The sequence below is a fragment of the Pollachius pollachius genome, assembly GCF_949987615.1.
Source record: "Pollachius pollachius genome assembly, chromosome: 7".
NCBI lineage: Eukaryota > Metazoa > Chordata > Actinopteri > Gadiformes > Gadidae > Pollachius > Pollachius pollachius.
The window spans coordinates 25,670,844-25,797,919 of NC_136940.1; the positions used below are offsets into that span (position 1 = coordinate 25,670,844).

A 127,076-nucleotide genomic window follows, 5' to 3' on the forward strand; every position below is an offset into this window, starting at 1 on the left:
ATGAGGCCTCCATGAGTATGACACACCTACAGGTTGTGGACACTAATTGGATGCTCATTTTGTTTTGCATATGCTCTTGTTTCTCTTCGTGTTTCTCCTGAAGGAGGAGGTCATGGTTCATCAGACATGACCCATATTTTTAAACAAGTATTTGTGCTCTGTAGAACATATCTTAGTGTAAAGTAGAAGGAAGAACCAAAATGTCGTACAGTTCTCTTGACGAGACAAGTTCAATGTTTCCTTTGTGCAACACACCTTCGACGTTGAGACCCCTCTCTCCAACACAATCTAACAACACCTTGGGTCGCGTGCCGTACAGCCCCCGGTGCTGCCAGCGGTGTGGTGGTGGACTACAGATGTTCCAGCAACACGGCGGTGGTCTCCTGGGTTCCCGTGGTCGGGGCCGACTCCTACCGGGCCACGGCGACCCACAACGGCACGGTGATGTCCTGCCTGAGCAGGGGGTCCCAGTGCCAGATCGAGGGGATGGCCTGCAGTCAGAGCTATGTGGTGTCCGTCATCGCCATCGGCGGGGACTGCGAGAGCCTTGGAAACTCGACCACCAACTTTCAGACCGGTGAGAGTCCAAAATACCGATGTGTCCCAACTAGGGTGGCCGCCTTCCTCATGCCCAAACAGGCCTCCGGAGCAAAAGGCCCTCGCGGAACGCCGACTTATCGGTCCATCGCACTGGGCCACAGGGTACGGGTATGGTGTTGTGTGAGTGGATTTGTGTTCAGCCCAGACTTAAATTAAAACATTCTACAACTTTGTGAAACGTTTAGTAATCGTCCGATTTCCCACAAACTGTCGTTGACATCGCTGTGCTTCACATCAATAGCCTCGTCCCTCCTTCCCAACACATATTTGAGTTCTGAAGTTCACTTCTGTGCGTGCGTGCGTCTCTGGGCGTCTCTTTGAGAACTGGGTCTTCTTTTGAGCTCTGTTGTCATAATATACTGTGTTGTTTTCAGCCTTCTGAGAATGGGCCATGGTTTGTGGAAAACCTGAAACCTCTCAGAGTGAAAGGCATGGAGTATTATTTTCAATATCGGGGCGTTTTAACCTGAAAAGTCCTTGTGACGCCTTCCTTTGATGTGACTGTTTTACCCGCTTTCTTCATCCATCTAGTGGTATCTACCTACATCACTGTAACGGCCTCAATCTCTGTCTAACTTTATATATTTTTCTGTTTAACTAACTATATCTCTATCTAACTATCAAGCTCTGCCTGACTATCTAACCATATATCTGTCTAACTATCCATCTCTGTCTCACTTTATCTAACAATCTATCCCTCTAACTTTATCTAACCATCGATCTGTCTAACTCTATCTCTGTCTTTATACATCTATATCTAACCATCGATCTCTGTCTAACTATCTATCTCTATCACTATTTGTAAATATATCTACTCTGTCTCTCTATATCTATTCATAGCTCTGTCGTACTCTATCTAACTATCTCTGTCTAACTCAGTTAGACAGTTGTTATAATATAAGTTAGACAAAGATGGTTAAATATAGATGTAGTTACAATATCTAAATCTAACTATCTAGCCATCTGTCTAACTATATATCTTACTATATTTCTCTGTCTAACTATAAATATATCTATCCATCTATCTCATATATTCATATATATATATATATATATATATGAATATTTATCTATCTCTGTCTAACTTTATCTCTATCCAACTATATCCTCTATCTCTGTCTAACTATATCTATCTTTGTCTGACTGTATATAGTAACTACTTGTACAACTCTAGCTTTGTAATGATCTACATATCTGTGTAACTCTCTGTATAACTCAATAGCTATCTATTCCATGTCCAACACTTTATATGTCACTGTCTAACTATCGGTGTAGCTCAGTCGATTCCTGTCTAACTCTTTTACTCTGTGTCTTTCTGTGCCAGTGTCCTGTCCTCCGGATAATCTACAACTGTACAGAGAGTGTTCCATCAATCTCATCAGCTTATCCTGGGATCGGGTCAATCACACAGATCACTACATAGCGACGTTGGTCGACTCAATGGTATGTTGACGTTAGCTTTTAGCTTAGTCCCGAACGGTTCACTCCGTGGTTTAATGCTCATTTGTTTTCATTTGTACATTGCGTAGTTGCTTAAGGTACTCAGTGTGGCACCGCGGCTCTGAGAGTGACCCGCTTCCCCCCAATTGGCACACGATTCGGTCCATTAAGCCCAAATGGCATGTTTATTAAACATAACGAGTCTTGAAGCCGCTAAGCCACGCTTCTCCACCTGCTCCTCAGGTGCTTCCCATTGGCGCTAATTGGTGACAGCGCCAATGCGTTCACTGGCGCCCTCTGTGGGAAATGGGCGGTATACCCCGTATACCACCTCTCCCCTGGGCCACCAGGGGCGCTGTTCCGGAGCCGGGTTGCCAAAGCACAAAATAATTTCAGTCTTTGCACTTTAGAAATGAGAGCACTGCGCCTATAAGTGTACTGTAGGGATAATGAAGTGCACTTACGTTAGTGCGCGATTTCAGACACAGCATCTGTTTGTAGCCATCTTCAACGATTTTGTCATTGGTCATTGTTTACATCAGAGAGTGTGACAGAGTGATAATAATTCATATTGTAAACATATTATATTGTATAATGGGTTCTTCATTAGAAACATGACTACAAATATATAGACAATTGTATCATTGTTGAGTGTCAATTTTTTAATGCAATTGATACGGGCAGATTAAGAGATTGTTCATTCCCAATCATGACACATCATAGACTATTTCACTTAACGAGAATGTTTCCATCATAACCAGAGAGGTTCAGTAGAACATTAAACACTTTAGGAGGATAACGTTTCTCCTGCTTTCCCTTCAGGGCGAGATCCAGCACTGCATAACGGTTGATACCAACTGCATCTTCACGAGGACGACATGTGGCCGGAGCTACAACTTCACAGTCTCCTCCATCACCGGAGCCTGCTCCAGCCAGCCTAGTCTACCCTCTTTTATTAGGACAGGTGCGAAAGCCTCATTACATTACAGCAGTGAAGCAGATGTAAAGTAGCTGGAAAGTTAAGAATTTAAAAAAATTGCCATTTGAAAGCGTGACGGTGCCGCGGGCTCATATCAGACGGATTTGAATGCGCCAGTGCACCACCTGGTGGATAAACTTGACGCATCTGTAAACAGATCAAATGTGTCTCTCTACGAAAAAGTATACGAAAGTAGCATAAAATACAGGATTCGTATTTACTTCATTTGCAACTGTATTTCAGGAACGGCTTTCAATTGAATATTACTCATGATACTTTTTGTATTCTTATTGTTGTTGTTGTTAACAATTGGAAACCCCTTCTCCTAAGAACAGCACCCTGCAACCCCAAGACCTTCCTCACCAGTTCTAGCTGCAATTCGGACCAAGTGCTGACCACATGGGAGCCAGCGGCCGGGGCCTTGTACTACGAGGTGATTTCCCTCGGCAACCAGGGCCCGAACGACCTCCACAACTGCAGCTCCACCGACACCAGCTGCACCATGCACGGCATCCAGTGTGGCCAGCATCTGACCACCAGCCTCACCGCCTTTGACGACGAGTGTGCCAGCAGGACACTCGTGAACACTGTGTCTGAAACTGGTGAGGGTGATTTGGTTTCCTGCCGTGCGTCGTAGCGTCTGTAGTAACTCTCAAACTGTTATGTGACGATACGGGCCGCACCGGACACGGCGTGTCCCGTGGACGAGCAGACGGGTTGGATCCAACTGACCGCCATGTCCGTGCCCGCAGGCCCGTGCGCTCCCCAAAACGTCTCCGCCACCATGGACTGCGGCTCCGACTCCGTCACGCTGAACTGGGGGGAGGCCCCCGGGGCACTGTTCTACACCGGCCTGGTGGTGGACGCGGCGGGCCGCAGGAGCGTCTGCCATACCGTCGGCACGTCCTGTCGGGTCGCAGGGCTGCAGTGCAGCACCACCTACAGCGCCTCCATCATCGCCTCCAACTCCCGCTGCAACAGCTCCGAGAGCGCCAGGGTCACCGTGGAGACGGGTAACAGCTCTTTGATTTGCCGCCGTGTTCATAGAACGCGTGCGATTGCAGCCGTTCAAACAGTCGTTTGAACGGCAGGTTTAACTGAAGGGAAGAGCAGCACTTGCGCCTGACTTGATGCGATGCAGAGCCGTCCGTCGCAGTGGACACATTGTTTGCATTGCAACCAAAACAAAATTCCTGTCCTGTCCTCATGTCTTTTTCGGATGAGCAATTCAATGAATAAGTTAGACTGAATCTGACTTAGAAATCCCCATGACAACGCATCCAATGTTCTTCAATGACAGGTGATTGAGTGACACGTGACTAACCCCCCGTGTCCCCGTCCCCGTCCCAGCCTCGTGTCCCCCAGACAGCGTCGTTGCCTCCTTGGACTGTGGGGCCAACCAGGCGCTGGTCTCCTGGGGCAGCCGGCCCGACATGGGCTCCTACACGGCCACGCTGGTGGACCCAGAGGGCCGACTGCTCAGCTGCAGCACCACCCAGCACCACTGCACCGTCACCAGCCTGCGCTGCGGACAGCGCTACACAGTGGCCGTGAACCAACACGACGGCGTCTGCCCCAGCATGCCTTCCAGCCCCGTCTACATGGACTCCGGTGGGTCCGGTGGGGGCATGGACGGCTCCACAGGCACCCTTAATGGGGTCGGCAGTGGCTCGGGAGCTGGAGCGGGTTGACCTGTAACCGAAAGGTTGCTAGTTCGATCCCCGGAGTGTCGAGGTGTCCCTGAGCGAGACGCCTCACCCTCACTGCTCCTGACGAGCTTGCTGTCGCCTTGCATTGACACCGCCGTGTGTGTGTGCGTGTGCGTGTGCGTGTGCGCGTGTGTGTGAGACTGTGTATGAACCGTTGTAGGTCGCTTTGGAAAAAAGCGTCTGCAAAATACTTTACAAATTTACAAATGTAAATGTAATACTTGCTTTGAATGGCTTTGTTTGGTGCGCCCTGCAAAAAATGAATGCGCCCCGTCTGCACACACAGACAGACACACACACACACGGCGGTTAATACACTGATCCTCAGAGTGGGCATAAGCAAAGCTCTGTTGGAAACGGTTGTGTTGGAAACGCTTTGGTTCTCTCTGTCCGGCCAGTTGCGTGCGGCCCGGTGAACGTGAGCACCAGTGTGAGCTGTGCCTCGGGGTCCCTAGAGGTGGGCTGGAGCGCGTCCCCGGGCGCCGACCGCTACACGGCCGTCCTGACCCGCGGTGACGGCCAGAGGCTGCACTGCAACACCAGCGCCCCACCGTGCAGCATCGACACGTCGGACTGCGGGCAGGAGTACAGCGTGGAGGTGATGTCCTTCAACGGAACCTGCAGGAGTTTCCCCAGCAACGCGTCCGTCGTCAGGGAAGGTACGTGCCGTAGTTGTCCTGCATTGTTGGAGTTGATTTCATCTGCGGGCGACCCGGCGTAGAGCGCGGGGCGCGCCCCCTACTGGTAGGATGGCTCAGTCCTGACCGCAGCGACCCGGGTTCGAGTCCTGCCCGTGGTCCTTTGCTTCATGTCCTCCGCTCTATCTACCGTACCTTCCCGTCTATCTCACTCTTCATCACAATTTTCACTCAGCAGAATTTCATTGTTTTAATTTAAACGATTCACCATGAATGATTGGATGGGCTCCACCTGAACAATGCTAATGGGTGCTAATGGGTGCTAATCCCCCCCCGCCCCCCCTCAGCACCCTGCGTCGCCACTGACCTGGTGGTCGAGAGGATCTGCGGCAACAGCAGCGCCGACGTCAGCTGGCGGGCGAGCCGCGGCGCCCAGCGCTACGACGTGACGGCGGTGGCGGCGGGCGGCGGGCCGCGTCCCGGGTGCTCCTCCAGCGGCAGCACCGCCTGCCGCCTGCAGGGCCTGACCTGCGGCCGGGTCTACAACGTCAGCGTGGTCGCCGTGGGCGACGGCTGCTCCAGCCGGAGCGAGGCGGTGGCTCTCCGTTCAGGTGAGCAGAGGAAGGGCTGGTCCCTGAGACGAAAACTGTTTTCAGTTTTTTGGGCATTTTAGTATTTTGTTTACTTCGTTTTTTCCTTTCCATGGGTATTCTCAACGATGTAAAGTGTCTTTGAGTGGCATCCAAAAAAGCGTTTTTTTAATCGTATCAATTTTTATTTTTTACTATTGTTTAACTCCGCCTTCTGTCCGTGTCGCACGGGCGGTTCTTCGTTCTGTCACATCACGCGATGGACTCTGTAATTGTAGATCTACCTTCATGACGGTGGTGGTGAGATGGTGTTCTGAGGCTGCGTTATCCATACAGTTATTGTAGGAATCACAGACAGAATTGGAATAAGGGTGTTCACAAAGGATAAACATGCTTACGGAATCTGATTTTTTTTTTTTCGTACACAAGAGTACAATTCTTAGGCTTGGTACCTCAACAGCCACATAGCAGCAACAATACAAGATAAATTAAATAAAGTAAAAAAAATAGAAGGAAAATATGTAAAAAAAAACCTGGTCCTACCAGACCATCATACTTCAATTCATTTGCACAGAGAGTCTGGCCTCTCTCCATCGACAGACATTTACTCACCTGAAGGCGGGTGTCTGTTGGAGTTTAAAACTATTGGATCTGCCCAGTGCCACTCTGGATCTGCCACAACCAATCACAACGTTTGACTACAACTGAAACTAGCGCACGACCTCAACGTCATTGCTCTCAGCCACTCCCTCTGGTCGCTGATTGGACCGGCAAAATTTGGCCGGAGAAAACCGGCGAATACGTCGCAAACCCAGAGGGAGTACTGAAGGGAAATGAAAATTTAGCGGAAGTACGTAGGCGGGCGGAGCCAGGCTGAGCCACGGTTGATTCTAGTGCAAAAGTGTTGTGCAAATGACAGAAATATGTCTTTAAATAATCATCTTTTGTTAGGATGTGCAAAAATATACACATTATCTACAACATGATATATCTGCCTCCGTCCCCCTCCCAGCGCCCTGCCGCCCCTCCCAGCTGACGGTGCGCATGGACTGCCTCACCAACAACGCCCGGCTGACCTGGGACCCCAGCGCCACCGCCACCTCCTACTCGGCCCAGGCCACGGGCCCGGGGGGCCAGGATCTGAGCTGCGGCCCGGACCCCCAGTCCACCTGCTTGCTGACGGGCCTGCGCTGCGGCCAGCGCTATGTCTTCACCGCCACCGCCGCCGACGGCCGCTGCCCCGGCGCCATCAGCCTGCCCGTGGAGCAGACCACTGGTAAGTGGTGACCTTTAGGGGGCGCCACCTACTGGTAAGATGTGACCAGCAGGGGGCGCCCACCACTGGTAAGATGTGACCAGCAGGGGGCGCCCACCACTGGTAAGATGTGACCAGCAGGTGGCGCCCCCTACTGGTAAGATGTGACCAACAGGGGGCGCCTACTACTGGTAAGATATGACCAGCAGGTGGCGCCCACCTACTGGTCACATCTTACCAGTGGTGGGCGCCCCCTGCTGGTCACATCTTACCAGTAGGTGGCGCCTCCTACTGGTAAGATGTGACCAGCAGGGGGCGCCCACCACTGGTAAGAGGTGACCGTTAGTGGGCGCCACCTACTGGTAAGATGTGACCAGCAGGGGGCGCCCACCACTGGTAAGAGGTGACCATTAGGGGGCGCCCACCACTGGTAAGATGTGACCAGCAGGTGGCGCCCCCTACTGGTAAGATGTGACCAGCAGGGTGCGCCCCCTACTGGTAAGATGTGACCAGCAGGGTGCGCCCCTTACTGGTAAGATGTGACCAGCAGGGTGCGCCCCCTACTGGTAAGATGTGACCAGCAGGGTGCGCCCCCTACTGGTAAGATGTGACCAGCAGGTGGCGCCCCTTACTGGTAAGATGTGACCAGCAGGTGGCGCCCCTTACTGGTAAGATATGACCAGCAGGTGGCGCCCACCTACTGGTCACATCTTACCAGCAGGGTGCGCCCCCTACTGGTAAGATGTGACCAGCAGGTGGCGCCCTACTGGTCACTAGAACTAATGTAGGCTGTCTGTGCTAAACCCCCCCCCCCCCTCCTCAGTCTCAGGCTCCGTGTTCAGCAGCAGCTCTCCGTCCAAACCCCCTCTGTGGTCTTCTTCTCCTCAGCCCCCTGCGTCCCCTCCGGTGTGCTCCCCGCCGTGGACTGTAGCAGCAACGCGCTGGCCGTGAGTTGGACGCCCTTCTCCATCCCGGTGAACTACAGCGTCACGGCCGTCGACCGGACCGGGAGCTCCGCCCCCCTCTCCTGTTCCACCGGCGGCGCCGGCTGTGCGCTGGCCGGCCTGCGGTGCGGCCAGCGGTACTCCGTGACGGTCCGGGCCGAGGGAGAACTGTGCCCCGGCCCCAGCAGCGCGGCGCAGACCGTCCGCTCCGGTATGAACCGGATCGGTGTGGCGTGAGGGAGGCGTGCGGCTCAGGAGGTAGAGCGCGGTTGGCTGGTAACCGCGAGGTCGCTGGTTCGATCCCCCGGCTCCTCCTAGAGTGCCGAGGTGTCCCTGAGCGAGACGCCTCACCCTGACACCACCCCCCCCGACCAGCCGGCTGTCGCCCTGCGGGGTCGACTCCGCCGTCGGGGGGGGAATGTGTGAATGAAGGGTTTAATTCGCTTTGGATAAAAGCTTCAGAAAAATCCCCTAAATGTAAATGTAATGGTGCTGGGATCAAAGAGACGACCGAGGCGTCTGCTGTAGATGAAAACAATATCAGTAATGAATTAATGGTTGAAAATTGAATAATAGAATCTAATATAATAATAGAATCCGAAATCCCCAAAACTATATATTGACTTAAGTCAAATTATTATACCCATAGGGCAGACAGTTGTATGTTTTCTGAAAAATAGAATATATAATAATCATAATCACAATCATAATCATCATCATAATCAGGGTGTGATTTGTGAAAAAACCAGAGGGGGGGATAATTTTGAGAAACATTTTAAAATGTTTCAAAATGAAGACGGACCCTGTGTATTTTGGTTGTTAATTATTACGATGTAATGGTGAAAATACTTTGGGTGGGGGGGATAATTTTGATCCCCACCGAGGATAAAAATAATTCAGCAGAGGGTAGGACGTGTAAACCAGAGGGGGGGATAATCCCCACCATCCCCACCGGCAAATCGCACCCTGATCATCATAATAATAATAATAATATTAATATAAAAACTATTTCAACAAATAGATTTGGGACGAGCCAGGGCAAGTCAAGACCTTAAGGATGATAACACCCCCCCCTCCCCACAGTGCCCTGCGCCCCCACCAGCCTGCGCCGCGTGATGGACTGCCCGTCCAATACGGTGCAGGCGTCCTGGGACCCCGCCCCCGGCGCCCTCAGCTACGTCTCCACGGTGACGGACGGCCACAACGCCTCCGCCTCCTGCTCCACGTCCTTCCACGGCTGCTCCTTCCCCGGCCTGGGGTGTGCCCGGACCTACAGCTTCTCTGTGGTCGCCCTCGACAACCAGTGCAACAGCTCCGTGAGCCACGGGGCCGCCGTCACCACCGGTAACCACCGCCCATCCTTCCTCTCCTGTGAATATGGAGTTATACGATAAAGCCTTGTGAAGGTGACATGTTATACCACCAGGTGGGAGTGTTTAGAGAATCGGCCTCTTCCGACATCACAAGTGGGCGTGCCCACCTAACGGCTTGAAATGGCTAATCGCACTGTCGCCTTTAGTACAGAATTATACGATAAAGCCTTTTAGGTCAGACGCAAGATGTGTGAAACAAGACGACCTCTCTGGCGCCGACAGCCTGGCGAGGACAAAAGGAATAGGAGTTAAGGGAATAGGAGATAAGGAATAGGAGTTAAGGAGATGGGAGATAAGGAATAGGAATGATCGGGATAGTAAGACGCATATAAATCTACATAAAACTTTGTATCATAAAGAAATCATATTGTCAAAATGTTAGAACAGTGCACATTCATGTCACCCTGTCCTCCAATATGACGTTATAAATTAAGTACATATAAATAAACAGAGTACTTTGAGCTTAATGTATTTATGTTTTGCAATTATCGTTCTTTTCAGTGTTTCCTCTCTGTGAGTGGAGTTCTTTCTGCAGAACTTAACCCTAGCCCTAACCTACCTTCACCTACCTAACCCTTTTCAAGTTCCATTTTGAACGTGCTAATTAACCTTCCCCCCCCCCGCCCCTTCTCCAGCTCCATGTGACCCAGAGAACGTGCAGGCTAGCCTGGACTGCGACTCCGGCGTTGCCACGGTGACCTGGGCGGCCGGTCCCGGCAGCGTCCCGTACTACACCGTCGTGGCCTCTGCCGGCGGGCAGCCCGAGCTCAGCGTCCGGACCAACGCCACCTCCTGCACTCTGGACCAGCTGCAGTGTGGAGCGGAGTACGCCGTGGTGGTGCTGGCCGGGGACGACAGCTGCAACAGCAGCGTCTACGCTTCCACCACCGTGACCACTGGTAAAGACGTGGTGTCAGTCTGGTGTGTGTGCTGTGCTTGTTTTTACTTGCTGGCCTCTCAGCACGAACCTCAGAGTAGACGCTTCTCCTAGGGGTGTGTGTCATTTTAAAAAAAAAAAGAAAAAAGTCTGAAATATCGGAGAAGTGCCGTGAGCCCTGTCGACGAGGAGCATGAAGCGATTCCCGACTCTTGTTCTTCAGCGCCGTGCGCGCCGCAGATCCTGAGCCACGAGATGCTGCTGAACTGCTCCAGCAGCCGGGCCCTGGTCGCCTGGGCACCGGACGCCCACGCCACCTCCTTCTCCGTCAGCGCCACGACCACCGGGGCCCCCCCGGCTTCCTGCTCCTCCTCCAACTCCAGCTGCGTCCTGGACGGGCTGTCCTGTGGGAGGCGCTACACCGGAGAGGCCGTCGCCCTGGGGGACCAGTGCACCAGTGCTCCCAGCACCCCGTTTGAGATCCTTACAGGTGCGCTCGAAGCCTTGCTTTTTGAATCCGTTCATTTTGTCCAAAACGGTGAAAAAAGGGGCAGAGGTTTGGGGAATGGAGATAGGTCGATTGATACATAGCATGAGGTTCGCTAGGTTAGGATCCAATTAGTAGCAACGGATGAGATTGTTCATTATATGGTAGTGCATCAACAGCCGAAACGTGTCCCATGCCAGTGGGTGCTTACTGCCCCCACCCTCCTCCTCAGCCCCTTGCAGCCCGACCAACGTGGGGGCCTCGTACACCTGCGGCTCCAGCATCGCTTTGGTCAGCTGGGACGAGGCGCGCGGCCGGGACACCTTCTGCGCCACTGCGCGCGCCGGAGAGCATAGCGAGTCCTGCACGTCCGCCGAGACCCACTGCTCCCTCCTGTCGCTGCTCTGTGGCCGGCTGTACGAGGTCAGCGTGGACGCGGTGGCCGCCCACTGCAACAGCAGCCAATCCGGAGGCGCGCCGATCCAGACAGGTACGTCGCACCCAGAGAGGTACACAACGGGACAGCTAGACATCCCGACGGCTAGACATCCCGACGGCTAGACATCCCGACGGCTAGACTTCCCGACGGCTAGACTTCCCGACGGCTAGACTTCCCGACGGCTAGACATCCCGACGGCTAGACTTCCCGACGGCTAGACAACAAGACGGCTAGACAACCAGACAGGAAGACAACAAGACAGCTGGACATCCAGACAGCTAGACATCCAGACAGGAAGACAACAAGACAGCTGGACATCCAGACAGCTAGACATCCAGAGTGGTGGCCAGAGAGGTAGAGGTAGATCGCGCGTCTTTTGAATCACCATCTCTGAAGAACAGAGCAGAGCTCTCACCGCTGCGTGCTGTTGGAGAGGAGGTGATGCGTCTCACACCCTATCTGACTGCTGTACCCCCCCCCAACAGCACCCTGCGCCCCCCAGAACGTCAGCGCCTCCCTGGAGTGCAGCGGGAACACGGGGCGGGTGAGCTGGCTCGCCAGCGGGGGGGCGACGCGCTACGATGTGCAGGCGCTGGGCCGGGACGGAGACAGCATCAGCTGCACCACCGACACCACCACCTGCAGCCTACCCAGCATGCACTGCGCCGTGACCTACACACTCACCGTCACGCCGTACTTCGACACATGCAGAGGCTTTGCCAGCACCCCGATCCTATTCATCGCAGGTACACTTTTTATTTAATCCTAATTTATAAGGATTAACGTATATTGTATGTATCATGTATCAGTTAATAACTTTGTATCACGTTGAAATCATCCGATAGCCGCATGTACCAAGCTCTGAGCGCTTATGGGGCAGCGGTAGCTCAGGAGGTAGAGCGGGTTGGCTGGTAACCTGAGGGTTGCTAGTTCGATCCCCGGCTCCTCCAGTGTCGAGGTGTCCCTGAGCGAGGCGCCTGACCCTGACTGCTCCCGACGAGCCGGCCGTCGCCCTGCGGGGCTGGCTCCGCCGTCGGTGTGGGGATGTGTGCGCGGTGCAGGGTGCCGGCTGAATGTTTGGCGGTACTGTAAAGCGCTTTGAGTGCGGTTGGGAAAACAAGCCGCTGTACGAATCCTTTTTTCCATTCTGCGAGGCTGATGCTGATCGACTCCCTCCCTCCCTCCTTCGCAGGCCCCTGCCCTCCCCTCGGTGTGACGGCCTCCCTGACGTGTGAGGGCAACGTGGGCACGGTGAGCTGGCAGCCCGCCCTGCTGGCTGACTCCTACCAGGCCTGGGCCACCGGGAACGGACACTCCCACACGTGCAACGCCACTGGCGGCGCCACGCAGTGCTCCTTCACCGACATCCACTGCGGCGAGACCAACGCCATCACCGTGGCGACCACGGAGCGAGGCTGCCAGAGCGTTCCCAGTGCGCCTGTGTCGCTGGATTCAGGTAACATCCCGGCATGAACCCCCGAAGGAACAACCGTCAACCCCGAAAACCCATATAGTGATATAATGGTGTGTAATAATGAGGGTATTTCTCCACTCTCTCTCTCTCGCCGTCTTTTGTTCTGTCTCTCTGTCTCTGTCTCTGTCTCTCTCTCTCTCTCTCTCTCTCTGTCTCTGTCTCTCTCTCTGTCTCTGTCTCTCTCTCTCCCCGTGTCGTGCTCTCTCTCTCTCTCTCTCTCCCCCTCCCTCTCTCTCCCTCCCTCCCTCCCTCCCTCCAGCCCTCTGCCCGCCCACCGGCCTCAGTGGCGTGGCCTCCTGCCTGCTAGACGTCATCCAGGTGAGCTGGGACCCAAGCCCGGAGAGCGGTGTCATGTATAACCTTCACAGCGGAGGCGGCATCACCGCCCTCCCCGGGACGTCCTACACGACCGGCCTGCTGCCGTGTGGGGGGAACGTCAGCTTCGCGGTCACCGCCCAGGACCCCATCTGTACCTCCGCCCTCAGCGAGACCCTCACGGTGGCCGCAGGTACGTGTTCCGATCAGGGCAGGGCAGCTATCGAAAGTCGCAATCGCGATTGATTCGCATTGTATTGGTGAGTTAACTCGCAATGAATCCCACTTTTAAAGTTCTATTTTAAATCCACTCCGATTGAAGTTAAAGGAGATTATCGAATGGATCACTTGCTGCAAGGGTGAAAATTACAAAGAATATTTCTGATATGAATGTTGACATTCTGTGGGCAAAACCTTTCAAAATCAAAGAAAAAATTAAATAAAAAAAGAGAACGTGTCAATTTGTATTAATCACGTTAAAATAAATAATGCGTTAACACGTAATTAACGCATTAACTTGCCCAGCCCTAGTTCTGATACAACGCCTCTCCCCCCAACACAAACACCCGTCCCTTCTTCCTCCCTCGATGGTCACGTCCTCTCTCTTCCCCCCAGTTCCCTGTGCGCCCTCTCACCTGAACGCCAGCACCCAGTGTGGCACCCAGATGGGCCTGCTGACCTGGCGCGCCGGCGTCGGCGCCACGGGCTACGTGGCCACGGCGACCGGGGACAACGGCCATGTCTCTTCCTGTTCCTCCAACGGTACTTCCTGCTCCGTGTGGCTGGAGTGTGGACAGAACTACTCGGCCGCCGTGTTCTCGTCGACCTCCGCATGCAACAGCAGCACTGCGGCCACGGTGGGCTTCACCTCAGGTAACCGCAGAGCGCCGGTGGAGCGGCGTTGGCCGAGTAGGACGGGCAGACACTGACGTTAACATTATGATCATCAGTACAGTCTGCTGATGGGATGGATAGGATCAGGTCAGACGGAAGCCAAACCTCTCTCTCTCTCTCCCTCTCTCCCTCTCTCCCTCTCTCCCTCTCTCCCTCCCTCCCACAGCTCCCTGTCTACCCAGTAACATCGGGGCAGTGTTGGACTGCAGCAGCAACTCGTTTGCGGTACGGTGGGACGCCCGGGCGGGCGCGGTGGTCTCCTACATGGCCGTCGCCATCGGCACTGACGGATCTCGCCACAACTGCCACACCTCCTCCACGGCGTGCTCGGTCATCGGGCTGAGCTGCGGCGTCTCCTACGGCATCACAGTCATCCCATCCACCGCCAACTGCGGCAGCATCGACTCCGCCGACTACCACATCCAGTCAGGTGAGGGGGAATGCAGCCCACTGCACACATAACAATTCTAACTTCTCATCCTAACTTAAGTTAGGGACTCAACGATAGGAAAAATCCTTACTTCCTACGACAGAAGCAGTCCCTAACCTGTTGGCCGTCTCCTATCTTATCTTTGGCCTCCTATCTAATCTTAACTTAAGTAATCCTAACCGTTCGGTCAATACGATTTTTCGATCGGCAATCGTCAGGTGATGTCTGTTCCCGCGCTCCGAATGTTCATGAGATTGATGGAGTGAGTTACTTTTAACGTTGACGGCGGTTAAAGCGCTACTTTCCACGTTAGGCTTCTGAAGATCTGACCTCGACCTCGTTGACCTCGTTAGGCCATTCATTTAATGAGCGCCTGTGATCTCGCTCTTCCCCCACCGCCTGCAGCCCCCTGTGCGCCCCAGGGTGCCGCTGTCGTGCTGGAGTGCAGCACCAACGTGGCGATGGTGAGCTGGAGCGGCACCGGCCCCGCCCAGGAACAGGTGGTCACGGCGGTGGACGCCCAGGGCGACGCCGTCCACTGCTCCACGCCGGGCGCCAACTGCACCTTCGGCCAGCTGAGCTGCGGGGAAACCTACGCCCTGACGGTGGTGGGACACAGCCTGACCTGCCAGAGCACGCCCAGCGCCACCCTTAGCCTCCACTCTGGTACCAATGAGGCACCGCCAGCGCGACACACTCTACCGTTACTGGTTTTGCTTCACCCGCTGGGATCTGGGAGGGGGTCTTTGACTGGGTCTGTTTTTATCTTGAGAGCCACTTTTGTTGGGTTAGGGTTAGGGTTCTTCTTCATATTTGTCTCCTGATGTTTCTTCTTCTTCTAATTCTTCCTGCAAAAGCCAGTCTCTTGCTCAAAATCCTTAGTTCGTCTCTCAAAAGTAGATATCTGTGTCAATGAACATGTCAGTGCCATCAGAAGTCCTTGTGTCATTGTGTACGGATAAGACAAATTGCTTAGTCATGTTGTCAATATAACAGTGTACTCTGGAGGGATGTTCTGATGAAAACTACGGCTAAAGTTTTGAGGACAATTATTGTAAGTTACACCTTAGTGTATGTGGGAGATTGATTGCAAGAGACTGGACAAGATTCACATTTACGCTTTGACTGTTTGTACTGTAATTTGTTGACAGACCATGTCATTGCTAGAAATGTGAACATAGGACAATTTCCTTAGGGTAAACTGTAAATGCATTGCTCTAGGAAATAGAGTGCGGTCTTCCTACACCTCCTGACGTTCCTGTCTGTTGGACCACAAATTCTCATTCTCACGCAGCCTCACTCCTCTTCCTCTTCCTCTTCTCTCTGGCTGTTGACCCCGTCCGATTCCCTGTCCTTCCATTGTCAGACAATGTAACATTGTGCTGTGCTCCAGCTATATATATACTTGCCAGTTCATGGTTCATGAGATGCACCTTTGAGCTATTTCAGTAAACTGATTGATCGTTGGTTGATCACTTCGTTGGTTGAACACTTCACACATTTCCCTTCTTTAGAGAAAGTCAAGATTCACCTGGTAGCAATTTACCAATTCAGGACAGATTTAGAAAAAACGTCTAATGGAAATGTATAGAAATATGCTTTAAATAGTATGACAACTTGTTCAACCATTTTGCATACTTATGCAAATGTTGTTGGGGTGAGACTATTCATTTCTGATCTGAGAAATGTACCAAAGCGTCTGAGAAAAACTGCAATAGTGGAGGAAACGTGATCCACACTCACTCACTCAGACAGTGTTTATTCTCTACTAATACTTGTCTTTTGTTTCCATCGTGACCTTGACTCCTCTCTCCTCCGCTACCAGCTCCCTGTGTGCCCACCCTCCCCGCAGTCACCTTGGACTGTAACACCAACATCGCCGTGGTAACCTGGGACTCGGCACGCGGCGCCGTGTCCTACACCGTCTCCGCCCAGGGCAGCCGCGGCCACAACAGCACCTGCCCCAACCCCGACACCACGTGTGCCTTCAGCGACCTGCTCTGTGGCCAGGACTACAGCCTGACGGTGGTCGCCCACAACCCGGACCAATGCGACAGCATGCCGAGCGAGAACACCACAACCACCACAGGTTCGTGGCTCACGGTGTGCCCGGCGTTCATACCCCGCCCTGGGGGATGAAGACGAGTGTCGAGATGAACGCGATCTGCGTGGATCGTCTCCGTTAATCCAGATCCACCTGCTGAACGTTCGGCTGTACGGCCGGGTGATCAGCCGGGTATTGTACGTGCTGAGACGAGGTGCCCCAGATAGAACGCCCGCTCTCTCTCTCTCTCTGTGTGCAGGGCCTTGCCGCCAGAGCGGCCTGCACGCCTCCCTGCAGTGCAGCACCAACACGGCGGTGGTCTCCTGGACCCCCGCCATCGGCATCCTGACCTACAACTCCTCGGCAGAGGCCATAGACACCACGGACACCCGGAGCTGCACCACGGCCGGGCCAGGCTGCAACATCAGCTCCCTGCTCTGTGGGGAGAGGTACCGGGTCAGTGTCAGCGGGCAGGGCCGCTCCTGCCCCAGCCCCGCCCGGGACTGGAGCCAGATCACTACAGGTAACCACAGCGGGCTCAGCATAGTGGGGGTGGGTAGGCCAACGGTCCGGCACTTAGACCTTGTTGTACACAGGGAATGGGTTAACCTGGCGATTGTTAGCACTTGGTTCTATGAACAGCCTCACTGCACAGACAGCGATATATAGTTTGACTTTCTTATGACAAAAAAAAGTCGCTTTGGAAAAAGGTTTCTGCTAAGCGTAAATGTGAACGTAGTGTGTTGAAAGACGGCCGACCATTGAGGTCTGTCTGTTCACCGCCGGCCCCCAGCCCCCTGCCGGCCCACACTGCTGAGCGTGGTGTCGTCCTGCGACTCGGACACCATCGAGGTCTCCTGGCGCTCGTCGCAGGGCTCGGACAACTACCGCGTGGTCGCCGAGGCGCCTGACGGCTCCAGCCTGAACTGCACCACCGGCGACACCGACTGCCAGATCGCCGGCCTCCTCTGCGGCCGGCGCTACAGCGTGCACGTGGTGGGCATGAACGCAGGCTGTCCCGGGGAACGGAGCGACGCGACCACGCTGCAGACCGGTGAGGACCCGACACTATCGGTCACCACACAGCGCCTCGGCCACGGGGTGAATGCAGGGCATTTAAGCGCATGCATGACATTCTCTGTTCGACTTTCAATAGCATTCAATCGTTGGACTTGGATGCACAGACAATTTGTTTGCTTAGAATAAACATAATCTTATCAGTTCATTGCACCCACTGAGCTCTGATTAAGCTCCACCTCCAACATTAACCTCCACCTCCACCTCCACCATGAACCTCCACCTCCACCTCCACCATGAACCTCCACCTCCACCATGAACCTCCACCTCCACCTCCACCATTAACCTCCACCTCCACCTCCACCATTAACCTCAACCTCCACCTCCACCATGAACCTCCACCTCCAGCCCCACCCATTAACCTCCACCTCCACCTCCATCCATTAACCTCCACCTCCATCCATTAACCTCCACCTCCACCTCCACCTCCATCCATTAACCTCCACCCCCACCTCCACCCACAGCTCCCTGCGTGCCGCGCAGCGTGGTCACTGAGCTGGACTGCCTGGCGGGGAGCCTCAACGTCACCTGGCAACAGAGCAGCGACGCCCGGGGATACGTCGCCACGGTGACCTGCAGCCGCACGGGCCACACGGCGTCGTGTAACACCACGGAGCCTCACTGCCTGGCCACCGGCCTGTATTGCGGCGCGGACTACGAGGTGGCGGTGCTGGCCTACGACGAAGCCTGCAGCAGCTCCTCCGGCCCGGTGCAGCTCGTTGCCACGGGTAACGCTCCCATCCACTCCCAGGCGCTGTGGTCTATCTAGCGGGTTTGATCCGGTGTGCGAGGTCGTCTAGGGACTATTTTAGCTCCTATGAAAATCACAAAACCAAGAAAAGTGTTTTAAAGAGCACCAGTGGGAAGTAAGAAGTGCAATTTGGAACTTTGCAAGGATTCTGTTACACGTGCATTTCTCTTCTTCCTGTTACCCCTTGCTTCACTGATACCCCTACCCTCTGTGTGGCCCTCCCCTCTCTCCCACCCTCTGTGTGTCTCTCCCCTCTCCCCCTCTCAGCTCCCTGCCCCCCGCTCATCTTCGACACGCCGGTGGACTGCGACACCAACGTGGTGTCCGTCTCCTGGAACGGCAGCGCGGCCGGGGTGCAGTACACCGCCATGGCGCTCGGCTCGGACGGCCAGCGGCACAACTGCACCGGGCTCACCGGCTGCTCCGTCAGCACCCTGGGGTGTGCCACGCAGTACAACGTCTCCATCACCCCCGCCAGAGGGGCCTGCATGGGGTCTCAGAGCCCCACGCAGCTCGTCAGAACAGGTGAGGACCCTAACGCTAACGCTAACCCTAACGCTAACCCTGACCCTGACCTTAACCCCTATCCCCTAACCCAAACCCCTAACCCTCACCCTCACCTTATCCCCTAACCCTCACCCTAACCCTAACCCTCACCCTCACCCTCACCTTATCCTCTAACCCTAACCCTCACCCTCACCCTCACCCTTAACCCCTATCCCCTTACCCAAACCCCTAACCCTCACCCTCTGTCCATTATGTCAAATAAATTGACACTGGACACACATATCCGCTTTTTTCTCTCTTTAATCTCAGTTATTCTGAACCAGTATTATGAGTCATACGGAATAACCTAAAGTTGTTCAAAAAAGAAAGAGGCCCCCCCCAGCGTAGACAGGCCCGCTCTGGCCGATCACCGATCTGAGCGCGCTAACTTCCCGTTCCCCGGCAGCCCCCTGTGTGCCCCGGCTGAGGAACGTGGAGATGGACTGCCTGTCCGAATCAGCCTGGGTGATGTGGGAGGATCCCGTCCGCAACCTGGGCCAGAACCACACTGTCACGTCCACAGACCAGCTGGGCCATGTCCAGAGGTTTGAGTGTTCCGCCGCGCAAGCTGTGTGCGCAGTACCGTCCATGACCTGCGGGCGGCACCTCAACTTCACCCTCGCGGCCAGCGACCAGCAGTGCTCCAGTGGGCCCAGCAACATGATCACGACCGAGACCGGTGGGTGCTTCTGTTGTGACGATCAAAATAACTATTCACCATTAAAAGGTTGTTATTTCGGAAAATGTGTAAATGGCCCAAATCTTCAGACCTCAATTGTTTCACAACACGCCGAAGAGGCAGTTCTCTGTTATACTCGAAACATGGTTTCCCTTTGCAATTGGTACCTGCCGGTAACAATTGATCTCTTCAATAAGGGACAGAGAAGTGTCCTATTGTCCCAGGGACACCACGTCTGTCTTCATCACATTGTTGTAAAGTCATGCGAGCAGCCCTGATCGTCTGTAACACCGACCCCCTGTTCCTCTTCCCCGGCCCAGCCCCCTGCCCGCCCCTGCACGTGACTGCGGCGGTGGGCTGTGAGAACCGCACGGCGAGCGTGTCCTGGTTGCCTAGCCCCGGCGCGCTGACGTACACCGCCACCCTGGAGCACACGGACGGCCAGACCACCTGCTGCACCACGGCCGGCACCGGCTGCGACATCGCCCAGCTGCCCTGCGGAAACATGTTCGTGCTGCTGGTCACCGCCGAGGGCAGGACCTGCAACAGCTCCCAGAGCCCCGGCAGCATCATCAGGACAGGCAAGGAACAGCAGGCACTCATGCACTACGGCAGATCACTGTTCACTAGGGTATGACTGTAGTGAACAGTGATCTACCATCAGGACAGGCAAGGAACAGCAGGCACTCATGCACTACTGCAGATCACTGTTCACTACGGTATGACTGTAGTGAACAGTGATCTACCATCAGGACAGGCAAGGAACAGCAGGCACTCATGCACTACGGCAGATCACTGTTCACTAGGGTATGACTGTAGTGAACGGTGATCTACCATCAGGACAGGCAAGGAACAGCAGCCACTCATACACTACGGCAGATCACTGTTCACTACGGTATGACTGTAGTGAACAGTGATCTACCATCAGGACAGGCAAGGAACAGCAGCCACTCATGCACTACTGCAGATCACTGTTCACTACGGTATGACTGTAGTGAACAGTGATCTACCATCAGGACAGGCAAGGAACAGCAGGCACTCATGCACTACGGCAGATCACTGTTCACTAGGGTATGACTGTAGTGAACAGTGATCTACCATCAGGACAGGCAAGGAACAGCAGGCACTCATACACTACGGCAGATCACTGTTCACTAGGGTATGACTGTAGTGAACAGTGATCTACTATCAGGACAGGCAAGGAACAGCAGGCACTCATGCACTACGGCAGATCACTGTTCACTAGGGTATGACTGTAGTGAACAGTGATCTACCATCAGGACAGGCAAGGAACAGCAGCCACTCATGCACTACTGCAGATCACTGTTCACTACGGTATGACTGTAGTGAACAGTGATCTACCATCAGGACAGGCAAGGAACAGCAGGCACTCATGCACTACGGCAGATCACTGTTCACTAGGGTATGACTGTAGTGAACGGTGATCTACCATCAGGACAGGCAAGGAACAGCAGGCACTCATGCACTACTGCAGATCACTGTTCACTACGGTATGACTGTAGTGAACAGTGATCTACCATCAGGACAGGCAAGGAACAGCAGCCACTCATGCACTACTGCAGATCACTGTTCACTACGGTATGACTGTAGTGAACAGTGATCTACCATCAGGACAGGCAAGGAACAGCAGCCACTCATACACTACTGCAGATCACTGTTCACTGCTGTATCACTGTAGTGAACAGTGATCTACCATCAGGACAGGCAAGGAACAGCAGGCACTCATACACTACGGCAGATCACTGTTCACTACGGTATGACTGTAGTGAACAGTGATCTACCATCAGGACAGGCAAGGAACAGCAGGCACTCATACACTACGGCAGATCACTGTTCAATGCTGTATCACTGTAGCGAACATGATGCACACTGTCCTTTAAAAGCAACAATGCAACACTGCAAAAAGTACCGCGTACAATCAGTCCTCAGGCTAAGAGTAACTCGATTTAACCCCCGCCCATCGCAGAGCCTTGCATCCCGCTGAACCTGCGCGCCAACCTGAGCTGCAGCAGCAACGTGGCGTCCGTCAGTTGGGACCGCAGCCAGGGGGGCCAGCAGTACCGCGTGGAGGCACGGAACAGCCAGGGCGACCTCGCGGACGAGTGCCGGAACTACGATGGCAGCTGCGAGCTGAAGGGCCTGGCGTGCGGACAGCTGTACGCGGTCACGGTGGCGGCTGAGAACAGCGACTGCACCAGCGCGCCCAGCGACAGCGTGAAGATCAGAACAGGTGAGGCCAAGCCCGTGTAGAGACACTCCATCTGGTGGATGAAATGCAAGTAAAGTGCAGAAGGACACAGGGTACAATGAGAACCCCATACCGGTTTTGTTCTGAGATCATTTCTTTGTGTCTAATGAGGCTCAGTCTCTAAGGTACAATATGCAAAATGTTTAAGTTTGAAATTGTCTCTACAACCCATTCTGTCATGTAGTCTCCAACTTAAGGCTATAGGGATGTAGTGCGGAGTTAGGAGAGAGTAGGGAAGGGTGAGCAGCAGAGGTGTTTCTTCTGGAGACAATCCCTTCTGGATCCAGCATGAAGTCCCATATCTTCGTAGTGCACGTCGGGCGACTCCCGTGTTTTCATTTCAAGAATCGAGAAAACCCGTCTCAGCGCAGTGTGTCCCTCTAACCGCCCCCAGCACCCTGTACCCCGGCCAACGCCTCCACCGCCGTGGACTGCGGGGACAACGCGTTGACGGTGAGCTGGAGCCAGAGCGCCGGCGCCGACTCCTACAGGGCCACCATCGTGGACGCCAGCGGCCAGACCAGCAGCTGCGTGGCCATGGAGGCGGGGAACTGCAGCCTGACCGGGCTCAGCTGTGGACAGATGTACCGCGTCTCGGTGGTCTCCTCCGACGGGGTCTGCGACAGCCCGCCCACCGACGTCATGGAAACACACTCGGGTGAGGGGGGCCGGGGGGGGAATCGTGAACTGTTGGAATGATATTAATAATTACAATAATCAATTGGCTTACGTAGCGCTTTGCTAGGGCTCAAAGTCGCTTTACACTGAGGGGCGGTGGTGGTAAAACAAACAGACATACCGCACTGACACACAGGTGGATCGGGGGGGCGGGGGCTAAGAGAAGGCAGTAGAGAAACGATGGGTCTTGAGGCGGGATCAGAATACTGGGATGGACTCTCTGATGTCTTTGGGAGGGAGTTCCAGAGCCTGGGAGCTGCCCTAGAGAAGGCCATGGGCATGATGGCTGCACACCAAAGGTGTGTGTGTGTGTGTGTGTGTGTGTGTGTGTGTGTGTGTGTGTGTGTGTGTGTGTGTGTGTGTGTGTGTGTGTGTGTGTGTGTGTGTGTGTGTGTGTGTGTGTGTGTGTGTGTGTGTGTGTGTGTGTGCGCGCGCGCGCAGGGGTTGTACTTTGGGTTAAGGGGCTTCCTTGTCTCACAGATTAGAAACACAATGATTCACTTCATTCTGCATGTCGGCCCTCCTCGGCTTCCTAACCCTCAACTAACCACAGAGTAACCAGGGAAGCAAAGTGGTGTATCTGTCACCCTTAACACAGAGTCGTAACCCCCATGTGAGACCCTGTGTTGACCCTCACTCCCTGACCTCGGACCCCCCCCTCCCAGTGCCCTGTCCGACCGGCAGCATCGAGGCGCTGATGGACTGCGCCTCACGGACCGCCCTGCTGTCCTGGGGCTGGGCTGGGGGTGACGTGGGCTACACGGTGACTGCCAGCCCCGTCTTCCAGGGTGACGCCTTCACCCGCAACACCAGCGAGACCACTGTCGCCATGGAGGGGCTGCAGTGCGGACAGGGATACTTCATCTTCGTGACGACCCGTGGCGACACCTGCGACAGTGGCTTGGCGCACATGAATGGACTGCTGCTGACCCGTGAGCACATCTCTTTATAGGATGATATGTATGGATATATATGTACATATCTCTATAGATATGGATATATATGGATATATATGTGCATATCTCTTTATAGGATGATATGTATGGATATATATGTACATATCTCTTTATAGATATGGATATATATGTACAGATCTCTTTATAGATATGGATATATGTATATATATATGTACACATCTCTTTATAGGATGGATATATATGTACATATCTCTATAGATATGGATATATATGTACAGATCTCTTTATAGATATGGATATATATGGATATATATGTCCATATCTCTTTATAGGATGGGTGTATATGGATATATATGTACATATCTCTTTATAGATATGGATATATATGGATATATATGTCCATATCTCTTTATAGGATGGGTGTATATGGATATATATGTACATATCTCTTTATAGATATGGATATATATGGATATATATGTACATATCTCTTTATAGGATGGGTGTATATGGATATATATGTACATATCTCTTTATAGATATGGATATATATGGATATATGTGCATATCTCTTTATAGGATGGGTTTATATGGATATATATGTACATATCTCTTTATAGGATGGGTTTATATGGATATATATGTATATATCTCTTTATAGATATGGATATATGTATATATATGTACCGATCTCTTTATAGGATGGATATAGATGTACATATCTCTTTATAGATATGGATATATGTATATATGTACGTTTCTCTTTATAGATATGGATATATATGTTCGTATCTCTTTATAGATATGGATATATGGATATATATGTATATATCTCTTTATAGATATGGATATATGTATATATATCCACATGTTGTGTTTACAAGTCCTCTGAACGATGACCAAAGATCAACGGCCGTGATGAAGAGCCTGTCTCCTCTCTCATACTGGTGCTGATTCTGACCTCTCCCGTGACGCCCACCTCAGAGCCGTGCGCGCCCAGCCACATCTACACGGACTACGCCTTGGGCATCGGCCAGGTGTCTTGGGACGCCGGCGCCGGGGCCGACCGCTACACGGCCCACGCCGTGACCAGCGAGGGCGCGGCCGCCTCATGCGACACGATCGACACGAACTGTGACATGCAGGGCATGAACTGCAGCCAGCTGTACAACGTGAGCGTGCACGCACACAACAGCGCCTGCAACGACAGTGTGGAGTCGGAGCCGGTGGTCATCCAGACAGGTGAGTGGACGACCCCACCCCCCCGCTCTGTCCATACGGGGGGATGGGCAGGAGGAAACACGTCTTTGAGGAACGCTCCCGACACCACGTTATGTTGACTCATCTGATCAGGAGGGTTAACTCGGTCTTCCTAAGCCTTGCTTTGCTTGTTGATGCCACCCTGATGTCAGCCATGTTTGGCACCGATTGACGGGAGACTTCCTTTGGCAGGAAGTCTCCTTCTGAAAGTCCCACATCCACAAATCCACTACCCACAAACCAACCCCACGCATGATACCACAGGAGGCTATTTAAATATTTAAATTTTTAGAATATTTACAGCATTTGTCTACTCTAATTGCAGCATTTTTGCACTGCACTGTATTTTGCACTACAATCCACCGTGGCTGGTACCACTACCACTCGATCACTTTACATCCCTGTTACTTATTATTCATTATCTTTGCTTATTTTTCTTACTTATTTTATATATTTTCAAACATCTATTTACTTTTTCTTGTATTGTTGCTGCTATGTGTGTGCGTTGAGCTACCGACCACAAGGGTTTCACTGTGGTAAAAGCGGTTCTGAGTCTGGCCCTCGCGCGGCGTGTCGCCCGCAGAGCCCTGTGCGCCCACCGGCGTGCTCACCAGGGTGGAGTGCGACACCGACGCCACCACGGTGAGCTGGGAGACCAGCCAGGGCGCGCTGAGCTACGTGGTCAACATGGACGGCCGAGACGGCCACTCCCTGTCCTGCCACACCTTCACCACCTCCTGCACCCTGGAGGGCGTGCACTGCGGCACCGTGTACTACGCCTGGGTGGTGGCCCTGGGCGAGCGGCTCAACAGCTCCGGCTTCAACACCGTCGTGATGGCGTCAGGTGGGGGCTCACACACTGCCGGCGTTCCTTCTCAAGATTCCTTCCTTGCTGATTAAGGGAGTTTTTTTCTTGCCCTGGTGGGGGCGTGGGTCGGCGTAGCTCAGGAGGTAGAGCAGTTGTCTCGTAACCGAATGGTTGCCAGATGTGTCCCTGAGCAAGACACTCAGAGCCGGCGCTGGCCGTTTCGGCGCCCAAGGCGACTCGACACCAACTTGCGTCCTGGACAGGTCTTCCGAGCGGGGGGTTGCTCCGGTGACGGTTTCGGGGCGCCCTAGCAATTGCTCCCGCGCCCCCTCCCTTCTCCGTTTGTTTCGTACATTTTAATTGACTAATTAAGGGCGCCACCAGAGGGCGCCCCCAACGCATTTGCCGCCCTAGGCGATGGCCTAGGTCGCCTATGCCGAGCGCCGGCCCTGAAGACACTTAACCCTGACTGCTCCTGACGAGCTGGCTGTCGCCCTGCGTGGTTGACTCTGCCGTCGGTGGGTCAATGTGTGTATTAACCGATCTCAGTCGCTTTGGATGAAAGCGTCTGCTAAATGCCCTAATTGTAATTGCAATTGGGTAAGGGGGGTGTCATTCATTTTTGGCCTGTTAGGCCCTTTGAGACTGTAATGGTGATTAAGGGCTACACAAATAAAATGAATTGAATTGAAAGCATGTCCTGTTGAGCCACACAGGCTCACCGCCAGAATAAAAACGCTCTTGTGGAAACAGAGTGACAGCCTTAAATGAAATGGGTTTACTGCAAACCCAGCAAACCCACAGATATCCCATCGAGATGCTTATTGTTAATGAGAAGTGACATCAAAATCTCACTCCGTCCTCTCCCCCCCCCCCCCCCCCCTACCTTGAAGCTCCGTGCGCGGCGGCGCAGCTGGAGGTGGAGGTGGACTGTCTCAACGACACGGCGGCGGTCAGCTGGGGCACGGCGCTCGGAGCCGTCTCCTACTCACTGGCCGCCACCGCCACCGACGGCCACCGGGCGGCGTGCGAGGCGCAGGGCGCCTCCTGCCTGCTGACGGAGCTTCAGTGCGGCCAGGTGTACAGCCTGGCCCTCAGGGCCATCAACCAACGGTGCCAGACCCTGAGCCAAGAGGACGTCACCTTCAGCACGCGTGAGTCCTACCGGGGGAGACGTCACACACGCGTCACTCGACGGCCCGTCAACGAATATCACGTTGCGACGACCTGTGTTGCATTATCCAACCTCAAAACTGACATTGTCATCCTCGCTTTAGCTTGGGAGTGTTTTCTTTCGGAGTTATTGCTCATTTACAGAATCTTATTCTTTCTTTCGGTCAAGCATAAGTCATTTGAATTGGTGTGAGCATCAGTATTTGTGAAATCTGCTTCATAAATACAAATTGTTTTAATAAGAGCGAATTTCAAAAAAAACACATTTTCCAAATTCTTTAGGGTCTGTGGCGGCAGAAACGCGCTGGCGTTGCAAAGCACTGGGATAGTAGTGCTGAAAAATAACCTGCCGGGCTTCAGTGCTTTGCTTACTGTTCCTATGACCACCATCATTATTATCTCCTTGGTTCCTTGCTTAACATCGTATCGACGGCTTCTGATCATGCACCCATATATGTGTAACAACCACCTCTTTAGCTCAAATGAAACGTATGTTTGGCAAAATCTGTGACTGGGTGACTTGGAAAAGCAAAAGTGAGGTTTCTGAAGGCCAGCACTCTGTCATTGCAAACGGCCGCTCAGTGTGACACCCCTCCTGCGCCCCCAGGGCCCTGCGCCCCTGGGCGTCTGGGGGTGGACCTGCTGGCTGGGGCCAGCTCAGCCCGGCTGCACTGGGAGCTGATGCCGGGCGTGGAGAGCTACACGGCCACGGCCAACTGCTCTGATCACGCAGAGGTCACGGAGTGCGTCTCCACCAATGGCACCTGCGAGTTCAGCGCGCTGCACTGCGGAGAGAGCTACCAGTTCTCCGTGGTCGCCCACAGCAGCATGTGTCAGAGTGACGTCAGCAGCACTGTGGAGATACAGACAGGTGGGTCCTTAAAACCTGCTCGATGGTTAGTTGGGGGGTCAGTCCGACGTTTGACTCGTTAACTGAATCCATCTCAACTCAAAAAAGGTTCATTGAGTCTAACTTGATAAAATTAACTTGTATGTTCATGTAAACAGACTGGTGTTCATTTGTTTGTACCTGACATGTTTCGACTACCTTCTGCAGTCTGAAAGATGTCAGGTACAAACAAATGAATACTAGTCTGTTTACATGAACATACAAGTTCATGAATCCATCTATGTTTAACGTTTGTTAACTCCCAACTGTTGCACCATTGGAAGTCGATTGATAATCATGATGTGTCGAGCGAGGACACATCATGCGTGCAACAATAGCGTAGCGCGAATGTTTAAAATGTGCTGTTGGATCAGTCTTGCGTGTTAAAGCATTGTATACCGAAATGCCTCGCTGTTGATCTTTACAATACCCTTAAACATTGCAATTTCCCACGCAAGCAGGAATAAAACAAAGCCTTTTGTCACCTATAATCATGGTCCATCCCAGTGCATTATTTGCATGACTTGGATGTGGAATCCCTCAGCACCACGGCTCAGTGCTGAAATAGTCCTTCTCCTTCCTCAGAGCCATGTCAGGTGAGCCTGAGTGTGAACGGGTCATGTGACAGCGAGACGGTGACGCTGGACTGGACGGCGGCCACCGGGGCTGTGACCTACCTGGTCACAGCCGAAGGAGACCTGGGCTGGGACAGACACTTCCAGACCAACGACACCATGCTGGAGGTGGAACTGCAGTGCGGACAGAGCTACACCTTCACCGCACGAGCGCAGGGGCAAAGCGGCGACGGCCCCGTCAGCGCCCCGGCCCATTTCGCCGCAGGTATGTGGATCCATCGGGTTTTAATCGCATTGAAGGGAATACATTTCAACGTTCGCAGTTGTACAGCATTACATCGTCATCCTGTGCATTGAGATACTCGTGAAAAGGCAAGGGGGGGTCATTGACGTATTACAAATACACTTGGTAGATAACACATTGTTAGTATATGCTACACGTGAACCTCCTAAGATGGCGCAATTTGATTGGTTCGCTATCTCGGGATATCGGGCAATATCCCAGGATTGAGATCTCAAACTCGGGATATTGTATGCATCGCAAAATGTCCCGCTTTGTTGGCTAATAAAAACAAATAAATCCCGGCGAAAAGTGTTATCTTGTTTATTGTTGGAGTGTTCACGTGTAGCATATACACATATACAATAGCCCCCCTCGACATTCGCTCTCGGGGGGGGGGGGGGGCTATTCCCCACTATTCACCTCACCTTCGGCAAATAATTGTTGAACATCGTAGGTCTGACACGGTACGATTTGAAACCCTTGATCCTCACATGCGTTCACGTCCTCTGGGCGCGGCCCGGAGGCCGGTCTCACAGCGGCCCTCTCTCCCCTCAGCCCCCTGCGTGCCCCACCACGTGGAGGCCTTCGTGCAGTGCGAGGACCACCTGGGCGCCGTCAGCTGGGCGCTCAGCGACGGCGCCGACGCCTACACGGCCGTGGCGGTAGGGGAGGACGGCCACACCCACATGTGCAACTCCCCCAACAGCACCTGTACCTGGGACGACCTGCACTGCGGCGAGCGCTACCTGGTGCACGTGGTGGCCCACGACCACGTGTGCACCAGCTCGCCCAGCAACAGCACGTCCATACGCATGGGTGAGCCAAGAGTCAAACGATCACAAAACTAATATGATCGAGTTGAAACACTATTATATATAGATATATATATTTATATGTATATATATTTTAAATGTTTTATAGAAAGTGCAGAGCAGCTGGATACATATCTGTACATTATTTTAGTTTTATATTTTTCTAGGACCATTTTGTGTATTATTTGAAGGCGAAATTTTCTAAGTAATCAGTCACAGTGTTTTTTTGGGAGAGACATACTGAATAAATACATCATGTTTTCAAAAATAATCATTTGATTAATCGTGATTTCAATATTGACCAAAATAATCGTCATTAATATTTTCTCCATAATCGAGCAGCCCTACTCTGGACAGCCCTCTTGACTTAAACACATCCAAAACGTTGTTCTTTTCAGCCCCCTGCATCCCCCAGGGCCTGGAAGCTACCCTGGACTGCTCTAACAGGGTTGGTGGATTTATTCCGTTCTACGTCTCGCTGCGTTGTGGACGACGCGGAGCAGATATGTATAACTGCGGCTGTTCCCCAGGTGGCCACGCTGACCTGGAACCCCAGCCAGGGCTCAGCCGTCTACAACGTTACCGCGGAGACCGGCGACGGGCATGTTCTGAGCGTCGGCACCGCGGGCACAATAGCGCAGTTCTCCGAGTTCCAGTGTGGCCAGGTGTACTTCCTGTCTGTGCAGGCGGTGGAATCTGTGTGCCGGAGCGTCCCCAGCACAGCCATCACCCTGGACTCAGGTAGGAGGGGTCAGACGCTGGGGGCGGACACTAGGGGCTGTTCGCTGAGGCCAGCCGTGGGCGTGGTCATACAAGTCAACGGATTGGATATTTGATCAACCGTTGCTGATCAAAAACATGAAATTGCTCCCTGATTGTAGGACATTAAACTGTGTTTGATGTGGCCACACAGGGCAGAGCGTAGATGAGCTGACCGCACCGGGTGACATCCTCCTCGGCCCAGCCTGGATGTATAGGCGCTAGTCATTAAAGGTGACATGTTACACCACCAGGTGTGAGTGTGATGAGGCTTTCCAAGCCGTTCTGAAAATCGGCTTCTTCTGACATCACAAGTGGGCGTGTCCACCTAGATGTTTGACGGAGAGATGAGCAACGTTTGCTACAGTCCACTTGTGATGTCAGAAGAGGCAGATTTTCGAAAACGGCTTGTAGCGGCTAATCACGCACGCACCTGGTGGCATAACGTGTCACCTTTAAAAGGTTGGGGTAAATCCAGGACACATTTCATTTATTTTAAATAAAATGCATTTAAAGTGTTTCAGGTGTGGGTCTTAAAACACAGTCAGGTTAATCACCTCATCTTCATTTGAGGACTGGAAATAATGTAAAAGTGCCTCCCCCCTGCCTCTCGCCGTCTCCCCAGCACCCTGCCCCCCCACCAACGTCACCAGCTCCATGGACTGCCTCTCCAACATCGCCGTGGTGACGTGGAGCGCCTCGGCCGGAGCCGAGTTCTACACGGCCGCTGTGCTGGACTGGCAGGGCAGGGCGACCTGCATGTCCTCCTCTGAGCAGTGCGGCATGCCCAACCTGGACTGTGGGCAGAACTACACCGTCACCGTCACCGCCTCCCGGCAGAACTGCCCCTCGGAGCCCAGCGCCCCCAGCACCCTGCAGTCAGGTAGGGCAGCACCCCGAACACCCCCGAACACCCTGCAGTCAGGTAGGGCAGCGCCCCCAGCACCCTGCAGTCAGGTAGGGCGGCGCCCCCAGCACCCTGCAGTCAGGTAGGGCAGCGCCCCACACATCAGCTCAGAGACTTCTCAGCTCGTTGTTAGCGTGAACCATCACAACGTGTGGCCAGCTGGTGGAAGGTCCCCCATGCTAAATGTTTCCCCGGTTTCCGTGGTAACGTGAGGACTCACCCCACCGTTCAGGGGTTTGGGGGCACCTAGACGATTTCATGTCATCCCTTTTATTCAACAGTTTTCAGCTGTGCTAACGTAATTGCACAAGGGTTTTCTAATCATGAATCAGCCTTTTAACACGATGAGCTAAACACCATTGGAACACAAGAGTGATGGTTGCTGGAAATGGGCCTCATTACACCTATATTCCATAAAAACTCAACCGTAGAACAGTCATTTACCGCATTAACAATGTCTAGACTGTATTTCCGATTAATTTAATGCTATCTTCATTGAAAAAAACATTGCTTTTCTTTAAAACAAGTAAGGACATTTCTAAGTGGCCCCAAACCTTTGAGCTGAGCGCATGTTACATGAAGGGTCGTGTCCATCAGCAGTGCTCTAACCAATAGGCCCAGTCCCCATTCAGACCCTCTCTCTCTGCAGTGCCCTGCCTACCCAGCGGGGTGGAGATCATGGTGGACTGCTCCGCCCAGGAGGCTGCAGTGTCCTGGAACCACAGCCAGGGGGCGCTGTCCTACGCCGTGTCGGCCATGAGCGCGCTCGGGGAGATGTCGACGTGCGCCAGCACCGGCCCCGGGTGCACGCTGACCAACCTCACCTGCGGGCAGTCGTACCGCGTCCAGGTGTTGGCCCTGGACAACATCTGCTCCAGCCTTCCCAGCCGGGCGGCCATGTTCAGCACAGGTAGCCATGGAGAACGGGGAGGTGTGATCGGTCATATCGGCTCACGGTCTCTCGCTACATTATACACATTTATCGCTAGAGAGGAAGGAATTGTTCCTGGGGAAAGGAATTCATGAGTCATTTTGTCTCCTGCAAAATCTTGCAGAAGGCAAAATGAATGAGATTGAGGATCAATCATTAGGCTGCCTTACATGTTCCCCAGGCCCCACACCTGCAGTCAAAGCTAAACAACTTAAAGGTGACATATTGTACCAGCAGGCGCGAGCGTCATTAGCCGCTACTAGCCGTTTTGAAAATCGGCCTCTTCTGACATCACAAGTGGGCGTGTCTGAAGAGGCAGATTTTCAAAATGGTTTGCTGCGGCTCATCACACTCACGCCTGGCGGTGTAACATGTCACCTTTAAGACAGAGGACCTAATGCCCCGAGGGCCCTGTCTCTCTGTCCGCCCAGAGCCCTGCCGGCCTCTGATCACGGCCACCGTGCTGGACTGCTACACGGACACGGCGCTGGTGGAGTGGACGCACTCCGAGGGCGCGCTCTCCTACACGACGACAGCGCGCTCGGACGGCAACCACGTGGTCAACTGCACCACCAATAACACCAACTGCGAGCTGGGACCCCTGGAGTGCAGCCAGACGTACACGCTGAGCACCGTGGCCTCGGGCGACACGTGCGACAGCGATGTCAGCGACGGCGTGCAGCTCCCCTCCGGTAGGCCAGCCAAAATGAATGTATACGTGAGGGAGTGACCCTCCCCAGGTGAAACACCTGTTTGTATAGCGTGGCTGTTGTCATGGCCGGTAAGGTGCTTTGTACACGAGCCATTCGGATCTCCGGTGAATTGAAAGGGGTTGTGCGATGGCAAAGCAAAGAGAGATGTTTTCTCAGTTTAAACTGAGACAGTTGTACGAGAGATGTATTCAACCGTTGTCAAGATCCCCTCTGGAGCAGGCAATTCTTGGATTCCCCAACCTTACATTTCTATATTATTTAACCTGGCGTGCGGAGTTATCCAAAGGTACACCACAGTGAGTTCTCCAGCCGTTCTTACAGAGCGGCTCGCGTTGGAGCCAGGGTGAACCCTGAACCTGCCTATTGTCGATGTCGCTCAGAGGGCCGGGTCCATCAGGTGTCGTTCCCTCTCACTCCTCGTCCCCCTCCTCAGTGCCCTGCCCCCCGTCGTCGGTGGTGACGGAGCCCGTCTGCTCGGCCCACATGGCTCGCGTGAAGTGGGACCCGGTGGTGGGTGCGGACTCGTACCTGGTGCAGGCCTTTGGCGTCCAGGAGCACTTCGTCCAGTGCCAGAGCGTCTCCAGGGCGTGCACGCTGCGCAACCTGCTGTGTGGCTTCACCTACAACGTCACCGTGCTCGCCGTCAACAGCGTGTGCAACGTGTCTGAGAGTGCCGTCTCCGTGCTGCCGGCAGGTGAGTCTCTGCACAAGAGGGACCGTTCACCGGCTGTCCTGGCCGCTCAATTTGTATTTTATTTTTTATTGAAATAATTAAACCAATTATTTTTTTTAAACTCAGTGTTTGAATTCCACCTCAAACAGTGGGTTCACTGGCTCTTTAGGTTGACAGGCTAACCTTATAACCCGCATAATTACTTCTATAAAACAGGCTGCTCACAGTGAGTGCGTTCTCCACACTGCCTGGAGTGGAACTAGCAGTCTATCAGCAGCAGGGGATTTAGCAGACAGAGTGTGGAGTCATGACCCGACTCTGGCTCTCATTGGCTAGTACTCGCTGATAACTTGGATGAGAGGTGGACCCCCCCCCTAACGTGGACGCCCTGTTTGAGTTTTGACGAAAGGTGGAGGAGTTTGCACCCCGATAACCTCGTTGCTCTGCGTGTCCCAGAGCCCTGCGCCCCCAACCTGGTGCAGGCCGCCCTGGACTGCGAGTCGGGGGCCGTGTCCGTCTCCTGGGAGGCCAGCCAGGGGGCCCTCTCCTACACGGCGGTCGCCCAGGGCAACGGAGGATACTCGGAGACATGCAACACCACGGGCACCACGTGTCAGTTCAGCGCCCTGATGTGCGGCCTGTCCTACAGCGTCTTCGTGAGGGCGATGGGCGAGGACTGCAGCAGCGCAGATAGCACGGCGGTGCAGGTCGACACAGGTAAAGTAATGCCCCCTGGAGTTAATAGCACCACCGTAATGCCCCCTGGAGTGAATATCAACACTGTAATGCCCCCTGGAGTGAATATCACATCCGTAATGCCCCCAGGAGTGATGATCACCACTGTAATGCCCCCTGGAGTGAATATCACAACCGTAATGCCCCCAGGATTGATGATCACCACTGTAATGCCCCCAGGAGTGATGATCACCAATGTAATGCCCCCTGGAGTGATTATCACCACTGTAATGCCCCTAGGAGTGAACATCACCAGCATAACATCTCATGGGGCAGTGGCAGATTTCCTTCACTTCATTCACAATTGACTCTTCCCCGTTGGTTGGGCGCAGTACCGTGTGTGCCCCAGCGGGTGGCAGCAGTGATGGAGTGCAGCAATGACACCGGCCTGGTGTCATGGGAACAGGCAGAGGCCGGGCTCTCGTACCAGGTCCGTGCGCTCGGCGCCGACGGCCACCAAGTCGTGTGTGGCAGCTCCGGCGACCGCTGTCAGCTACCCAGCATGCACTGCGGCCAGCCCTACAACCTGACAGTGACGGCTCTGGACGGAGAGTGTGACAACGTCAGATTCAACCTCAACCTGCAGTCTGGTACGTGAAATGTGTGTGCCTGTGTGTGTGTGTGTGTGTGTGTGTGTGTGTGTGTGTGTGTGTGTGTGTGTGTGTGTGTGTGTGTGTGTGTGTGTGTGTGGTGAATTGCAAGCACAACACAGAGGTGCTCCCTGCTGAAATGCACCGCAGAATTGCTGTGGTCTTGAAATATTTACTCCTGGCATTAATATTTGTGATGATGTAAACCTAACTTCATCGTCAAGTGCTATTTTAAAAGAATATTTTCCAAAAAAAAGCATGAAACAATTCTATGATGTTTTGAGAAGACAACATTAGGGTTACAGATTTGAATTTCAGAAAGACCAAAGGGCATCACACAAAAACCTTCCTAGATAGATAGATGGATAGATGGATGAGTACTTTATTGATCCCCAGGGGGAAAGTCACACACAGCATACACATACAACATAAACAAGATCATAAAATAAAATAAAATATCCAAATGGATTATATGAACTATAAAATATATAAAATATAAAAAGATATGCTTTGGAGAATGTGTGACATGACGGTGGTGCAAATAAGTACTTACAGACTACTTAAAAACGTTGTAAACCATGTTCCCCCCCCCAGTGCCCTGCAGGCCCACCAACGTGCGCACCTCGATGCCGCAGTGCCCCTTCACCCAGGCCTCGGTGGCCTGGGAGCACGCCAGAGGGGCCCAGGCCTACGCCGTCCAGGGCGTCTCCTGTAACACCACGGCCGCGACCAGCTGCCAGCTGAGGGATCTGGTCTGTGGGCACACGTACAACGTCAGTGTGGTGGCCGGCGACGACGCCTGCGACAGCCCGGAGAGCGCGTTGGCTCAGCTCAGCACAGGTATGACCTGAGGAGCCAGCCGTCCATCCAGCCCCCCGCTGCGTGGTGTGGCAGCTCGCGGCCAGTAGGGGGCGGTTTGAGGGCTGGAGAATATTAAAGGTGACATATTAAACCAACAGGTGAGAGTGTGAATAGCCGTTACAACCGTTTGGAAAATCTGCCTCTTCTGCCTCTTCTCTCACTTGGTGGTATAGTATTTCACCTTTAAAAGAGTTAGTTATGGTTAGTTATAACAACGCATTTACTCCATTAGAGTTGTGGGTTATAGTGTTTACCCTCATGATCTCAAACGTGTTAAATATTGAATTGGATCATGGATTGTCTGCATAAAACTCAAATGCTGGCTTTCATGCTTGCAGTGAAGTACATTTTTCTGACTTTAGCAGACTTTTCAGCATGCATAACTCCCATTTACATTTAGGGGAATTTAATCACGCTTTAATCCAAATCGACTTACAACCATTCATTCACACATTCACACACCGACGGCGGAGTCGACCCCGCAGGGCGACAGCCGGCTGGAGGAGCTGGGAGGAGCCGGGGATCGAACTAGCCACCTTCCGGTGTCCAGTCGACCGGCTCTGCCTCCTGAGCTCTGCCACTTCCTTGTGCTGACTCCTCTTTTCTTCTCGCCCCCCCCCCCCCCCCAGCCCCGTGCCCTCCCCAGGGCGTGTCTCTGTCCATGGAATGCGAGGCGGGTACCCTGACGGTGGCGTGGGCCGCCGACCCGGACGCAGACGCCTTCGTCGCCACGTTGGTGAGCGACACCTCGGCGCGTCACACCTGCGTCTCCAACGGGACCGGCTGCTACGTGGGGGGCCTGCCCTGCGGCCAGCGCTTCACCGTTTCCGTGGTGGCGGCGAGGGCGGGCTGCGAGAGCGAGCCCAGCGCCCCCGTGGAGATCTCCTCAGGTACGGCACGTACCCGATCACCGCGGACCGCCGGCACTCCGAGTTACTGTCAAACTGTTTAATCTCTTAGATTGACATTTAGATTCAGGGCGTTTAGCAGGACGCTTTTATCCAAAGCGACTTACAACAAGTATATTTGACAGAAGAAACAGAAACAACAATATATATGTCGGTACAGTGAGGATGTTCATAGGACCGAGTGCCGAGCACTAACAATCACTAGGTTATCCCATTCCCCGTGCACAACAAAGACAGCTCGGATAAGATGCTACAAACCAAGTACTTTAAACCAGAGGGCGACAGGGCTTCTGCTGTGGCTGCCCCCCCGCCTTTGGAACGAGCTGCCGCCTTCAATTAGAGACCCTCCTTCCGTCACCATTTTTAAATCTAGGCTCAAAACACACCTCTTCTCCCTGGCCTTTCCTCCCCTGTTGTGATATGTTGTTTATTTTTACCTTTTTCATGTACTGTCTATGTACGTGGTATGTGTTCTTTTATATGCCTTTTTCCACCATGTACGGCACTTTGGCCAGTGAAAACTGTTTTTAAATGTGCCTTATGAATACATTTTACTTTACTTACTCACTATAACTGAGTGCGACACACAATAACTGCGTACCCTCGCCCTCTCTCTCCCTCCCTCTCCGGGGCCCTGCAGCACCGTGCGTGCCCCGGAACCCGGAGGGCCGGCTGGACTGCGTCACCAACTCGGCCTGGGTGTCCTGGGACAACTCGGGCGGCGCCCTGCGCTACACGGCCCTGACGGAGGCGCTGACCGGGGACCACAACAGCAGCTGCTCCGCCCTGCCGTCCGACGCCTCCTGCAGCATCACACACCTCAAGTGCGGCACGGAGTACGTCTTCTACGTGGTGGGGGCCAACGACGTCTGCATAGGGGGCTACAGCAACAACTTCACGCTTGAAACAGGTGCCCGCCAAACACACAGCCTACGGGCGCCTTGTCACCTAAAGGGCACACTTCAAACGGTGTTTGCAGTTTGCGTTTCCTTACATCTTTGCGTACTGTAGTTAAACACCAAGTTAAACAGATGTAACGACAGCACACACAGAGAGCAGTTCAAAAGGGTGATTTATTTACAGAGTAAATAGTCGGGGAGAAGGGTGATCCGTAGTCCAGGTCTCTCTCTCTCTCTCTCTCTCTCTCTCTCTCTCTCTCTCTCTCTCTCTCTCTCTCTCTCTCTCTCTCTCTCTCTCTCTCTCTCTCTCTCTCTCTCTCTCTCTCTCTCTCTCTCTCTCTCTCTCTCTCTCTCTCTCTCTCTCTCTCTCTCTCTCTCTCTCTCTCTCTCTCTCTCTCTCTCTCTCTCTCTCTCTCTCTCTCTCTCTCTCTCTCTCTCTCTCTCTCTCTCTCTCTCTCTCTCTCTCTCTACCGAGCTTCCAGGTGATCACACAGATCCTGCCTGCTTGCTAGCTATCCTCTTCAGCAGCAAGCACTCTAGCTTAATGACCATCAGGCCTGCCTCGTTAAGGTGAGGAAGTCCATGTATGGCTTGGGGGCGGAGCCAGCAGGTTGCCAGACCTACTAATCCCCTCACTCCTCCCTGGCGTCTGCCACAATACATTCACATTGTTTACTTTAATACTAATTAAAAGGAACTAAATCCTATGTTCCTATTTTCTAAGTTTGACACCTGCTTTGAATTGATGTCTCAGGCAGTTTTTCTAAACGGAGCATAGGACTTGTGGTTAAAACACAGTAGTGAACTTGATAACATGAACTTTGAGGGACCTTGGAGAGCCCAAATGATCTGGTTATTTTCTGACACTTCAATGAAAGCGTTTGTCTCGACCGAGCAGGGATCCACGCACAACTACACCACTTACCTCATTTGTGCGTTTGTCACCAAACTGTTGCCGATGTAGAAAACCAGATTTAAATCTGAAGGTCCCGTCTCTCTCTCGGGATCTCGGAACTATGGACTTGAAGGCATGCATGCTTGATTAGAAATAGTGCCGTTGAGACCTGGCGTGATAAGGTCCCAGTATATAATCAAAGTGCCGGTAGGTTAATCCTACCTGTTGCCCACCTGTTGACTTCATGCTAACCGGAGCTGTTGCTAGACGACCATGACCTTGATCGCTCCATCACCCTCCGCAGCCCCGTGCTCGCTGGAGAACATCACGGCCGTCCACGAATGCGGCAGCAACCGGATCCTGGTGAGCTGGGAGAACACGCCGGGCTCGCCGCAGTACGTGGTGACGGCCGAGGGCAACGACCAGTCGCTCATCTCCTGCAACAGCACCTTCAGCTCCTGCGAGCTGCAGGGCGCCGCCTGTGGCACCCAGTACACCATCATGGTGTCGGCGTCCTCCGACAAGTGCAGCAGCCTCCGCAGCCCGCCGATGGACGTCACCACGGGTAAGGGGGCCGTGTCCCGCCACAACCACAGAGGGGGACGCTGGACAGACGCTGGCTCCCGCCTGTCCTCGACCTCATTCAGTTCACTGTTTCGCTTTTGCATCGAGCGTCTGCGGTTCTTCTTATTATTAATGTTAAGCAGGAAAGGTGCAAACCCCCGAGGGGAAAACCTATTGTTTTATGTTTTGAGTGAGTCAAGTCAGGCTAGAATGGAAAATCCGCAAGGGTTCGGTTTGGCCCGTGAAGCCCGGATCACATTGGTGATGAGGAACAGCTGGGAGCCATTTCCTCATTGTTATGGATGGGAACCACGTGGTTCGCTTGCTTTCGGTGTGACCCGCCTGTTCTGGTGTGATCCAGCCCTCTGCTCCTCCTCACCCCTCCCCTCCCTCTGCTCCTCAGCGCCCTGTGTTCCCCGGAGCGTGGTGGTGGGCCGGTCGTGCGAGGAGGACGGGGCGGTGGTCTCCTGGTCGCCGTCCCCCATGGTGACCTCCTTCCTGCTGACGGCCACCGGCGCGTCCGGGGACGTGCGGACGTGTGAGACGGCGCACGCCAACTGCACGCTGGCCCGGCTGCCGTGCGGAGAGGCGTACGCGGTCAACGTCACGGCCAGCGACGGCAACTGCACCAGCGAGCCCAGCGTCGACGTCTTCTTCCAAACAAGTACGCGTGCTCCCCCCCCGACACCGTCACACCGGCTCTGCGGCCCCGGCGCCTAGGGGCCTTCTGCGGTCCAAAGCGCAGCAGCTTATGGGACGTGGATTCTGAAAGACATCAGATAAAACATATTCAAATGAACTACAATTTACGAGCGACACAGCAGTTATGTTGGTAAAGAAATATGGCAAACAGGACATCCGAAATGAGACCGACCCCTCAGTTAGTAACTCGCCTCAGTTCGGTCACGTGGTTTGAGGTGACCTATGACAGAGTGGTCGGTGGTCTCCGACCGCGTTCTTCCTCCTCTCTGCCCGCAGTGCCGTGCCAGCCCACCCAGCTGTCCGTGGACTACCAGTGTGAGGGCAACGCGTCGCTGGTGTCCTGGACGCCCAGCGACGGCAGCCTGCAGTACCACCTTTACGCCAGCCCGGAGCCGGGCGGCGTCCCGAGGGTCTGCAGCACGCCTCACACGTCCTGCCGCATGGCGCTGGAGTGCGGCAGCGTCTACAACCTGTCCGTGGTGGCGTCGGACGGCCTCTGCAACGGCTCCTTCAGCGCCCCGCTCCGCTTCGGGGCGGGTAAAGAATCCCCCTCCTCCCACCAACGGCGACACACACGCAACCGATTATTTTTCTTCTTAATAAATTTGTTGATCAAGTTTTAACGCATCGCGACGAAAAAATCTCTCTCCCACTGGTGACATGGCCAACATACTCCCATGGCGTGCACGCGTAAACGCACGCATCAATGCGCACGCACGCACGCACAGACGGCCACATACACGTGTATATATTATCGTATTTTACACTATCTAACGTATTCAATAAATAATAAACAAGTTTAACCGTTGGATGGGACTTCAGAGTGGGTTTCGGTCTGGCCTCAGACCCAAGCGGGCAGGGTGTTCACAGGTCTCGTCTCCCCTCCTCCCAGCACCCTGCGCCCCAGACAGCGTGTGGGTCCGCGTGCGGCTGATCGACGGCATGCAGTTGGCCATGGCGACCTGGCCGGCCGTGGCCTGTCTCGCCCCGGTGGAGTACCTGGTGTCTTTGGACGGCCGCATCCAGGACGACGCTCGGGCCCGGGTGGACCTGTGGTCCTACCCCACGGACCGGCTGTACTACGAGTTCCCCGTGCCCTGCAGCACGGTCTTCAACCTCACCGTGCGGTCGGTGAACGGCGGCGGGGTCAGCGGTCCCGGCCCGCGCTTCCACGGCCTCACGGGTTAGTACGCCGCCGAACGCTCCGCGGGCACACGCGTTCGGCTGGGGGTCGGCCCTCGCTCGCCCGGCCAAAGGGACCCGCTGGGGGGCAGAGAGCAGACGTTGGCTGGTCAACCCCTACACTACCCCTACACTACACGTACACAACCCCTACACTACACAACCCCTACACTACCCCTACACTACCATACACTACACAACCCCTACACTACCCCTACACAACCCCTACACAACCCCTACACTACACGTACACAACCCCTACACTACACAACCCCTACACTACACAACCCCTACACTACCCCTACACTACCATACACTACACAACCCCTACACTACCCCTACACAACCCCTACACAACCCCTACACTACACGTACACAACCCCTACACTACACAACCCCTACACTACACAACCCCTACACTACACAACCCCTACACTACCCCTACACAACCCCTACACTACCCCTACACTACACGTACACAACCCCTACACTACACAACCCCTACACTACCCCTACACTACCATACACTACACAACCCCTACACTACCCCTACACAACCCCTACACTACACAACCCCTACACAACCCCTATACTGCCCATACACTACACAACCCCTACACCTCCCCTACACTACACAACCCCTACACAACCCCTACACAACCCTAACACTACCCCTACACTACCCCTACACTACACATACACTACACATACACTACACATACACTACACATACACTACACTACACATCCCCTACACTACCCCTACACTACACCTACACTACACCTACACTACACAACCCCTACACTACACAACCCCTACACTACACATACACTACACATACACTACACAACCCCTACACTACCCCTACACAACCCCTACACAACCCCTACACTACACAACCCCTACACAACCCCTATACTGCCCATACACTACACAACCCCTACACTTCCCCTACACTACACAACCCCTACACAACCCCTACACAACCCCAACACTACCCCAACACTACCCCTACACTACCCCTACACTACCCCTACACTACACATACACTACACTACCCCTACACTACACATACACTACACATACACTACACAACCCCTACACTACACATACACTACACTACCCCTACACTACACATACACTACCCCTACACTACACATACACTACACTACCCCTACACAACCCCTACACTACCCCTACACTACACAACCTAACCATATGATAGGATGAAGCACATTGTCTTATTTATCTAAAAAGGTAAGCGAGTGATGCATGTGGTTTCTGATTGACGCAGATGGGATTACATGCCTTTACTAATAGAAGCCTCCGCCTCCCCCCCCCAGCGCCTTGCCCTCCTGCTGATGTGCGGTACAGCAGAGAGGCGTCCGACCAGATTTCGGTGTTCTGGGACAAGTCAGTGTTTGCCACATGGTACACTGTGTATAACAGCTCGGCGGCGGACCGCGTGGCGATTTGTAACACCACCACAGTGTCCTGCCAGTTCCTCGAGGCGGACCCAGACAGCCTGGTGGTGACCGCGAGCAACGCCGTGGGAGAGAGCGGCCCCGGCTCCAACATCACGGGTACACACTGAGGATCTAAAATAACACCACTGCTTTGCATCAGGAATAGTGCTAATTATATAAATAATTAAATAATAAATAATAAAGATGATGATTTATATACATTTATTTATATATATATATACACACAGTGTATGTTTTTAATGGTAGGCACATTCCTTTGCATGGTTTTCCAAAGAGTCTGACGTTCCAATAAATGACTCCTTCCAACCCGTCCTCAGGGCCAGTGCTCGTTCGCGGAAGACGGGATCTGCGGAGTAATGAAGTGGCGGCCGGGAGTCAGAACGGTAAGCGTGCACTGAAACAGCCCTCCGTCCCGCCCTGTGGAGCACATGGGCATCAGAAGGCTCCTTTGTCAAATATACAAATATATCGATGGTGAAGATGCACGCATGAGCTCCCGTGCCTCCAGTTGGAGTCCTCAAGGTCCCATCATGAGATGAAACTAATGCGTTAAGATTTCATTTTCATTTCATTTATTAACTTAAGGACAGTACACATTAATCTACATTTCCGTCAGTGTGTGGCCAGTGTTAGCCAGCGGGCTCCTTTTCAACTGTAGTCCTTGTTAAGTGCGATGTCAAGCTAGGCATTAAGACAAATGTATTTCATTTCAAACTCGAACCCCCCGCCCTCCCCCGTCCCAGCGCTCAGCACCCCCGGCTCGGTGCGGCTGGAGGCGCGGCCGGCGGCCTCGCTGTACGTGGAGTGGACGGCCGTGCAGGGCGCCACCCTGTACACGGTCATCGTGAAGCAGCCCAGCGCCACGCGGCCCGCCGTGGTCACCACCGTGGACACCGAGTTCACCACGGTCGGCGGACTGGAGCCCCACACCCTCTACTGTGTCGCCCTAGCTGCCAAGAACGCCCTCGACCAGAGCCCGTACTCCACGCCCCAGTGCCTCACCACCGGGGCTCCAGAATGATGCCCCTCCTGCCCCCACACACACACACACACACACACACACACACACACACACACATCCTAGCCCTGTGGACATTGGACTGAAGCCAGTGACATGTTTAATGTCTCCCCCATTTTTACTGGTTGAGAGTAGATGAATGAAAATTAGGAGAAAAACATTGATTGGCAAAAATATGAATGAGGATAATATTATGGCTTCTTAAAAAGGATTAGTTTTTCTTTGAAAACCTAAGACACCAAAAATAGCTGTTACGGTTTTCTCTTATGAGTCGTATGGTCTAACTTAATGAGTTAATGAGAAATCAAAGAGTCTTCTTTTTAGCAATAGGTTCTGTTTATTTCCTCATGTAGAATCATTCGGCAACTAGTTCTCTTAAGAAGGTTTTGCTGAAATGATATTTATCGCAAATGGTAATATATTTTTTAACATGGGCAAAAATGATTACTTTCTGTGCATCTTAGTTCTCCAGCTGATTGTTCAATCAAATACTGTACACAGAGTGACAGTAAAGCTAATGAAAGCAAATACATTGGTAATTTATCAAGATTTTTTTTAAACCATACTGTGTATTATATCTGATGTACTATAAATATATATGTCTTCTCTCATTTTATGAACAGAGCTGTCTCAATGGCTACCTGGTTGCCTGGAAATAATGAATAAAAAGTCTCTTGCTGCACCTGTTTTATTCATCACTCGCCATGGCAACTGCTTCATGGTTGCTATGACACTGCTACGACACTGGTAACAAAATTAATAAATATACACAATCAAATATACATTTCCAGAAGGCTGATGTAGATTAAGTTCTACATTTATTTAATTGTGCACTATTTAAAACAATAACAAATATAGGCTTAAATACTGACGCCTACATTGGCAGAAAAAGGTCCAAGGTCCGAATCATGCAACCCTATCAAAAAATGAAACTATTTGTTTGGAAGCGTATTTGATCTGTAGACCTTCCTATCAAACGATGCAGACTGATGTTGTGGGCATGCGCATGCGCAGAACCCCTAGGAAGCGCATCGTAAACTAGATCGACGACGTAGACCCCAAAGCCATTTTTCGAAAAGCGATTCGCCAGCCGCTAGTCACCAAAGTGGGCGGACTTGTTCAATTGGTTTGACGTAAATTGGTTTGACCCTGGACTGTTGTGAAGGTTTGACCCTTGGTTGTTCAATTGGTTTGACCTTTGGTTGTGGCTGACGGGACCAGACGACCCAGGCCAGCAACGCCACAGCAATTTAAAAAAAAAAAAAACCTAATCATGGAGCCCCGCTTCAACCCGTCGGTCAACACACAGAGGCACCAATATGTGATCGATTTTGTGAAGACACACAAACCTAAAAAGGTGAGTAACACCGGAGATCATGTGACGATCACTTTAGCATCTAACGTCCCTTGGCTTATAAACATTTATCAATTCAGTACCATTGTCACTGATCTACCGTAACTTTTTGTTGTGAACCAGGTTGTGGATTTGGGATGCAACGACTGTTCACTACTCAGGAAACTCAAGTTTCACCGTGCAATCGAACTACTTTGTGGGGTGGACCTTGACAGTGCCTCGATGAAGAAGAAAATGTACATTCTAAAGCCAATATTTCATTTGATCTCTGCACAATAACATTTAAATCCTTCACACACAGATAGCATTGACCAGAAACTTGATTATATCCTTAAAAGACCCACGATGCACCCTACCGGTATATAAATCACGTTTCACACTATCAGACCAGCTTGGAACTGTTATTTATTTGCAGGCGTGAATTGGCACCTCTCCCAACTGACTACCTGCAGCCGGGAGCTTCTCCACTGAGCATTGAACTATATCAAGGCTCCGTCACACAGAAGGATGCCAGGCTCCGAGGATTTGATCTGGTGACCAGTATAGAACTGTAAGAGGAACAGGCTCAGCTGAGACAATTATCACATTTTCCTTTTCCTATATACATAAACATGGATGCTTTGGAAGGCATTACTTTTCTGTATTTCTCACTTTGATTCCCCTCCTCCAGCATCGAGCATCTCCATCTGGACGCTGTGGAGCGGTTCACTGAGGTGCTGTTTGGCTACATGACCCCAGGGACGGCCATTGTTAGTACCCCGAACGTCGAATTCAACCCGCTCTTTCCCAGAATGCCTGGCTTCAGGAACTCCGACCATAAGTTTGAGTGGACCAGAGCTGAGTTCCAGTCCTGGTTAGTGGTTGTCATTCACTCATTGCTAAGGTTTAATTGTTTGCCCTGTTTCTTGATATTCCACCAAAGAAAACTGATTGTGAACGGATGAAGCTTTCAGAAATAAGACAAAAGATGTTGATTCAAACCGATTTTTAACTTTTTGACACTTTACTCCTGGGGCCCGAGAGTTTTTGCCCCAAATTACACTCTTGCAGATGTCCTCCTCCAGCCACATGATCGTCGAGACAAACCTCAAGAGAAACAAAGTGAAACCATTCACACCGATTTGTCTTTGTCTCCGCAGGGCCCTGAAGGCATGCGGGCGGTACGGCTACGAGGCAGAGTTCACAGGCGTGGGGCAGGCAGTACCTCACCTGCACCTCAGGGTGGGCTTCTGTACGCAGATCGCAGTGTTCCGGAGGCTCTCCCGGGGCGGCGGTGCTCCGGCGTCCAGCGACGACTCCGGGGAGGTCTTTTCATACAAGCTTGTAAGCAGCTCATCGGTTTGAGGTAGCGCGTCAGGCTAGGGTTAAGGCTGGTTAATATTTCTTTGTAAAGGTGTTTCCTGAATGTTTTGCCTAGTTTTCAATGGTAAATCAATTTGTAGTTCCAAAGACGCACCTTTTAGAATGCAGTCAAATTTGATGGGCCAGGCATTGCAGGGTTTGAAAACGGGGTGCCTCACCTTTCCTACCGGAAATAAAACCGATCGGCAAACCCGTCGATGGAAATCATGGTCAACAGGTAACAGCCCAGGTATTCAGGCGGCCAGAGCTCACCCCTCCCTGATTGGCTGGTTGTCTGGGTGTTTCTAGCTCTACAGCGTGTCCTACCCCAGTCTGTGTGATAACAACGTCCTGCGGGGGTGTCTGGTGAGTGAGGTCCTGTACTGGGCTCACCAGCTCTCCCGGAAGAGGATGGAGGACGGGGATGAGGGCTGGAGTCACACAGAGCCGGAGACGGAGCCGACAGGTGACCCGAGGGAAACCTCTACGTTAAGAGAATGTTTTCTGGATTTTAGCTTCTCCATTTGTGTTCCACGGCAACGCTGGAACTGTGTTTTTGCTGTCCTGTAAAACCTCTTGTCCGAACAGGAAGGGCGTAATGGTGGGCAACCATTTTGTTATACTTTTTCAAATCCAAACCTTTGTCCTCCTGCAGATGAGTTTGAGGAAAGTGTCTTTGACGGAGAGGGAGCCCCCGGATGGGAGGATATCAAGATGACCAGCAGAGGGCAGCTGGAGTCCTACAGACAGGGCCGGTATGGGACTGCTTTGTTGTTGCTTTTTCTTACTTTGGTTCGTAAATACACAATTGTTATTGCTTCAGTACTTGGTGCTCTGTATGTCCCATCCCATTATCAAGAAGAAACAGTTGCAGAAGGGCAGAGGGGATTATTTGCTCTAGAGGTTTTCTGAGTTGGTTAATTTCATTCTACTTGCCCCCCCCTCTACTTGCCCCGTCTCCCACGGGGGCAGATATGTGTGTGTTCCTCTACGCAGGGTGTGGTCCTGCTGCCCCCGGGTCAGAGACCTGAGTGGATCGCTGGCTCGTCTGAGGCTCTTCATAGCCGACGACCCCCTGGTCAGGCTGAGCCAGGACGGCTTTGCTGTGGTTTTGGATGAAGGTATCCACGTACTCTTTTTATATTCATTGATCAAACGTCTTCGAGGGGCGGAGTCATGTTGATTGGTTTCACCCACTTCATACGCCGCAATGACAACCTTGTGTTGCTCTCAAAACTCACCTGTTCAGAGTTCACCTCGACTCTGCGTAGAAACCAATGCACAGCCACCACTGAATGTTGTACGTCCTGGCACTTGTACTTTGCACTTATTCAAGGTACTTAATTGTGTAGCATCTACAGTAGCTGCTATCGCTGCTTTACACGGGAATGGGTTAGCCTAGCGATTGTAATACTTGCACTTGGTTCTATGAACATCTTTACTGTACCGACAGCGATATATTGTTTCACTTCTTATGACAAATGTACTTATTGTAACAAATGCACTTATTGTAAGTCGCTTTGGATAAAAGCGTCTGCTAAATGCCCTAAATGTAAATGTAAATGTCATGGGTATTAATGAATATATATGCATTATGATACCAGTGATAACCGTGTCCCTCTTCTCAGGGCAAGAGGTCAGTGATGGGGAGGCGGAGGTACACCGTCACCTTACACAGGTACACTGTCACCTTACACAGGTACACCGTCACCTTACACAGGTACACCATCACCTTACACAGGTGATGGTGTACCTTACACAGGTACACCGTCACATTACACAGGTACACGTCACCTTACACAGGTACACCTTACACAGGTACACCGTCACCTTACACAGGTGTTGGTGTACCTTACACAGGTACGCCGTCACCTTACACAGGTACACCATCACCTTACACAGGTACACCCGGCCACGTCTGAGCTCATCAGTATTCGAGCCTGGAAAGTGGTTCTGTAGTAGTTACGGTAATAATTCACAATATCGTTAATGCTAAATTGTATACATTACACACGATTTAAATTGCGGGGAGAAAGAAGCTCAGGAGGTGGAGCGGGTTGACTGGTAACCTGGAACCTGCTGGTTCGATTCCCGGCGCCTCCTAGCTGAGTCTTGATGTCTTTGAGCAAGGCACTGTCACACCAAATTTGTACCGGGTGCCAAATTTGTACCGGGTACGTAATCCATACGTAATCCATTCCAAACCTGCCTGGCAACAGATGATCGCGGACGATCGCGTCGATTGACGTAGGAAGGTTCAAGAACATTCGCGAAGTCGTTCATTGAGCGCGACAAGACAGATAGCCCTAACTTTACAAATTACATTTATTAGCGTTCCTAACTTTATATTTGTATTGCATTTAATTGTTTAATCGAATTTAGCTAGTTACCTCTGTGTTTAATGTGTAGTAAACCGAGTGTTTAACCGCGAATGTTCTTGAACCTTCCTACGTCAATCGACGCGATCGTCCGCGATCATCTGTTACCAGGCAGGTTTGGAATGGATTACGTATGGATTACGTACCCGGTACAAACTTGGCACCCGGTACAAATTTGGTGTGACAGCACCTCACCCTGGCTGCTCAACAGACCAGTCTTTGTTTTCCAGGAGCCGTCCCCTATTGAGTGACCACATGTCCTTCTGCAATGCTTGGTGGAGCATTGCTTCACACAGCCAATATAAAAGATACACGATCAGGAAAACCATTCCCCAATAAAGACCTGTTCTTGAGACGCCGCAGTTTCTTGTTTTCTTTTACACCTTTTTAATTAAACAGTGCATGGTACACAACCAAAGCATACAGTAGTACACTTGTTAAAAGTAAGTAAAACGTTGGTCAAAAAGAACTTGCTCTGCGAAAGGGGAGAAACACCGACACTGTCGAGACAGCGAAGAACGCCACTTTACAGAAGAATACAGTTAACAGCTCCATTTATAAGCACAGCTTCACAGAAGAGAAGAAGCAACCATGTTTGTAACAACATGTTCAGTACCAGAATCAGCCCGTCTCCACGGGGACAACAAAACAAAAAAAGAAGTGATTAATTTTCCTTGATACAAACAACAATGTAATAACAGCAATCAGGCTCCGAGTGTTACTTGGTGAATATGCAACTCAGCGAATGTATCGGTGACATTTGCAAACACTAATGAATCTTGGGAGTACTTCAAATGCTGAACGGTTAAATCAAACAGGTTCCTTCCAACAAAAGGCATTTTTCAAACAAAGGATGGCACAGATGAGTGGATGAATTACAGAGGGTGGTCCTTTGACCGAAGCCCAGGGGAGAGGAGAAGGAGACGTCTACTGAAGACCATGGCCATCCAGAGTAGTAATATGCAACACAGCTTTCCCAACATACAAAAATATGGAGACACAAATGTACACATTTTACCACAACGTTAAGCGGGTTAAAGTACGACATTAATGACACTTTGTGCAGAGGGATTTAAATACGTTAAATACGTAAATCGTGGTTATGGTTGGGGCTTGTATAGCAGCCCCTGCTATGGCTTTGTCACAGGGGACAGGGGACAACATGTCTGCAAGAGCAGGCCCAACGAGGCGGTGTCGGGTTGTTCCACAGACGTGACCCCTTAATCTTGTAGCTTATAAATGTGGCTTGTTTGGGAGGAGCACAAAAACAAAATAACGAGAATAATGGATTGTGGTTTTTAGCAACACATGCTAATGTAGTGCTGCTGTGGCGCTTCACTATGAGACGTCTTTATTACGGGGAGTCGTGTGTCACTCATTTATGACAACGGAAGCGGACTATTTCACGAGTCCTCGTCTGAGTACAGACCACAGTCAAAACTAAACCGCTGCCGGGATGTGTGAGACACAAAGCTTTACTAGCATCATCAGTGTCAAGTCACCAGAGAACAACTAAACAGTGGTCTTACCATAATGGAGGCGGCTTACTGCAAGACATCACCATGTGTCAGAACACCAACGCGAGCGTGGCGGGAGGGCATACAACTTCCAAGCAGCGTACAGATGAATATAAAATATACTATGTTTTTTTTCTTATTTAAACGCTAGTCCAGAGACGTCACTGTGCCAAAATAAAAGCATGGACGGCTTATGGAATGTATTGTGAGGGGCATGGGATACTGCCGTCTATTGATGGACCCCCCCCCCCCCCCCACTACTGACGCCTGGCTCCAGAAGTGGGGAAAAGAGGGAAACCGTCTAATTGGTGCTCATATGAAAAGGTGCGTGATATGAGAGATCTATTTTCATGGCCTTCAGCGGTCATACATTTGGTAGGATTCAATCTGCTAAAATATATTGGCGGATAAACATTTAGGTGGCCCCACCCCTTACAACCGACCCAGGATCTCCAGCCTCTGCTTGACCACCAGGGGGCACTGTCGCAGTGGGCCTCTGCGTTCTGCTTGACCACCAGGGGGCACTGTCGCAGTGGGCCTCTGCGTTCTGCTTGACCACCAGGGGGCACTGTCGCAGTGGGCCTCTGCGTTCTGCTTGACCACCAGGGGGCACTGTCGCAGTGCGCCTCTGCTGGTCATTTTGAATAGAAGACAAAGCAAGGTGTTGCTCAGATATGTGTGTGTGTGTGTGTGTGTGTGTGTGTTGGTAGTAAGACAGCGCTACTGTTCCTGGGGCGGTGGACGATTGGCTCAACGTTTGATGACCACCTGCTCGTACGCTCCGGCTCCGACCCTGTGAGGGGGAGGGGGGGGGGGGGGAGAGGGGGAGGGGTAAAGGGCAATTAGCCACCGTGGAACAGAGGCTCACAATGCAGGCTACTGTTCTCTCTCCCGGGAACAAAAGAGTACAGTACGCACAACTACATTCAATGCAAAACGTCAGCTGCTTGGGAACGGAAGAGCAAAAACATGGGTTCAGAGCGACTTCGATCTTTTTTCATGAAAATATGCTTATAGTTTGTTTGCCACAACGCAAATGACACAGCTAAGACTGTAGTTTCTTGGACAGCTAATACTATAGTTAGGCGACAGTTAAGACTAGTTACTTGACAGCTAGGTCTTAGCTCTAACGCTTGGTCTCAATGCACCATATTGACAATGTGGGAGAGAGGGAGGTGGGGGGGAGAGTGATAATTGCCCCCTACTGAGCACTGCCCCACTCACCTGGTGGGCAGGTGATGACTTCCGAGGGCCGTGCTTCCTCCCGGCCCCACGAAAAGACGCAGGCCTTCTTCTGAAAGAGAGGAGACAATAGTTCAGAGCCCAATTCGGTTAGTGGAGAGTGGAAGCGCATCGGGTCTTCAGGAGCAGCTGGTTGCCAGGCGATCTAAAAATAACCCCCGTATTGACGGCGGCACAACTCCCTATTCGTCAGTGATGGGAGACTTCTGCGAGAGAGAGAGGCTGCGTCGGGATTGGCCGATTTCCAGAGGACACAGTGACATGTAGCATTAGCCTGCAGTGTTGCCAGATTGGGTGGGAAATCTGGCCCAATCTGGCAACAGTGGTAGCCTGACAGGCAGCAGACAGACCTATCCTTGTTCAGCACCAGAGACACAGCTTTGGCTATCATCCCTTACTTAATGGCTTTATTAAGTTGGCGAATATCTGCAAATTAAAAGACATACGTAACATTCCTGCATTGGAATACCTCCAAACGACTGGGCCTGTGTTCTCTGTGTTGGACGGAGTTGTGAGTTACCCTCAGCGCTGGAGTCCAGCAGGCCGGGGGTGAAGTCCTGCCCCTGGAGGATCTTCTCCACCACGTCGTCCGCGTCCACCCGGGTGTCGTCCATCCTCTTCAGCTGGGACTCTATGGAGTCCTGCTTCACCGGGTGTCTGCTCGGGGGAGGGGGGGGGGAACACGCTGCTGTAGCCATAGCTCCACAATAGAGAGTGTGTGCGTTTGATAGATATAGATATATTACACCACCAGGTGTGAGTGTGTTAGGCCACTACAAGCCGTCTTGAAAACCGGCCTCTCCTTCTTACCAAGTGGGCGTGTCCACCTAGATGTGCGCTGGATAGATCAGTCTACCGGCCTACCCAGTGGACTAGCAAACGTCCCTTATCTATCCAGCCCAGATCTAGGTGGACACGCCCACTAGTGATGTCATACCGGGCAGATTTTTCAAACGGCTTGTAAGGGCTAATCACACTCACACCTGGTGGTATAACAGGTCCCCTTTAAATACTATCCAAGAAGACAACAAGGATTCATTCATTTTAATGTAGTTTGATTATCTTTACACAGGAGTCTCTCTCCTGCCCCCAGAGCATCCATCCCCCTCACGGCGAGCACCACCCACCTGTTGAGGCGCTCACAGGACGAGGCGCTGCGGACCGGGGTGGCTCCCCCCGGGGTGCTGGAGGGGGGAGGCAGGGCGGGGTGCTCGGGCAGGGCGGGGCAGGGCCTGCCCTCCCGGTCGTCGGCGGGCTCCGGGATGCTGCCGATGCCCGTGGAGGCGCTGCCCACCGAGTGGTTCCGGCGGTGGTTGAACTCCGACAGGCTGGAGGAGCGGGAGTGGCCCGTGCTGTAGCCTGCAGGGGAACAACAAGGGGGCTTGGTCAGAGCGCGTCTGAGAGGGGCCCGTGCTGTAGCCTGCAGGGGAACAACAAGGGGGCTTGGTCAGAGCGCGTCTGAGAGGGGCCCGTGCTGCAAGCTAGAGCTGGGCCATTAATCCATTTTTAAAGAGTAAAATATCAACATGGCAGCATGCGCTGAAAAAAGTGAGTGTGTAGAGTTTGCCTAAAGTCTGGTAACCAAAAGCAGCAGCACATCACATTTATTCCAACATCTAACACTGAGGCACGCAGCAGAGTGGGAGATGTGTGTTATTTATTTTGCTTTTGTTAATCATTGCTATTCTTCAAATAAAATACTTACTTAAAATATATATTTGTCATTTATATAAAAAAATAAAAATTGATTAAAATCGTTAATCGGGTTTGGTTTGAAAATATCAGAGATTTTATTTTTAGTTCAATTTGCCCAGCCCTACTACACGCCGTCAATTGTTATTCTCTATATGCTTATGGAAAAAATCCAATTGTAGGAAAAATGTAAGTTTGAACGGTTAATATTCACATGTCAGAAGTCTTGATTTGAGAGTACAAGCAATCATCCGTATTTATATGGGAAAGAAATTTACAGCACACCTCTTTCAGTATACATTAAGGTATACTTTATCTTTATCTTATCCCTTCAGATTAGGTAGTACGTCAAACAGATTAGGTCGCTTGTCTTCTTCAAGCACATAATACTAATAATAAAAAATTCATGAACCTAGTAGTGTAGTTATTGGAATGCCTTTACAGGCTTTACTACAGCCTCCTCGGCCCTCTATAATAACACAGGGATTTGATCCGCCTGGAACGGCAGATTGGTTGGTAAAGATCTGAGCATTTCTCATTGATGGATTGTAATTGGAAAAGGAGGACAGCTCAATCCCTGCCCTATCCTCTCTTCTAAGGTTCCCATCCATCAGTGGTGGAGCTGGAGCTCTCCATGTCTCAAAGAGCTGGCTATCATTTGGTTTCGTTGTGAAACACTTCAATGTCTACTGTTGTGTAACACTTAATGAACAGAACAGTCCAAACCAGTACCAGTACTTGGTATCAATCCTCCATGGCGATACAAGGCCTGGATACAATTAAATGACCAAAGGAAAACGCCTTCAAAATGATTGTTTTCATTTCAAGAACGACCCACACACCCACACTAGAGAAAGTGATCAAACCACCAGCCGAGGACCCAAAGGAGGTCTGGCGAGGGAGTGGCCGGCCTGCTCGGTACAGACTGAGGTGGAAACCGGAGAAGGGCAACAGAGGACAGCCGCGGAAAGACGGTAAACAGGAAAACCCCCTCACCCCACCACCCCCACCGGCCTTCAAATACCATCAGAATCACCTGGTGCGATTCAGCCATCGGTGGTCTTTCAACACACGGATCCCCCGGGTCTGAAGCATAAAAGGGGAACTCCAGCGGTTAAACACTTTCAGGGTCCCTTAGGGGAACTAGGGAAGGGTTTCAACATGTGTGTTATGCCGTTTAGAATAGGAAGGACACGTTTTGCATCACTTTTGTGCGACGTTAGGTGGCGAAGGTATACTGTGTTTTGACGACAAGCTGATTTGGGGATAATAAAAATGAGTATGTGCTACACGTGAACCTCCTAAGATGGGGCAATTTGATCGGGATATTGGGCAATACCCATGATTGAAATCTCAAACTTGGGATATAGCTTGACGGTCGTCTCGTCATGTTAATAAAAACAAATAAATCCCGGCAAAAAGTGTTATCTTGTTTATTTTTGTTCACGTGTAGTATATCCGAAAACAATTATTCAATAATTGGGTAACACTTTATAATAAGGTGCCATAATAAATAGCAAACTAGTCATTACCTAACCCTTTGTTAATATTTGTTAATTGTTACTAAAATATCTATTTGGCACAAGTTAATAGTTTTTTTTCACTGACCACCGAGTGTCACTGGTTAGGGTTAGGGTTGTGCGTTAGGGTTAGGGCCGTGTGTTAGGGTTAGGGCCGGGTGTTAGGGTTAGGGATAGGGTCGTGTGTTAGGGTTGGGTTAGGGTTATGCAAACTAATATTTCATTAATGATGAAAAAACTATTAACTTTAGTAACAATTAACAAATATTAACAAAGGGTTAGGTAATGACTAGTTTGCTATTTATTATGGCACCTTATCATAAAGTGTTACCAATAATTGTTAAATGCATCATAATACAACGACGCCATTGTTGAGCCTCACTACAGCTGAGACGTGGCCGTGGATGTAGGGCACCGCCGGCCGACACTCAGTCACATAGCGAGGCCAGAGGGCGAGGGGGGCACCGGATGGAGGTCCCCCCAATGCGTCCAGTCCATGGGACGCTCCTGTCCGTTCGTTTGCAGGCAGTGCCTCGGCTGCATCCACAGCTCATAGTCAAAATGCCGTTCCTTCTACAGGCCGACGACGCAGCGAAGGGATGCAAAACGTCTAATAGGTGGCAGCCAGTGTGCAACACACTTTATCACACCGATTATTTGGGAAAGTGGCACACAATTTGTTTCCCTCTTCCCCCCTACCCCCAAGGGGTCCCCAATGTGTGTAGTGCCCCGTTACGTCTGTCGTGTTTCATTCATTAAGACGCCTCCGTATGTCTTACCGTTTGAGTGCACCCTAAAACACACTGGACGCTGCACCCCATGAAAACAACCTGGTGAACCCGTGCTGCCCGGGGGTAAAAGCTGAGCAGGCTCTGCAGGAGGCACAGGTATGAGACAGCCTGGGTTCAATGGATCGCACGTTGCACAATTATCGGGCATTCGATTGGATCATCAAAATATTCTGTCACTAGAACATAATCATCCACACCAACATGACGCATGGAAGCACATTCACGCAAATTAATCCTCATCATAAAGGAATTGGAAACATGAACACAAGAGTCAAATTGAGCCAGCGACATGTACGAGTCCAGGGGGACTCTGTTGGGGTCACGGTGAGGAAGGGTCGGGTGGGACTCCGTTGGGGTGACGGTGAGGAAGGGTCCAGGGGGACTGATGGTGAGTGGGCTACCTGAGAGCTTGGACTGCTGGCTGGCGTAGCTGGAGGTCCTGGAGTGTCCGCAGCCGGCAAGCTCCTCGGGGACGGAGCTGCACCTCCCCTCGCGGACCTCTGCAGGGGGTCACACCCCATCGTCAATTTAATACGTTTCGCATGTATTTACCTGTATGTCAATTATGGCACCCACTGCACTCCTGACCGTCCCTGGAAGGACGGACCCCCTACCATGCGTTTCTTATCAAGATTTCTTCCTTGCTGATTCAAGGGAGCTTCGTCCTGCCCTTGTGGGGGCTTGGGTAAAGGGGGATGTGGGGATTAAGGGCTATACAAATACAATTTGATTGAACACACAACAGGACCGGTGGGCCCCGATCGGGACCCCCACGCGCTGCTGAACCGGGTCTGTGCTCCATCCTTCCACCCCATGTTAAGGCCTCTGCCAACCTTGCCAATTTAAAAACCTACCTTTTCTTTCTTACTTTTAAAAACCCTTAACACCCCCTCTCCCTTCCCCATTGTTTTTCCTTTTTTTAACTTTGTTTGGATTCTTACTACTTTTTATTTTGTTTACTCTATTTTACTACTTATGTTCTTTATAAGTAAAATTGACTTGACTTGACTTAGATTTGAATTCGGAAACAGCTCGTTGGTTCACTGTTCAGAAGTCGCTGACGGTTGAATGGAGGCCGATTTGCCCGGTCCAGAGAGGCTCAGACTTCATCTAGCGTCTGAAAGGACCCGAGGTCACTTCATGGCCATGGAGGCTCTTCTCCTGTTGCAGTCGACCCCGTGGAATAAGTGATACTGTGAAAGCAGTATATGCAACATCCGTCTAGCATGCTGTCACTTTAGGTTGGTTTATAAGCTTTGAGATGGCAGCATCTAAAAAGGGGCACATTTGCACCCGCCAAATAACCCCCTCTCAACATCTAATCTATATCTGATGCTAGCAAATTTATCGACAACCATACATGCAATCTTCCTGCAAAATTACAAGGCACATGTACACACACACACACACAGCAGTGTGAAGGGACAAGTTTTAGTGAGGCATCACCACACGCCGACTCATACATAGTACATGCATTGTGCGCACACACACACAGACACACACACACAGAAACGCACACACTTCTATTTTTAAATCCAAGCCCGCCCTTGGGGTCAGAGCAGATTGCATGGTTTCTGAGAGCTAGTGTAAATTATAAATGACAGAACATAGCAAACCAACATGCATCTGAGGCCTTCAAGAGAGACAAGCGCAGAGCCCGCAAACATGATCAACTAATGGAAAGAGAGAGGGAGACGGGGAGCAGGAAGACATTGGGAATGATGAGGATATAGCACATTGCGCACACATATGTAAGCACTCAGTACAGTACACTGCACACAAGTACGTAAGCACTGTATCTCACAGACACAACGGACACAAAATCAATAGCAGTTCAGGTGAGTATAAGCTCTAAAACCAAAGAAGCCACTAACTGTCAATGTGTCAAAGCCCAATTGCAGAAGGTATTGCTGCGCTGAAGGATGACACAAACAGAACCACGACTGCAACAGGGGAACTGGCCACCACAGTTACATCAAATAATAGACTAAACTACTCAAGGATGGTTTCTCTTTCATCTGCAACAGCGGTTGCAACGGAAACAGAAAACAGAAAACTACTTGACAAATAAAAACTCTCAGCACTTTGGTAGAATTTTACAATCCTATAAATATGTGAAATTAAGAATGTTTCATCTGATTAGGGATCTTTTGACTGGGCTGTATTGCTCCTTAATCAATTAAGCCAGGACTATAAAAAGGAAGGATATAGCGGAACATGATTGTTTCTATAAATGGATATCATAAAAGCGTAAGTGTCGCATTGGCCCATCAGTGTACTAAGATGGAAGCAAAAAAACGACAAACTTCAGAAGCGCTCCCAAAATGATGTCATTTCCCTTGTGGCTTCTCTACTACCCAGTGCCATCAACACTAAAGCTCAGCAGATTCAAAGGGTCACCTTAATGGTATGTAACGGTGAGGGTTTCATTGCAGCTTGGTGGAGCAGATCATAAAGGAGAAAGCTATTGAAGTCTCACCAGGGCCAGCTTTCTGGGTGTCTCCCCCCTTCCTGTCCTCCATGAGACTCTCTGCGTCTCCTTGGATCCCGATCACAGTGGCCGTGGACGGGGGCCTAACACACACACACACACCCACACACAAACACATCGAAAAAGGAGAGGACACTAGACGTTAATAGGGGAAGGCGAAAGAAGTAATACACTGTTCACTAAGATTTAACAGACTCAGCGAAAACAGCTAAATGTTGTTTGCATGCACAAAAAAACACATGATCATGCAGGCTACCATATCATTTTTAGGTCATGTTTTGCCCTCTGGTGTGAACAATTTCTGTCCTGACTAGGGACGGCGAAAACGTAAAATATTTTTGACCGACCACCGAGCCTCATTAACCGGTTGAAACCGGTTAACCGATCAGATTAAAATGTGCTATTTGAAATAACAGCCATTTCGAGCCGTGCCAGCTGGCTGCTATTTCGTATCTCTGCTTATCTCTCTGCCATTCTGCCTCTGACTCACACACACACACTCTCCGAGAGGCAGTGGCTCCAACCGTTGCACGACCTGTGTTTGAATTGAAACACGAGCCATGCTTACTGCAAGTTGACCGTGTGTGGAGATCGGGCTCCAACGCCCACAATGGTCTGAGATGGCGTGGACCTCGTTGTGACCCGGCGCGGGATTCACCAGGGGCCAATCGGAAAAGGGCAGCGTTAGGAGCTCATTTTTAACATTGCCGCTGCTCATTTAAGAAAATGACAGCTCAGAAGAGTCGCCGCTTGTTTAGTTTGGAGACGGAAAAATTTAGTGTGGGGGATAATTTAAGTAGTAAAAAAAAAAAAATAGTGTGGGGGATAAGTTCCTTGCAGGTGTTTTTTTAAGTAAATAAATACATAAAAGCAGTGATATACTTTTGCCTCACACTACAGTCTGGAAACTCTTCTGCGTTATACAAAGTATTATTTAACATTCCCAGACGCCATGAGTGAAAAGTGCAACACCTCAGCCTAAAGAGTGATTTAGTGCGCTTATGACATTCTTGAAATAGCTTCACAACAAAGAACAGAAGACTACCAAAAAATTTGCATCTAAAAACCTCTTTCAGTTTAAATTGAGAATTTACGAAAGGTTCATACGACAGCACCAAACCAAGATTAATCACGCCTCACTCAGAAATGCAATCTCAGCCATGTTTTCTATCTTGCTCACAATAATATACAAGAGATGGTGTTTGGATTGGATTTGAGTATTTTCTGCCCTTTGAAAAGCCCCAATGATCAGATTAAGTTTATAGTCCTGGGTACAATTAAACACAGAAGTGTCATTTTCATAGCAGATCGTTGTTCCAAGGTTCAATAATTCCTTTAATCAATGCTACCTTCCATCTAGTTTTGCTCTTAACTTCCCAATCAAGCAGTGACTTAACTAAATACTCCTCATAACACAGCTGAATCTCCACTGGTTAACGGCAGGTCCAGTCTGCCAAACCAGTTCCACACAACCACATTCCCACTACATGAAAAACATGAAAAACATCCTTAGTTGCAGAATGATTCCTTCCTAGGATGAAAGGAGTGTTTTACTCACGTTTTAAAACAGGGGTCTCCGGACATGAGTTGTGTGCTGATGACAACCTAGGATAGAATATAATAAAATTAATGAATTAATCAAAAGGCTGCTCTTGTCGTATGTTGTAGTATACACAGATATTGCTATAATATTTTTTCTATTTGAGCTTTACATAGCTTTAATACAAACATCGAATTTCACGTTTGTGAATATATTTGTATGAATTAAAACATAATAATATTAATCATACATTCTAACAAGTGACAGTCAAACGTATCTTTGACGTTCCACCTTGCCTTCCACCAGCAGTACCTTGAGGATGGAGTTGTCTTGTCGAGTGTTTTTGGTATCGTAGCCTTCCAGAAGACATCGACGGGTCGTGCTTCCCGATCCCGCAAACTCTGCCAGATTCAGGTCGGCAAACCCCAGCTGGGGAGAGAGAGAGAGAGAGAGATTTGAACACATGTTTTATAATGATGTGGGAGGATGCAGAGAACACAGGACAGCTTTCCCACGATCATCCATCCATAATTAATGCAAATGAATAAGATATGATTTTGCAATTAGCCTGCTGGTTAGAGCTCCACGCCTTCTCTGCCCTGATGGCCAACCACCCTGTGTGTGTGTGTGTGTGTGTGTCAGTGTCTGTGTGTGTGTGTGTGTGTGTACCTTTGCATACGCCTTTCCACCTTTCAGCTCCTAGAAGAGATCATAAGAAAAAGAAAATGTCGCTGCTGTGTTTGCACATCACCTTCCTCATGACATTTGATACCCGCATGATTTCGAACCATGAGTTCACGTACCCGCACGCACAATGTGAGGGCTAGGCCTTACTCAGCATGGATAGCAGATCCCCCTTTACAATACGTCCATGGTTTACAACATGGAGTCATAAAATCCAATGCACTTTGGACGACCTTTAGGTCAACAAGCTACATTACACCTTCCATCGTGTCGAACCGACTTGTCCTTTTTATTGTACAGTAAGATAGGAAGGTATGGGAGATTCAAGATTCAAGATTCAAGAAAACTTTATTTATCCCCAGGGGGCAATTAAAGGTAAGGCACGTAGAGCCGACATAACAACAATGACAAACACGACTAAAAATAGATAAATAAATAAATAAATAAGTTATGGACAATAGAAATATATAAAAAAAACAGATATCTGCCAAGAATGTACAGAAAATAAACTAAACATAAACGTGCAATGGGGTAGATAGACAGGAAATATACATATATATATATATATATATGGTTCACAGCAAAGAGGGAAGACATGCAGCAAAAGGACCACGGGCAGGAATCAAACCCGGGTCGCTGCGGTCAGGACCGGGCCTTCATGGTACGCGTTCTACCCGGTGGACCACCGGGGGCGCCCTGCAACCTAAAGCCCGGTGCGGCGGGTATGAGCTGGGAGGAGGCGGCCTGGGCTGCTTTACTTTTCTGACCGACACGCGACACACGCAGGGGTCCAGGATGCCGGTAGCCGCGCTGGCACTCATCTTGCAGGGGAAGGAGAGCCGCTTCTTCCAGTGGACGCAGTTGGCCTGCACCGCCTCCCTGCAGGGCCCGGCACAAAGGACACAGGACACGGGTTAGGAGGACAACGGCGCTGTGGTACAGAAGCTCAGGAGGTAGAGCGGGTCGGCTGGTCACCGGAAGGTTGCTGGTTCGATCCCCGGCTCCTCCTAGCGGAGTGCCGAGGTGTCCCTGAGCGAGACGCCCTCACCCTGACTGCTCCCGACGAGCTGGCTGCCGTCTGCGTGGTTGAATGTGTGTATGTCAAATGCAAAATGTACAGAAAACCAGTCAAAGTATAGACTATAGACACATGGCGGTATGGAAAGTGACAGACACCAGTGCCTCTTTAGCCCAAATGTGCCTCAAAGACGGCTGCTAAATAGTTCCTGTGTATTATAAAAGACCCTACTTCTTGAATAAAAACACCCCCCCCCAAAAGACTGGTCTTATCTAGCTTCATGGATCGTAGCAGAGACAATGTTTGGCTGCCATTTCCTGTGTGGCACAGTGCATGACGCTCTCATTCTTGGTTTGGGGTTTTTGATTTCCTCTAAAAGCTACAACCACAGGATATGAATACGGACGTCACGAGTCTGGAGGCTTCAGTACCCACTGCTTCAGGTAACTGCTGCTGCAGGCAATAATATCCAAACCAATGCGAGTCCATTGTACTTGTTTAGCCGTGGGGGGGGGGGTTAAGAACACTGAAACAGCTCCATTGTAATCAGAGGATGAACATCTTTTTTACTACTGCCTACTTCTCACTCCCCCCTGACCCAATAAGCTTTATACACTAGCATTCCCACTATGATTTCCCCTTCCAGTACCACTCATAGAACGTTGCCTTACAGAGATCCTGCTGTCTGTCCAGCAAGACTGAAAATCTTCCCATCCTGTATAAGAGCATTGACGTCGATGCTATGTCAACATTTAACACTGATTGCTTTCAAATTGAATGCAACATCAATGAAAATGTTCTTAATTGATAGTGTGCTTACAATACAGACACCAAGCCATCAGCAGATACTTCTACTTATATTTTGACAATGTGGGGTTTAGTTCTAACCAAATCTTTTAAGTCTCGAAGGTTGTCATGTCCACCCGCCATGTTGGAAGCAGGGCAAAGAGCAATGTCGAAGTTAAATGTTTCGGAACATAGAGTTCTATAACATTATTGGTCTTATCATTATATCCTGTACATATGAAATTAGAGAGGCATCTGTATTTGTGGACGATTTGAATTACTACAAGCTGGCAGTGAAATGGTTTCCCTAAGATTTCCACATTTGATCACTTATAAACACGAAAACTCAGACTCTGGACAAGGCCACATTTCAGCATTTAATCTCAATAAAATAAGCAAATCCCTAATAAAATAAAACTGATATCAGAATATCGGGATTCTTTTATATAGTCCATTTAACCAGTTCCAATCGATTTACTGCAAAAGATGTAGTTGTGTTTCATTTCTAGTGTTTTATTTAAAAACTGATGGCAAATTCATCATCCTGTGAAACCATCTGGGAGAGGAGGGTGGTGCATGGTTTAAACATAACCGCTGATTCAAGTCAAGATCCTGCACCCCACCTATTCAATACGTGTGTTTGGGTGTGTGTGTGTGTGTGTGTGTGTGTGTGTGTGTGTGTGTGTGTGTGTGTGTGTGTGTGTGTGTGTGTGTGTGTGTGTGTGTGTCTATAAGAAAGAGAGAACAGCTATTCCTTAAGATGAAGGTTAGTGCCAAACAGAGCTGTATGCAAGAGAGGCCGATCAAGAGAGAAAGCAAAAGGAGAGGAAAATAGAGCATGAGAATGTGACTAGCATTCCGACCATCCAGATGGCCTTTCATCTAACCCCCACCACCACCACCACTACCACCACCACTGCTTCATACACACCTCCTTCTCCCAATACTATTCCGGATTGTCAGAATGGGATAAAAAGAGGTTATTTATAAATCTAAAAAAATCCATGTTAAACAATGCAGACAGAGATAAGAGATAAAGATAGAGAGATAGATATAACAGAGATAGTGGTGCTCCCATAGAGTGTCCTCTTTACAGTCATCGTATTAAACTCACTGTATATTAGATAAGCAGTTCTGATTGGCCAAACCTATCGGGACGGGGGCCAGAAGCAAATAAAACATGAGCTTACAGATCTGTCTGGTTTCCAGGATAGGTGTAACCCATCAAAAGGTGCCCATTTTTCCCGTCTCACTGTGACCCAGGATCTCTGAAGGTTTTCTATTATGTCATCCTGCCTTGCCGCTGTGGAACTTTGATGCTACATTTTACTAGGGAGGGAAATGTGTCTCCCAGGCAGAAGTCCTGCCAAAAGATAAAACAGCGCGTGCTTCACTGGTGTGACTCATGGCTAGAGTGAAATATCGACTCTTTTGAAGGTTGGAGCTGAATGATTGAATACTTGGGAAATGTTCAAGAAGACAGAGAAAGAGCAGCTTGGTTTCAACTATGGATTAACACAATGATTTAGAGAGCCACTGATCTCACAATCAACTAAACTGGGATCAAACCAACACTGTGCATGTTTCAGGGTTTGTTGTCAAGAATACAGAAACACATGGGTCGCCCGCTTGATGACTCAATAACTCGTCAACGCAAGGGAGTGTGAAAAATCATGAAAATTCAAGGAAATGTGTCAGATCAAATTAACATGAGCCTATGGATTATGACCATGAATTTTGAGATAAAGTGGATGCTGGCTGGGGTCTAAAGTACAAGGCCTTCCTGTCGGATGTGAACCTCAGTGAGGAGGCAGTGTGGTGTCGATTTCTAGGAGCTGGCCGATTCCCCAAGTGAAGATCTGTCTCCCACCCACTCTCCATTCTGCTTCCAGTCTGCTGCAGTTACTCCCTCTGCCTCCCTCGGTCTTTGGCCGTACAACTTCAAAATAAAATGTTTCTATTGATTTCATTATGCTGGAAATTCTAGTAAAACTATGGAATAGAGATCATGTATTCCCAGAAAAGCGTTTGCGGGCATAATGCGCTAAAATGTCTCTGAAATGTTTTTTGAAAAGTAATATACACATTACTTTAGTAACCACTATACTATGTTGGTCAGAAAAATGTGTACATTTCTAATAACAATTATAAGAGAGCAAACGGAGGAACTGACTATGTCTAAATACAAATTTTTCCAACCCTGACTAGAAATAGCAAGTAATATGAAACCTGGATGTTTGTCAAAGACAAGGCTCAGAGGCATAGTTCAGGCTCAAAAGTGCACTATCATCCTTGTGAATGCGACAAATATCAACATTAGACAGCAGGTCTGCTTTGAGAAAGGTCTACTCGAGAAATGATTAGTTTTCGAACAATTTTGTTTCATAATAGATTTATATACAATTCGGATATGAAGTATGATGGCTTTAACACCAAATGACAGCAATGCCCAGGCTGAAACACTGAGGATGAACCCCAGACTGTTAATAAATAGGGTTACTGAGTATAATGGCAACAGTGTATGACTGGAAACGGTCTCTGAAACCGTATAGCCTTAGCTTGTGGAATTTGCACTAGTTCACCATACAATTCTCAGTGTCTGCAGACCAGCTAATTTCAAATAATGAGCAAAGTGATAATGAACTGAAACTCCATTGATGAACTATCAGCATTATCATGAACTAAATATTTAACAGTTAATTTAATTAACTTGAATTAAACGACATGCAGACCTGGACGAGACCAACATGATGTAGCCTACACCTGCTGCTCATACTGCCTATAACAATGCACTGTTAATGTTAACGATACACTGTTATAGCGATGTTATTACTAATGCTATGGTAATATTAGACGTCGTGGTCTATGCAAGGGAGTTAATGAAACTGGAAGTGAAAGACAATAAAACCCTCATAGCCATTGGGCTAGGTGTTAGCTCTGAATCTATGGAGATGAAGGACTTGATGGAAGGAGCACAAAATTGAATTTGCAAATCACATCCAAGAGTTTGGACAAGAACAACGATAGTAAAGAGATATCACAGCATTACAGTAACGTCAACTGGTCTGGGTATCAGAACATGGGTAAATAATTGTACTTTGTCCAATATACAGTATATAATACTCACATTCTCCAAACTACACTGCCACATTATAATGGAAAATCAATCCTATCCTGTTATCTCCTCCTGTGATGCTGTGAGAACAGCTGATCAGCGGTACTCTCCTCACAGCCATTCGGCTTGGTTTCAGCTCTGAGGCTAGACGACAGGGTAAACATTCTAACTCTGATATTGTAATATATAATATAATATGGTTATGCAATGAAAGGTAGGACCCTGGTTCTCCTCACCGGGACGACTCCTCGGAGAAGCCCCCGTCCAGCAGCCGGACCTTGCAGAACAGAACGCCGTTCACGAAGGGGACCGACGACAGCTCGTCCAGTTCGAAGTCCACCTTGAACTTGAATTTCTTCTTCTTCATCATCATGAAATCCATACAAGGTTTACTTGATGTGTCGAGAGGGTCGTGTTACCTCTGCGGTTGTATGCATTACAGCCCCATTGTGTTTTAATCTACGGTGTGCAGAGATTGAACCGAACTGCCCACGAAGACCACAGCGAGAGCTCCCGGGATGAGGCAGTGTTGCCAGATTGGGCCCAATTTCCCGCCCAATATTGGCGGGAAAACGGCCAAATATCGGGCCCAATCTGGCAATACTGGGAGGGGGACGACCACATCCGTTGTCTTCCTTTTAAAATAAAAGCGAACTTTGTTATGGTTTAAAGAGTGAGACATTCACCACTGCTAGGATTGGGTTTTGCTATATATTTTATTATGTATCTTTAGGTAGCTTTGTGCAAATGTATTGCCATTTCTTTGTTAGTCTGTCGACTTTCATTCATTCATTCTATTTTATTTTTTTTTTATTTGGGAATCTACCCACACAATAATAACAATCAAATCCCCAATTCAATCTATTGGTAAATGTCGCACACCGAAGCAAGTACTAAGGAGCAGTTTGTGCAAAGAAACTTCACATTTCATATTTTTACTTTGAAAAAAAGGGCGGGGCAAGCGATTGTTTACAAACGTCACATTCTCGCGTCTCTTTCGCCCTCTGTTGGCCAAAGAATAAAGACAATTAATGAATTAATTAATTAATAACGACGAGGTTCGTTCTCCGTCGTAGGCTTTTTGCCTCATCATTTTGTTAACAGTGTCATCAGCTAATACTGTAAAAAAAAAAAAAAAAAAAAAAAAAAAACTCAACCCCCAGGAGGTATTCTCAGCCCATGGGTTCCCATTTCCATATCAGCCTCCACACATCAGATTCTGGATAAACTGGTCGAGTGAAAAATGTAACGAACTCGGTGATGACCAATGTTCTTATACTGACAGGCCATGGCAATAAGGCACACGCCTCATGGTTTTAGACGACCTGTGGATCTAAAACCACTAGGTAGATGTCTTGGAAATGGATCTCCGGGTAGGCTATGAGCTGAAACAACAGAAGTCTATATAATCAAATAAAGGATGGTTAAAATAAGCAAGTTGTGGGGCAATCCTTATAGGGGCCATGACGCATGAACATACAGCGGTGTTTGAGCAAGCTATATCAGGGTCTATCTAAGGGAGTGTCTAAGCAGTAAAAGAGGAGGTCGGAGCGACCGTCTAGGTCCATGCTCCACACCCTGATCAGCGCAGCTGATCCTCATCCGCATACGGGATCGGGTCGTTTTAGTCTCTATAGGTAGCTAACAGTAGTAGTAGGCCTACTAGTAGTCGTAGTATTAGTATAGTTATAAATAGTAGCCTGTGTATTTTTGTAATCATTGTGTACTTCTATAGTATTCGACATTTATTTTGGGTCCCAGAAGTTGCGCATTACTCCGCCTCCAGTTTTTACTGTTTCCCCGTTTCGTGGAGGCTACTTTTCCGAAAACTTAAATGTCAACGATGTACTACCAAGCCATAAGGAGGTTGGTGTTCACTGACTGCAGTTGTGCAACAGACGCGTCCAAAACATACGAGGATCTGTTTGAGAAGTTGGACACCAATAAAGATGGAAAAGTGGACGTCGCAGAGCTCAGGGCGGGCCTCACTGCAATGGGCATCACGTTCGGAAAAGGCGCAGCACAGGTAAACACACGCGGTGTGGGCCTCAGTAATGAGCATGTACACTGCAGAAGTGCAAGATAAGGTTGCAATTATAATGCAATAGGTAGTATTATCAAAGCTTGATTAAAAGACTGAATTATACTACTTATAGCTCTTCACCATTAATATATTACACACTTAACATGAATCATAAAGTCGCCAGGCCCCTTATTGTCTTGCTTCATTTATTTATGGAGGTTCAAATACGACGTATATTATTATTTATTTTTTTAATAAGTATTCATTATTATTAACAGAAACCCCTTCTATTATAAGAGCACTGCTGGACTTCTATCAATCCAGTTAATTTAAGACAAAGGCACTTACCTTTGCAGGTCGAACGTGTCAGACATTCCACACAGTAAAGCAGGGTTCTGATAATTATTCTGTTTGCTTCATAAGATGATGGCCCTGGCACAGAGCACTTGTTTAATGAAAACTATAATTCAACTTGCAACATGAACGTTGTAGCTTCTGATACAATTATCATCTATAGAGCTCCTGTTGGCTCAATTGTTGTACTAACCAAGAAAATAATATTCTGGAATTATTTTCAAAAACTTTTGAGATTCTACTATGTTCTGCATTTTACTAAATTTCATTAAATGGAAAATGGATTGATTACTGATGTTGTACTTTTTAATTGTAGAAAATCATTTCTTCTGGAGACAAAGACAAAGATTTAGGACTTGATTTTGAGGAATTCTCCAAATACCTAAAGGACCACGAGAAGAAATTGCGCCTAACATTCAAGAGTTTGGACAAGAACAACGATGGTAAAGCAATATTACAGCATTATTGTCAAGTATTGTCAACTGGTACTGGGTATCGGAACATGTGTAAATAATTATACTTTGTCAAATATATATATGATACTCACACTTTCCAAAACTATACTGCCACACTAAGTTATCATTATCATGATAAAGTTATCATTATCATTAATTATTAATTGATGTGTTCTTACAGGAAGGATAGACCACATGGAGGTGAGGCAATCCCTTGCTGATTTGGGCATGGACATAAACCAGGAAGAAGCCAAGAAGATCCTCCAAAGGTATTCATGCAGTAATAACAATATATTTTGGTTCACAAAAGCCTCTCACTGTTTTCTGCATTCCTTAGGCAGTAGATCTTTAAAATGGACTTATAGATAGGGTTAATAATTGGGACTGATTATTTTCCCACTGTTCATTTCTGCAAAACCAGTTTCAGCATCTTTCAAATACGTTCTGTTTTGTATCATGTCGCATTAAGGCCCCCCTCCCGAGTAGCCCAGTCTGCTGTGATTGGTCAAGCGCTTTGCGCTTGTGTCGGCAAATTCACCCCCCCGATAAATTGTGAACATTGCGGGTCGCCGGAGGCGGGACTTATGCACTTCAGCACCGCCCACTGCACAGTCTGACGTCACACTCAGTGTGTTTACATGGGACAGCTAGATCGGATTAAGCCTTATACCGATTTTGCGACTCGAACGGACTGTCAATTATCCGAACGTACATGGCCTTTAAGAGATCGGATAATGGCCGGAGCATGGCTGAATCCGCTACCCTAGGTGGCGCTGTAGCCCTTTCAACAAGTGGTTATAGAGCAACTCCCGGTTGACTACGTCTCTACATCCCAGCAACAACATACACAGGCGGCATTCGAGAAAGATGTTTTCAGTAGACAGCTGTCAGTTCACTTCGGGTCCATGTCATTTCTCCGACATTTCTACGCTCCATTGTTCCGACCTCTCGGTCGTATGCGGACTCCTCCGGCTGCGGGAGGAGTTCAGCCGGAGGAGTCCACATACGACCGAGAGGACGGAACAATGGAGCGTCGGAGAAATATCATGGACCCGAAGTGAACTGACAGCTGTCCCGCATACGGCAACAATCCCTTTCTCCTCCATGCGTTTCAATTTTGACTTCAGAGTCAAAGCCAAAATTCCTTTCCCCCAATTCCTTGTCCACCATGGCCGAGATAACCCCCACTACGAGTCTTTATTATGTACCAGAGAGTCGGAGAACCCGATGCGGTCTTTAAGATTCATAATATCAGAGAATAAGAGCTCGAGCATAGGCAGAACACGAAATCCGAAGCGGGTTTACATGCAGGTAGAAACCGGACTATGATCGAATTATCTAGGTGTTCTTATCCGATCTCGCTTGTCCATTTATGTACCGATTCCGGTCGGAAGTAGATCGGGTAAAGGTGTTTACATGCATTTGAAAAGTCCGGTTGAGGTCTTATTCGTTTCTTTATCCGATAATGTCTCTGCATGTAAACGCACTGACTGTTACGGAAGTAAAGTTTGAGCCGTTTCACGCTCTTATTGAGGGGCGTTCTCGGAGTGCGCGAATACTCCCTCTGGCTCGGACTTTGATTTTTCTAGTTTAGCAGACGGAAAACATGTATACATACGTCCTATAACAGTCTAAAGCAAAGGAAAAGTCGAAAAGCACGATATCACCCTTTTAATGAATGGGCATACATTCATGAAGAGGTGCTGGATCTGTTGATAGGCTGATCATGTTGAGGGAACATCAGAACAACAACCAGACATGCATATTGGCTAATTGTGTATTTTATATTTATTTCCCTTTGAACCCAGTCCAGAGAAGTTTCATAATCATACACTTTATGGGTTAAAATAAACATGACGGTAATACAGGTTTTTATATCATGACAAACGCTGTTCAATTAAGTTGTATGAGTGATTCATTCAGTCGCAGATGGTATCAGTAATACGATACACGGCCTGTTGGCGTGTTGCAACAAAGGGGCTTTCCTTTATTTCCTGTACCAACTGGGGAACCGACGATGGATACAGCCTTAACAGCTGAAGTTTACCTACCGTATTGTAATTGAGATTAAGTTGAATCATGTAATTATTCTTACAAAAGTGGAATTATGCTGGATGATTTATTTTGGGGGGGTATGTGGCTGGGAGAGGGGGAGGTGCTTTGCTGGCATGAAAGGAAGGAAGTGGGCAAGCAGTTTGATTATGAGTCATGGACTTGGTTGAGAACCACATGGTAGAAAAGATGGCGCATGTCAGATGACCGCTTTTTGTGTGTGTGTGTGTGTGTGTGTGTGTGTGTGTGTGTGTGTGTGTGTGTGTGTGTGTGTGTGTGTGTGGGCAATCCAATTTAGGGCTTACATAAAATTGACATTGGTTCCTCCCGTTCAATAATTATCTTCTGTTAGTGTAAGTGTTACATATAAAGCATAAACGTACAGTTAGCTATCAAACATTGATTGTCACAGTCTCCTATTCCTCTTTTTATTCAGAATGTGCAATAATCTCATGCCATTATACACAAATAAAGGAATGAATAAATCGAATTCTCTTTCTCTAATGGATTCGCAGCATCGATGTGGACGGCACTATGACGGTGGACTGGAATGAATGGAAAGCTCATTTCCTCTTCAACCCCGCCACCAACCTGCAGGAGATCATCCGCTACTGGAAGCATTCCACGGTGAGTGGGAGAGGGACTGGGGCAGTGGGAGAGGGACTGGGACAGTGGGACTGGGACAGTGGGAGAGGGACTGGGACAGTGGGAGAGGGACTGGGACAGTGGGAGAGGGACTGGGACAGGGACTGGGACAGTGGGAGAGGGACTGGGACAGTGGGAGAGGGACTGGGACAGTGGGACTGGGACAGTGGGACTGGGACAGTGGGAGAGGGACTGGGACAGTGGGACTGGGACAGTGGGAGAGGGACTGGGACAGTGGGAGAGGGACTGGGACAGTGGGAGAGGGACTGGGACAGGGACTGGGACAGTGGGAGAGGGACTGGGACAGTGGGAGAGGGACTGGGACAGTGGGACTGGGACAGTGGGACTGGGACAGTGGGAGAGGGACTGGGACAGTGGGAGAGGGACTGGGACAGTGGGAGAGGGACTGGGACAGGGACTGGGACAGTGGGAGAGGGACTGGGACAGTGGGAGAGGGACTGGGACAGTGGGAGAGGGACTGGGACAGTGGGACTGGGACAGTGGGAGAGGGACTGGGACAGTGGGAGAGGGACTGGGACAGTGGGACTGGGACAGTGGGAGAGGGACTGGGACAGTGGGAGAGGGACTGGGACAGTGGGAGAGGGACTGGGACAGGGACTGGGACAGTGGGAAAGGGACTGGGACAGTGGGAGAGGGACTGGGACAGGGACTGGGACAGTGGGAAAGGGACTGGGACAGTGGGAGAGGGACTGGGACAGTGGGAGAGGGACTGGGACAGTGGGAGAGGGACTGGGACAGTGGGAGAGGGACTGGGACAGTGGGAAAGGGACTGGGACAGTGGGACTGGGACAGTGGGAGAGGGACTGGGACAGTGGGAAAGGGACTGGGACAGTGGGACTGGGACAGTGGGAGAGGGACTGGGACAGTGGGAAAGGGACTGGGACAGTGGGAAAGGGACTGGGACAGTGGGACTGGGACTGGGACAGTGGGACTGGGACAGTGGGAGAGGGACTGGGACAGTGGGAGAGGGACTGGGACAGTGGGACTGGGACAGTGGGAGAGGGACTGGGACAGTGTAAAGTAGGAATCAAGCCAGCGTTTGTTGGGGACACAGTAGTGAGTGAAAGGGAGACTTGTACATTTTTACGCCAGAATGAGCTCACGGGCAGCATAATACATAGGCTGTCTGATCGTGTGTGCAAGAATGCGTCCTGATTATTGGCATGTTATGCTGATTCCTTTTTGAGGAGGTGCAACAGCACATACTATTTTGCAAGGGAACAGTATATTGTGGTTGGGTTATGCATTCAACCGAGGCATCTTTTTTCAGGGTTTCATAGGGTAATAAGAACTAGGATCAACAATTCTTCCTCGTTAATATTGTGTCTCTAATAGTTAACATAGTGAATGACTGAAATGTGCCAGCTCTGGAAGTCAACCCACACGCAAAGAAAACAGTATATTAGTTACAATGCAGTATAGCCGTTTGTTACCAATGTGTATTGTCAAGCTGTAGGCTCCCATAACTATGGGTGTTCTCTGGTTGCACGTCAGGTTGTCTAGACCTGATGGCCGATGTTTTGACATTTGAGTTTCTGACCATTGGTTACCTCAAGAGTTTAGGTCGAGGTAGGGCTGCTTCAGAGAGGCCCCAGGTAAGCCAATTTCCGACGGCCCTAAGCAGGGATTAGGTTGTCATTGGCTTGGGAACGAACACGGAAGACTTTCACTAAGCATTCAGCCTCCAGTGGGCAGGACATTACGAGAGGGATGTGAATGAACCATTGCTCGCTTGTCACCGGTGACCCTGGACCAAAGACCAGTGGGATAGACGCCATAAGGAGAAGATTTACAGTCTCTTCCATCGGATTCTGCAACAGGGAGAGCAGTCTCTTAAGGCTTCTCGCGGTTGGGATCAGCTGACCCTCCTCAGAACGCGACCGGACACCGTGGCCGCCCCCCTTTAGTGCGGTGAGGTGAGGCCGGGGGTGGCCACCAGGTGCTGGGGGGGAGCGGACGCCATAAGGGGGGAGCGGGGGGTGCCTCGTGCAGACCTTCCTGGGTGTAGAGCCGTCATGGCACTGCTGCACAACCAGGAGAGGAACTGGTTCAGCCTCGACTACGAAGACGACAGCGGGTTCTGCGAGGTGGAGGTGGTAGGTGTCTCTGAGCCGCTGACCCAGACCAGGACCATGGGTGGTAGCCGTTCCTTCGTCTCTCTTATAGACGTGTGGAGCGTTCATAGCGGTGGTGGTGTCTACTTTTGCTAACAGGGAAGAGCGGATTTTGCTCATAGCTGAACTGGAACTTGCATTGAGATTTGGAAATATTGATTGTATGTATTAATCAGCTTAAAAGTAGTGGCTAATACAAAGAACCAACCCATCCATTGTTTTTAAAGGATGGTTTTGGTAGATAGACTAGTATAGTCGGTATATAGACGAGTTGAGGCCTCGATCACACCGAATCCTTTTAGGCAGCTGGGGGCTGCCATTTTGTCAAGGTTTTCAATTGGGAAGCAAGTGTTTTGTTTGCCGTTTTTGTGTTGCTGAGCACCTCTCCTTTGCCTTGAGGACCGCACCTTTTATGGCAGACCCGCAAGGTGAAAAAATGTACACTCTAGAAAAAAGCACCCAATGTCATTGTAGGATTTAGGCGTAAACATTTTACAAACTGCCAAAGGGTTGGGTGAGATCGGCACCCAGCTATTGGGGTCATTCAGATGATTGTATAGCAAAGATAGTACCGCCCGGTATCGGACCAATATCCAATACCCAGTCCCAATACCCAGTATGTTTTACAGCTTAGACAGATAAATCCAGCTGTGTTATTTTTCCATTGCTGATAATCAACCAACGCTAAATATTGTTGGCGTGGGTAACCATACATAGACAAGTGCCTTGCTGTTTACGGCTATCATACATGGTTTCTTGATTTTTACAGTGTTAGTGTTACTTTTTCTTCAGTGATGTTGCACATGATCGAAAGAGTGAGTGCATCTTATTTTGGGTTCGTAAGACTGGATTAAGCCATGTTAAGTGACATGGCGTCACAGAGATTAAGTAGAAGACAGGACAGTGTATTTTGGTGCCTGTCTCGACAAAAGTTCAACATTGTTTCAACGTGAAAGTTTTCCTTTCAGTTAAGCTCCTTTATTTGAGTAGCCTGTGTGAGGGTGCGTTGTTATGAAGAACACATTTTCTCTGGTTCAAACACACAATGTTGAAAGGCAACCATATGTCCGTTCAAATCGTCTTGCCGTCAAATCACTCCGGCTTGAACTGAAACTGTTGTACAGAAGCAAAGGACAGCATTGCGACGCCGCCGTGTGTGTGTGTGTGTGTGTGTGTGTGTGTGTGTGTGTGTGTGTGTGCGCATGTGCGTAAGCTGATGTGGTTCTAAAGGTTCCCTTTGTATTTTTTAATAAGAACCCTGTTCTATTGTGTTCTACCGTAGGTTCTGGATATCGGTGACAGCCTCACCATCCCAGATGAGTTCACCGAGGAGGAGAAGACCACCGGCATCTGGTGGAAACAGCTGTCTGCAGGGGCCATGGCCGGGGCAGTGTCCCGCACCGGCACCGCCCCGCTGGACAGGATGAAGGTCTTCATGCAGGTGGGTGGAGCCAGGGCCGTTGCTGGCCGTTTCAGGGCCCTACGCGAGCGGGGGGGGGGAGCCTCTTTTTATATATTAGGTAAAAACATCTAATTTGCCGAAATTGAGTGATATGTTGTACAACTAAGAAACTACGGTGGGCCTCTTCATAACTAATTCATATATTTCTGTAATTCAATAATGTAATAATGTAATTTTTTATATATATATATTTTTACAAACCTTAATTTTTGGTGCCCCCCCCCCAGGTACTTGGTGCCCTACGCACTCTGCGTACTCTGCGTATAGGGAGCGGCGGGCCGTCCCTCCGCAGACCGTTATACAGCTCAGGGATCATTTATCAGTACCACTAAACGCAATAGGGAGAGGTATAGAGTGGAATCAAACCACGAACCTCTGGAATAGACAGCATAGGCTCATACCAACGAGCCATTGGGCGGTTTTCTTGGAAAAGCAGCGCATGTTTGCGAAGTGTGCGTTTTCTCTGGACTTAGTCGTCTTTTCATTTTAAAGATCAAAAACAAATGTAAAAACGCTCCGCTTCAAGTTTCGGAAATCTCCAACAGACAGAATAACCAACATAAGTGCTTGTTGTAACTCAGCTCTTGACTTGTAACTTAAAATGCTGCCGTAACGTGAAATAGCGGTGGGAACGATGGAGGGAAATAAGATATTTTTCTCTCGTCCCCCGATATACATCTTCATATTTCCCAGGTTAGTTTCCCAGGTAACGCCTGAGGGTTGGACTAATACCTGGAACAATCATTACCCTCCCGTAAGGTTCTTATGCAACGGAAACGTTGCTCACTCTTGTTGAGCTATGAGCCAGAGAGCTAACGTTATGGATTGTACATATTTATAATTCGAAATTCGTCCCAGCGTTTATACCACAGTACCATAGGGTCTATAGCATATAACCACGCTTTCTGATTACAGTTTAATGCATTTTTTTTTTCACAATTTACCAGTTCTCGTTTTGAAGAATAATCACTGCGCTATTCGTTTCAATGGGAATCGCGACGGTCTATACTTTCAACGTAAAGTGTACATGTTTATAATTTGAAATTCCTCCCAACCTTTATACCACAGATACAATAGGGTCTATAGCATATAACCACGTTTTCTGATTACAGTTTAATGCATTTTTCACAATTTACCAGCTCTCGTTTTGAAGGCTGAACAGACAATTTGACTGGAACTACTTAGCAGGTGTCCATATATCAGGGACTTATAGACACCCTGCAGCCAATCAGAATCAAGTATTCCAAAAAATACAAGTGGCGTATTGATCTACTATTTGATGACGCTGTGGTCAGTCAGCAGCAAGTAGAACCGGCAAGTCAGCGGGCAACCTGCCGGGTTAATGCCCTCCTCCCAGCCAATCAGAATCAAGCATTCTTAAATGAAGTAGAATAAATTGTTTTATACCATTATGTACTCTACTTAAACTTGTTTTATGCAAGTTATGCATAATCAATTCCATTTATATACAGGTGCATTCCACCAAAAGCAACAAGATCAGCCTCGTGGGAGGTTTCAAGCAGATGCTCAAAGAAGGAGGTGCTACTTCCCTGTGGAGAGGGAACGGTATCAACGTCCTCAAGATCGCTCCTGAGACAGCCATTAAGTTTATGGCTTATGAACAGGTAAAACTTTGTTCATTCTTTTCATTCCTTGTTTACATGTCATCTTCCCAAACCAATTCCAAAACAATAAAGGACTTCCAATTCAGGAGGGAAATCCCATTTAGTAATGTTTCTTATTTTGCGTTGGAGTCAAACCTATGTCAATGGACAGGGCCGTTATTAATGAATGCAACACCACATCGATAGTTTCTGTTTTACAATTACTGTTCTCTCCCATGACATTACATATTATACCATTTTAACGGTTTTTGAGGCCAACATAATATGAAATGTTGAAAAAAGCTGATAAACGTTAATTTCTTTCAGTTGACTTAATGTGCAGCAACATTGTCCCTGTTCTTTTCCGACAGTACAAGAAGCTATTGTCCAGTGATGGAGGGAAGGTCCGGACCCACGAGCGGTTCATCGCTGGGTCGCTGGCGGGTGCCACGGCCCAGACCGCCATCTACCCCATGGAGGTGAGTAAGGGCTGGGTAAAGCTCAGTGGTTGTATTTGCATGCATTTCATAGTCAAATAAGGTGAGAAGCGCCCTGGACAGACAGACTTTGCCCCACCATGGAATTCGGGGATAGGTCTGTTTGCATTGAGGGTGTGTTTATGCAGCTCACAATTGTTGTTTGGCTTCGGAGTAACATACCGAAGCAGGCTGTGTTACTGTCCACCAAAAGCATTATGAATATTACCCAAAATAAATTTCATATTTATTTCAGATGGTTTTCGTCCTCTACTTAAATCAAATGATCAACCTAATAATAAATGGACCATAGACCCCTATTTATTTGATGGCCATATATTAAACCACTTTACCGTTCCAGGTGATGAAGACAAGGCTGACTCTGAGGAAAACCGGACAATATACTGGAATGTTCGACTGTGCCAAGAAGATCCTCCAGAAAGAGGGAGTGAAAGCCTTCTACAAAGGCTATCTCCCCAACATATTGGGCATCATTCCATACGCTGGGATAGATCTGGCTGTGTATGAGGTACGTAGCATTCAGTCAATCATAGCAAGCTCTAATGGTGCCATGCATTACATTTACATTCAGCCATTTACACTTTAACAAAGCCACTTCCAAGCTGCATATGGAATCAGTCAATTACATTTTAATCATCTAATGAACCACAAACTTTTGTATCATGCTATGTCATACATACTTATTTTCAATACCGACCACTCGCTCACCATGTTGACTGCCCTCTCCGTCTTACCGTTACTTGATCAGAGTTTGAAGAATGCTTGGCTGGCAAACTACGCCAAAGACTCAGCCAACCCTGGCATCCTGGTGCTGTTGGGCTGTGGAACTATCTCCAGCACCTGCGGCCAGCTGACCAGCTACCCCCTGGCTCTGATCCGAACACGGATGCAGGCAGCGGGTAAGGAGCACTTACATATATATCACGAGAATCACTGTGTTGTAATTTGTACCTTGTCTGTTTTAATTCTGAAATGTTTTTTATATAAGAAATCTCGCTAGTATAATACCTTCATTTTTAAGTCAGGGTGAACTGTTGATAGTACTTAATTGCTGTTGACCAATAGATTGGTCCCTTTTTTTTTTAGGGTCGCCAAATGATTCATTACGACGTGGTGTTTCAATGTGATTAAAAGATGTTCATAGCAGTGTGACATCATCTTCCTCTGATCTTCCTGTTTCATCAGCGTCTATTGAGGGTGCTGAGCAGATGTCCATGAATCGGATGGTGAAGAAGATCCTGGAGAAGGAGGGCTTCTTCGGACTCTACCGCGGGATCCTGCCCAACTTCATGAAGGTCATCCCGGCCGTCAGCATCAGCTACGTGGTGTACGAGTATATGAGGTCTGGTCTAGGGATCCAGAAGTAGAAGTAGAACACTCCCCGTGTCCCACACATGCATACAACTCAATAGCCTTTACCCTTGAATTGCATTGAGGGAAGTGAAACCTGGAAGCAACCGAGCCTGGAGTCAGCGCTGCGTAACGGCAGCATCTCCTGCTACTGAACAGGCCGAAATTCCACCTTATGTGTGCTGGTTTATAAGGGTGTTAAAGACAGACATTTTAGTTCTGGTAAATTATCTGTTTTTTCACTTGACATGTCAGCGACATCCCAGGCGATTTGCAAGTTTATGCAAATATGCAAGTCGTTTCAGATGTTATTTACATAGAACATGCAATAAACAGTTACACTAAGGAAAAGTATCCTTATTCAGGTCTATTTTTGGTGGTCTACACCGAACTATTCATGCTATTAGTTTTTTGTTACCTTGAGACATATCGGCCCATCATCTGAGTTTGATCACCCGAGTGCCACTGGTTCTTGAAAATGTATCCTTTCTAGTTGAAAGTTGAGACTGCTTTTGCACACTTTGAACAAGGTCAACTTTTGGGGATGTGTGCCTTATTCCTTTATTTTCTCAGAAATGCAAACCTGTTCTACACCCCCCCAATTGAAATGCCTTTCCTTCCAATTTGAATTAGATGCTTGTATCTCCATTAAATATGTATTTTAATAAACATGTGGTGTTGTTTATTTGGAACATCTACTGTTTCTGAAACATTCAACCAAGTACAATGTAATGAGACACCAAAATCTGTCTTGACTTAGGGCCCTATTTTAACGGTCTGAAACGCCAATCGTAGCTTTGTGGGCGGTTCTATGGCGATGTCGCAATTTTACCGGCGCAAAAATGACTCTTGCGCCCGGCGCAAAACTAAAAAGGGTTGGTCTGAAGTAGCCTAATTACCCGTAGGTGTGGTTTGGGCGTAATGTGCAATAAACCAATGAGAGTGCCAGCTCCCATCCCCTTTAAGAGCCATGAGCGCATTTGAATCTGACAAGTTGATACTTTGACAGCGCTTCTGCAGTCTCCAATGATACAGATGCACATGAATTTCAAACTTCAAATGGCTCAGTTTATGGCAAAATAATATGGCCTTATTCACAAATGGAATAAGGTTTTCTTCCACAACTTCAGAAATACTGAGTCCTCAAATAAATTTCGGCAAAGAAAACTTAACACGCTTGATATGCGGTAACTGTGGTTCTATTTAATGATATACGCAATACATTATAAACATCGCTTATCAGTATTGCATGCATTATTGTTATCGACTTGTGTTCCTAATATGCATGTGTCCCCCCGTTAATATACATTGCCATGGACTGTATTATGCGTTACGTGTTAAGTTTGCGTGTGTTTAAACAGATGGACGCACACACGCGCGCCCGCATTCATTCATTCTTTTTAACACTCACTCGCGGTAAAACCATGTTTTCTCACGATCAAATACTCATCAATCCTAAAAGTTATGGGCATGTACACGATGTCTGTGTCAAGAAAATGTGTTTGCTGTACGGTGTTTGCAGATGCATTGATTTAAAAGTACAACTTCTTACCGCTGCATCAGCTGTTCTTTCCCAAATAATTTACCAAGAATATGTGGCTAGGTAGATGATAGAAGCAAAGTGTATGCGCGAGGTGCACAAGCAACATTATGCATGCGCCCTTAAAATAGCATCTGAACAACGCGCCACTGCACAATAGCACCAGGGAACGTTTGTGCCAGAACACGCCTCCTCCTTTCGCCGAACCGCCTCTTGGAGCGCAAGATCATTCCCTAATTTACCGACGCGTGGTGGTGGAGAGAAAAGAACGCACTGCGCCAGTTGCAAGCTAGCAACGACACATGCGCCAGTGAGAAAGTCAATTGCGCCGGATGCAAGATAGGGCCCTTAGTCTCTCTTCACACACTTCAGAATGAAGCAAAAATACAGACATCTGAACAGTTTCGCATCTATTTCTTTACCTTTATATTTAACAACATATCCTTGAATTTATACATTTATTTTATTAACTTGAAAAAAGAATTTTAACTGGAAAGAGCCCATCCATTACGAGTGTGCACACCAGTGATAAGAAAGCCACTGTGGTCAACACGGCGCGAAGGGCCTTCAGCCAGCTGGGGTAGGTGGGCAGGAGGGAGAGGTCGTAGTGCAGGGAGACTCCGAGCCCCATGATGACCAGGGTGGCTGCCGGGGTAATGCTGTCACTGAGCAGCATGGCCGCACAGGCCAGCAGGGAGGGGACCACGCTATTGGCCAGATTGATCCAGTCAGGCTTGGCAGGGCTGCTCTCAGGAAGGGTAAATCCCCAGCGAGATCCACCCAGGAAGGAGATGATGGAGGCTCCGTAGGCGACCTGGATGTAGGCCAACTCCGGGAGGTAAGACTCAGTCACGGCCATGAGCAGAGGAGGAGCCACAAAGGGGATGAGCCCGGCCATCCCCAGGTAGAGCGCTGGCTTGGGGCCTTTCCACAAGTGCTTCATGTCGTAGCGCAGAAGGTCCAGCTCCCTGGGAGGCGGCTCTGGCTGCTGACGTTTCTTTAGCCTCACCGCAGAGTCGTGGAAAGACTGGGTCCGCTGGAAGGGCCCATCGCCGGTGAAACCGCCAACGGCCAGAGGGTGGCGTCGCACCAGACCACGTCCCATCTGCTTGGAGCGTGGCTCAGCAGCCCAGCAGGACACCCGGGATCTGGATTCACCATGACCCCCAGCACAAGAGCAGCTCGTAGCGGAGAGCCAGGAGCTATAGGGTAGACTGGCCCATCGGACCACCTACAGAAGAATCAAAATAACATTAATAAAATAAGGTGGTAGCAGAACCTCATGGAGGTAGTGGATGGAGAAAATAATGTCAATGACCGATACACCAAGGAAACAGGTGGCAGGATAGTGTCGTGCGACCCAGCTGAAAGGTTCTAGGTTCAAGCCTCAATGTCTGCACAGTCTACCTGTAGTCGTCTTTGAGCTAGAGGCCTTCTGCCCCTCAATTAAATGCTTATTTTAAGTAGCTTTCGATAAAAGCCAAATGAAGCCAAACCAAGTAAAAAATACCCAACAACGTTAATTCCGAAAATATAACCATTGCTCTAAAACACATTGTCATCGGCTCTCCAAAGTACTACAACTGCATTAACTGATGTGCACTCGCCTGCAGAGAGGTGGTTCTTCTGGAGAGCGCACGGAGCATCTGAGGAAAGAGGTCAACACTCACGTTAGTCGGTTCTATAGTATATATCTATAGACCCTCTATTGTGTGTATATATATATATATATATACATTCATTCTTGGCTTACAAATTATCACTAGCACAGGTCTAACTCACAGCCTTCTCTAACATTAAAAGCATATTAGTTATACAATTGTATTTATTTATTTATTATATTTATATATAATAAAATATTTGTTAACCTTAAACGTGTGTATGCCATTTAGCAACTGTAACTGTATAACTGCACATTTCACTGGACGTGAGAGATGGTAAGTTATAGCCATTGAGCGTGACACAGACAACCCAACAACACATCACACCTACGAAAAGTGTAACATTTGTAAACTGGGACGTGCTTACCTTGGTTTTAACTTAAACACATGATTCTATTTGGAGTTTTCGAACCTTTCGTCAGACCTCACACCCCCCTGTCAATGACATGTATCAGGTACGCGTTTCATTTCCTCCGTGCCGGCTCGATGGTTCCAAAGACCAGCGACATTAGTTCCGCTCACCTCACAATAATAAACCAACGTGCCTGGGGACAAAGGAATAAGGAAGGTACAGACAGTGCTGGGAATAAATAGAAAAACAATATGTGTATTATTTTATAACGGCACATATTCAAATATATGATGTAATATTCAAATAAGTGGGGCTTGGACGAATTCAGATAAGAGTTCCCTACTTCTCCTTTTGCCAGATGGTTGACATCTTATCAAAACAAAGGTATCAATTTTTGAATACAAGAATACAATTGATTTACCATAAAGCATCATATCTATTTTTTTAATTCAAATAATAGGCTCAGTTTATCCTCAGTAATGCTATGGACAAGGTGAACAAAAATACCATAAAAAACGATGCTTACCAAAACTGACCAGCAGGTGTCGCACTGTGTCTGAACAAGTCATCAAAAGTCCTTTCGGCCGGACATCGTCAAGGTGGAAGAGGTTTAAAAATAGTGAAAAGCGTTTAAACTTTTTTTTTCTAATTAGAAATGGGAGTGTGAGTGTGAATTTATCAATCATTAATCAAGAAACTAGATCAATATTGAAATCAATAAATTAGGTCTCTACTGGATTGCTCTTGTCGCCTGTTTTTCTGGAGGTTTGGGGGCAGGGGTGATATGACTCCATCGACAATGGACCAAATGTAACTGACCGTTACCTTGAATAAAACAAGGTATTTCTCTGGGTCGAATTGGGATAACGTAAGTAATAAAAAATAAAATAAAATGTAACATAGCAGGTCAAGTATTTTTTTTTATATTTTAATGCTGAAATGTTAAATTGAATACCTCTCTAACCCTTAAACCCCAAACCTGATTTCTTTAACATAGTGTTGCTGTATGAATGCTATGAGTTTCTAGACAAACTGTCAACAAATAACAAATAATCCATTTAGAATTTCATGAAACTTTATTGAAGTGTTTTTTTTAATCTTGCACGATTTGAATAAAGAAAAACATAGTGAGGTCTCAGAGAAGATGGTGTCAGATCTGAACAGAATGACCCCAATAACTTTGGAGAACAATACAAAACATGGCATTCGTACCAACATTACCAGCATAGCCCCATCGGATTGGTTAATAATAAACAAGATGTCCAGCTCCCACAGACTCAGGTTGGCATGGACGTGCTCAGGCAGTAGCTTGAGCCTGAAACAAAGGAAATACAACAACAGTTCCATGAGGGCCACCTTGTTTTGTGTTTAACCTAAACCACCAAATGAAGTATGCAATTTTACTCATACTGCTGGAATCCCTTCACAATAACCTAAACCCTGAAAAATCTTTGGACAATTATAACTTTATTAATCCATAGAATATGTAACGGAATGGGAAAGAGATTGAGCAGATGAGAGCAACATGTATCTATCAAGCTGTCCACCCATTAACACTGACCTCTGGGCAGCAGCCGCGGCAGTCCCCACAGAGCGCTCCCACCAGGCCGTTCACCACCTGCACGGCACAGAGCACCGACTGGATCAGACCCATGGCCAGCAGCACCAAGAACAGAGTCAGGTTCCAATGCACCACGTCCACTGGCTCCACACATTGCTTCCAGGAGGCAGGGTTGAATACGTATTCGCTGTATAGAGAGAGAGAGAGAGAGAGAGAGAGAGAGAGAGGGAAGGAGAGGGGGGGGGAGGGGGAGAGAGAGGGAGAGAGAGAGGGAAGGAGAGGGGGGGGAGGGGGGCACAAAACAGTTTGGATAAGATATTTGAAATGCATGGACTTTTGCATATTTCTTACTGTGCAAGATGTTTCTATAATATGTACACATACATAGATATGAACTCCTGCTTTAAACATTAAGGTGAATCTACTTGGCTCCCTCTCTTTCTTCATATGTCTGTCCGTCCGTCTGTCTGTCTGTTCCTTACCTATTCTCCAATGGGTATGTCCACTCTTTGGAATCCTTTTTCATGCAGAAAGGCCCCCTGGTGATGGCCAAAACAGACACCCCAACAGAGTACGCTGCCCCTAGAACCCCCACTCCCGCAAACAGAATGGAGCTCAGCATCTACGCAGAGGGGGGTAGAGTCAGGGACAGACAGACAGACAGACAGGCAGACAGACAGACAGACAGACAGACAGACAGACAGACAGACAGACAGACAGACAGACAGACAGACAGCAATAATTCTTAAAAAAGCCCTTAAAGAATAATTGGATGCTAGCTTGATGTGCCTTTTATTACAAGAATAACACCAATATTAACAACAACACCACTAACAAAAATAACCATATGGATGATAGATAATAGAGATGATTTGTAGTACTCTGTTCAATGTTGTCATAAGGGCCAGTAAAGGAACAAAATAGGTTCAGTATTATAATCGGTGTATGTGTCGGATACACACTTGTGTACACCTCCACATTCTGCGTACATTGATTAGAGAGAGAGAGAGAGAGAGAGAGAGAGAGAGAGAGAGAGAGAGAGAGATATCTAAGAATAGAGTAAAGAATTAGTGTTTAAGTACAGTTTTCGTACTTTATTGTACCTGTCATTATTAACCAGTTATTTACTGGTAATTGTTGAACAATTAATATTATTAGGAGTTATAATCTTCATATTTTTTATGTAATATTTTTTCAGCAATATTATATTTCCCTGAGTCAGATAAGGGAACTACTTTCATAACAACCGAAGCACTCACAGCAAACCTCCGGCCACAGCTCGCATTACCACAGCAACCACAGCAGTCGTTGTTCTTCAAACCAAGGAAGACCAAAGCTGGGAAGAGCATCTAACAGACACACACACACACACACACACATACACATTTACACAAAAAACACACAAATGCACACATGCACGCTCACTGACAAACACTTTTATAAAATAAAATAAAATGGTAAATTAATGTAGGCCATCATTTAATTCCGCCTCCTGACCACTTACCAGAACTCCAGATCCGAGAATGCCTCCAAAGTACCAGACCTCTTCTGAGAGCAATTTGCTATCCACAGGTGTCCCTCCAGGGAAGAACAGCAGGATGTTGCACAGAACGCACACCACAGACAGAGGGAGCAGGCTTATCCCCAGACATTTGGAAAAAGCACCAGGGCACATCTTGAGACAGATGACGGTACAAAAAGTGTAAATTAAAATATCTATATTCTCGTTGCTTTTCTGTAAATCTTGTTCAACCAATTGGGTCTGCGAACAACATCCACTTCCAGTCAATTTCCTCAGAGTTGTTAATATTATTTAATATGATAAATGCCTGATAAAATAAAATAAGTATTAATGGTCTTGGCGTTGATGTTTCTGTCTAGACCACCTGTCCTGTCTCTGTGTTTGCTGATATTAAGAACCAAGTTTTATAGACTGGTTGCATGCACCACCGTGACGTCACCTCACATTTATAGTGGCCAGGTGGAATATATGGCATCTCACACACACACACACACACACACACACACACACTCTCTCTCTCTCTCTCTCTCTCTCTCTCTCTCTCTCTCTCTCTCTCTCTATGTCCCAGAAGAGGAACTGACAGTCATACAAGGGAGGTCTCATTGTCGCTATAGGGGATTAGTGTACATAGTTGAATACTCATTGCTTAGGCTTGGTTGTACAGATGTGTGTGTAGACTTATGTGGTAATTATGATATATAATCTACTTGGAGCGATAAGCATCATTGTATACATAAGACTGTGTACATTTCTCTTTAAATATAAGATATAGATTGGATAGGCTAATAATTGTATAAGAATAATACTAATAATAAATAATGAACAACATCAATTCTATAGCCAATTCAAAGTAAAAATTGTATTTTTAACCTTAGCCTTCATTTAACCTTCAGCTAAATGAAACCTGTACCATCGATGTCATCCACATCTTCTAGGCTTGCCTGTCAACATCATGCCAGTCTACTTAGGCTACGTTTACATGATGACGGTCTGAACAGACGACGCAAAAGTGGCGTCGCGTCTTCACTTTTTATTCCGCGCTTAGACGAGCGTTTTCGGGAGGAAATCTGCGTGCATACGGTGACGCTAAAGTGTGTGGATTTCGATTGGGTGTGCATGTCAGGCGGCTAGGTGGTGCTTTGATACACCATCACACAACTCCGCCATGTCTGAGCGCATGTGTAGAACCCTCCTTCTCTTATCTGCGCCGCGAAAACCAAAACATAATCACAGATCATTTTCTGTTCAGTAATACTATCTGTACATATCCTGTACATTTCGTGGAAAGACTCCTGTAAGTTTATTAAAGCTGCCAGAGCAGCTTGACGGTCCGACGCATGGAAATAATCCAACATGTTTGTTTATTTCCCTGTACTGGCGCTGTATGCGTTGACGTCACATCAATCAATAACTACTTCATCGATCAAAGTAATTCAAAGTTTTTTATGTCTTAATAGATTGTCACTGGAGTCAGCCTAACATGTCTTCCGAATTCGCCTTTTCATCGAGACGATCCCCGCTCGTTTGTCTCCGCGGCTGCTCGTCGTCCAGCCAGCCGTTGGCTACGGGCATTGGACTGGGTGAGTTAAATTATGCTAAATAACATGTATAATATATCATTCTGCTCTTGTTCTGGGGCTTGTTACTTATCCAACTAACGCAGAACTATTCGCTGTTATGTTTGTATATCGGATTAATAATTCTAAGTGTGTGTTTTTTGCTCGAAAAGCACAGTCGCGATGCGACTTTGTGAAGCGCAGCACTGTTATGTTACGATCTGTGTCGTCAGACATCCTGAAGCGGGGCGGGAACGCGGCCGACGCAGCGGTTGCCATGGCAGCGGCCCTGTCAGTCACAGAGCCGTGCAGCACGGGTCCCGGGGGAGATGCCTTCTGCCTCTTCTACGATGGAAACACCGGGGATATAAGTTGTCTAAACGGCAGGTTAAAAAACAGATATTTTTCTCTGTGTTCACGATGTTTCCCCAACCACCCACATCAACTATTGTGATGCAGCATGCAAACATGTTTGCATGCTGCGTGGGTCCTTAAAGTTGACAATGTAGGCTTGTCTTATGGGTTATGTTTCTGCAATGTATCCTATGTCAATGTACACCCCACCTCAAATCAATAAATCACAATAACTGGTAGATCACCCAGAAGCATGAGTGAATCTAAAGTATTGGCCGCTCTGAACTTGTTGCCCAGCGGCCGTTCCCCCAGAGCCCAGTCCCTGGAGCTGCTGGAGGGGCGTGGCTACAGCGCAGAGGCCCCGCCCCCTGCCTTTGACGCTCTAAACATCACAGTCCCAGGAGCCCCAGCATGCTGGTGTGACACTGTGCAGACGTTTGGGAGCCACAAGGTGTGTGTGTGTGTGGTGTGTGCGTGTGTGTGTGTGTGTGTGTGCGCGCGCGCGTGTGTGTGTGCGTTTACACAATTATATGACAAACATAAGACCTATTAAACACAATGACTACCTCCTGAGCCACTGCCACCCCTCTCTTCCTCGACACACTTCCTGTCCGACCGACTCACGCTTCCTGTGTGGTGAGACTTCCTGCGAGGTCACTGCGTTTCCTGTGTCCCCTGCCCTAGGTCTCCCTGAGCCAGGTGTTGGGCGGGGCCACGACCCTCGCCGAGGAGGGGGTTCCGGTTGCCAAGGTAGCGGCCTACCAATGGGCACACTGGGTGGACGCCATGCGGCATGCTGGGAAGGAACTGGACGGCAACCTTCTGGTGGACGGGGAGGCACCGTGTCACGGACAAGTGTTCAGGAACCGCGCCCTGGCTAGGACCTTTAGGGTGAGGTGTTGACTACACACACACACACACACACGCACGTACACATACACACACACGTGCAAACGCACGTACACACATATACATACACACACATACATATACATGCACATATACATACACACAAACACACAAGTTAGAAAGTGATGTCATGCCATAGTTGCACTTTATTTTTTTGGACCATGATTATTTACACTTTGCCGCAACACTTTTATTTGTTGATTATCCCTTTAGTCATGCTCTCACTGGCAAGTTTAACCACGAGTAAAACAAGCACACACACACACATACACACACACACACACACACACGCATAACCACACACACAAACGTACATGCACGCACACACCTTTCAACTCCCATGGACGTTCCTGAAATGGGGAAACAATGGGAGTGAGCTCAGCCTCATTTGGGTCTCCTTTCTCCGCTGTGACTGGTTGTGTTTCTCCCACCGGCCCCGTCACACACATAGACAGCCTCTTAGTCATGGCACTGCCCTCAGTGCACTGATTGTTATTAATCCTGAGTTCATTCATGTCTCCTCGTTAGAACACTTGAAGGCATGGTTCCATGAGTCAGACTGTGTGTCATATGGTCTTTAAACTCTAAACAATCAACATGTTGTTCTGCTTCCTGAAACACCAATCATGTAGGTTTACACATTGTAGTGTCTTCAGTCTTTCGTTTGATATCTGCAAGAGTTGATTGTTATGCTTCATGAATCATTGTTTGACTGAAGGCCTGTGGAGGGTTGTATACATCGTCTTCACCTCTTTGAGTTTCTAATTGTGTCATGGATTGATCTCTTTATTTACTGAATGATTTATCGAACAGGAGCTGGGAGAAAGCGGGAAGCCAGGCTTCTACCAGGGGAGAGTGGCTCAGGCCATCGTTGATGTTATCCACCAAAACGGCGGGGTCATGACCCTGGATGACCTCAGCGGCCATGACAGTGAGGTGGTCACTCCGATCAGTACAGACTACAAGGTCAGGACACGAGATACACTCAAGAAATGACGCCATCACATGGACCCCATGTACATTTGGCCGGACTCAGATATTGATTGCGTCACCTAAAATATATATTTCTGTAACTTTCGACTCTATTTTTGTAGGGCGTGCGTCTTTGGGAACCCCCTCCCAACAGCCAGGGTTTGGCCGCCCTGTTGATGCTCAATATCTTGGAGAACCTTCCGCTGCAAGGTACTCCACAGGCTGAAGACACACGGAATCACAAACACACCAACAGATATCATAATGGTCATCTCAGTGAGGAATGGTTGAAACTCAAGATATTTAGGACGAACTAAACATACAACTTGATGATTTAGTGCTGCTATGGTTATAGAAAACAATATGTGTTCAAATGAAGTGACAGCCACATAATTAATTATATATTTATTAAATGTCCCCCCCCACCCCCGGTGAACTTGTCTAGACCTTGGCCACAACAGCGCGGACTACATCCATCTGCTGGTGCAGGCCGTCCGCTTCGCCCTGACAGACGCTTTGCATAACATAAGTGACCCAGACCATGTGATCATTCCTCTGGACAGCCTATTGGATAAGAGCTACAGCCGCCAGCTTGCCCAGCAAATCAGCATGGACAGGTGTGTGTGTGTGTGTGTGTGTCTTTCTCTGTTGAATTTAGATAGATCTATTGACTTATTTATTCTCACTGTTACCTCTCTGTCCCTTCTATCTATATCCTGTTGGAAACCCCACTCCACCTAACTGTAGACTTTGAGCGTTTGCTTTTTATTGCTCGAAAGACAAACACAAACTTATTACACCAGAAAATGTGGCAATAAAACAGACACACACACAAACACACGTGACTTTTTGATTTCCCTGGGTTATTGCTCCTTAGTATAGTGTTCTTTAAGGATCAGTTAATCATTGTATTTCTGGGTTCTCTTGAGAGTGAAGATGTTGATATCTGGGCCCAGTGATGGATTTGGAATAGATTTGTGTCAAGTTAACACCCATCCTTCGGTCCTTGTATATTGCGTGTTTGTATGTACATGTATTTGATTGTGTGTTTGTGCGTGCGTTGCTGCAGTGCCAGTGAGGTGGGTGCGCCAGCTGTGACGATACAGGGTGACACTGTGTACTTCTGTGTGGTCGACTGCCACGGCAACGCATGCTCCTTTGTCAACAGCAACTACATGGGTTTTGGCTCAGGCCTTGTGCCGAGGGACTGTGGCTTCTCCCTCCAGGTATGTGTGCACGTGTGGGTGTGTGTGACACCTGCTAAGACAATTACAACCACCATTTATTTCACTCTCACGCTCTCTCTTAACCTCGACCTCACTCTCTTAGAATCGGGGAGCTAGTTTTTCTCTGCGTCGTAACCACAGCAACTGTATCGCCGGCGGTAAACGCCCATACCACACCATAATGGCCGCCCTCGTCACCGGACCCGCCCCCGGCGGACAGAAGCCCCGCCTCCTGGCCGCCCTCGGAGTGATGGGCGCCATGATGCAACCGCAAGGACACGTCCAGGTAAACACACTTAAACACCACGGCTAGTGTGCACACACCCACGCACATTCCGGACACACACGCGTACACATTTAGAATCAGGACAACAAGCGCACTCCAGTGAGAGGGACCGGGGCTGGGATCAAAAGAGAACAGCTGGATGATTGATCGGTCACAGCGTATAAAACACGGTGGTGTTACAAGGGCCCCACCCTAAAATCACATTAAGTATTACTATTAAGTATTATTACTTAATATATTATTAATTATTCATAATAATTATTCATAATTATTATAAATATTACCGTACTGTACCGATAGCGATATATTTTTTCACCTTCTTCTGACAAATGTACAGTTTGTAAGTTGCTTTGGAAAAGCGTCTGCTAAGTGCCCTAAATGTAAATGTAAGTATATGTTTTATTTTTCTCACAATCAAATGTCATTGTTGTATTTTAGTCAATGAGCAGAAACCTAATTTTGGCTAACAGACCTGCAAAAAAACGATCATTAAGTTTCTCAAAACATGAGAGAGTACATTTAAATGTTTCCTGTGTTCTGCTGACGTTCAGGTGCTGCTGAACATGCTGGAGTTTGAAATGGATCCTCAGCAGGCCTTAGACGCTCCCAGAGTGTATGTGGAGTACGACCAGAAAGGTTCGCTCTGCTGCCTCTGGATGTCTGAAGTGTCATCAGCCATCAACACCAGGATTTGACTAGACAAACACTATTTACTCTGCAAGCGTGCACCTATACTCCCTGATTGTTGTATGTTTTTGTTTGACCAAGACTTTATTGCTTCAAAGTTTTTTAATTTATATTATATAATTATTTATTTATGTTATATATTTTTGAATTCCTAAAAAGTCTTAAAATATTATCTGAGAGTAAAACTGTATATTTGTGCTATATTTGTGTCGGATCCATTTTTCTTGGGACCTATGTTATGTCTCCATATCTATGTTATGTCTCCATATCTATGTTATATATATCTATGTTATGTGTCTCTCTAGCTGATCAGTGGCTGGTTCATTTGGAGGAGGGATTTGGGAAAGAAGTTTGCGATGAGTTGAGGAGGCGGGGCCACCAAGTAAATTGGCCAATCACAGGTAATCTCTCTAACATCCCTCAGTACACACATGTGAAACATTTTGGAAACATTTAGGGATCATTGTTAAGCCATTTAGTGCCTTGATATAAATACTACATTTATTAAGCGTGTGTTTCTGAAAGAGAGAATACAGTGATTCAAATTGTTTCCATTCACAGGATTTAATCGTTCGCGATTTGGTCGAGGACAAATCATTACAGTTGGCGATTGGTGGAACCCATCTGTCCGTCAAGCTGCTCATCCAACCAGAGTTCTGTGGGCGGGGTCGGACCCCAGAGCAGACGGGTGTTCACAGGGCTACTAGACCTGCTCCAAGTATATAATTAATTAACATATTTTCAATTGAAATAATATTAAATCAAACACTAAATGAATTTATAACCTTAATCATATCAATCATGTTTTTATTTGAATTAATCATTCACAGTTTACCAATAAGCTAAGAAAGTTAATTGTTATTAACAGGTCTATGATGGTCAAATAAAGAGAGTATCTTTTTTTTATCCAGGCAAAACACGGCTCCCCATTTACTTTTGTCTGTCGGTCTCTCTTTCCTATATGGCGGCGATGTTGACGCTTCGCAGCAACGGGTCAGTCAGTGCGGTATCTATGTATAAATGTCTATGGGGTCAGCCCACTGGCAGCAGGAAGTGAGTCATGGAACGTTCCCTGCTTCCTGTTTGAGTCAGTATTTGCGAAGCTGTCCAATGACCCCCATTGTCCTTTAATGACTATGACACCATTCTCCGTTGCAAACACACACACACACAACGTTAATGATTTATTCAAGGTACACAATTTAAAATAAAGGCCCAAATATTTTTCAAATGTGACTGATCATTACCCTTCAATCAGGCAATGGGTTTATTGCTGATGATAATTGATGGGGTTGGTCAGATTGGGCTTCTTCTCTTGTAGAACGCTGCATGCTTAATGTCCTTCACCTCCACCTGTGTGATGAGAACCGTGTTTGCATACTTTTCTAGGGGTTCCACTTGTCAGTGGCCAGTATAAACACGCACACACACGCACTCTTAGTCCCGTTGATGTTTTGAGCACCCCAATAAGTGGTTTGAGTGTGTGTGCCTTCCATGTACTTTTTCTGCAGGGTGGGTCTTCGCTGTGTGTGTTCTAGCTCTGGGGGTAATTTTAGTAGCAGGAAAATTCCGGTCCCAGCTCCCACAGAAGACCCTGTCTGAAGAAGATAGCAGCAGAGAATAAAATAAATAGCTACCATAGCTGCTGTCAAGTCATGGATATGTTGTGATGCATTGATGTTGTAAGGAGATTCATATTGAATAGTATGCCAACGACAGGAAAAGAGCCCCAATTTCCATTGATGAGAACACTTGTCCAAAACAGAAAGCCCTATACCCATAGTGACTCTGATTGGCCGGATGTATACATTGTGGTTGGACAGTGTCATAGTTGCCATTTGTGTTGTTCTCATGTCATTGTTGTAATCTGTGCTCTTCCTAATGGCACTCCAGTACAAATCGATCTACATCTGAATTAATGTAGGTTATATGACTGGCCCGGGGGGCTCCCAGAAGAACTCCTCTACCCAGACACTTTCTCCGCCTGCTTAATCGGATTTGGCCGTGGCGTGTGAAATGCTCTTGTTATTGGGTCTGGCTTTCCAGTGCTGGTTAAGTGGCTGCCGTTACAGATTACAGCCCACGTTAATCTAGATTCCACGTAGATTATCAGGCTCTTCTATTTATAGCAGGACCCGCAATCATACACAAATGTGCATATATACGTACAAATGAAAAATACAAAAATGGGGCCCAGAGCTGTGTCCTCCTAACTCCCCAGGACATTTAAATAGTTCCTGTCATTCTGCTCTGACACCCTTGTTTCTACTAAGTGAGTAATAAAGTATATTTCAAATACAAATTTAAACTGCACCTTATTCCAAATTGAATCACTGTATGGCTTTATACATATTGTAGGTTTATATCACTCTTATCATTGTCATTCAGACCTTAACACCTCCCAATAGGATGTTCCACAGAGGATATCAGCTGATATAATTTGTGCTGCAACAGATAATTAATCTAGTGACGTGTGTTAGGGTGACCTCAAAGGTAGCACACGTCATACATACATCATTAGTCCCTTTATATCATATCAAAGTGATATCGAACAAAGTTACAAAAGGACCAAAGGATTGGTTTGTAATATGTATCATCAAACCAATGATTCTATGATGCCTAGTTTAGTTGTAGCTGTGGAGGAAGTGACTGGTTGAACACATCTCTGTGTGGAAAATAAAATCCAATGTTGTTTCTGGTGTAGGCCTTGGAGAACAACATAGAGACCTTGAACAATGATTCAATTCAAGTAGGTTAAACTTTTCTCTGTCTATAGCGTACAGTTAGGCACATTCCAAGCAAACTCTGATACAATCATTTGAAAGAAATCGGGACAAAACTATCTTTGAGTGGACGGACAGGGAGACGATTGGGCGGACCAGAAGGCTCTATCTGATATTTCGTAAGGGCACAGTGATCTTGGAATCAAAAGAATGCTTGCACGTTTTAATCTGGTTATTCTGAAGCAAGTAGATTATGACTTTTGTTGTTGTTCTCTGCGGTTAGAGTGTGGGAAACTGGAAACACATGCATGCACACTTACAAACACTTACACTTACACACACACACACACGTTGACAGTGTTCTGTTCTTGTGGGATTTGTCAAATCTTTCTGGCTCAGCTCTCTGGAGGCCGGCCCCTTGTTTTATGTGCGTGCGTGCGTGCGTGTGTGTACATGGGTATGTCTGTATATGTGTGTATGCGTGTGCATGTGTATGTGACTGCCATGGCCCTGTAGGTCACTTTCTTGAGGCTCGTTATCTCATAGCTGTAGGGACACACACACACACACACACACACACACACACACACACATTCACTCCAGGCCCTCAACCACCACCACCAGTTGTTCATTTCCTGGCTCCCTCCAGCTGGTCGGTCCCACTCCTCCCCCTGCCTTTTCCTCTCCTTCCTCTTCTCCTTTCTCCTCTGCCTCCTTTAGTCCGGCCGTGCCCCGCTCTCCCAGCAGTTGTATCTCCCCTCGTCGCCATGTGTTGTTCGGTGGGTGTCGCCCGGGCTCTGGGGCTGGCCCTACTGCCCCTGGCCCTGTGCTGTATGCTGGCCAACCTGCTGCTGCTGTTCCCCATGGGGGAGAGCTCATATCTCCAAGACCGCCAGCTGTCCAGCTACATCTGGTACTTTGGTGGACTGGGAGGCGGAGGACTGATGGTAAGCACACACAGGAACTCAGCTCTTCTCTTCTATGTTATTATATGTTTCCAACAGGGGCGTAGGAACCGGGGGGGACGGAGGGGACGTGTCCCCTCCAATATTGGAGACAGGCGCATTTGTCCCACCTAAAAATTATACCGGGGGGAGAAAAATCTTTTATTTTATTTTGAAAGCGCAACACAGCGTCCTGTCACCGCTTCTTATTCTAAAAAACTGGATGATTGAGTGTGAAATTAAAGAATTGATTTTGATATTCATCAGTTCATTACTGCCATTCAAAATGTGTTTTCCTTTACATTTACAAATGTATCTTTTTAGTAGAATAAAATATATTTGTGAATTTTTTCAGTGTAGTTAATTTAAGACATATTTCTGTTCAAACCATTAACCGAACTGTCAGGTTACCGATATGTGTCCCCCCCAATGTTAAACTCATTCCTACGCCTCTGGTTTCCAATCTGTTTGACATAATGTCAGGTGATCTGTAATGTTAAATCTGATTTGGAAATGTACACGTTCTACAGAGGAGATTGGGATATTATGAGGCGGGTGAAAGTTAGTTTCTCTGATAAGGGAGGAGGTCGAGGTGGCTGTGGGCAGGAAACAGAGAGAATGAAGTGAAAAGGATGGCTGTGGATTCTGCTCTGTGGACCCGTTCAAAAAAACGTTTGGAAAACAAAATGGATTACTTCATCTCTGTGTTTCTCAACACATCAGACTTTACTTCAGGACAATACATTTTCATCAAATCCAAAATCAGCTACCAGCAAACACGTGGTCCTAAATACTTGGTTTGCCAGTGCTCTCTTGACAGTGTCTCCTCCGCATACAGAGACTCCATGAAGATATTAGTTATGAGTGAAGATACTCCATATATTGTCGCTCTAACATGAGCTCTATGGCCCCATGTGCTGGTTGTGAATGGGCTCAGTGCCACAGGGGCATCTGACAGCTGGACGAGTCATAAGGAGAACATTTAGCAAGGCATTTACCTCGCTATAGAAACTCTCCCCGGCGATATAAGCCTGCAATAAGAACTCCTATTAATTCCTGTTATTAACATGCAAACGTTGCTAGCTTTACACCATAATCTCGTTGGTGTTTACGTTGCTCAGGCACTAAAAACAATGGGTTTCTATGTTAATTCATGGTTAATCGTTCTGACCTACATATTGGAACGTCTTACCTCCTGACAGAGCAGAAAAATCTAAAAAAAGGAGGCTGAACTTCAGCCTCCTTTTTGAGTAGGTTGAGTAGAACACAGAAGAGATTGTGTGTTGTGTGTGTGAAGCTTTGTGTGGGTGTTGGTGCGTGTGTGTGTGTGTGTGTGAGATTGTTATTTTTCAAACAACAGGTTCCTTTATGGAGTCTAAACCAAATTAGATGAATTAATCTCAACAGTGATCTCCATTTTTGGGGGAAATTATATTTGAAGTACCAATAAAATAAAGTCTGTATCAAACTGAAAACTCTGTATGATAAGCATGATTTCCCACAAATGACTCTGATACGATACCGAACAGTTTTAGGTTGGATTTGGCATTGTATAAGAAAGAGAAAGGCTGAATTAACTAATCACCCCGAGAGAGGTGGTGCCAGTAAGTGGCTGATGAGGTAGAGCTGGTTGTCTGGCAAACAGAAGGTTGCTTGTTTGATCCCCGGTGTGTCGAGGTGTCCCTGGCAATAATTGTAAAGTGCTTTGAGTCGCTACTGGTCTGAAAAGTGCGATATAAATCAGGATATTTACCGTTGATTAAACCTATGCTGATAGACGTGGCTGTTTGACAAAGTTGTGGGTTTGCGGGTTCATACATGTCCATTTGATATTATGATGTGGCTCATACACATCTGTGAGGAAAGGTAAAGTTAAGGAAAGGTGGTTCTCAGAGTTTTTCCTTGACTGTTAAAAAGTTTTTAGGAAAGGACAGAGTTATCAAATTCTGAATGTGGTCTTACGCAATAAAGGTACAACCACGTGAGGAATAGGCAGTGCTCCAAAGTACATTTAATCATTGGTTGGAGTTCTTCTTGACTCGAGTTTCATTTGGTACGGTCTACTCATGTGAAATACCGGAAATTGTACATGTTGGCCTCAGAGGGAGTTCATGGGGTGTCTGGTTAGGCTTGGGAACAACAATAGAGAGAGTTCCAGAGGCCTTCGGAGCCCTGGGCCCCTGGGCATAACGCGGGTCTTCCTTCTGCTCCTCGATGGGTCCCTGGGATGTTTGGGCCCTGGGTCTTCACCCAACAGTCTAGGTCGGGGCAGAGATCAAATCCTTGTTTGTAGCACTACTACATCATTAAATAAATAGGTCAAACGTACGGTATGCTTGACATTGAAAACAGTCTCTGATGAAGTATTTATCAAGAGTGCACCATTTCACCCTGTTCATCTGCTAAACGAAGCCGCTAACTTCCTGTACTCTTTGTTCTTTCTGTCTTTGGCAAACACAAACGGTCAAAATGCAGAGAGGGAGCCACTTGGGGGAGGTTTATTTTGAGCTCTGCCCATCCTTTCTGTGTTGCTGTCCCTTCTTCCGATATGCTCTCCGTTACTTAATGTTCAGCATCCTCCAAGCCTTTGTCTTTCAGTGTGGCTCTTTCTCTTTCTCCTCAGGGGACAGGGGCAACAGGATGTGAGATGTTAGGGGAGGACATCCAGGATGCACACTCACAAATGTTCTCCTCTTTGGGTGTCACATGATTATTTGTGTGTGTTTTTGTGTGCGTGTGTGAGTGTGTTTCCACCCATCGTTAAACTAGAGCCAATCCACTTGAGAGGGACAGAATGGAATAGAATGCCACATAGGGTAAGGAATTAAAACCTAGATGATGAAAATGATGAAACTGTATTGGCCAAAGATGCTCAACAGAAGGACTTTTCCCTCTGCAGTTTATACAGGCCACATCATGAGTCTGGTCAAAGTTAATAAAGTTGTAAGGACAGATGCAACTGTACCCCAGTGGAAAACAGGGAGCGCTATGTTGGGCTACAGTAAGAGGATTATCGTAGGAGCGCAGATGGTCAGCAACAGGCGACAAAGGAGACCGTTGAACATCTCCTCATACACTTCCTGGCAGGCTCGCCCCATGTGACTCCGCAGCATGGACACAGCTGCAGCTTTTTATTATTGGCACGTGTGTTTTTATTGATGTAAAATGGCTTCCCTTGTTCCATTTTTCGATGACAATGCAGGAGAATACTAATAACGTTCTCTCTGTTCTTCTAGATGCTGGTTCCAGTGGCCACTTTTACCAGTCTGGGGAAATGTAGCTGCTGCTGGAATGAGAGTTTAATGGTGAGGCAGACACTCACCACACATAACTGGGTTAGAGAAATGTGAACAGCAGGAATCATTGTATGGATTAATTGTGTTAGAGCGGCATGTTGAAGTTATGAAGCTCAATCCGAAATGTATTAATCAATAAACTATAGAACTGCAGTAAATGTCATTCCATAAGATTATATTATTTCTACCTTGCCCAATATATATTATATAATCTTTTCATTCCATCTTTTTCACGATAAATTGTGTGTGTAACTGTGGTGTAACTTTTGAGGTTATAGACCGACAACTCTATTCTCTTCAAAATGCATATACTGTTTATTTGTAGTAACTCATTCGACTTCTCAAACATAGACTTTGATTATGGCCTTGGTTGCTCGGTGCTGAAGTGTAGAAAGCACTTTGAACTTGACTGACAGAACTTAAGAACAGTACTCAAGTTAACTTCGTTACAGTCCATCCCTGGTGGAATACGAATGCTCTTCAAGTTACATTAATCTAACTGGGGTCTGACTTTTCTCTGGGTGTGGGACTGAGTTAGTGTGTGTGTGAGTGTCTGCGTGTGTCATGCAGCTGTCTAACGTGTCTTTTGACACTTTGCTGTGAATGCCCAAACAGCTTATAGAAACATTCCTTCTCCCTCCACATCTCTATCTTACACTGAAACACACCACACACCCTACTGGGAAGCACTGACATTCATGGCAGTTTCCTCATTGGTGGCTCTCTCTCTGTCCCTCCCTCTCTCTAGATGTGTGGTTCGGTATTGGCTGCGGTGGTGGGCATGTTTGGTTCTGGCTACTGTTTTGTCCTATCAGGGATGACCTTGATGCAGGGTCCTCATTGTTTCACTGCTCTGGGCTGGAGATACCCCTTCTCCAACGATGGCGGCAGGTAATTTGAAAGCAATTGTGTGTTTGTGTGCATGAAATGAAAAGTGATTAATAGTGTGATATTGTGCGATTGTTTTGCTGTTTTCACACTTCTGTATATGCTGGAGTAGCCTGGGTTGTCTCGGCACAGTGTTTGAGAAGTAACAAGTACTCTAGTGTTACTATACTATTATTAAGTGGATCTCTCTCGCTCTCTCCCTCGCTCTCGTTCTCTCTCTCGTTTCTCTGTCTCTCTCTCTCTCTCTCTTTCCAGGTATCTGCTGGAGCCAGACTCGTGGTCTCAGTGCCTGCAGCCTGTGAGCATCGTGGAGTGGAACGTGTCCCTGCTCTGCATTCTGCTGTGCCTTGCCGTGCTGGAGTTCCTCCTCTGCCTGCTGCAGCTGGGCGTGGGGCTGGTGAACGCCGTGTGCCGGCCCTGCTGCTACAAGCAGGAGTACAGCCTCCACGCCTAGAGGAGGAGGAGGCGCACGGGCCTAGAGGAGGAGGAGGAGGAGGCGCACGGGCCTAGAGGAGGAGGAGGAGGAGGAGGAGGCGCACGGGCCTAGAGGAGGAGGAGGAGGAGGCGCACGGGCCTAGAGGAGGAGGAGGAGGAGGAGGAGGAGGCGCACGGGCATAGAGGAGGAGGAGGAGGAGGAGGAGGAGGCGCACGGGCATAGAGGAGGAGGAGGAGGAGGCGCACGGTCATAAAGGAGGAGGAGGAGGAGGAGGCACACGGGCATAGAGGAGGAGGAGGAGGAGGAGGAGGCGCACGGGCCTAGAGGAGGAGGAGGAGGCGCACGGGCCTAGAGGAGGAGGAGGAGGAGGCGCACGGGCATAGAGGAGGAGGAGGAGGAGGAGGAGGCGCACGGGCCTAGAGGAGGAGATGGAGGAGGAGGAGGCGCACGGGCCTAGAGGAGGAGGAGGAGGCGCACGGGCATAGAGGAGGAGGAGGAGGCGCACGGGCATAGAGGAGGAGGAGGAGGAGGCGCACAGGCATAGAGGAGGAGGAGGAGGAGGAGGCGCACGGGCCTAGAGGAGGAGGAGGAGGAGGCACACGGGCATAGAGGAGGAGGAGGAGGCGCCGCACGGGCCTAGAGGAGGAGGAGGAGGAGGAGGCACACGGGCATAGAGGAGGAGGAGGAGGAGGAGGCGCACGGGCCTAGAGGAGGAGGAGGAGGAGGCGCACGGGCCTAGAGGAGGAGGAGGAGGAGGAGGCGCACGGGCATAGAGGAGGAGGAGGAGGAGGAGGCACATGGGCCTAGAGGAGGAGGAGGAGGCGCACGGGCCTAGAGGAGGAGGAGGAGGAGGCGTGGGCCTGTGCCGCTGGGCCCGCAGCAGTGGAGATGGGTCAGTGATAGTAACACTATGCACAACGCGCACTCCGTTGCACTTACGATCTCTCTCAGACAAACACAGACACACACATGCATGTGCAAGGCACATAAACACACACAGACACACACACACCGTCATAACTAATGCCTGTCATCACTTGTTGCAGGAATGCACAACGTTCCAGGGCATTATCCTTGATTAATTAATCGCACCCTTAAAACATACGCAATATCTGCATACGAAAAACTGTACGATTCCAGACTTAAAGTTGTCTGTTTTTTCCATGAGGAAATACTTTTCAGCCAACACTCTCTACCACTGCATATGGGTTGGAAAAAAGATGGCGATACTTCCCTGCCAGTATGTTGTTCTTATTGAGTAGATAGTCCTAAATCATACAAAATACCGTACAAAACTGAACTCTCAGTTATAGAAAGAACGCTTGGCAAATGGCTTCGTAGGAAGTGAAAGTGTATTTACTGAATTCTTACAAATTCGATCTAATTACAGCTGTGTTGGCCTATAAAACACTTAATACGGAGATGGGTGTTCTCATTGAATGCGATGTAACGTAAATCAAGAAATTTAAGTCAAACGTGAATACAAAGACACATAAAGACTGGACGATCAGTTATACGAACTGAAATGTTATATTCTGGAGTAAATGGGTTGGAAATTATCCTGTTAAATGGGTCTTTGCTATAATCAGCAGATGGTAATACTTTCTGCTTTGGAATGAGGCAGAAAGCAAGGAGGATGAGTCTATGTTAGTGTCGTTAGCAAGCACCACTGTTCACTGTTTAGTGAGGATAATGATTTGAAAACGGTCCTGTTATTAGCGTTGGAGTTTTGTTAATTTTTAAATATTTCTACTGTACATTTTTTCTGTTTTTTTTTCTGGACCCCAGACCAGTGATATGGGTATTTTATATGAATGTAGTGCCATATTTTTGTAACTTCATTTTTTTTGCAATCTTGAATAAAAATTGCATATAAAACTATGATGAAAAAAATAAGGATTTCTTTTAATTTTGTATTAAGTATATGTTGTTTCATATAGTTGATGTCATGCATACTAATCAGGGCGGCACTCTTTTGAATTGATCTAGGATAATACATTTGAGTCACCTCTTCCGTCAAGAAAGAAACAAAAAGCAATTTATTGGAACTGAGCGATTCAGCAGCCACATTTTTGTCTCTGAGCACTGGTTTCCCCGACCCCAGTCAGGGGAAACCAGTCCAGGCTCAGTCGTCTGGGGACTTCGTTGTCCAAACATTGTTTCCTTAACTGAATTTCAATATGAATTGGACTGGATTTTTTCATAAGAAGCTACGAGTTGAACCACAGTTAGTGGAAGTTCTGAGACATTGAGATATTGAACGCTTAGCTCAATATCATAACCATAAGCAGTTGGTCAGTGAGTCGAGGAAGTCTGGATTTGTATAATAATATTTTAGCATTTGATACTTTTTACAAAAAAAACAAATAATTCTTGGAGAGGATGACCTGATCTGGATGAATTCAACAAGCTGTTGTTCTGCTCCCATGGGGCCAAAGGTGAATTAAGGTCAGGGTTTGGAACCCATCCAAATTATTCACACAATGTTGACACAATATGTTCACACACTTTCCACTGCACTGTCGCATCTGTAAAAACAAAAACAGTCAACTGAAAAGAGAACACAGCATGGCTAAATCTGGAAGGCAAAATGCCCATAACAACAAAGTTGTGAGAAAAATGTCCAAAGAGAAGACAGAATTAGGGGCATTGATCCAATAAATCAATAACTTGCCTTATGAGTGGGGGAGTTGTAATGCATTTACCAGAAACCTTTGGGTTTGTTTGTCAGGGGATTGCAGAAGTGATGTCATAGTTATGTAACGTGAGCGTTTGGCTCAACCCAAGTGCACAGACTGGCGAACAGCGTGGAACAGTGTCAATCGTTTATTCGGATTCAGGATCGGCAGGCAGAATAGTCAGACAGGCGGGAATCAGGAGCAGGCAGGATAGTCAGACAGGCGGGGATCAGGAGCAGAAAGGATAGTCAGACAGGCGGGGATCAGGAACCGGCAGAATAGTCAGACAGGCGGGGGTCAGGAGCAGGCAGGATAGTCAGACAGGCGGGAATCAGGAGCAGGCAGGATAGTCAGACAGGCGGGGGTCAGGAGCAGGCAGGATAGTCAGACAGGCGGGGATCAGAGAGCAGGCAGGATAGGTGGTAGGGACTGATATAGGGGAAACACAGGTGAAGGTGGTTGGGTTAATTGGGAGTGATCAGGGTGGCAGGCAGGTGAATGGGAAAACCAGGGGCGGATCATGACAAGTTACCTGAAGAGACCCCCACACATACTTCATCATTCCATTGAAAAAAGCCAAAATCTTTGTGAATTTTCTAAATGTTGATTTTACAACACTACCTTGGAGTTTGGAAGATGGTTCACATAGACATATTACAATAAGGGCACATAAATGAACCATTAATTAACATTAGTAAAGGCAGTCATATGCATTATCATATAGGGTTAGGATAGAGGTTAGGGTAAGCATAGTTATTGCTGTGGACCTAGTAATTATTTATAGGAATCTAAGTGATTTCGATGGATGTTGATTCAGTTTAATGGGGTATCGGCAATACACCTCTTGTAAGAAGTCTCGTAAGGAGGCTTTACTGAAACCAACAAATTAGAAAAATATAGTATGCTCGGTCATGACTAGGCGCCAAAAATCCTGAACCTACCTTATCTGGTTAATGTTGGACAGTTGTATCGACTGAATCAAAGGTCAGCTGCTTGTTCCCTTGACTGATGCAGCATAATCAGAAACACAATAAGACTTTAAAAAACATTTTGTACGGACACATTTCCCCCCTACTGATCTGCTGTGCTATGATATGCTTTTTACAAGATAAAAAAAGGTACAGGATTTCACCATTCTTATGAAAGTGTGGGTTTTCCACTGGACATTGGGTCTGGTCCGTTCCCCACTGCCTCACCCCCTGCTGGACGGGGTAAACACTCTGGGTGGGGAGGGACAGGGACGGGGGGGGGTTACAGCCAGAGTCTATAGTCCCTGACTCACTGTCACAGACACACCAACAGGGCAGTACTCCACTGCACTTGTCGTTCGCTTCCCTTGATATCCTCGTCCTCTCCCTCATCTTGCGTACAACTTTCGGAACCTCTAGTGAGACGGACGGCCGTGCTTTGGTTCTAAGTTACGTTTTTGGTTGAGTCGCTTTCCGTTATATCTTTGGAGCATCTTATTTGGGCACCATGGCAGGAGTTGTGGGGGTTCGATTGGGGCTAGGGCCGCTGCTTTTGCTGTGTTGTGCGGCGGTGTGTGTGAGCGCCGTGAGGCGAGAGTATTTCCTCCAGATAGAGGAGGTACAGTGGAACTACGCTCCGTCGGGGATGAACCTCATCCAGAACCGCACTCTGCAGCAGGACCCGTGAGTGCTGCCCCACACACACACACACACACACACACAAACACACACATAAGAAACACACACACACACACAGAATAAACACACACAAACACACACACAGACACGCACACACACAGAAAAAACACACACAAACACACACACACACACACATACGCATATATAGAGACACACACACACACGCACTAAAACACACACACACACACAGTGATACATAGACATATACATATATATATATATACATATAGAAATAATAAACTATACTGTAGCCTATTACGCTGCACTATCCCGGGTAACTTCTACAATGTTGAGTTATTTTATAACCTTGCAAAGCCAGCCTAAATATCACGAGACAACCTCCGGTTTTTCCTTGAGATAAAACTTCTTGAGTTCTGGATCCAGCCGGAGGCGAGCAGCTGATCTCCACGCTCAGTCGGCCAATCAGGGCAGTGCTGTTTTAGAGGCTTCATTTATATAATCACATTAATTATTAAATCATTTTTAGCTTCAATGAAAATTGTACAGGCAACGTTTACTAATTGTGTTTATTTTGGAAGTTTGGTGTAACAGATTCCAGTCCCAGTCTATGAAGCGATGTCAGTCTGTGTGAGGCTAGCACCTTAACAGCTGAGTGCTGAATGTTACACACCATTAATTTGGCTTTGCAAAGTCATAAATAGCTTTCCATTCATGTCTTGCAGTCCTTGATTGGTCTCTTCATATCGTGTGGCCAATATCACCCCCTCTCCATCTCCCTCCCTCCCTCCCTCTCCCTCTCTCCCTCTCTCCCTCTCTCTCTCTCTCTCTCTCTCTCTCTCTCTCTCTCTCTCTGTCTCTGTCTCTGTCTCTGTAGAGAGGCTTCCGTGTTCATGGCTCCAGGCCCGCAGCGTATCGGCTCTACGTATAAGAAGGCCGTGTACAAGCAGTACAACGACTCCACCTACAAGACGGAGGTGGTGAAGCCAGAGTGGCTGGGCTACCTGGGGCCGCTGCTGTCGGCCGAGGAGGGCGACACTCTGGTGGTCCACCTGAAGAACATGGCCTCCAGGTCCTACTCCATCCATCCCCACGGGCTCAGCTACAGCAAGGAAAACGAGGGTGAGGCCGGGCACACTATCATGCGAAGCTGCAGAGAAAGATAAATCCAAAATACTGTTAACGGAGCTATTAGGGTTTTCTATTGGTGAATAAAAATAAATAAGAAGGAAAGATAAAGTGGGTAGTTCCAAAAATCATTTAATCGCCTCCTGCAGCATCTAGTAGCCAAGTGTAAAGTGTATTATTGGACCACTATTCACCATTCACTATTCACTTTTCTCAAACGTATTACCCAAAGCTCTGCATCTGATTGGCTTAAGAGGTCAGAGTAAATCAATGAAAATATAATTTTTACAGATTTAATTTACTATTCAATACTTAAAACATACATCCCATTTCTGCCCGCTCCGTTTCCTCCAACTCATATTCTTTGTAAGGTCAACGTGTGTGTGTGTGTGTGTGTGTGTGTGTGTGTGTGTGTGTGTGTGTGTGTGTGTGTGTGTGTGCTTGTGTCTGTCCTTCCCCACTAAGGGGCCCTGTATCCTGACGGCACCGGGCCGGACAAGAAGCACGACGACTCGGTGGCCCCGAGCTCCCTGGTGACGTACGAGTGGACGCTGCCCGCCTCCCAGAGCCCCACCGCCAACAACGCCAACTGCCTGACCCGCTTCTACCACTCCCACGTCTCCGCCCTCAAGGACATCGCCTCCGGTCTGGCGGGACCGCTCATCACCTGCAAGAGAGGTACCCCTCCCTACCGAGTGTGACCGTTACGTTACGTTGAACCTGCTTCGGTCCGACAGCCGCTCACAATAAAGCAAGCATGAAGATACCGTCCAAAAAGTCCAAGTATCATGCAAGGATGTGCAATTAATCGAATAAACCGACTGCTTCAAATGCGGAAACATGGACTAGAAAAGGTATAAAAGCCGTTTGTCAGTTATAAGGTGTATAGAATGAGCCCGAGGGAGGGGGGAGAACCTGGGCTGGGTTGAGGAGCCGGGTGCTGTGCTGTGGATGTGAAGCTGAGGACAGACGGACAAACACGTAACGCAAACCAGCCAGAAGGGGGAGCCAGTGGGCTCGGCGCGGGGTGACCAGAGCCTGGAAGCTCTCGTGGGGAGCGAGGCCGGTCGGGCCGTCTTTGTACCGGAGAGGGCTGCGGGTTCGACCCATTCTGCTGGTTCTCTCCAGGGACTCTGGACTTGCATGGGGACCGGTCGGGAGACTACCTGTACGCCCTGCTGTTCATGGTGTCGGACGAGAACGAGAGCTGGTACCTGGACCAGAACATCCAAGCGAAGATCCCCCGGCCGGCACAAGGGCTGAAGGACGATGAGGACTTCAAAGAGAGCAACAAGATGCACGGTGAGCAGCACACACACACACATACACACACACGCACGCACACACGCACGCACGCACGCACGCACACAGACAAACACATACACAGACACAGAGACACACACAGAGACACACACACACACACACACACACAGACACACACACACACAGACAAACACACACACAGACACAGAGACACACACAGAGACACACACACACACACAGACACAGAGACACACACAGAGACGCGCACACACACACACACATACAGACACACACAGAGACACACACACACATACACACGTACACACACAGACACACACACACCTGGATGGATGGATGGATGGATGGATGGATGGATAATACTCAAAATACATATACTTTAAGTTATACTTTAGATCAGTTTATGATGTTGAATAAATGATCTGGTGATCTGTATATGATCTCTGCAGCAAGAATAACAGTTCCTCTAACACCTAGCGTATATTTACAGGTATCAACGGCTTTGTGTACGGTAATCTGCCAGGACTGAGCATGTGTCAAGGCAACAAAATCCACTGGCACCTGTTTGGCTTAGGCAATGAGGTAAATATTGGTCATTTCCTTGCTTACTTGATCCTTTGTTTACCAAATCAGTAACTCATTAATACTGCCAAGCAGAAAATCAACATTTGATTTTGCTGGTCCTTAACGGGCAAGAAAAGACCTTCGTACTATGGTTAGCTTAAAGGTCTAGCTCAGTGGTTCTCAACTATTTTCTCCTATCCTCTGGAGCCTAACCTGTCATCTGTCATTAAGGGTCAAGACCCCAAAATAAAACGAAGATTTTCCAATACTGTAGTTAGCTTACAATGAAAAAGTAAGCTGTCGAAACATGAATAAACATTACAGCGTTATTTCATGGGCTTCTTTCTAAATAATGTTACCCAATTAAAATGTCCTTTACCTGTCATTTGAGGGTCACTGGTTCAGTCTAATCTGATTGAACCCGTGTGAATGCAGGTGGACATCCACTCGGCCCACTTCCACGGGCAGATCCTGACCACCCAGAACCATCACACCGACACCGTCAGCCTCTTCCCCGCCTCCAGCATGACGGCCGAGATGACCGCTGACAACCCCGGCCATTGGCTGCTGTCCTGCAACATCAACGACCATTTGAAGGGTACACGCACGCGCACGCACGCGCACACACACGTACACACAAGCACACACACACACACACGCACACACACACACACAATCTAGGCTATATTGTGTGTTTAGTTCATGTTCAATTCAGTAATACACTGTGGACCAGACATTATTCTCACTTTGATTACTGAAGTTTTGTCTAGTAAAAGTAAGGTAAAAGTAATTAATTAGCGAAACTTTCCACTGCCATTTTCATTCAATTAAAGAATGATTGTGTTCAATGTTGAATGTTGACAGCTTAGCTTTTGTGAAAATACGACTTCGGTGTTCTGGGGAATTGATTCCATTCCCCTAACGAGATCGGACTGAATAATCTCAGACTAAAAAAAAAAAAAACAGCTCACTTTAATAACACCATATATACAGTGTTGGGCAAGTTACTTCAAAAGCGTAATGCATTATTTATTACTTGTTACTGTCATTTCAAAGTAATTAGTTACATTACAATATTACTGTCTTTGAATTGTAAGGCATTACACTACTTTCACATGACTTTTGCATTACTTTCACCAAAATAACAGGAAATATGGATTTGGTGTTCTCAATAGATCTTCTTGTGTTCAATGCAGCTCATTACACAGCAGGAGGTGATGTGGTTGGCATAATGACTGAGCTAGGGTGGTCCTGCATTGAGTTTAAATCCAACTCTAACGAATAAATGGTCCAGTTTTAAGTTTCATAGAAAATGTATTTATACATCCCCAGCAGGGCATGTAAAATAAGTGCATGCCCCGCCACTCGTAACACATGGGTTATTTCACATCGTCGAAACCAGAATTTGGAATTAATCAAATAAATAATACTGAAATGGATACTTTTTGGTTGAACACATTTGAACGAAATATTTACGATCCCCGAATGTTGACCTGAAGTTGGCGCCACTGATTGGAAGACTGTCGGAATGGCAGTAGGCCTAATAAAAGCTAACGTGTACCGTGTGGACAGTCTATAGCCCAGTTGCACTAATCTGCTAAGGCATTGATAATAGAAGCTTACCTTGTCGTTGCTTGCCTGGACAGGGATCTTGCTCACAATGTTTCTAAAAGAAGGTGACTCCACTGTTGAAAGTGGCAGCATATCTTCGACAACATACTCTGCCACGAGTCTCCTCACTTCTCGAGGTTCAAGCATCGCAGAATGGGAGAATGTTAGTTTTTGCTGTTTAGCAGTTTTTTCTCCACTCTCATCCTCCGTTTCCTTTCTTTTTTTGGTTACTAGCTTGATGTTGGCGTGGCACCGCGCTAGATGTTTCGTTAGATTACTTGTGCTATTTCGTGAGGTCGAGAGATCTTTTGGTTTCACACACAAAGTGCACTTAACTATAAGGTTCTTCATATCCTTGTCTCTGACGAATTGAAAATAATGAGCGTATGCCCATCTTGCAAATGTAGAGTCCGACTCTGCTGCTGCTGCTATCTTCTCCACTAGCAGTAAGACGACGTAAACATTTGCGCGGGTATTTTCTCCTCTGAGAATCTCGCGGTGTTGGCGAATTTGTATAAAAACAACACACCAGTTAATTTCGGGTTTAAAATGCATTGTAATGCGCGTTACTGAGATTTGTACCGAGTAAAATATTACTATTTTTTTTTGTAATGCCTTACATTACCGCGTTACAGCAAAAAGTAATACATTACAGTAATCACATTACTTTTGTAACGCGTTACTCCCAACACTGCATATATACATATAGTACACATCCACCCCACCCCCCCCCCCCACCCCGTGTCAGCATATATGGAACCTATTGTTGCCAGACGCTACAGCATTGTCTTGACTATCGTTGTGTGTCTGTTGTGTTGTCCCTTCAGCTGGCATGCAGGCCTTTTTTGAGATCAAGAAGTGTTTTCCTAACGTCCATAAGCCACGCCCAATCGGAGAGGAGAGACAGTACTTCATCGCTGCCGAAGAGGAGGTGTGGGACTATGCTCCTACACAGCCAACAGACGGGTAATGCGCACACACACGCACGCACACATAGTACACACGCATGCACGCACACACACATAGTACACAAACACACACACACATAGTACACACACACATAGTACACACATACACACACACACACACATATAGTCCACACAAAAAATCCTACTATAATAAGGGTCAGCTGATTGTACTGTGATCTATATTGTTTGTGTGTGTTTGCAGTGAAGCTGAGCAGTACATAGTGAAGGGGGCGAACCGTATTGGAAGGTCTTACATGAAGGTCCGCTATGTGGAATACACAGACACCACCTTCCTGACCAAGATGCTGCGTTCCCCGGAGGAGCTGCACCTTGGCATTCTGGGTAATGTGTCCACGCTTCATAATGCTGTTTATCATCTCAACGACTGTGACCCCGTAGGAGTACAGTGCTGGAGCTAGGATAAAAGACTCCCACAACATATCCACTGTATTTCACTTTAGTTCATTTAAAAAAATCCATCTTTATGCGTTTATTTCTACCAAAATATGTGTAACAAAGAACATATATGCACAAACAATTCCCCCAAATTGAATATGCATAAACCATCTCAATAGATTTTGAAATGGCAATGGGCTCTTGAATGCCGTGAATATTAATTTTGTCGTCTTTTAGCGAGCACTCCATATAAGCTTTGAATGCAGTGCATGCCAAGGCTTCCTGAAAATGTCATTCAAATATGTCTTCAAACAACATTTTTGGCAAAACATTACATCTGCTGTTTTTCCCTAGAAAATGTATTTTTCGAAGGACAATTACGATAGTTTCTGCGACCAGGTTTCAGTTAATTATAACGGTTGCTGATTACTGAGCGGCACAACCCTAGCAACGACAGTTGGACTAATGTTGAACATCCCTCCTGCATGGACTTGTCTTCAAATGTTTGTGTGTGCGCCTGCAGGCCCGGTGCTGCGGGCGGAGGAGAAGGACACCATCAAGGTGGTGTTCAAGAACAAGGCCACTCGGCCCTACAGCATGCAGCCCCACGGTGTGCAGTACGACATTGAGCAGGACGGAACACTGTACTTCAATGAACTAGAAGGTTAATAACACGCACGCACGCACACGCGCACAGACACAGACACACACACAGTCATATCTCTGATGCGCCATCGAAGGATATGGGAAAGATTAGCATCAAATGTGATGACAAAGTAGACCACCTTTGGACTTGGATCTACCAGTAAAGTCACTGGCAACCCCAATTACAACTTCACTTTCTTGGTCTACATTTCAGGAGTAAACTATTTGTTATAATTGCAGTATAATTACAATTATATTACAGTGTTCTTTTCCTGCCACTTCTCATCCATCCTCTCCCCTCTCGACACACAGAGTCCCACACAACAAAGAAATTGCGTGAACTTAGGAAAGAGCCTCGTGAGTAACGCTTAGACATATGTTACCCCATTCGTGTCTGTGTCCACTTGCACTTCTGTGCCTCCTTCTGTCTTATCTCTCCTTCCTCATTTCCTTCCTCCTAGCCATCCTTTCTTTGTCGGGAATAGCAATCAGGTTTTCAGAATGCATTGATTTACACAGAAGTGTTGGTTACGAATGTTCCTCTCTATGCAGGGATAGTTATCCCGCTACCAGCGGCTCTGGTCCAGCCAGGGACGGTCCACACCTACGAGTGGCTGGTGCCCATCGGCGCTGGGCCAACCGATGGGGACGGGGTTGACTGTCTGACCTACCTCTACTACTCTGGCGTTGACCCAGTCAGTGACACCAACTCTGGTCTGGCCGGGCCTCTTCTTATCTGCAAACCTAACGCACTGAAGAAAGGTGTCCAGGTAAGTGGAGATAGTCTTCTTAGAGCATTATATCAAAACACGAAACCACATTTTTGGATGCCTCGTCGTTAATCATTATAACTGTCGCATCTATTGTTGTGTACAAGAAGCTAATACCTTTAGGACATCTACAGGATAACATTTATTGTAATTTAGCAGTGAGCATCTTTCAACATTCTCTCTCTCTCTCTCTCTATCTCGCTCTCCATCGACCGTCCATTCCACAGAAGAACTACAATAAAGAGTTCCACCTGATGGCCACAGTGTTTGATGAGAACCTGAGCTGGTATCTGGACCACAACATAAGGACCTACACCACATCTCCCAACACGGTCAACAAGGAAGACGAGGGCTTTGTGGAGAGCAACAGAATGCACGGTGAGCAGGCATAGTGAGCAACCAAGATAGGGCTGAAGAAATACTTCCACGCTTCAGTGGTGGAGCTGTCATTTATATGAAAGAGGGCATTAAAATATACTTGAATGATCAATTAGGAGGCCGAAGCCCTAAAGGAGGTGAGCAAAGCGAGGGGACTTAGGGGTCAAGGACAGTAACAAGTGAGCTTTAGACCTGGGGTTTCTATATATCGAAGAGGGTCTCAATTACAGGGGAAACAATGTCTATAGAACCCAGTCATGCAAAGAGGGTCTCAAAGGACGCATAAGATTATCGATTTGGTGGCTCCAGCCCTACCAAAGATTACTTACAAAGCCTTATCAAATGCTCCATCCTCACCCAGCGGCTTGCTTGCAAGATTTTGAGCTGAAGCTTCCCAGACCTGCACCCTACTCAGCCGGCTGGACATAGGCTTCACCATCATCAGCTGCCATACCTGGTCAATTACAGGGGAAACAATGTCTATAGATCCCCGCCATGCAAGGAAGTAGTGTCAAACATGAGGCAAAACGGCAGTAGTGGGAGGCCCTACTCAGGAGGTAGAGGGGGTTGACTGGTAACAGGAAGGCTGCTAGTTAGATCCCCGGCTCCTCCTGCGAGTGTCGAGGTGGCCCTGAGCAAGATGCCTCACACTAACTGCTCCCGACGAGCTGGCTGTCGCCCTGCGTGACTGACACCGCCGTTGGTGTGTGAATGTGTATATGAATGGATGTAAGTTGCTTCGGATCAGAGTAGCAGCAGATTCCCCTAAATGTAAATGTAATACTTTGATTCTGCATATGCATCCACATCTGTTATTTGAACACACGCTGCCTTGCTCTTTGTCTTTGGCAGCTCTTAACGGCTACGTGTACCGGAGTCTCCCCGGCCTGACTATGTGTAAGAAGGACAAGGTTTCCTGGCACCTGTCGGGCCTTGGCTCCGAGCTGGACATCCACAGTCTCTATTTCTATGGCAACCGCTTCCTGTACCGTCAGACCAGGATAGACAGCATCAGTGTCTTCCCTCACATCTCACACACTGTCATTATGGAGCCGGACAGCATGGGTAAAACACACGCACTCACACACATACACGCACACCCGCACACACGCACGCACGCACGCACGCACGCAGACACGCACGTACGCTTGCATGCACGCACAGAAACACACACCCTTTTTTATCAGCCAATCTCATAACTGTATTTGCTCTCTTTTGTCACTTTATGGTAACGGTTAGTTAAAATGCAAGTAAAAGTATTGATACACACTCAATTACAGCAAATTACAGTGATGTGGCACGGGGAACTAAAGACGTGATCACCGGTATGATGTAAATCTGCCAAGGAGACAAAGAAAATAAATAAGGAACCATTGCATTAGCTTGGTGGCGGGCATGAGCCACTTGACAAAGTAGCACATTGTAGTAAGCTACCATGAATCAAAGTACATATTTATCTGGGTTTAAACCTTGTTGCAAACAATTTGGATAATTGACTTGACAATGTATAGATCATATGTCCAGTCATTTTTAGATATTAGAACGGGGAACTTTTCCATAGTATTCCTTCAGTTCAAAGGCCGCTGGATGTTTCAGGGTCCTTTGAGGTGGTGTCGGCGACGGCGGCCGACTACACAGCTGGGATGCGCGCCAACTACACGGTGCAGAAGTGCAGCCCGTTCCAGACACAGAACGAGTTCATGCTGAGCTCCTCCACATACTACATCGCCGCCATGGAAACCACCTGGGACTACTCTCCCAACCGCACCTGGGAGCATGATATGTACCCTGATCTCAACCACAGGTAGCTGGAGTTGTAGGCACTACGTCTGTCGAATTTAGGGACAATCGGAGCTCCCTGTAAAGATTTCAACGCTGTGTTTATCAGGGGAAAGGGGTAACTCAGGTAGCTTATGCTTACAGATAAACCCACTAGTATGCATGTACACATCACAAACACACCTAGTCACACACATTGGCTTTGTTCTGGGTCATCTATAAGATGACTATACTACTCTTTATTCCACTTCTTCAGGGCATTACCTTCATTGCAAGAATTCTGATTCTGTATCTTGCTTTGCTGAAGACATCTGCCTAAGGTCAGGGCCGTGGTCCACATTTATTGTTGACAAAGGGTGGGGAAGAAAACGTTGGCTGGATGTCAATATTACAGTCCCTCCAGAAAAACGTGATTATGCGATCGCATAATTCAACGCATAAACAGCCAAAGTCTGCATATTCATGCAGGAGCTGCATTTTTTCAAATATGCCGCACTTTCACAGCATAAATTGCAGATTTCCGCGCAAAATATGCGGGGCTTGCATAATTTCATAATCCCCGCATTTTCGTTGCAAAAAAGTCACATATATCTTAGCAGAAAGTTGAAAAATGTTGCGTTTACTTCAAGAGCAGCCATTTCCCCCTGTTGCCATGGGAATGTTATGAAGTGACGTAATTACGCGACGTGAACGTCATCAAAAAGCTGCATTTTTCGCAAGTTCCCGCATTTTTTTGCAAGTTCCCGCAATTTCATTGCATAACATTGCATGCTGCATATTTCATCGCATTTTTTAAGAAAACGTGCCTCATAATCAAGGATTTTTGGCCGCAACAATCACAAAAAAACGCCGCATTTTTCTGAAGGGACTGATATTATACAGACATCATCTTTTTTAATTTGAACATATTCCAATATTATGTTAACATGAAATGTAATGTGTCTTCCATTTGTGTTCCACTTTTATTAAGCTACTTTGCTTCTAATTCTTCTTTGTGCATGAGCCTAGTCATTTGCCAAAGACTTTAACACCAAATGTAGATCTCCTCCAGATCTCTCCCATTCAGAAAGTACCAGAAAGGCCCTGATACTTTGTAAATACGCCGCTTAGAATGTTCCGGTATTGCTTCGTCTTTTGGATCCGTGGTTATTTGTGAGTGCACTCTAAACATGCTCTACACAACTCTGCACATCCACCTCTGCATGAGTTACTGAGTCAGACCGTAATGGCCGCTGCTCGATTGAAAGAATAGGCTTCACATTGAAAATTCAAAAATATTAAAACTGTTTGACTCTTTCTGTCTCCCCAGTCCAGGCAACGCGTTTCTGGACAAGCAGGGGGGATTCATCGGCTCCCGCTACAAGAAGGTGGTCTACCGCCAGTTCACAGACAAAACGTTTACCAGGCAGATGGACCGGCCGGCCGACATGGAACACCTGGGAGTCATGGGTACGATGAATTTGTGTGCGTGTGCTGCGTGCACATGTATGTGTATGTTTGTGTGTAGTGGGCTATTAAGTCATATATGTGAAATACGTCCCATGTTCAACGTTAACAACGCAAAGGAGAGAACCAAGAGAGCCCTTATTGGCTGATACAGCATTCACACTAATGATTCATTCATTGTCCAGAGAATTCATCAAACTGTCCAATGGTCCTCTCCAACTATTCTCCGCTTTATTCTGTCACGCCAGGTCCTATGATCCAAGGCACTGTGGGAATGAGGGTGAAGGTGATCTTCAAGAACATGGCGTCCAGACCGTACTCCATCCACGCCCACGGAGTGAAGACGGAGAGGGCGGTGATCTACCAAACATCACCAGGTGTGGAGAGACACGCCCACCAGGGGGCGCCAGACACAGGCTTTGCGTGTCTTCTCTGTTTGTAACTAATGGAATCGATGGTGTGCTCTGACACAGGTGCAGATAGAGAGACAGAGGCAAAAGTATTTTCTTTTGTTTTTATAATCCAGCTGGCAACAGGCCAAACTAATAAACACTATTTAAATAAAAATAAATAAAATAAATAAATGCATTTACTTAAACTGAATCGCAACTAAGAATCTCAGAAAAAAACAGCGTCAAAACATTCTTCAATAGGAGAATGATCAGGTAGCCCGGGATCCGTTGGTGAACAGGAAGATACAGCCAGTGGCGAGAAGCAGAGGACTTTTTTAATATGGCCTGGAAGTTCTGACAGTGAATGAATAATGGATCCAAGAGTTCTCACATGAGACGCGAACAGACGTGCGCTCCATACATGGTCATGTGATGACCGTGCCGGTGGGTGGGGGCCCAGCGTGGCCTTGGGTTTGTCCGCTGAATGCGTGTGTGTGTGTGGGGATTTGCGATAAGCGATGTTCAGTAGGCCTGTGTGAGTTAGTTAACTATAAGAACCTTCCAGAAGCTGCATTAATATCCACCGACCACCCGGTGTCAATATAGATGCGTTGTGTATTTCCAGTAAGATTACAACGTGTTTTCAGCTCAAAGGTTACAAAAAGGATTTGTTTTCTAATTAGTATCAACAGTCTTCTAAACAAGCGATACGTCAAAGATTAAAATGCTTTGAGTCCATTAAACATTATAAAGTTGGCTTACATTATTAAGTTATTTTGTGCAATCAACGCATACAATATTCGTTGTGATTCATCCATTGAATCCTATTGCCATCCCACGTGTTCCGGGACCAGGTGAGACCCACACCTACACCTGGTACCTGACCAGTACGGCCGGACCAACCAAACAGCAAGAGTCCTGTTCTGTCACGGCGTACTACTCCACCGTCGACATAGTCAAGGTAGGCCTGTGCTAAGTGAGGAGGAGGACCTCTCAGCGTTGGTGTTCCCAGTGTGTTCCTATGGAGTAGAGGGTTGGATTCAAACCTACTGTTTTATGGGTTGGATTTATGAGTTTATATAACTAACTGTTAAGTAACTAGACATACGGGAATCATAGTCCCCCGTTTTTCACTTGAAACCAAACACATCTTTAGTTCCCCGGCGCCACATCACTGTAATTTGCTGTAATTGAGTGTGTATCAATACTTTTACTTGCATTTTAATTAACAGTTAAATGAAAATCCTTGATTTTCATTTATATAAACTGTGTTTGCTGGCTAACAGCCATTCTATGATGGGATCTTTGTTTTGTGTATTTTTCCCACTGCCTTGTTAATTCTTCTCACACACACACACACACACACACACACACACACACACACACACACACACACACACACACACACACACACACACACACACACACACACACACACACACACACACACACATACATACATACAACTTCATAGCCGCAATCTCACCTTGATGGTCTCTTCTCCAGGACATGTACAGCGGCCTGATTGGTCCACTGGTCATTTGCAGAAACAGCTTCAGTCGGTATGTGTTTACAATGAGAGTTTTCCAACAGTCTGTATCCACAAAGTGAGATCGACAAACGCATGAACGCAGACCTGCATCTCACAACAAAGGTTGTTAGTTGTAAGACACGCAAATGTGCATTGTGGATATATTAACAGATGTGAATATGATTTAAGTTCACAAATCTTAATGTACAAGTGTACAATTAAGGTTTTCCTGTCTGGATTTTTTAAATATACATCCATTATTGGCATTTAAATCAATCTATATTTTCAAACCCATGGTTTACAATATAATTCATGACCAAACATGATTTTATGACTCTGTATTGTATGATTGAGGGTCACAGAAACGAAACCTCACCATTTCATTGGCCTACAATAAGGCCATCATGATTAGCCGATGAAGACGTAATAACAATGTGCTCCTAAGGGCACTGGGCCTGAAGAAGGAAGTGGGGGAGTTTGCTGCGCTCTTCATGGTGTTTGATGAGAACCAGAGCTGGTGGGTACAGAAGAGAGTTTCAGTAACACGGTCTGGTCACTCCAGCCCAGTTTGTAGTTTTTCTCAATATCGTTATCATCTATCATCTAGGTACCTGGATGACAACATCCGAACCCAAATCGTGAACCCGCCCAGAGGCCTGAAGGACAACAATCTCTTCATAGAAAGCAACAAGATGCACGGTGAGAGGACTGAAGCCGGCATGCAATGAAATATTACTTATGTATGTCATACTCAGTTAAAGTACTTAGTTGTATAGCATCATATCCTAGCTGTCATTGTTGTATTCAGGGAATGGGTAAACCTAGTGATGGTTAGTGCTTGGCACTTGGTTCTATGAACCTCCTTACTGTCACCACAGAGATATATTGTTGTTTCTCGTTCCCCTGACAAATGTACTTATTGTAAGTCGCTTACGATAAAAGCGTGCTAAATTCCCTAAACGTAAACGTAAATGTCAATGTATTTGAAAGACCTCTCACATCGAGTCTCGCATGCAAACACAAGCTCACAACGTAGCACAACAATTCAACTGGTATATATCTATGTCTGTGTTTTAACCCCGGCAGCCATTAATGGTCGCGTGTATGGGAACCTGGAGGGTTTGAACATGGTGGTGGGGGACATGGTGTACTGGTACCTGATGGGAATGGGCAGCGAGGTGGACATACACTCTGCACACTGGCATGGTCACAGCGTGGAATTCAAGGTGTGTATACATCACACATTTTATAGCAGCATACCTTCCACCACGTTGGAGGAAAAAAAAAATGGAGGAAAACAAAAATTGAGCAAGCAAAAAGGCATTCCTTTATCATGCTGTTTCTTTCCTCTCCTCCCCATGTTCTGATCTCACTCCTGTCAATCCTCTAGATGGGCGGAGGGCAGTACCACACTGATGTGTACGCCCTGTTTCCGGCCACATTCCAGGTAACCTCCATCTGCAGTCTGATCATAAACCAGCAGCAGTACCTCAGGAGCAACCAGCAAGGGTGCTGAAATGATCCTTGAGCTTTCATGGTTGACACGCTCCCAACTTCGGCACAATCCATGTGTGTGTGTGTGTGTCTGTGTGTGTGTGTGGCATTAAGGTCAAATGTTTAAAATACAGTCCATTTTACCAACAATCACCTCCCTAGAGAATGTTTGAGTGAATCTGAAGGTGCTGGCTGGGATGTCAGTGGAGTCCTCACTACTGTGAGCAGAGCTTCTCTGCTGTTCTCATGCCTCTCTCTCTGAGCTGTGAGGCTGTTCTCATGTCTCTCTCTCTGAGCTGTGAGGCTGTTCTCATGCCTCTCTCTCTGAGCTGTGAGCCTGTTCTCATGTCTCTCTCTGAGCTGTGAGGCTGTTCTCATGCCTCTCTCTCTCTGAGCTGTGAGGCTGTTCTCATGCCTCTCTCTCTGAGCTATGAGGCTGTTCTCATGTCTCTCTGAGCTGTGAGCCTGTTCTCATGTCTCTCTGAGCTGTGAGCCTGTTCTCATGTCTCTCTGAGCTGTGAGCCTGTTCTCATCCCTCTCTCTGTGAGCTATGAGGCTGTTCTCATGTCTCTCTCTGAGCTATGAGGCTGTTCTCATGTCTCTCTGTGAGCTGTGAGGCTGTTCTCGTGTTTCTCTCTGTGCAGACGGTGAAGATGCTTCCGGAGATAGCTGGCAGCTGGCTGATGCACTGCCATGTCTCAGACCACTTATCCGGTGGCATGGAGGCCATCTATACCGTCAGAGAAAAAGATGTGTGAGTAATAAATAGTGAAATAATGGCAGTGATATGATGATGATGATGATGATGATGGTGGTGTTGGTGGGGGTGGTGATTATGGCTACTGTTGTGAGGAGGTTTGGGATGAGATGTTTAGTTGTCATTATGTCTGTGTCTGTTTCCCCAGCAAAAGGGGGTAGATTCGGCTGATCTGCAGTGTCGAGGAGCAGATTCAGAAAGTCGTCAATGTCCACAAATAAGAAGGCATAAACGTCTGTGGATGCGGGATAGGCGATGACAAGCTAGACTAAATCACTAAGCTCTTTCCAGAAAAATGAATTTATGTCCACTGGCCCCCTGATGGCAGTATAGACTTATTGTGTAGTCTCAGCTCCCTTGCTGGAAATGTGTGATTGCAACTTACACCGATCTAGATGCATTGGATGTTAAAGAATAAAGTGCTTTGAAATTTGCCAATCAGGCTCTTTGTGGTTGTTGATTCCACCAATATGACTTACACATCCAAAATAGGCCTACTTCTTTAACATATGAGATACCAGAAGAAGACAGATGCTCCAGAAAGTACAGAGAAGAGACCCGCCAGGCGGACTCGTAGAGCTAACGCTATCGTTAGCAGCGACTCCGTCAAGGCAATTCTGTCGGCAGCACCACCTGCGAGGCAGACTGCTGTCAGTAGCCTGCCTCGCAAGTCCTTTTCGGGGGTAAAAACGCTTGTCATAGGCGACTCTGTTACACGTAAAGTTAGACTACACTCGCCAGCAAAAATGATTTGCCTACCCGGGGCCAGGGCTCCCGACATTGAAGCTAATCTTAGGGTGCTGGCAAACACCGACACTACTTTCGACAACATTGTAGTTCATGTCGGCACCAACGATGCTAGGACGAGACAAACTGAGGTCACAAAAAGTAACATAGCTAGGCTTTGTGACTTCGCCAGAAAGATGTGTCGGCATCGATTAATCCTCTCTGGCCCTCTACCCGATAAGGGTAATGATGAGCGTATCTATTGCACCAATCTTTTCAGAGTTGAGTGTTAACCAGACTCCCTCTGAAAATAACGCTGTTCCTATATGTACGGTGGTGCGGCCTCGCACTGTCTTGAGGTGTAAAACCCGCAGGCAAGGGCCGCGACCAGTATGTCGAAATCGCACCATCCCCTTGATCACTTCAGAGCTGAGTGTTAATCAGACTCCCTCTGAAAATAATAAAATGGAAGCACTCAGAATAGGGTTCATGAATATAAGTTCGCCTTCATCTAAGGCGCTCTTGGTCCATGATCTAATTGTTGATAATAAGATCGACATTAGAGATGACTCGTTCGCGAACGAATCAGTTCGAATGAACGAATCGTTAAGACGAACGAACTGAACTGGTTCCTCTCTCTCGTTCGTCTAGTTCGTCTCGTTCGCCTCGTTCGCCTCGTTCGTCTCGTTTGTTCTCAGACTCGACTCCTCCCAGACCCACTAGTCGCTGACTCGCTGACAGTTCGTTCACTCACTGTGTGAGTGGTGAGGAGGGACCGACTGAGAGACGTCACAACTCACGAGAGCCAGCCAATCGTATGCTGTTCTAGGACTGAGTCTAGGACGCTCTCGTTGAATTTTAGCCAATGAGAGGCAGAAATCAACCGATTTCTTGGAAAAAAAAACAAATAGGCTTAGTGAGCGAGCATACGATAATACGATTAAATATCAGTGAAATGGTAAATGCATGTTGTCTTTGTATTTTCTGTGTCATCCCACCCAGCACACAACGTCTTTTGGACGTTGATATCTGGGCTAAATCCCCTCTAGCCCAGATATCAACGTCCAAAAGACGTTGTGTGCTGGGTGGGATGCCAGATTAATAAAATATTTGAATGTCTCGTCAATTTGTCTCATTATTTCATGGTTCGTTCTGCCGCACGCGACCCGGCCGGGACCCCCACCATGGGGGATTTTGAACGATTCTTGAGTGGGGGTGGCCAATGCCATCTTCACAAGAGTGTTGTTACTGTTAACCCAATAATAGTCAAATATGCCCAGAATAAACACAACTGTACATAAATTACTTTTAAACTCCATCATTGCAAAATCAAGTCTATTATCTTGCTGATATGTTAAACATCCGATATTCAACTACACCCCCCCACCCCCCGTTTGGTTTGTCTAAGCCAAACTTCACCTTGAATTGGGGGAAGGGGGCATTTTGATCCATAACCTATTAATTTAAGGACATGTTATTATGCATACATTAAATAAAGCTGTTGAATAACTCAAAGGCCATTAAATACAGATGCTAACATATTTAACCAGACACAATGTTGTATTTGCTAGTTTCACACATTTATTAACACCCATTAACCCCCCCCCCCACCCCCACCAGTTGGTTGGTCTGTGTTGAACTGTAACTTGATCTCTGAACTGTAACTTTCTCTCGACTCGAGTCGACCTTCACCTGCAAAGATAAGAAAAGATAGCAGATCAACAAGCAATGACAGGACGAAAGAAGAGCGCTGTGTGGACTTATTTTACAACAATTGTGGCTTCAATAGGTACCTGTAATATTTGCAAGTCAAAGATTTCATTTAAAGGAGGGTCCACTGCCAATTTGCACCGGCACATCAAGACAAGGCACCCTGGGGTCCGGCTTTGCGAGGTGAGGAGAGAGCGATCGTCACACAGCTGACAATTTGTCTGAACATCTGCTGAGGATCACGCGGGAGTGGGAGATCCAGGACAAGGTGGTCGCCTGCGTTACCGATGGAGCGTCCAACATCACCCTGGCGATTCAGAAGTGTCGATGGAAACACCTGCATTGTTTCGCCCATACGCTCAATTTGATTGTCAAGGGGGGGTTAAAAAAGCTGGCCGAAACCGTGGAAAAGGTCAAACATATAGTTGACCACTTCCATCGAAGCTCCTTGTCGGCAGAGAAGCTAAGGGCCACCCTCCTACAAATAGGTCTGCCAGACCTGAAGGTTCTGCAGGATTGCCCCACCCGGTGGAACTCAACCTTCTACATGCTGAAGCGTTTTGTTAAGCTGAGGGATGCAATCAGCACCACCCTGGCTTTGGTGATTCCAGCAGTGACCACCTTGACCCATGAGGAGTGGGAGGCCATTGAAGAGGCATGCGAGGTTCTGCAGCCATATGACGAGGTGACAGTGGAGAAGGGTATGTATTTAATTAATTAATTTATTTAATTTATGCAATTAAATTTATTGGGGCATAATAAATGACATGACATATATTGCATGACAATACATGGTAAATAAATAGATAAATGTATTTCAATAAATAGATACATGGTCAATAGATAAAAACATGGTCAATGAATAGATATACATAGTATTTAAATAAATAGATGAATACATGGTAAATAAATAGAGTAACAAATTCTTAAATATTTTATTTCAAAATTTTATTTCATTTAAAAAAGGTTCCACATAACAAAGATGACCCATTGTAACTGTGTCCTTTCTGTGTCCTATCTGTAGCTACGTGTCTGCCTCCAAAATAATTCTTTTGGCACGGGGTCTGCAGAGGCTCATTGCAAATCACCTGAGGACCGGCCGCTTCAAGCAGCCTATGGTGGTGTCCCTTTTGACAGCACTGAGCGCTGAGATGGCCAAGCGTTTCCACAGGATTGAGTTCAACTCCTTGCTGTCTGAATCCTCAGTCCTTGACCCCAGATTCAAGAGGAAGACTTTCTCTGATGACCAGGCAGCTACCGAGGCCTTCCAAAGGCTCACAAATGCTGCCACACAGGCGACCATCTCCAATCCATCCCAGCAGGAAGCTCTGGAACAAGGAGCTGCGGGAGGACGACCCACAGAGGAGAGCATGATCTGGGGTGACTTTGACGAGCAGGTCTCAGGGCTCGTCAGTCACATCAGTGCAGGTGCGGAAGCGACCCTCAAGATCCGGTCCTTCCTGCAAGAGGCACTGATCCCTAGGTCCTCGAACCCGCTGACCTGGTGGAAAAGTAGATCGTTGATCTATCCGCGGCTCACTCAGCTGATGATGGAGAGATTGTGTGTGGTCACCACGTCAGTGCCATCTGAACGCGTGTTCAGCAAAATGGGGCTGATCATTTCGGAGAGGCGCAGCCGTCTGTCTCCCTCCATGGCGCAACAAGTGATGTTCCTGAATGCAAACCTGAAGTGAACATTTAGGCTTCTCCAGTTTCCCAGAGGTTCCTGGGTTTTCTTTCTGCCATCACTGTTGGTCAAAGAACCAAAATGTTAAATGGCAATGTTCAGTTTTATTTATTTTTCTATGTTTGTGTGTGTGTGAATTATTTCATTATTTCATTATTTAGATATTATTAAAACATTTCTTTGTTCAAATCTATTTGATCTCAGAATGATTTCATAGTCAAAAAGAGATGTTAAAGTCTGTGTGTTCCACAGTTGACACAGTAGCTCATTCAGTGTTGAGGGATAGGCCTATTGTAGCCTAAGGTTCAAAAGGAAAACTCAAATGAATTATATTGGCTTTGATAAAATAATACACATACACATACTATTACGTTCTTAATAGGGTAACTAACTTGTAACCTTATCGAATTAAATTTCCAAAGTAACCTTCGCATACTGGAGCTGAATAAATGGCACACACTGTTGCATGCACTGCACCAGGAGTAGGTTATATATTAGTTATTACTACTTATTTAGCTTCAACGATACACGAAGTCAACATAATTGGAACGTCCATGTAGGCCTACGCAGCAGCAATACGCGCAGGTGATGCCGCATGATATGCCGCATGGCATATCACTATTAACTATCGTATTATCTCTGAGGTAAAGTAAAACGTCAGGTGGTTACATCGTTTCCACCAAGAACTACATTTTTTGCAATAGGCCTACAGCTGGGCATTTTCTTGTCGAGTAGCCTGGTCTTAATACATTTTGGGGTTAGGGTTGACGCATTGTTCCTTTATCTCTGGTAATTTTCCATATATAAAATGAACGATATTGACTCACCTTTCATGATAGTCAGCAGCTGACGTACGGGGCCTGGGCAACAACATCCCGATCCTGAACATGAAGCTCTCCTACTCAGCTGAAAGGAATTGAGTTGTAATGTTGTTATGTTGATGGCCGACTTCCACGATCGTTTGAGAGTCTGAGTCTGACTGACTCAGCTGAGAACCGTGCATTCCGTGATTCCATTCACCGCTACCGGAAACTCGACTGAACGAACGAACGAACGAACGAGGGAGGAGCTGAGTCCTACTGACTCAAAGAACCGTAGATGATTCGATTCACTGCTACCGGAAACTCGACTGAACGAACGAACGAACGAACGATTCGCGAACGACTCCTCTTGGCGAACTGAATCACGCGAACTGGTTCGCGGAAACGAATCAATAAATCCATCTCTAATCGACATACTGGGCCTTTGTGAAACCTGGTTAAAACCAGATGAGTTTCTAGCCCTAAACGAAGCAATTACGTCAGCGCTCAAGTATCTAGAGAAATTAAGAAAGGTGGTGGAGTAGCCCTGATATCTAATTCTAAGCTTAACTTAAAGCCAAAGAATAGATATACATTCAGATCCTTTGAGGTGCTTGCGTTCTGCTCCTCAGCTCCCCGACAAGCGAAACGAGTTCCAGACTCTTTCGTTTCAGCTATAGTATACCGTCCCCCAGGACCGTATTCACTTTTTGTTGATGAGTTTTCTGACTTTGCAGCTGATCTGGCTACATATTCAGACAATATTTTGCTCATTGGGGATTTCAACATTCATGTGAATAACCCATCTGATGCCCTCGCAAGGGCTTTTCTGTCCATTACAGATACGCTTGGCTTCAAACAGCTCGTCCAGCACCCAACCCACATCGGTGGAAACACGCTGGACCTCGTTTTGACCCGCGGTGTAGACATCTCACAGCTAGTGGTCTCTCCCTACACCTCAGCTTTATCAGACCATTTTTTGCTCACTTTCCAGGTGGTGGTATCCTGCACCTGCAACGATCAGCAGGCTACTTTCAGCTGTCGCCGCATCACACCTGCAACCATTACAGCGATGGCAGATAAGTTACCCCGTTCACTTGCTCCTCTTTGTAACTATAGGGGTTCTGTGGACTGCCTTACTGATGACCTCAACGCTGCCCTGTCTGCTGCCATTGATTCAGTTGCCCCGCTCGTAATTAAAAAACGATCATTGAAAAAACCAGCTCCCTGGTTTAATGCAGAAACGCGCACTCTGAAGCGAAGCTGCAGAATCCTTGAACGCAAATGGCGCTCGACTAAACTTGAGGTCTTTCATCTTGAATGGCACAACAGTCTGCTCACCTATAAGGGTGCGCTGACTACTGCCAGGAACGCCTACTTTTCCTGTATCATCAACTTGAATAGAAACAATCCCAAGTTTCTTTTTGACACGGTGAAGAGTCTGACTCAGAATCAAACTGAGACAGTAAGTTCTTCCATCATGGCAGGTGAATTCATGGATTTCTTTGTGAATAAGATTCAATCGATTAGAGAGGAAATTGATGCTTGCCGTGCAGCTTGTCCTACACATCCTGTGGGGCAGGATGGGGTCCTGCCCAGTAGGATGGGGAATTCTGACGCAACTTTCTTGGAGTTCAAGGCAATTCCTCTGGTGGAACTTGAAAAGGTGATAAAGGCATCGAAACCAACAACTTGTATGTTGGATCCTGTCCCTTCCAAGGTTCTTAAAGAACTTCTTCCAACTGTGGGGCCTACTATCCTCTCGCTTATGAATCTTTCGCTTTCAACAGGAATTGTTCCCTCCAATTTCAAGGCTGCGGTGATAAAACCTCTACTCAAAAAGCCTGGCCTAGACCCTGACTTAGTCAGGAACTATCGGCCTATATCAAACCTGCCCTTCCTGTCCAAGGTACAGGAAAGGATTGTAGCAAAGCAAATCGTCGATTATCTGACGAGGAACAATCTCTTCGAACCTTTCCAGTCAGGGTTCATGAATTTCCACTTAACTGAAACTGCTGTTACAAGAGTTGTAAATGACATCCTTCTTGCCTTGGATAAAAATACAAGCTCAATGCTTGTGCTGCTGGACCTGAGTGCTGCGTTCGACACGATCGACCATAGCATTCTTCTTCACCGTCTTGAGCACTATGTTGGTTTCGGGGGTACGGCTCTTGGTTGGCTTGAATCGTACCTCACAGATAGAACCCAATTTGTGCTCCATGAGGGTTCAGAATCAAAACACTGCAAACTACGCTTTGGCTTACCACAAGGGTCGGTCCTTGGCCCATTACTTTTTGCAATCTATATGCTTCCCTTGGGCGACGTTATCCGCAGCTTCGGAATTAGTTTCCACTGCTACGCGGATGACACCCAGCTCTTCATTCCAGTGGATTCAGGGAACTCGCCCCAGATCCAGAGGGTTGAGTCCTGTCTAGCTGCGGTGAGGGGCTGGATGTCACAAAACTTCCTCCAGCTTAACACTGGGAAGACAGAGCTGATAATTATCGGCTCGAAGCGGGACCGGAGAGAGTTTTAGGATGTCTCACTGTGGTTGGATGGACTCGCCATCCTACAGAGTGCATCAGTCAAGAATCTTGGGGTCCTGTTCGACCCTCAACTGTGCTTCAACCAACATGTTAGAAGCATAACTAGAATTGCCTTTTTCCATCTGAGAAACATTGCAAGAATCAGACCAATGTTATCTGCAGCGGATGCAGAGACACTGATTCATGCATTTGTTTCATCAAGACTGGATTATTGCAATGCACTGTTCTCGGGACTACCAAAATCTACCACAAAAAGTCTACAGCTTGTACAGAATGCTGCAGCTAGACTGCTGACCAGAACGAGAAGGTTTGATCATATCACACCTATTCTCGCCTCTCTGCACTGGCTACCAATAACTTTCAGATCAGACTTTAAGGTGCTACTGCTAACCTATAAAGCCGTGCATGGATCTTCTCCATCCTACCTGAAGGACCTGATCATTCCTTATAGTCCTTCTCCGTCCCTCCGGTCTTCGGGAGCTGGCCTTCTTTCACTGCCGAAGGTTAAAAAGAAATCGGCCGGACAGAGAGCGTTTGCCTATCGAGCCCCCTTCCTATGGAATAGGCTGCCACAAGTGATCAGGGAAGCTGACTCTGTGGAGCTATTCAAAGGAAAGCTCAAAACGCACCTCTACGATCTTGCATTTGGAACATAGGATTGTGAAAACGATTGTGAAAATGCGAAGTGAAGACCACTCTGGTTGTTTGTGTTTTGTTAATGCAGTATACATTCCCGCTATATACTGTTCCGTTCTAATTCACTATTCTATCTGTTCTAGCATGTTGCGGTGACTGGACTGGATGCCTGGACTCTCCTCATGGTCAACCGGCCAGCACCACATCACCATTTTTGTGCATGTATTTACCTGTATGTCAATTATGGCACCCATTGCACTCCTGACCATCCCTGGAAGAAGGATCCCCCACTATGCGTTTCTTCTCAAGATTTCTTCCATGCTAATTTCAAGGGAGTTTTTTCTTGCCCTTGTGGGGGCTTGGGTAAAGGGGGGTGTCATAAATATTTGACTTGTTAAGCCCTTTGAGACTGTAATGGTGATTAAGGGCTATACAAATAAAATTGAATTGAATTGAAATTGAACCAGACTATCACCAGACGCAGGCCAGCACTTTCAAAGATTGCTAATGAAACCGTGGTTATTTTAATGAACATAATAGGTGTCAATAATCTGACCACACTACATTGATCTATGTGTGTGCTCTATAGCTCCCTACTTTGTACTGCTGAGCCTCAACGGAGAAATGCTGCCATCACCCATTGACAGCATCTGGTAGAAAACCAGTGTTTATATGCAGGTCTGTGTGTGTGTGAGTCTTTGTGTGCCTGTATGTGTGTATGTGTCTGTCTGTGTGTGTGCGTGTGTGTGTGTATTTGTGTCTGTGCGTGTGTGTGTGTGTGCGTCTGTGTGTGAGACTTCCGAACAACCCAGCCCCGCCCCTGATGGAGGTATAGGTGCGTCCAGGTGAAACGACAAGCCGCCGTGTTTGGCTAGTAGAGGACGGCCGCTGGGCTGGGCGGTTCGTGGGCTGTGGATTCTTTCATGACTGCTGGCAATCCTAATTATTCCTTTTGGGCAAAGAGATTGCATGTTGATATTGCCCAATACCAGATATGATCCGACTTCTGAATATCAATGATGCTATGAACTTACTTGTCAAACAGTTTGAGATTTGGTCTGATTTATTTTCACTTGAAACCAAACAAGATCAACTTAACTTGTAATTGCCTCTTATGAGCTGACAAGGAAATACCAAGCTGAGCAGTAGCTTCAATTGAGGCAATATGGTTGGAAAAATGGGCATATGTCTTCAATATTCTAGTTACTAATGAGGAAATATGATCTGCATGCATAACCAGATTCACAGAAACCCAACAGCAGCTGTTGAGTATGTGAGTGAGGGTTATGAACAATTGAAAACAGATAAATGAAAATGTATTGACAATCAATTGAATTGATTTATAACTTTTTGTTACACACCCACACATATAACTCCCATGCTCCTGTCTAGCTCAACTCGTGGAGCAAGGCAGGAACACTGCTAGGGTTTCAGGGCTCGATTCCCACTGGGGCCATCCATGCAGATCCACCCAATGGCATATTTACCTTCACCTTTATTCTTGTGGAGACATAGTCATGGTCGCCTGGAGTTTGCTGTT

At 47.9% G+C, this 127,076-nt stretch overlaps 8 protein-coding genes across 12 annotated transcripts; 5 read left to right on the forward strand and 3 right to left on the reverse strand.

The window, feature by feature from the left end:
* Positions 1-44,302: 44,302 nt before the first annotated feature.
* Positions 44,303-46,907, forward strand: henmt1 (HEN methyltransferase 1; the record flags this gene model as incomplete). The annotated part of the gene is made up of 8 exons (XM_079740072.1): positions 44,303-44,386; positions 44,507-44,619; positions 44,799-44,933; positions 45,054-45,236; positions 45,523-45,706; positions 46,034-46,223; positions 46,380-46,479; positions 46,697-46,907. The coding sequence occupies 8 exons, from the start codon at positions 44,303-44,305 to the stop codon at positions 46,905-46,907; spliced, it is 1,200 nt and encodes a 399-aa protein (XP_079596198.1).
* A 1,596-nt stretch (positions 46,908-48,503) lies between these two features.
* On the reverse strand, positions 48,504-65,000 carry fam102bb (family with sequence similarity 102 member Bb). 4 transcript variants are annotated; one of them, XM_079739180.1, is made up of 12 exons: positions 64,735-65,000; positions 60,338-60,458; positions 59,565-59,594; positions 59,208-59,324; positions 58,914-58,960; positions 57,344-57,438; positions 55,266-55,364; positions 54,853-54,945; positions 51,989-52,220; positions 51,382-51,518; positions 50,844-50,913; positions 48,504-50,412 (listed from the first exon to the last, which is right to left on the reverse strand). In XM_079739180.1, exons 1-12 carry the CDS (start codon positions 64,878-64,880, stop codon positions 50,370-50,372), a joined length of 1,230 nt encoding a protein of 409 aa, XP_079595306.1. In that variant the 5' UTR covers positions 64,881-65,000; the 3' UTR covers positions 48,504-50,369. The 4 variants fall into 4 exon arrangements, with proteins under 4 accessions (XP_079595306.1, XP_079595309.1, XP_079595308.1 ...); XM_079739183.1 differs by lacking the exon at positions 64,735-65,000 and adding an exon at positions 60,628-60,835; XM_079739182.1 differs by lacking the exon at positions 64,735-65,000 and adding an exon at positions 60,555-60,835.
* Positions 65,001-66,043: 1,043 nt separating this feature from the next.
* On the forward strand, positions 66,044-77,717 carry slc25a24 (solute carrier family 25 member 24). The gene is made up of 10 exons (XM_079739639.1): positions 66,044-66,524; positions 67,192-67,318; positions 67,512-67,599; positions 69,898-70,009; positions 73,445-73,603; positions 75,097-75,249; positions 75,600-75,707; positions 76,066-76,233; positions 76,474-76,624; positions 76,911-77,717. Exons 1-10 carry the CDS (start codon positions 66,333-66,335, stop codon positions 77,090-77,092), a joined length of 1,440 nt encoding a protein of 479 aa, XP_079595765.1. The 5' UTR covers positions 66,044-66,332; the 3' UTR covers positions 77,093-77,717.
* Positions 77,718-78,329: 612 nt separating this feature from the next.
* tmem69 (transmembrane protein 69) lies at positions 78,330-80,746 on the reverse strand. Its single transcript, XM_079740403.1, has 3 exons — positions 80,644-80,746; positions 80,223-80,261; positions 78,330-79,846 (listed from the first exon to the last, which is right to left on the reverse strand). The coding sequence occupies exons 2-3, from the start codon at positions 80,259-80,261 to the stop codon at positions 79,082-79,084; spliced, it is 804 nt and encodes a 267-aa protein (XP_079596529.1). The 5' UTR covers positions 80,644-80,746; the 3' UTR covers positions 78,330-79,081.
* Positions 80,747-81,925: 1,179 nt separating this feature from the next.
* tm4sf4 (transmembrane 4 L six family member 4) lies at positions 81,926-83,864 on the reverse strand (the record flags this gene model as incomplete). The annotated part of the gene is made up of 5 exons (XM_079740073.1): positions 81,926-81,943; positions 82,190-82,376; positions 82,672-82,811; positions 83,449-83,538; positions 83,694-83,864. The coding sequence occupies 5 exons, from the start codon at positions 83,862-83,864 to the stop codon at positions 81,926-81,928; spliced, it is 606 nt and encodes a 201-aa protein (XP_079596199.1).
* An 836-nt stretch (positions 83,865-84,700) lies between these two features.
* LOC307078719 (glutathione hydrolase-like YwrD proenzyme) lies at positions 84,701-90,606 on the forward strand. 2 transcript variants are annotated; one of them, XM_079740664.1, is made up of 13 exons: positions 84,701-84,802; positions 85,169-85,291; positions 85,501-85,654; positions 85,919-86,072; positions 86,306-86,512; positions 87,344-87,496; positions 87,625-87,712; positions 87,948-88,119; positions 88,572-88,728; positions 88,832-89,014; positions 89,566-89,650; positions 90,007-90,102; positions 90,263-90,606. In XM_079740664.1, the coding sequence occupies exons 2-13, from the start codon at positions 85,192-85,194 to the stop codon at positions 90,406-90,408; spliced, it is 1,695 nt and encodes a 564-aa protein (XP_079596790.1). In that variant the 5' UTR covers positions 84,701-84,802; positions 85,169-85,191; the 3' UTR covers positions 90,409-90,606. The 2 variants fall into 2 exon arrangements, with proteins under 2 accessions (XP_079596790.1, XP_079596789.1); XM_079740663.1 differs by lacking the exon at positions 84,701-84,802 and adding an exon at positions 84,879-85,005.
* Positions 90,607-93,191: 2,585 nt separating this feature from the next.
* On the forward strand, positions 93,192-98,052 carry tm4sf18 (transmembrane 4 L six family member 18; the record flags this gene model as incomplete). Its single annotated transcript, XM_079740633.1, has 4 exons — positions 93,192-93,371; positions 96,605-96,673; positions 97,413-97,555; positions 97,808-98,052. The coding sequence occupies 4 exons, from the start codon at positions 93,192-93,194 to the stop codon at positions 98,004-98,006; spliced, it is 591 nt and encodes a 196-aa protein (XP_079596759.1). The 3' UTR covers positions 98,007-98,052.
* Positions 98,053-102,142: 4,090 nt separating this feature from the next.
* cp (ceruloplasmin) lies at positions 102,143-121,561 on the forward strand (the record flags this gene model as incomplete). Its single annotated transcript, XM_079740074.1, has 24 exons — positions 102,143-102,318; positions 103,169-103,413; positions 103,885-104,097; positions 104,548-104,721; positions 105,191-105,282; positions 105,700-105,862; positions 107,703-107,841; positions 108,046-108,185; positions 108,763-108,903; positions 109,197-109,241; positions 109,437-109,654; positions 109,882-110,032; positions 110,885-111,097; positions 111,629-111,836; positions 113,121-113,260; positions 113,506-113,634; positions 114,504-114,610; positions 115,156-115,211; positions 115,626-115,697; positions 115,788-115,879; positions 116,267-116,406; positions 116,571-116,627; positions 117,319-117,428; positions 120,892-121,561. 24 exons carry the CDS (start codon positions 102,143-102,145, stop codon positions 121,559-121,561), a joined length of 3,891 nt encoding a protein of 1,296 aa, XP_079596200.1.
* Positions 121,562-127,076: the final 5,515 nt, after the last annotated feature.

Coding starts and splice junctions, on each gene's coding strand:
- slc25a24 (XM_079739639.1), top strand. CDS start 66,333: ATGTCAACGATGTACTACCAAGCCATAAGGAGGTTGGTGTTCACTGAC. Junction 66,525..67,191: donor TCGGAAAAGGCGCAGCACAG/GTAAACACACGC, acceptor TTTTAATTGTAG/AAAATCATTTCTTCTGGAGA. Junction 70,010..73,444: donor GCTACTGGAAGCATTCCACG/GTGAGTGGGAGA, acceptor GTTCTACCGTAG/GTTCTGGATATCGGTGACAG.
- LOC307078719 (XM_079740664.1), top strand. CDS start 85,192: ATGTCTTCCGAATTCGCCTTTTCATCGAGACGATCCCCGCTCGTTTGT. Junction 87,713..87,947: donor GGAGAACCTTCCGCTGCAAG/GTACTCCACAGG, acceptor GAACTTGTCTAG/ACCTTGGCCACAACAGCGCG. Junction 89,015..89,565: donor AACCGCAAGGACACGTCCAG/GTAAACACACTT, acceptor GCTGACGTTCAG/GTGCTGCTGAACATGCTGGA.
- tmem69 (XM_079740403.1), bottom strand. CDS start 80,261: ATGCTCCGTGCGCTCTCCAGAAGAACCACCTCTCTGCAG. Junction 79,847..80,222: donor GAAGAACCACCTCTCTGCAG/GCGAGTGCACAT, acceptor ATTCTTCTGTAG/GTGGTCCGATGGGCCAGTCT.
- fam102bb (XM_079739180.1), bottom strand. CDS start 64,880: ATGGATTTCATGATGATGAAGAAGAAGAAATTCAAGTTCAAGGTGGAC. Junction 52,221..54,852: donor TTTTAGGGTGCACTCAAACG/GTAAGACATACG, acceptor GTTCCCCTGCAG/GCTACAGCACGGGCCACTCC. Junction 51,519..51,988: donor TCCTGTGAGCGCCTCAACAG/GTGGGTGGTGCT, acceptor TCCCCCGAGCAG/ACACCCGGTGAAGCAGGACT.